At 40.1% G+C, this 139,728-nt stretch overlaps 4 protein-coding genes across 6 annotated transcripts; 2 read left to right on the top strand and 2 right to left on the bottom strand.

Moving 5' to 3' along the window:
• Positions 1-12,427: 12,427 nt before the first annotated feature.
• LOC5575423 (nucleolar complex protein 3 homolog) lies at positions 12,428-17,359 on the bottom strand. The gene is made up of 8 exons (XM_001661898.2): positions 17,211-17,359; positions 16,853-17,138; positions 15,332-15,916; positions 14,935-15,269; positions 13,756-14,126; positions 13,487-13,695; positions 12,749-13,160; positions 12,428-12,682 (listed from the first exon to the last, which is right to left on the bottom strand). Exons 1-8 carry the CDS (start codon positions 17,217-17,219, stop codon positions 12,481-12,483), a joined length of 2,409 nt encoding a protein of 802 aa, XP_001661948.1. The 5' UTR covers positions 17,220-17,359; the 3' UTR covers positions 12,428-12,480.
• A 21,063-nt stretch (positions 17,360-38,422) lies between these two features.
• LOC110677764 (60S ribosomal protein L13a-like) lies at positions 38,423-55,257 on the bottom strand. Its single transcript, XM_021849118.1, has 3 exons — positions 55,147-55,257; positions 54,421-54,930; positions 38,423-38,662 (listed from the first exon to the last, which is right to left on the bottom strand). Exons 1-3 carry the CDS (start codon positions 55,165-55,167, stop codon positions 38,483-38,485), a joined length of 711 nt encoding a protein of 236 aa, XP_021704810.1. The 5' UTR covers positions 55,168-55,257; the 3' UTR covers positions 38,423-38,482.
• Positions 55,258-58,787: 3,530 nt separating this feature from the next.
• LOC5572472 lies at positions 58,788-120,367 on the top strand. Of its 3 annotated transcripts, XM_001660366.2 has the most exons (6): positions 94,802-94,947; positions 95,007-95,222; positions 103,732-103,845; positions 104,829-104,945; positions 105,961-106,451; positions 120,000-120,350. In XM_001660366.2, exons 3-6 carry the CDS (start codon positions 103,744-103,746, stop codon positions 120,244-120,246), a joined length of 957 nt encoding a protein of 318 aa, XP_001660416.1. In that variant the 5' UTR covers positions 94,802-94,947; positions 95,007-95,222; positions 103,732-103,743; the 3' UTR covers positions 120,247-120,350. The 3 variants fall into 3 exon arrangements, with proteins under 3 accessions (XP_021706926.1, XP_001660416.1, XP_021706927.1); XM_021851234.1 differs by lacking the exons at positions 94,802-94,947; positions 95,007-95,222 and adding an exon at positions 58,788-58,950 and having other exon boundaries at positions 120,000-120,367; XM_021851235.1 differs by lacking the exons at positions 94,802-94,947; positions 95,007-95,222 and adding an exon at positions 95,718-95,826 and having other exon boundaries at positions 120,000-120,304.
• A 1,050-nt stretch (positions 120,368-121,417) lies between these two features.
• Positions 121,418-133,835, top strand: LOC5572471 (ionotropic receptor 25a). The gene is made up of 10 exons (XM_001660368.2): positions 121,418-121,589; positions 129,120-129,269; positions 129,353-129,558; positions 129,627-129,891; positions 129,954-130,191; positions 130,994-131,351; positions 131,443-132,035; positions 132,103-132,288; positions 132,351-132,680; positions 132,744-133,835. Exons 1-10 carry the CDS (start codon positions 121,457-121,459, stop codon positions 133,147-133,149), a joined length of 2,865 nt encoding a protein of 954 aa, XP_001660418.2. The 5' UTR covers positions 121,418-121,456; the 3' UTR covers positions 133,150-133,835.
• The last annotated feature ends 5,893 nt before the right edge of the window (positions 133,836-139,728 follow it).

Raw genomic sequence — 139,728 nt, 5'->3', positions numbered from 1 at the left:
CGCTGCCTATGAGAAAATCAACTCCGTCTAACAATCCGACGGATTTTTATGGTTCGAAAGATTGCAAACATTGAAAAGGAACAACCTGATCCATACCCCATTAAATTTTCTTCTAGAAAATACTACTAAACGTACCTGCGTTACAAGCCAGATGAATAAGAAATAATGTTTGTATTGTTATCTACCTAAAATGTCCGTTAACGACCTGAGTTACTCAACGATCACCGCGTGAGTGTATAGAAAGATAGGTATTTAACTTATAATTGTCGTTCTACCTATGCATATAACTATTTATGCTTGATGTCAATAAAACTCTTTTCATTTTATCTAAGTCATTTGTGAAAAGAAGTTAAAGATGGATCAACAAGATTTATCGCGCATTAAAATTTCGAGATGTTGCGCCGGTATAAACAATCCTAAGTGTTGACCCATGATACAGTAGCAGTTCAGCTATTTAGGGTGATCAAAGTAATTTGGACAGACCGTTACGCGTATATAATTTGGCCATTTACGGCAAAATCAAATGGAAGTGGCCAAATTATATACGCGTAACGCTCTGTCCAAATTACATAAAACACCCTATTTCAAAATTGATAAATTTTGTTAAACAAAAAATAAATTTCTCAAAAGTTATTTTTATGTCAGATGGAGCTGCAGCTCATTATAAAAATAAAAAAAAATTTGCCAGCTTATGTAATTTCAAGAAAATACCGTAAATTCGGGTGAAATTGATCAGTAGGGTGAAATTGATCACCGTGTCACACAATTTTATTTCCCTCTTATAGAGCACAGAAATTAATGCAACCTATAGTAAATGAACATTGTTTGTCTTAACTATTGTCGAATTGCATGTTGTGAAGTTTTTTGTGTTAAGAAATGTTTATTTCTATGAAAATAATAGAAAATTCCATAATCGTGTTCTGTGTAGTATTGGCAGACATCAATAAACTTATAGTTTTAAACAAGGATTTGGACATGGTGTCAACTTGAAAATTTGTAAGGATGCTTGAAATATATCCTCAAAACGAATTTTATCATCAAAATTCGTACCAATTTGTTCATTTTGTTGTAATAATTGATTTTTTCATAGATATCAGAAGATTCCTTCGGAAATTGCCTACATTTAGGCGTTTTCTGCGGTATTGTTGAATATTAATTGTTTATTATTTCCATAAATTTTGCATTGTTAAGAATTTGGCAAGCATATTTGAATTCAGGAGGCCCAAATTAAATAAGTAAAATTCTTTTCAAAACTAACAATAATTGTTTTGACAGGTGATCAATTTCACCCCGAAATGGAATTCCTTGATTTTTTATTTTAGAGTCGATATTCAGCACTAAAATAACAACTGTATGAAAATTTCAGTATATAAGCCAATGAGGCTCACCGTCGTACTTGTTTTCCTGCATTAATTTGTTTGGAATTAGCAACATCATAGAAAACAGACATGGAAAACAGTGAAAAGTGATCAATTTCACCCGAAATTACGGTATATGGATTGGAAGCAGAATGGCACTTTTTTGCCACATCCCACGGCAAAGGCCCATGTGACGCTATTGGTGGCACTCTCAAGCGAATAATAAAATAATAAAGCAATAATAAAAATAATGATGCATGATAAAAAACCCACGACTTTATTTTCTATAAGCATAATATTGACCCTTTCCAGACACCTGTTAAGATTGGCTTTGACCAAATAAGAAATAAAATATTATTGTGATATCTTTCCAACCATTAAAAACCCATCGGATTGTTAGACGAAGTTCATTTTCTCATAAGCGGTTTGGTGCGAGATCAATTGTATTTAATTAAAAAAAAAACTCTGTTTAATTCCGTTTTATTTCTTTTAACTACTCCCAATAAAACAAATATAATCTATTTTGTGATTAAAACTCATTTATCACTTCAAAATATGAGCATACAAGACTATTTAAACTTTTTTTCCCTAAAATATGCCCAATTTGCAATGTATGGACGACTTTTAGTAAATTTAATTACGAAACTTTTTGCTTAAGGATGATCAAAATCTGAAATGGCCGTTTTTTTAAATCGACTTTAAAGTTTTGAATATTTTTTTTCAGTGTAGAAAATGTGTGTTTATTTTTTCAATATTTTTCTCTAAACCGTCAGGAAATTTCACGACAGTCCCCCATACAACACTTTTTTGTAGGTCTTACCGTTTTCGAGTTATACAGGTTTATAAAAAAGTAAAAAAAACTTTGACCCTTTCCAAATGTTAGTCTAGATCGATTTTGAAAAAAAAACAAAGTATGTAAAGTATCTTAGTTTCACATAGTCTTCACACCCAGAAAGTTTCATTGAATTCGTGTCGAGTTGGCGTGAAATCCGTCATATATGTTATTGTACGGAAGTGCTGCCTATGTAATTATCCAACTATAAAAGTATATTTACCAAGATGTGGTTCAACACAAACGCCCAAATAACGAAAAATGTTGATGTTTTATACGTCTATGAATGCTGATTGCAACTCCACCACATGCTCCATTCAGTCGATCATTACAGTAAACAAAAAAGTTTGGATCTCTTTTGAGTTTGGATCTCTTTTGAGTTTGAATCCTGGTTTCAAATAAGTTTCAGTAATAAGGCTGATACAAATATCAATTTTCTTTTATGTCACCCCCCCCCCTTCCAAAGTCCGAAAATTTTGAAGGGGAGAAAAAAAAAGATTCATAATATTTTTGACGTCAGTTAGGTTTTTTTTAATTTTTGAAGTAAAAATCAGGTAAAATAATGATCCAGATGACGATTGAGAAAAGTTTAACAAGTATCGTTAAAAATAAAAATTCGAAAAAAACATTTTTTTTTTTCATTTTTATTTTTTTGTTCCTTATTTATTTTTATCATCATTTAAACTACATTATGGAGCGTACAGAGTTGTTCGTTGTCAATATCAACGCCTAAAATTTTCTGAAGAGACGTGCGATAATATCAATCCCGTCTAGCACTGCGAGAGTATGCTCCAGTATATCACCAGTGATGGAAAGTGGCGAACAGTTCTGCTGTACTGAAACAAAACAAAACCAAACGCTCCCGAGCGTCAGAGCGCTGGTTTACTCGCATCTGTCGTACTCCCGAGTAATAGAAGCTTACATGATTCGTGTACGTGTTCGGAGCTGCTCAGAGTCATATTGTGCTTTTGGAAAAAAAAAAGCTGCTTTCCCTTCGAGATTTATGGTTTCCAAGGTTTTTTGACTACAAACTAGTACTTAACTGTCAATTTGATGGTTATACAATTAATTTGTCTGTCAAAACCATAATAAAACATTCTTTGCTCGGTTACTCACGAGTAAACGTTCCCGGCTTTGTTGCTACTTCTTTTGACATGTTCTCCCGAACAAACGAGTGCGGACTTACTCACACAGTTCTCGAGTATGTGATGTTTGTTATGCGTTGGTATACAATCGTGAGCTGCTTCGTGAAGCGATCTTTTCCACTACTGATTATCACCAGCAACAAGAAGTTGTCTTCCTTCTTTTCTACACTGAAAAACACGGGTAGTCACAGAATGACTAAATTTTAGTAATTTGTGACTATTTTCTATCTGCCTCTTTTTCATCCTGCAGGGAATTATATTCCTATTTGTCAATTCACCTGAGTTGAAGCATCGCTAAGCTTCAATCCAGTCGAAATGACAGTTAGTATAAAAAATCACAGTAGAATGAAAGAGAGGCAGATAGAAAATAGTCACTAGCCCCTTTACCGGCAGCTTCATTTTTTACCGCAAGAGAAAAATTCAAATCGCGATAACTCTTTTGTTTCTCGGTATTTTTGCACCATTTTTTCACAAGTTCTCAAAAAACTCTTCTAGTTTTAGAATCTGCGTCAACATTGACCGTTGGTCATCTTGATCCAGAGATATTCCGAAATTCCTTGGGGGACCGACGCATAACCATTAACCCACGTATATATCTTAAGCTACAGATTTTTTTTATCGTATTCGGATATTCACTCTTCGGAACAATACATTAATGAGAGTATGCTGTGAAAAAATGAAGCAATTTGGGGCAGCCGTTTTTGAGTAATGAGCATTTATGTGTCTCGCACCACGCTGGCCAAATAAAGATCTCTAAAACTTCAAAAAACCTCATATCGTATTTTTCAGTTATCTCTAAGAATACTTAACCAATTTGTAAGATTTTTTTCAGAGTAGCTCATTATTACATGGCCTTATATAGCCCACATTTATTTTTTTTTTCAAGAAGTTGACGTAACACAAAATGGTCGCCTAAGAAATTTTATATGGAAAATGTCGGTCCCCCAAGGAACATTGGAATATCTTTAAAGCCAGAGCACCAATCATTAATATCGACACGGATTCGCAAACTAGAAGAGTTTTTTGAGAACTTGTGAAAAAATGGTGTAAAAATACCGAGAAATAAAAAAGTTATCGCGATTTGATTTTTTTCTTGCGTTAAAAAATGAAGCTGCCGGTAGATGGGTTAATGCATAAACTTTAGGAATTATGTGACTATTTTTATTTCTGAGTTAATGCCCTCAATATGTATATGAGTATAAGGTGACGAAATTGTTCTTCTGACTTCTGACTTCTGACTCCAAAATTTGCCTGAGTTGGATGAAGACGAGTCAGAAGCTTACGGCGTATGTCGGATCTCGCATTATGAAGATCAAGGAGAACGGTCACAGTGTTGATTTGTGGCATTGGGTACCATCACAGTTGAACGTTGCCGATCTTGGAACAAAGTCGAGCAAATTTAAGGTGCAAGAAAAAATGGCACAAAAGTCAGAACTGAAAAAGCAGTTTTCTCCTTTTAAAACAACAAATTGATGAAAATAAAAACACACAGACTTTTTATTTGGCAAATAAAAGAGCTGTGTGTTTCTATTTTCTTCGATTTGTTTATTTTAAAAGAGAAAACTGCTTTTTCATTTTTGACTTTTGCACCATTTTTACTTGGGCCTTAAGTGTACATTATGTGAAGTAATGAATACTGTCAACAATAGGCCGTTTACGCACGTTTCGAGTGATTCATTAGACGATGAACCGTTTACTCAAAATATGCTACACTGTAAACTCATCATTACCCTTTAATGTATAAAAAATGCCCATTATTTGCGGATATATGGGGCTGTCAAAATAATGGGTACTTGTCAATTTTCCATAAAGGGTGATTTTTGCCCATTTTCAAATTCAAACTGTTTACCCTTTAATGAGTGAAAAATGTATTAGGAATGTTGACCGCTGTGCGATTAGTACCGGACAAGTCGAGGTCAATTTTATCGTTAAACTTGTGTTTAAATCGATGTTTCAACAATTTTCTGCAGAGGTAGTGAATAAAAATATGTTGTCAAGCATATTTATTTTATTTGATGCTATTTCCAGGTTTCAACATGAGAAGTTCATCAACATTTCATAGAAGTCATCGAAGAGACCATCGCAATCATTTTACATAATCAAACATACATGTTCATTGATTTTTTGAATAATTGATTATACCGATCATTTTAAATGTTGAAATAAATCGTCTTCTATGTGTATACATTTATATTTCTGTAGAAAAGCATATTTTAATTAGTTTATAAACTAATTAAAATATGCTTTTCTACAGAAATTATGTCAAAAAAAAATCAAAATTTGTAAATCAAATAAACATGGTTGATATAGAGTGAATTTTACCCATTTTCGTTAAAATTTTTATTGCAATAATGGGTAAAATTCACTCGTTGATTTGACGTACATGCCGTTTACCCTTTAAAGAGTACTCGTGCTTTACTCTTTTTATGAGTTAAACTAGTTTCTCTCAAAGAGGGTACTTTTTTACCCTTTAAAGGGTACTTTGATCTTACAGTGTACTTTTGGGGAGGAACAATTCAATACAATTTGACTATGTCTTCGACGAAAGGAACCTAGATTGCCGAGCAGCCTACAAAAATGCTCAAATTTACGCTGATCGTTTCTGGCGTAAATGGTTATCGTCTTACCGTCCAGAGCTGATAAGAAGCCGCATGTGGCCTGATAACAGAAACTAACACGAATATCATGTTGGTGATTTTGTAACGATAGTAGATGAGATTTTACAACGAGGATGCTGGCCGAAAGGAGTTGCTGAGAAGATTTACAAAGGTCCAGATGGAAAAGTTAGAACCGTTAGAACGGTGTCAGTGAAGACTTCAAAATCATCGTTTACAAGCAATGTGATGGATTTTACTAAGGTGGCGCAGATCATTGATGCGTGCCACTAGTTCTCTCTTTCATTCTTCCGCTGTTCTTATGCAGCGCAAATAGTGACGTCATTATTTGCGCTGCATAAGAACAGCGGAAGAATGAAAGAGAGAACTAGTGGCACGCATCAATGATCTGCGCCACCTTAGTAAAATCCATCACATTGGTTTACAAGACCTGTTAGCAATATATTACACTGAGGAAAGCAAACGTACACTGATAAAAATCTACACGCTCGATCTGTGTGTTTAAAATTATGGATCGATTCATGAACGTCCATATCAATTTGCTATGATTTTCTTGCAAATTTCGTGTGTGTTACACATTAAATTCCTGTGTTTTGCTTCATGGATTGATTCATCAACCGACAACAGGGATTCCATATTTTTTCCACATAAGTTCCCGAAGCTTTCTCTTCAGATTCGTATGTGTCAACCTATGGACGCATAGATCATCACTCCAACATGGATTCAGTGTGTTTTGCTTATGGTTATCTTGTGTCATAATCATCATGTTCAAGTTGGTCGATTCATTGATTTGCGCAATGAGATTGTTATGATGAAATCCATGAGCTATGGTATCGATTTCCATGTTCAAAGCTTCTAAATTATTTGTGATCAACCCATGGGATGCATAGTGAACTGAATTGCGGTTGGACCTCGTGGCGAACGACAGTCATCATCATGCTTCCAAAGAGAAGAAGCAAATTTTGAAGCTGAAAGTGTTAGATGAAAATTTGTGAATTCGATTTTTCTTTTATAAGTGAAGTTGACCGATATACGAGAATTCTACCTTTCTATAAGAAAACATTGATTATAATCTATAGTTTAGTAGAAAAATCGGATTCCACTAACAAATTTTCCTGGCTTTCAGTTTTGAAAAAAATGGAATATGCTTATCCCTGGCTTCCCAAATTATGGATTTGCGGCGCCCCGCTTGTTGCTGGCTCACGGGTTTGAAAAAAGAATCAAGAGAGCTTGCGACAAGAAGAGGAGCCTCGGTTCCATATTTTGGGGAGCAAAAGCTTTTTCTACCAAATTTCTTCTTTCAGTCCCATGACATTTATGTTCTATCACACATGACTATCTAAAGCTACTACATTTCGAATTCAATAAGCAAATCATTTGGTTTTCATGATTTAATATTTGGAAATTAATGTTTGTTTCACATGAAAACCTAATGTTGATACACATGTTATTATACCGTGAAATCAATGATGAAATCCATATGGCTACCACACTCAAATCATGTGCTTTTCCTCATTGCGCAAATCTATAAGTAAAACACACGACCTTGACGTGTAGATTTTTCTCAGTGTAAGACCGTTAGTCTGTCATAAGATTTGCTTACGGAATTACGACACAAGAAAAATCTTTGAAATTCATAAGACCGTCGTATGGTTTTCAGCAGATGTTGTTTCCATAACACACCTCGAAGGAATTTCGTAAGATGATCTTATGAACCAGCATTGACATGATAACAAAATCCATACACACTCAATCACGATTTGCTTGTTCGGTAATTTTTTATACTGGGTACGAATTGTAAATCATAAAAAATACCGAACTTTCAGCTTTTTGATTGAAAACTTCTGAGGTTCAGTAATATTTTTTACTTTTTACTGAACTACGGTAGCTGTCAGACCCAATTTTGCAACATTACCGAACAGGCCGAAAAGTCAGTAAAAACAATTACCGACTATTCAGTAGTTGATGTTTTTTACTGACTTGTCGTCAACATCAAATCAAAACAAACTGATGCGCATGCGGAAATGTGTCAAATGAGAATCTCCTGCTGTAGAATCATCCGGCGCCAGGAGACACACACTTTTCCTGCTCCTATTTTGCGCATTCTCGTGGTAAGTTGTTGAAATTTAGTGACAAACTCAACTATTTTAAGCAACCAAAAAGGCTCAGCACGAATACAACTGCTTACGTTGGTAAATTCGGTTAGTTTCCATACAAGAGGTAAATTCATCTGGCATCATTGAGTTTGCCTCTTGTGTGCAAACCAACCAAATAATAATGATTTTGTCACACATTTTTCGATAACTTCTACTGAGATATGAGCATACCGTAGCTGTTTATTCTCTCGAAAAATGCTTAATAAGGGACATGTCCATGCCGATTGGGTTTTTATTTGTGTTGATTGCTGAAACAAAAAAACAGAATCCTGAGGAGCAAAGCGTGAAGCATGGGTTACTGAAAACCAGTAAAAACGCTCTACAATTTTACTGGCTAAGTCAGTAATTTCCATCAATCAAAACATATTTTGATTTACTGGGTTTTTTCGGTAATCGTAAAAATTACCGAAAACTCCGTAATTCCAAAACCCAGTAAAATTTTACTGGGGTCGGTAATTTGAATTGGCTGTGTAGATAGTCTTATGAATTACGTTATAATCCATTCTTGGTTCCATAAGACTGTCTTGTGTAAATTGAGCTTTAGATTATAAATTTCAATGAATTAATTATACTAATCCGCGTTGAAAAATAGGTTAAATTTCCATCCATTTTGTCACGTCGCAATTCGATAAAAGTACTTTACTGTAAGCATTAGAATCGAGTTGCGATGCGACAATATGGATGAAAATTCGATTTTCTCGAATTGGCAAACCTATTTTTAACGCGAAGCAGTATATCATCGAAATCAGCGAAACATTATTGAGAAAAGTTGTGAAGAACGCTTAAATTGGTGCAGGTTTACGTTAGGGGCGGATTAATGGATTAGGGGAGTTTATGATATCTTACGCGTCGTTCAAATTGTTTTCAATTTTCATTCAAAAATATTATTGTTCGGATAAAATTCCGCAATCTGATCGAAAAAAAGTGTTATTTACAGCGGAATTGGTGATAAATAGAAAATATTTACCTTTTGATGCATAAGAAACGGAGTCAGCCAGCGACAAATCTGCAAACACGTCAATATCGGAAGCCATACTGGTTTTCTGATAGTGAAATGCCTGTACCGCGAAAATTTGCCTCACGTGTTTTTTTTTTTCAAAATGATGAGCAATGGGGTTCATAAGCGTTCTTATGACATTGAAAATTCGTAGTTATGAATAAATTACACTAGTCGTACACTCAGGCAAAAATACTATGAATATTCATTATTTTCCCTTATGTTTATTTGCCACAAGAAATCGGTAAGCATTTCATTGATTCATTCATTGATTATGAATTGATCTCAATCATGTCAATGCTGTGTTCTGCTCATTTCATAAAACAGCATTATGAACATTGATACAAAAATTTAAGGATTCCTTCTATCAACAGTATAAACTACATTACTTTTAATGAAACAAATCATTATCTCACCAGTCGTTTTTTATAATTAGTTGACTATTGTATACATATGTCAAAGAATGGAAATCTGATTTTTACACGTTGGTTCAGCCATTTTCTAACACAAATCAGATATGGGGTCATGCACACATTACGTCACGCTCCAAGGGGGGGGAGGGGGTCAAGCCAAGCGTGACAAGCCTTACAAAATTTTCGGAGGGCTCATACAAAAAGTGTGACAAAGGGGGGGTCGAAAAAGTTGAAATTTAGCGTGACATAATTTGTGTACCATCCCTATTGAACCAATATGCAATTGGTTTATTCGGATTTTTATACAAACTGCAATATAGTTGACGTAAAATCCACCATTACTCTACGTTTATTATAATCTACATTTGTTTATCTCAACAATCGTTCATTTCCGCAGTTCCTTCCCATGACTGGGCTTCTTGGTTGAGCAGTATGCTGGGTGTCCGCTGTTACCATCTCCAAACTATTTCGAGGAAGCTCGTTCTCGAATCGCCGTCTCTGTGATAGAACTGGCTGTTTACCTTCGTTGGCTAGTCAGACTGAAAGTTTGAAAAAAGTAAAGATTTAAGTATTAAAGTTCACGTGCATTACGGCACACTTTTTCGAAATAAAAATCTAAAATCGATTTCTCATAGCCGTCCATGTGAATGGAGATTTTTTTTAAAGGCTTTTATTCGAACTTACCTCTTAATCGTCAGCTGGAGTACGCCAATTTTGAGTCTGAAGTCACAATTAAATTATCTAAAATGTTATTGAATATAGGCCGGCACTAAGATCTCTATTTCATTAAGTTCTAGCGAGGATTCCGGCAGCGTAATTGCAAATTTTCATAATAACAACCTTATGAGCTGTTCACACTAGTGATAGCTATGTGAATCGTAAGGTAGCTTAATGAAATTGATTACTTAAATTAAGTATAACATGCTTCGCAATTATGGTTTTCATTGAACTAATATGAAATCCATAGAAGCCTTATGAAATTTGGTATCGTTAAGGAAATGACTAATGACGGCAATGAAAATCATAAGGCGCGCTGTGAAATGTGTGAATCTTCATTATGTTCAACTATTTTCTTAATTATGAGTATCATTTCAATGCTATGGAATCCATATTAGCCTTATGAAAGCGATTTTTATAGATTTTTCAATGCTTCATAAGGGAAGATTAATGAAATTCGATAATTAATTTGCCTGAGTGTATGAATATCAATCTCGTCGAATGAAATACACAAGTGTCTTATGAACCAATAAAAAACGCGTTCATTAGTGTGATCTTATGAAAATCATGTGAGATTTTTGCCTCAGTGTATAACTAGAAATCCTTTATAAAGGATATAAAGGATCACTAGTTGGCGCCATAACGAATCGGATAACGGATAACGAATCGAAGTAAACTGCTGCTGAAAAAATTCAAACTCAACGGAGAATAGGCCTTTTCATGTGACAGGTCTGTCTATACATTTGTTTACATCGGTGGAGGACCGGTGCATACACGAGGCTGTCATTTTCATAGAAGAACTGTCAAAGAGCTTCCCGATCAGCTGTTTTGGATTGTCATGTGAATAGACCTATAGGCCTATTCACAAGACGTTTCAAATCAGCTGATCGGGAAGCTCTTTGACAGTTCTTCTATGGAGATGACACCGGTCCTCCAGCGATGTAAACAAATGCATAGACGGACCTGTCACATGAAGAGGCCTATTCAAGCGATCAGAGGGAAAAATTATCAAATTAGATAAAATTATTATCATTAATGTTAAATTAGTTCTAAACCTTAATGTAAAATAAAATTAGTTAAAAGTACTTTGAAGTATTTCGTTTAAGTTTGGCTGGTAAACTCCCACAAATAATACATTTGTAGCAGCTGCACGTGAGTGCTTACGGTGGCCTTTAAGCTGTAGGCCATTCAGTTCCGCCGACTGGATTTGATAATACAGTAATGACCCGATTTTGTCAACCCCCGATTTTAGCATCCTTTTTTTCCCGATTATGTCAGCCTAAAATTTATATTTATTTTAATTTGACTAAACACATCTATACTGGCAGTATTGGGTGCATAAAGTCAATTATGACTTTGGCCACATCTATACAATCATCTAAAGATCGAATTGTTGAAATTTGGAATTCATTCTCAATAATTGTCCAAGAAACTTATCAATGTTACCTTGGTTTACGGTACATAGAAAATGAAAGTAAAAAAATAATGGTTATATAAACAAAATCATAAAACTAAGTCCTTAAGTTAAAATAAAACTAGAAATCAGTCGAAAAATTTTATCCCGATTTAAGCTCTTTTCCGATTTTGTCAACCCTAAATGCAGCATGGGGCTCGAGATATTACTGTATATTACTGTGTGCGTTTGAAATGCAAATCTATATATCAAAAACAATGTATCGTAACAAATTAATACAATTCCAAAACAATTGACTACTTTCAGGCTATTCTACCGTGTGGTAGACCAAGTGATTGATTTCTTTCAGCATTCATTTAAACTTTATGAAAATTCACATATCTTCCTTAAGCCTACAAGTGGTAAAGTTCGCGGCTACAAAGCAAAGCCATGCATGCTGAAAGGGTCTGGGTTCATTTCCTATTCGGCCCACCATCTTTCCGTAATGAAAATTTCTTGATTTCCCTGGGCATAAAGTGTCATAGTGCCATACAAAATGCTAAGAAAAGAATTAAAAAAAATCGCACCAATAATTTGATCATTTAGTCTTTTCATACGTTCAACAGACGTTTATCGTAACAAAAAACGTTTCTTACAGCTATCAATCGTAACTTGAGGAAACCCGTTGAATACCATTGAACATCTGAATAACACGATAATGCTAAATTTCGTTGTTTGGAATAGGAAATCAAACTTTACTTTTTCTTCCACTTCTAGCCAAAAAGACAAAAGAAAAAACGATTTAACTGTATTATAACTTTATTTTCCCTATAGGTCCATCTTGGGTTCAACAATCAGCACAGAAAATCAAACTGCACATCGTTGTTGCTGCTCTGCAAACTTTGTGCTCGATTACACATCTCTTCTAGTTCATAGTCGACGAAAATATGTTTGCCACTCCCATCGGATGCGTTGGCCTTCTGCTTCGGAACAGGAATAGAGGGATTGAATGCCAATTTGGAGCTGTCGTATCGTGTGTACAGTTCGCTAGGTGTCCTAAGATGGATGTCAGAAGATTTATCGTTAACTACATCTTATAATTTGCAGATTTATTATACTTACAGTTTGGCTATATCGGGAGGCAACATCCCTGGTCCAGAACTAGGCACGCCGTTGGCGATGTTATTCGCAAATCTACGCACGGTCGGGTGGTAATGTCTGTGCAATGCAGTCAACTCATAGAGACTCGTGCAGTTTGCATTACTGAATTCCGGTTCCTCAACTTGGGGATCATACACGCCGGAACCAACTACAGATTCGGTGTCCAGCAGAATGTCCAAAGATGTATTGAGCAGCATTCCGGTTCTAACGACTCCGAGACACCCTAACGCTCCATTGTGTAGTAATTGCAGCGCCATCGAGGACAATCGTTTGACAAAAGCCAAATACCGATGGTAAGTAATGTTGTTCCGCCGCTTCAAAAGCACACTGTCCAACGTTGCCAGTATCGATTCCAAATCATCATGATTTTTCCCTGGAGAAGTAGAAAACATTTCTCGCGGAACATTACTAAAGGACCTATCTAACATTGAGAGGCTCTCTTTGTTTACTTTCTTTTTTTAATAACTGTGTCACATTAACCTCTTCTGTTGCGTTTTTTGTATGAAACGCTAGTCAAGGAAATTGACTTTCGATCTATAGTGAAAAATTTCCCAAAATCTTTAGTATTCCACTGTTATAATCGAAAGAGAACGAGAGAGAAGAGAATCTCTCATTTGTACATAGGTCCTTTAGTAATGTTCCGCGAGATTTATTCAAATAAACTCACTAAGAAGAATAGCATCATTTTCGATTACTTACCAGCGTGAACGCTTAACAAATTCTTGTAGAGATGCGTGTAGAACCGCGCAGGATCGATGTTCAGGACCTCTCCCTGACCTTTGAGGATAGTGAAAACTGTTTGAATGCAATGTAACTGCTCACGATGACCCAAATCGGCGTGCACCAACAGATTGTTCAAGACTTCGATCAAATCCGAGAAGAACTCAATGTTGATGGTGTGAGCAAACCTAAAACGAATGATGTCTCATTTAATACGATACAAATAGATGACCAAACCAGAAATTTACTTAGAAAGACCTTCCAATGTACAGCTCAAAAGCCTCGAGTTCGGAGCCGTTTTCAATATCCGGAAGAATATCGTAAACACTAATTTGGTAATGTCCGTTAGTTTCTTCATTTGAACCTGCTTGCTTTCTTCTGCCTTGGTTTCGAACAGTTCCTTCTCCAGTTCGGCCAGTTTCTTTTTCCGTTTTCGCTCTTGGCGCGACATATTGATCACTCGCGACTTGTGTGCTTCGAGTTTCTTCAGCTTCAGTTCTTTCTCCCTTTCGGCGTTGATGTTAACGTCTTTGATCTGCAGGTACTTCAAACAGGACACCATTTCCGGATGCACTCCATGATCCTTCTTCTTGACCAGCTGATTGATGTGCCGCACAATCTGAAAACGAGTAAATGAAGGCAATTAGTACAACATTTAGTTGAGAAAGTACTCGGATAACGTGTCCCACTTGCTAGTATCTTGGATTTGTACTTTGAAAATAACCGAATTAACAATATTCTAGTTCTTGAAGGTTTTCTTATGGACCAATGCATGAGTTCATTCTTTGACGTTTGAGCGGTGCCGTGTTATTTACGTGACCATGGTAACGAGTGAATTCGACACCGCTCAAACGTCAAATTAGTGAACTCGTGCATTGGTCCATACTGCATTGATAATATGTTGAGTAATGCCATCAGATTTTTCTGCGCCCAGCAGCGGTCTTACGAAAACTTTTTGTTTGGATGTGTTTTTCTCGACATGATGATTTTTCTAATGGGACTGTATTACGAGTATGGGCAGTAAAGGTAGATAGACCCATGGGCTATCACCAAATGTGTCAGATTGGTATAAAATAAATCATGGGTCAGTGAACTTTCATCTAGCGCAGTTTCAGGACATGGTTGCTATAGGTACAACCTGCATCTCTGAATTTCCTGCGAGCCCCAATTGAGTTGGTGTGGAGGAACCAGCGGAGCATGTAGTGTCCGACAGCCCGCGTTTCTTTCGCATGCTCGCTACATGCGTCCCAGAACAATATAATCCATAGAATGGTAGCGGATGTCGAGCTGCTAAAGCTGATCCTGTGTGAAGCAAAATATTGAAATGTATAAAAGAGAAGTAGCCTGCTAAGGCTAATGAGATCAATCTCTATAAGACGTGCCGCATATAGCTTGAAATACCTAAGAACTCAATCTTTTGTACTTACATGTTTGCACATATCGAAGCGAGTGTCGGTTTTGAAGGTCGTAACGAAACACGAATGAACCTGCTTCCGGACACTCTCCTGGTCGCTGTTCAGCATCGTCACCAACATTTGCGCAATATTCATGCTGTAGTTGAAGTACGGATGCGCCAGCAAGAGCTCGCACATACATTGCACGGCAATTTCGGCGATCTGCTGCTTCTCGGTAAAGTCCTGCTTGTTGAACTTCTTGCTGCGCTTCACCTGTTGTGTAAACCCTTCGCAATGAACGAGAAACTTTTTGTACTGAAGCAGCAGCTCATTTTCATAGCTGACTCGGGCCAGAGTGGTTTTCTTCACTGAAATTCAAACGATCGAACGTTAGATATTGAAGAATGCGTCATGAGATTGTCATACTTACATTTCTGGGCAGCCGTATCAATTATTCCCAACCTGTACTCGGGCACAATGTCCTTGAAAACTTCTACCAACGAAATCATAGCCAGCTTGCGAATGATGAACATATTCGTTTTACCATTTTGAGCCGTTTCTGGAACAAGATCGACCAGCATGGCTAAGCTTTTTATTTTAGCTTCGGGGTTTTCCAGAATTGAAGCACATGTTACTCCAATCAGAAATTTTTGCCGCTCGATTTCATCCTCCCTTTCGGTCAGCAAATCCGTCGTGGTGATTTCGTTCTTCTGTGGGACCACTGCCTCCGGTTCTGGAGCTTTCGGTTCTGGTTGCTCCTCTTCAGGCGCTTTTTTTGCTGGCACCTGTTGTCCAGGCTTAACTTCGGCGCTTCGACTGACAATACCGCCCTTTTTCGTCTTGATCGGAAGCAGATCCTTGGTTTCCCCTACGTAGTTTACATGGCCACTCATCTGCATCTGGTACTCATCCTCGAGCCTCTCTGTTGCATTCCTCATGTCCACGTCATTATCATCGTTTTGATCCTCTTCCAAAGCGGAATCCTCGGATTGATCCAAAACCGATAAAGTTTTCTCTAAACATAAAATAATGTACAAATAATACAGGGAGTTTTGTTGGGGAAATATTCCATTTTTGCAAGCATTAAGAATAAATATCCAAACTTTTATGCAATCTTCTACAGGTGTCACGCAGGCTTCGTCCTTTGGCGGAGAGGCCTGTGTCATCCGCAAACACCCAAAAGTAACTCAGGTAAGTCAGATGTGAAAATATTGTATAATATTGATTCCAAAATTCTGCCTTGAGGACCACCAGCTTTTGATAATTACTGGATTATTCTTACAATGTATATTGGAAACTTGTTTTTAATTATACTATCATGCCTTCATGCCAAACACTGTCGAAATCCAGAAAAGCAAGACCAGTAGAATAGCCTTCAGATTTGTTGGAGCGAGTCAAATTTGTTACACGTACAAATTAAGGGGTGGTAGAATGTCCATGTCGGAATCTGAACTGTTCATTGGCAAAAAATGAATTTTCATTGATGAGGACCATCATTCTGTTCAAAATGACCTTTTCAAAAAGTTTACTGATGCAGGAAAGCAAGCTGATTGAACTATAGCTTCTGCCGGTTGTTTGTCTGATTTTACAATAGGTACAACCTTGACATTTATCCATTTGTCAGGAAAATATGACAACTGAAAACATTTGTTAAATATATCAACCAAGAATGCTAAGCTACTCTCTAGAAGTTTGAGCCGTATACTCGAAATCAGGAGCAAATTTAGGACAAACCGACCAGAAAGTGGGTACCAAAACGATGTTAGAAAGAGTCTAAATTAATGCAGGATGACAGCCGTGTCAGTTCCCTGCGTAGGGCATGTCCTACCTGTCCTATGCAGTACGCACTTCCTGTGCCACTGCGTGAAATAATGACCAAGTCACTAAGAAGTGACTCGTTACCAGCCCTGATATTAACAATCCTATGGTCAAAATCATTACAAAAACCCACCTTGACCATCATCCGAGCATTCGCTAACGCTGTCCATCATATCGTAAATGTCCTCAACGGATGGTTCCGTGGCTGCCGCCGCCGAATTAACGCTGGTCCCTTGTTGCCGATTTGAGACCGGTTTCTTGGTTGCCACTTTTTCTATCTTCTTGGCCAAATTCTTCGCCCGGAAAATGTTACTGTTCAGCTGCTTTTCCCGGTGCAAGGTCTTTTTCGATTTGGCGAAATTTTTCTTATGTTTTTCATGGTGGCCACGTTTGGCGGAGCTGATTTTGATCTTCTTGCGCTACAAAGGAAATTCAACGAAATTCATGCACTTTATCGCTGCCATCCGAAAATGGCTGTATTTATTACTTACCAGTGGCATAATGACGGATTATTTTAGCTCAGTTAGTTTGGAAAACTACGAGAAAGTAATCGAAACTTAACTACAAAAATTTAATCCTTTCGGCACGTTGTTTTGATTTGAATTGTAAAACTGGACTAAAGCGAATCAACATCAAATTCTAACCTCGCTTTTCTGTTTTGACATTCGCCGCATCGAACGAAGTGGCAAAAACGGCAAAAACAGAAACGAATAACAAGGTAACAAATGAAAAGGTACACTTGCTAGAGTACCTTTTAAGAGAGTCGTAACGTTCCACTATTTATTGAATCAGAAACCGTCAAACCGATTGTTGAAAACAGTACACTGATAAAAAAATAGTAGTATGTTCAACTATATGACCGTTCTTGTTTTTACTACACGGAGAACCGAAACAACACAAATTTAAGATAAATAATACTCAAAATGAAGTACTTCTCCAACACTACTGTTTTGGATATTATTTTATACTGACTTTTAAATACATTTAACTCAAACTGGAGGTATATTCGAAACTACTTATTTTTGAGTTATTTGATAGTTGTTGTCTCTGAAAGCGTTCAATGTTTATTTTATTTTGCTTCGCATTCTGAGAAAGTACCCAAAAGCAAGTATTGATCCAATACATGGTTTTGGATGGAAATTTTTATTTGTGCGTCCTAGTAAGTTTGGTCGTCGGATGAATGCAGGTGCGCTCCGGGTAAGTCATTTTTAACTTTTTCTAATAAAGTTTCTATTATAACCACTTAATCTTCTATATTCAACAGATGCGTGAAAATCTAGCTGCCACCCTTGGACGTAAGGATTATTCAGCGATCAATATGGAGTGATCATTGGTAAGTTTGTTATTTATTTCATTTTATCTACGCCATAAGATATTTAACCTCAATCTTTCCCAACATTACAGCCTCCTAACTATGGTCGTACTGGACGTAGGAATGTCCTGCTGGTAAACCCATAACAACGGGAGCACTGCTCGGAAACGGAAGACCGGGAGCAGATTTGCACAACTGTGCCAGCATTCATCAAATGATGAAAATTGTTCATATTATGTATGTTTTTATTTAAAATCAAATAAAATGTAGTTAATGTAGTTGTATATATGTTTTGGAAATAATTAAAAACAAAGGAATCACCTACTTCATTATTAAAAAATCAGCTTCAACACAACTCTCGGTATTGGGTACTTTTGATCCAAAATACAGTTATTGCAATACAGTTAAAATCACTCAATTCAATGTATTAGTGGAATGACTCAGAATTGAGTACTTTACAAACAACTCAATTTTGAATCATTCCACTTAGCTGTCAAGATGAGTGAAAAAGACTTAATTTTGAGTTGTTTCGGTTCTCCGTGTATGCAATGTAAATTGTTACCAAAACCATAAACACGGTTACGTGTATCATACAATCGTGGAGAAAATCACAAATTGGTAATAATCGATATAGTGATCGTTACCATAAAACATAGTTGGCAAAAATTGTGTTGGCAGACTCCATTTTGTGCTACAGCTTCTGTTTTTGCACGGATTTTTTTGTTTACACGGCCGTGCAAAAAAAGTTTCTATACATTTTTTCTGCCAAAACCTTATTTTTGCATGAAACGTCGAGAAATGGTGTTACTTTTTTTACACGGTTTTTGAAATTTTGAACTGAAAACTTTTTTTGCACGGTATGCATCCCCCGTGCAAAAACAGAATCGGGTGTACTTCAATTGGGTCCTAAAATTTTTAGTGAAATCTTGTTTTTATTTAATAACACGAAAAAGCATGTTACTGTAACTACTTTAGCAATTTTTCCCGCTCAAATAATGGCTGTATCATGTTTAAACTTTAATTTAAAAATTTGGTCCATAAATGAACCTTGACACTTTTGATCATGTTTGACGTTCGCTTAGTCGACAAAAACACCATAGGGGTTTTAGTTCGACCACTGGGGTTGTTCCTATCTGACATTTCGTAAGGGACACGGAAAACAAAATACCGTGCACCCCCGCTATTTTGAACGGTACCTCATGCAAACCATCCGGGTTCATTTTTAATTTGAACATCTAGTCACCCTAGAAACGTGTTTCTGGTTACCTCTTTCACTGTTTTGTTTTGATTCTGCGTTCCGTTGCACGGCGTTCCATTTCACTTTACTCCGTTCCATGAGCTAAATGACGTTTGAACCATTTTTAATCTGAACGATGTGCAAATTAGCGGGGTACAGATTAAAAAGTGTTCAAATTAAACGTGGTCAAACCAACGGGGGTACCCGGTACACCCAAAATTTGAGTTTAAGCCAAAGGATGTGACAAAATCTAAAAAAAATTGTTTTGGGCTTAAACCAACGGAAAACATTAGAAAATTGAGTAAACATGTGTTTTTGGCCGAAACTTAAGCGTTTGGCACTAAAATTGGGACAGGGCTTTAGGACCCTATTCATTCCGCTGTGGAAAAAAAATCGATTTTTAGCGAGTATTAAGTTGCTTACGCTATATTTTTCCTAAGCACAGCGTTGGTAAGTAAATATACATCAAAATTTAGAAACTATGTTAATCAATTTCAGCTTATTTTACAGGTTGCTATTATAATTACATAGAGTTCGCATGGTACTCTGAGCTTAAATAGAATAAAACAACGAAATTGCTATTTCTTTTCATATTGTTGACAATTTGTAAACAAAACATCGAGTTACCATACGAAAACAACCGTAGGCAATTTTACCATATTCCCTTGTTCATGACGACTGAAGACAAGGTAATCGTTACTACGCTGCAATTTGTTGACAAAACATAGTCAAATTTACTGCGTTAGATTTTTTCCAATAATGTTCCATGTTCCGTTGAAATCAAGTTGTAAAATGTTTTTAATTTCACTCTCGATATGGTTGCTGATACAGCGGGGATTCGCTGGTTGGAACACGACTGCCTTCCATCTATCGAATCCGACCCGTTAGTTGGAACGACTGACAGCTGGTGAAAATGCTCCACACCAACGCATCTGTAGAGCAACACGCTAAGAAAATAAAATACTAGATAAATTAAATACCACTCTAAAACCATATTCTGTCTATTCACTCATTGTGATGCATTTTAAAGCATTAAGCATTGGCTAGTATAAACGGGATTTATATCGCCAAATGATTTTTTGGAAATTATACATTCAATGCATAAAGATCTAAAATCCTATACATTGATTAGAATTATCCATTTTATTTGATTTGTGAAAACAAAAACAAAAGAAAAATGAAAGAAAAAAAGTTTTTGGTTTGGGGCGCATTTATTTTATTTGAATAATATTCGGGTCTGTTTAACAGTTCGAAATAAATTGCCGTTGCTGTTCACCGTTGATGTTCATCAAGTTTTGTGCCGCTTCAAACAACATCAATTCTCCTCATGCTTGTATCATTTTGCCACAGTTTTTTCCTAATTTGCTAACGACAAGCGCAATGAAGCCCTCCCATATAATAAACTGGAAAAAGATTGTCATTGAGGTCAAATTTCAAGAGGCGTTGGACAAACGAGCTTACCTTCATATTCATTAGTATCCGTCTCATTTTTTCACCATCAAATGCGTATTTTGTCACTTCCAGATTTCCAGATTGGCGGGAGGTGGCGTTTTCCCACATATCTTGTTTTCTAGGGTTTTTACTCAAGTACGGTATATGATCAGGTTGAAGATGAAACAACTCAAACTCTTTAAAGTTCGTATTGTTTGTGAAAACGTTGAAGACTGTCGAAAGAACGCGTTTTGATTTGATAGCTGAATAAAGAAAAATATATTTTGTACAAGTGCCAAGACTGGCATTATTTCTTTCATATGCACCGCAAAAAATATATCGTGGAAAAGCATAACAAAGTATAAAATATATCAGTTCCGTGATTATTTTTTAAGATTCTCAACGAATAATGAAGGATAATGTTGACAAAATATTAAACCATACACTAACTAGTATAATCGATTTTCTCCGTGAAATCGTCACGAGACGCACATATACATACGCATTTGTTCTATATAGAGCTTAGTGACATTTGAACACACGTAGACTAGCATACGCTCGTCATACACAGTTTGTTTTTGTTTTCCTCAAAGAAACTTGCACACGCTTTCCAGACTCATCAAAATGCATATGGAAATATTACCCAATTTGAAAAATTTACATCCGGTTTCTGGGTGTTTTTCGTGACTGAGTGCATATTGTTTTCCTCTAAGGTTCACAACTACATCTACACTAGGGCACCTATACCATTGGGCGTGATAACCACTATACGGAGACTTCAATGCGACGGTACTCAGACGTCAAAGTCAGTTTGACATTTTCTGTTGACATTTGAGTGCTTTTTAGTTGGAATATTTTCCAACCAGCGAACATCCAACCATTGAGTCATTCCATGTAGCGGACCCCTAACGAGCGAATCCCCACTGTACTATGTTTTTCTTTTCAGTGTACACGCAAAAAAAATTGTGCGGTAAAAACTACAATTTTAGGGGGTTAACTCAAGCGCTCGCACCGGCACCGGCAATTTTCGGCAGACCAGAAATGCGCTTGATTTTACCATGTCTGTAGTCGAAATCAGATTGTTGTAAATTATTTCTGTCAAACGTACCAGTAATGTGGTAGGACGTACCGTAAACATAGTAAATTGGTCTGAAATTCCATGATAGTTTCAAGAATGGGCTTAGTCAGCTAAAACAGTACATAATTTAAACCGCGGAAAAATTTATTTTTCCGTGTAACGTTGGGCACCGTCCTTTTAGTAAGCCTATTAGCCTATGCTAGCTGTAATATATTTATCAATGGATTACCTGCTTTGCTCATGTCCACAGTTGATCAGCAGAAGTTTTCTCGATTCATTTTGTATGGGGAAAGGCATCTAACTTCAATTTTCTCGTAAAAGTATTAATCGAAAAAATAGTGATAGTGATAGTAATTATCATTACGTACAACCGGTACCAAATATTTTTTCGAAAATAGTTCCCAATTTTGAGAAATAATTCGTTAGATGCATTTCGCCATACAAATATTTTTCGCGTTACCTTTTAGCAATTTTTCGTGCATAGACACTAGCGCATGTGCGTTACTATGTGGTGAGTAGCGAATCAGGGCATACATGCATTCGTTATAATATATACAGTAATATTTCGAGCCGTGTAGTTCCGGCGTATAGAATAGAACTACGGACGACCTGTTCCGGTGGTAAGAGTCCACCAAACGGGGTAACCCCAATTCAAGGTGTGATGCGAAAAACCGTGCTGAGGAATGAATGGTCGAAGGGGTGAAAAAGATGTTCGGCCGTTAACGGAGCCTGTGGGGCACCTGGGCACCCCTCACAGTATTTTGTCCCTTACCGCGTTAATGCAGGGCTCTGGCGTGGTGGACCTCTTTTCCCGTGCTACTCGTGGGATCCAATCATGAATACAAACTTAAAACAAAATCAAAATAATAGTAGTAGTGCAGGTAGTAGCAGTAGTAGGGAAGCGAACCCCTTCGCAAGAAGTGGGTTAGCTAGGTCGCCGTTGAGAGGAGAGCGGAAGCAGGAGGAGGCAGCAGTGCACGTAGTGCCAGTGCTGGTAACCATATTTCATCCCCGGCTAACGCATCGGGTGAGGTTATGGATGGAGCGTGGTTGATGAGGGCCATCAATAAAAGTAGAGATGGGCTCTCTGCGATGGAAGTGGCTGCACAGCAGCTCGACTCCATAATTGACTTTGCGTCCTCGAAGTCTAACATCAGCAAGGACCTCAAGCAGGCCCTGTTCAGACTTCGTAAGTCGATGTTCGCGGCCAAGCAGAACCATGCTGAACCCATGGCGACTGTGGCTGCGGCAGGACCCGTGGAATTGAAGGTGCCGAAGTCTACCCAGACGGAGCCCTTCGTCTTCGCGGGCAGCCCCAAAAGTGCGGAAGCGAATGCTTACAACAAGCAATCGCAGAAGCGCGCGAGGCAGCCGTCAGGGGAGGAGCTACCCGGCGGCGCTCGCAAGGCCAGGCGGATATTAACCCCGAAAACCGGCAGAAGTGCCGGAAAATCGGACCCCAGCCAGGCGTCCCGGAAAGCCGAGAAGGGTGGGCCCGAAAAGGCTGGCCCCTCACGGAGTGATGGGAACAGGGGGTTGCGACCTTTGAGAGGTCCTCAATCACCACAGGTTAGGGCGGATCAGGGGGGGGACGCCCCACACTGTAGCCGTCGCTGAAAAAACGTGATCGAAATTGTTTTGACCTTGAAAACATGATTTTAGTACTATAGTGTCTTCGGGAAAGTTTTTCCATAAAATAATCACTACAGTGGTTACACTATCATGGGTCACCCACTATTATGGGTCATTTCCATTTGAATTGCGTGTGGAACAGAGTGACTTATAATCGTGACAAGGTGACCCATAATAGTGTGAGCAGTGTATTTTATGAAAGTGTCAGTTTGGTGATTAATCCACCTATAAGTGAGAACGAAATTTTATTTTTCGTATTTATGAATTTAAAAATAAACTTTATTCGGGAAAGTTGTAGGTAATCTTAGAAGAAACAACTTTGCTGAAGACACCGTATGCATATTTTTTGATTTTCATGTACATTTGTGGAGTTTTTTGTGGAACACCCCTAAAAATCACTTTTTTCATCATAACTTGGTTGGATGATTTTTTACAATTTTCAATTATTCTAGTGTTATTTGTTACTTGCAAAAACGCATAACTTTCTCCAAAAGAGCATATTTTTATCTCTCATACTTTTCGAGTTATTGAAGGTTTCATATAAAATTTTGCACCTTTTGACACTAAAAATCATTTGGACGCGCACATTTCCGCAGTCTGAAACATGTTCATCCAATGGTTTGAAACTAATACTATGAAATGCAGAGAAAGCCGCTTTTAGCCTGCTTTAGCCTGACGGTCAAAAGAAAGTCTGAAAAAATGTTTACTTACATGCAGATATAATTTACACTTATTCACTACACCCTATATTGGCATAACTTGAATATATGGCATCACTGTATCGAATTTTATGCAATAAAGTCAACAATATAATCAATCAACAAAAGGTCGGAATAATCTATTCAGACAAGTTTATCACAGACAAACAGGCTACATATCCAACACAGTTTTCGTCGTTCACCTTTCCAACGTTAGCTGTTTATTTTGTGCAGAAAAACACTTATTGCTATTTTTTTCTGCAGGAAGTCTCAGTCCTTTCTTGAGAATTTTTCGGAGCTCGCAGCAAAAACTAAAATGTTTAATATGACTAAAAAACATTTATTTTTTCCTTTAAAATTCATATGCAATCCATAAATCAGTAAATATTAATGTTTAAGATTATCATCATTATTTTTAGCTCCGCTATCACTGGTTTGTTCGTTATGTTTTTTAACCAAAAGATTTTCCCATCCTGAAAAGGAAACACTTTTTTCTCGGGAATGCTCTAATAGATGTAATCACAGGATTTGATGTCGCCAACAAACAGTCTAATAATTCTTAGTCAGTATCAATTCTGCAGATGCTCCCTGCAATTCTTAGTATCCTTGTTACATCCTCTTGAGCCTCTTTGGTCAACTGTCCAATAGAGACCAAGAAAGAAATTACCTCACTAGTATTAAACGGACGAATGACCTTCGGGTTGAAGTCCCTCTCAAACAACAACAACAATTACCTCACATCCTCGTATAAGGATTCAGTGTACAAAGCGTTGAGCAAATTTCTCCATAGCATCGATGTTACTGAATCGATTCACATTTGAGCTGTCGAATCTATTTATCGATTTAATCGAATCCTTTGCATCTATATATTTGAATTGAAATTTATGAAGTTTGGGATGGGATCAAATGAATTAGCAGTCGACACCAACATCTTTCAATAAGATCAGTTTTCATATTCGATACAACAAATTCACTAAAATTAAAAATTTGGTTTCTCTCCCATCAATTCATTAAGAAACATTTATCGATTTCTACAAAATAAATCAAATAAAAAACTCGAATTAAAAAAATCAATTCATTCGATTCTAGATGCTCCAAACATCGATTCAAAATATCGATTAATCGTAATGTCAACTTAAATATTCGAAATATCAATTTAAACTCAGCCAAAGCTAGTACGGATGCTGATATTGGGTGCCACACATATAAACCAAGAAGCAATTAAACAGTTTGAAATGCATACTTACCGATTTTCTCGCATTAAAACATATTTACACAATTATGAAGAAACAATCCACAATCGCCTTCGTGTACTGCCGTTTGGGATGGGATCAAATGAATTAGCAGTCGACACCAACATCTTTCAATAAGATCAGTTTTCATATTCGATACAACAAATTCACTAAAATTAAAAATTTGGTTTCTCTCCCATCAATTCATTAAGAAACATTTATCGATTTCTACAAAATAAATCAAATAAAAAACTCGAATTAAAAAAATCAATTCATTCGATTCTAGATGCTCCAAACATCGATTCAAAATATCGATTAATCGTAATGTCAACTTAAATATTCGAAATATCAATTTAAACTCAGCCAAAGCTAGTACGGATGCTGATATTGGGTGCCACACATATAAACCAAGAAGCAATTAAACAGTTTGAAATGCATACTTACCGATTTTCTCGCATTAAAACATATTTACACAATTATGAAGAAACAATCCACAATCGCCTTCGTGTACTGCCGTTCTACGCATATTTGGCTCGCAGCTCATAAGGTTTACATAGAAAATGGGACAAGTAGGTGTAGATGAGCAGTGTAAGCAGGTTGTAATTTATTAATGGTCCCTTTTATACATGGGTTCGATCACCACAAATGAACAAATTCAACAAAATGTTATCATAGAAAAATGTATGAACAAATTTTGTTACATGATCTTTAATATGATCATCTTAAGATTTCAGTAATTCCGCTGTTTTATTTTGTATGATGCTGATAAATAACCTTCGCCAATCGTATCATCAATCAAGCGGTTCTGGTGATGGCAAATCACATGACACGATAACTATTACTAATATTCTAAAATATTTCAACAAATGTATATATTTTCATTCTCCACAAACTATCAACTATTTATTAGTAGATGAAAAAAACGAATTTAGTACTATACCATTTAATTCCACTAGAGTTTGTATCCTTTGACAGATACGCGTATTTCGACCTCAACTGTAAGGCCGTCTTCAGTGTCGTGTACTAGACTCGACTTTAACTATTTATTGTAAAATGCATAAATGTTATAATTGTGAATAGAACTAAAATATAGGGATTTCTTATGAATAAACGAAAACTATAACATTTTTTATTGGTTTAGTGGGAAAAAATTTCATTATCGGTATTTTACTAGTACTACCGATGAATCTATGACAAAAGGTCGAAAGACAAAAGGTCGAAAGGACAAAAGGTCGAAAGGACAAAAGGTCGAAGAACAAAAAAGAAGGGACAAAAGGTCGAAAATCTTTTTTCAAAGAAGGAAAAATTTCTCACCATGCAAATCATTTTCGACCTTTTGTCCTTTCGACTTTTTGTCTTTCGACCTTTTATCCTTTCGCCGTTTTGTCTTTCGACCTTTTGTCCATGAACCCTACCGATTCTGATCGATGTAGTACCGTTGAATCGGTATTCAGCAAAAGTAGTCGGAGCCGGAATCCCTAATTGACCACCTACTTCATAAAGAAACTAACGTTAGAAAAGTGAACGATGAAAAGAGTGTATGATATTTAGTCTGTTTGTCTGTGGTAAACCTGTCTGAACAGATTATTCCGATCTGTTGTTGATTGATGTCATTGTTGATTTGATTGCATAAAATTCGATACAGTGATGCCAGATATTCAAGTTAAGCCAATATAGGGTGTAGTGAATAAGTGTAAATTATATCTGCATGTAAGTAAACATTTTTTCAGACTTTCTTTTGACCGTCAGGCTAAAGCAGGCTAAAAACGGCTTTCTCTGCATTTCATAGTATTAGTTTCAAACCATTGGATGAACATGTTTCAGACTGCGGAAATGTGCGCGTCCAAATGATTTTTAGTGTCAAAAAGGTGCAAAATTTTATATAAAACCTTCAATAACTCGAAAAGTATGAGAGATAAAAATATGCTCTTTTGGAGAAAGTTATGCGTTTTTGCAAGTAACAAATAACACTAGAACAATTGAAAATTGTAAAAAATCATCCAACCAAGTTATGATGAAAAAAGTGATTTTTAGGGGTGTTCCACAAAAAACTCCACAAATGTACATGAAAATCAAAAAATATGCATACGGTGTCTTCAGCAAAGTTGTTTCTTCTAATATTACCCACAACTTTCCCGAATAAAGTTTATTTTTAAATTCATAAATACGAAAAATAAAATTTCGTTCTCACTTATAGGTGGATTAATCACCAAACTGACACTTTCATAAAATAGCGATTATTTTATGGAAAAACTTTCCCGAAGACACTATAGTACTAAAATCATGTTTTCAAGGTCAAAACAATTTCGATCACGTTTTTTCAGCGACGGCTACAGTGTGCGCCCCCTGGACAACCGTAGTGAGAAAGAAGAAGAAGGAGAAGCAGGAAGTTCAGGAGCGCAGGGATACCAGGCCTAAGAAAAGTAGGAGGGTAGGTGCCAAGCGCGAAAAGGGTGATGCGATCATCATCAAGACGGAAGAGTCCAAGTACTCGGAAGTCCTGAAGGCGATGCGCAGTGACGCGAAGCTCGCAGATCTTGGAGCCGACGTACGCAGTGTCAGACGCACTCGTACAGGTGAAATGATTCTCGAGCTTAAGCGCGACAAGGAGCGCAAGGGCGCCGCCTACAAAAGTTTGGCGGAAGAGGTCCTTGGCGAGGGTGTCGAAGTGAGGGCTCTGACGCAGTCAGTGACTCTGAAGGTGATGAACCTTGACGAGATCACCAACGCAGAAGAGCTCGTCACAGCACTGCGGCAACAGTGCGAGATTCAGGTGCCCACCGCTGCCGTTCAGCTACGGAAAGGTCCGGCAGGTACTCAGGTGGCCTTAGTACACCTACCTGTGACGGACGCAAATAAGTCCGCTAAGGTAGGCAAGATCAAGGTTGGTTGGTCAGTATGCTCACTGAACATACATGAGCAACCGGTGATCTGCTTTAGGTGTAGGGAACCAGGACACAAGTCCTGGGGCTGTAAAGGCCCTGATAGGACCAAGTTGTGTAGGCGTTGTGGTGAGGAAGGTCATAAGGCACTAGGCTGCAAGAACCCTCCCAAGTGCTTGATTTGTTCCGGCAAGTCCGTGAACAACAATCATCCAACGGGAGGCTCAAGGTGCCCGACCTTCAAACGAGCCATTAACGAAAAGTCACAGTGCAGGTAACGCAGCTGAACCTGAACCACTGTGACGCAGCTCAGCAACTGCTGTACCAGGCAGTTGCTGAGTGGGGGACGGACATCGCCATCATATCGGACCCATACCGAGTACCCGCCGGCAACGGCAACTGGGTCGTGGATGGATCCGGAAAAATGGCGGCGATATGGACGACGGGTAAATACCCCGTCCAGGAGTTGGTGTCTACTACCTACGAGGGCTTCGTGATCGCCAAGGTAAACGGGGTCCTCTTTTGTAGCTGCTATGCGCCTCCGAGTTGGTCGACCGAGCGGTTCACGCAGATGCTGGACTGCATGACGACCGTGTTGACAGGGCGAAGGCCAGTAGTAATAGCGGGTGACTTCAATGCCTGGGCCGTGGAATGGGGAAGCCGCATCACGAACCAGCGAGGTCAAATCCTGCTAGAGGCACTGGCCGTGCTAGATGTCGATCTGGCTAATGTTGGTACCAAAAGTACCTTCAGCCGAAACGGAGCGGAGTCGATTATCGACGTTACTTTTTGTAGTCCTGGCCTAACGAGTAGTTCGAACTGGAGGGTAGACAATGCCTACACTCACAGCGACCACCTGGCGGTTCGCTACAGTATCGACTACAACAATAGCAGGCAGCGCGTAGAGGAAGCGGCTAGGTCACGGCCAAGCCCTCGTAGGTGGAAGACATCGTACTTCAATGACGAAGTACTTAGGGAGGCGCTCCGTCGTGAGCGTAACCTACTCGGCCTAAGCGGGGACGAACTGGTAGCGGTGCTTTCGCGTGCGTGCGATGCGACCATGCCTAGGAAAGTCCACCCTAGAAATGGGAGACCACCGACGTACTGGTGGACTCAAGCAATTGCGAACCTGCGCCGTGCCTGCCTACGGGCCAGGAGGCGGATGCAGCGAGCACGTACCGAGCAGGAGCGTGAAGAACGACGGGCGGTGTTCACCGCTGCCAAAGTCGCGCTGAAGTCCGAGATAAGGGCAAGCAAAAAGGCCTGCTTTGAGAGACTCTGTCAGAGTGCCAACGCGAACCCGTGGGGTGATGCCTACAGGATCGTTATGGCGAAGACACAGATGCTGGAGGGGATCATCGAGGGGCTCTTTCCGCGCCACAACCCTAGCCCATGGCCTCCTTTTGTAGGACAGCCGGGGATTGGGGCTGGCGATGAGGATAGAGTAACCGATGAGGAACTTGTAGGAATTGCAAAATCCCTAAGCATGGGGAAGGCACCAGGTCCGGACGGAGTTCCAAACCTGGCCCTCAAAGTCGCAATCTTGGAGGCTCCCGGTATGTTCAGATCTGCTATGCAGATATGCCTGGACGAGGGAGTATTTCCAGATGCGTGGAAGAGGCAGAGCCTGGTACTATTGCCAAAGGCGGGGAAACCACCTGGTGACCCGTCGGCGTATAGACCAATATGCTTGATTGACACGGCGGGGAAGGTGCTCGAGAAGATCATCCTCAACAGACTGTTGAGGTACACTGAGAGTGTAAATGGTCTCTCAAGCAACCAGTTCGGCTTCCGGAAAGGGAAGTCCACCGTAGACGCTATTCTGACGGTTAAGAAAACCGCTGAGATAGCACTCCAGCGTAAGAGGAGGGGGATTCGCTACTGCGCAGTAGTGACTCTGGATGTAAGGAACGCATTTAATAGTGCCAGTTGGGCGGCTATTGCCGATGCGCTCCTGCGTCTGGGGATACCCGAGTACCTGTACAAGATTCTCGGAAGCTACTTCCAGAATCGGGTATTAGTCTATGACACAGAGGTGGGTCGGAAGTGCTTTCACATAACCTCAGGAGTCCCGCAAGGTTCCATCCTGGGCCCGGTGTTATGGAATGTCATGTACGACGAGGTGTTGAGATTAAAATTCCCGGCGGGTGTGGTCATCGTTGGCTTTGCCGACGATATTACGCTGGAGGTCTACGGTGAATCGATCGAAGAAGTGGAATTGACTGCAGCCCACTCGATCGCAATTGTGGAGGAGTGGATGAGCTCCAGGAAACTGGAATTGGCTCACCACAAAACTGAGGCTGTTGTTGTCAACAACCGAAAGTCGGTGCAGCAAGCGGTGATCAGTGTAGGCGACTGCACGATCACTTCGAAGCGCTCCGTCAAACACTTGGGGGTGATGATCGACGACAAGCTTACCTTCGGTAGCCATGTCGATTATGCCTGCAAGAGAGCCTCCACAGCTATTGTGGCACTGTCCCGGATGATGTCCAATAGCTCTGCGGTGTACGCCAGCAAGCGAAAGCTTCTGGCCAGTGTCGCCTCGTCCATACTGAGGTATGGTGGCCCGGCTTGGGGCACGGCCTTAAGTACCAAGAGCTACCGTAGCAAGCTAGAGAGTACTTATAGGCTAATGTGCCTGAGGGTTGCGAGCGCGTACCGTACCGTGTCACACGATGCACTCTGCGTCATCACCGGTATGGTGCCTATTGGTATCCTTATCATGGAAGACATAGAGTGCTTCGAAATGCGCGGCACAAGAGGCATACGCAGGACTGCCAGACTAGCCTCCATGGTCAAATGGCAGCGTGCGTGGGACAGTTCCACCAAGGGAGTGTGGACTCACAGGTTGATTCCGAGGTTAGATATCTGGGTCAATAGGCGCCATGGGGAACTAACATTCCACCTGACACAGGTCCTTCCGGGCCATGGTTGCTTTAGACAGTATCTACACCGTTTCGGTCATGCGGGTTCTCCCGAATGTCCAGTTTGTGCAGGTTTAGAGGAAACGGCGGAACACGTTTTGTTCGTGTGCCCGCGTTTCCGCACAATGCGTGACCGCATGTTAGCCACATGCGGTCGGGACACGACTCCGGACAATTTGGTCCAGAGGATGTGTGAAGACGAGTTTGGCTGGAATGCCGTTTCATCGGCTATCACCCACATCGTCTCGGAACTGCAAAGGAGGTGGCGAGTGGACTCGAGGAGTGGCTAGTGCAGACGCTAAACAACAGGTGGTCCGAGGGTTCGCAGTCGGCTACGTAGGTCATACCGGTGCCCTACGGTCGAAATCGACCCTTACAGCGATTAAGTGGCCGCGGGGAGAACATCCTGGTAGCGCTGCTGTCGTAGCGCCGGCCTACTGGGTTGGTACGAGCCTCTGGTTGTTCGGGGCAGGTGGAGGCCCCTTCGTCAGCAATCCCAGCTGGTGCTAGCTGATAGGGCCTGAGCCTTCAGTAGGTCAAATTGCGAAGCCCGCAGTATCAGTTCTTGATACCTGCGGTGCAGCTGGGCGCGGGCGTAGTGGTCGACCCTGCCCGCTTTCAGCGGACAACGGGAGGTGAGGACCACCTGGGAAGCTGGCAAAGCGCCAGCATGCTACCTTGGTGGACCCCCCTAAGCGTGTCATCGATGTTCGTTGCTGCATGGCTACGCAGCTAACCTGGAGGATGCGATGTGCAATAGCCCCTCTCCGAAGCAATGCCTTCTTGGTGGTCCCGGAGAGACGAAGGGTTTGGCGGCAATGGAAATGGTTTAGTGGGTCGGGGGTGTAGTCCTGTTTACTGCTTGCATGTAGTAAATGGTCCCTAACCCCACACGGCGTCTGTTGAGCAGATTATCCCCCCATTGCTTAGAAGAAAAAAAAAAAAAAAAAAAAAAACAGTAATATTTAATCGGTGCTTACAACTTCGGTGTTTTACACAGAGGAATAGAAAGTGGTTCCCTTGCGCCCGTGCTGCATCTTGTTTCCATGAACTCTACATTGAATAACATATTTTGACAGCACGGGTGCAGACATAAAACTCACGAAGAATGACAGATACACAAACATGACAGTGTACAGGGGTCCACAACACATTTCTCACGTAACACCGATGTTGTCTATTTTGAATCAGATTACCTGATACATATATAGTTTAGAAGAAATGTACTGAAGCTCGCTGTAGACAATTTCTTAAGCAATTGGATTTTACAATTTAAACCCTGATTTGCTGCTGAAAAGGAATCGCTAAAAAATGTCTTTTCGATTCCTTGGGCATTTTTACCTCGTAGAAAAAGTTTTACTCTACATTTTGGCATGTTCTTTGACTTGGTTACGCTGTGCAATTAATGGATTACCTGCTTTGCTCTTGTCCACAGTTGATCAGCAGAAGTTTTCTCGTTTCATTTTGTATGGGGATCTAACTTCAAATTTCTCGTAAATGAAAGCATTAATCGAAAAAAATATTTGGTAGGCGTGATAGTCATTATCATCACGTACAAGCGGAGCCAAATATTTTTTCAAAAATAGTTCCCAATTTTGAGAAATAATTCGTTAGATGCTTTTCGCCATACACTCAAAAAAGCACGGGTAGTCACATAATGACTAAATTTTAGTAATTTATGATTATTTTCTGTCTACCTCTCTTTCATCCTGCAGGGAATTTTATTCCTATTTGTCAATTGGGTTGTTTATGGGTATCCTGTTTTTTACATATTCTGATTCTACGTTACAAACTGAGCCAGAATCCAAAGTTTCATAATTTTCCGTGCTCTGGAACTATTTTAAAAACACGTTTGAATTTAGTATGGAAATCGCGTTTGAATCACCCCTCGGCAAATGTTACTTCGAGACGAGCTGTCATTATGTAAATTGAAATGTCATTGAGTCGACTTAATGAAATCTTTTTTAATAATGTACTATATGAAAATTAAGATATTGAAGCGCAATAAAATCGTGTTACACTTAGAAAAATGTGCTCTTTCGATCAAGCTACAAAGAACTGTGAATTTTTCATCACTAAACAACCCAATTCGCCTGGGTTGAAGCATCGCTAAGCTTTAACCCAGTCGAAATGACAGTTAGTGTGAAAATTTACAGCAGAATAAAAGAGAGGCAGATAGAAAATAGTCATTAATGCATAAACCTTAGTAATTCGGTGTCTATTTTTATTTCTGAGTGTACAAATATTTTTCGCGTTACCTTTTAGCGATTTTTCATGCATATACACTAGCGCAAGTGCGTTACTGTAAACCAGTGTTTCCCAAACTTTTTTGACTTTCGCCCCCTTTAGACCAATATTTTTTGGAATCGCCCCCCTGATACGAAATTTAACCATTTGTTTTAAGTAGTAAATTTACGTTGGAGTATTGATCAAAATCTCATCATAAGTGTACCGAAAACTGGTCAAATTTAAAGGGTGTAGTAGTCAATCATAATACTTCATTTAAAATACAAACAGTTGTGCAATATCTATATTATGCATCAATTGTTTTCGTATCAAGAAATCTATTATTTTGGCTACTGTTCGATCAACAAAACAATTGTAGTTCACTTTGCTTTTTTGTCTTCTTTTAAAAGTTTATTAAGTTGTAGAAATACATTTAAGAATTTTTTTAATACATTTTCGGCAGTTCTGGAAACAGCCCAATCTAAAGTCTGTTTCATAAATTTCGAAAAGATTTGTACAAATTTGCAAAAATTATCGCAGATATAAAAATAATACAATTTACAAAAAATATAAGTAAACTCAGACTATTCTTCAACTTTCCATTTATCGAAATATAACGTTCAGCGCAAATTTTATTTTTCAGGCTTCGATCCATACACTTTTATGACACCAAGGCCTATTTTTAAAAACAAAATATCAAAATGAGTAGTGAAACAAATGCGTGAGAAGCAATAAAAACTTAATCTGCCCTATTCCAATGATCGCTAAAAAGCTACCAAATATTACATTAAACTTGGAAATAAATTTAAAATATCGCTAGAAGTTCTCACATATTTCCTTCTTTCATACATTAAATGTTATATTAGTCAAAAACCATTCAGATCTCAATTAAAATCGTCAAATTTGTCTATCATAATTAAAAATCAAGCGCGTTTAGAGGTACACACAAGAACAGATGAAATAGTTAGGAGTTAAATTTTTTTTTTTCAGATGTAGATACTTTCATTGAAATATGAGTGTCTCTTACAAACTTTGAATTAATTATTGTTTTTCAATTGCTGTCATACCATAATTTTCGCCCCCCAAATTCAGTTTTATAAATTTTCGCCCCCTTGCACTTGAAAATCGCCCCCCGGGTGGCGAATTCGCCCACTTTGGGAATCACTGCTGTAAACGATCCTGATGGCATAGATCGCATTCGCAAAACACACACATACAAAAACTCAAAAAAAAAATTCCAACGACGCACAAATCGAACTCGCCTGTTTGGGCTTTCGATACACATTTTTAATAAAGATAACTTGGCATGTCCCAAAAAATAGCCCTTTTTTACCCGACTTGACCAGTGACCCACCGGAATAACTCCAGCCACATTTCTGTGTTCCTCTGGCCACTTCTAGAAACTAGATATGTGTGCCAGTATACTGACATAAAATCATTTGAATCCATTCAGAATTCGTTGAGCGAAGAGGGTTTTAGTATTGTTTCTTTCACTCAGGCCTATACGGGTTAAGTGTGCTAACAATTTTACCGATTGAACACTTAAAAAGCCTAAGACTATGGTAACAAAACACTGATCTCCCATGACAAATAATTAACTGGTGCCCATCTACAATCCACGAAAAATACGTGCAAAATTAATGGCAACTTTCTGCATCAGCTGCACATGCCCGTCATTAATTTAAACAGATTTCAAATAAACTGCCTACGAAGATTCGAGAAAAAAAAGTTCACAAAACACCGCTCACGCTAAGACAGTTTTTCGGGATTTTTTTCTGGCAAAAAGTCGGAAAGGGGTCGTCCATAAATGACGTAGCTTTTAGGGGGGAGGGGGGGTTTCACAAATTTGTGACGAAGTGTGACGAGGGGGAGGGAGGGGTCCTAACAAGTGGACGTAGCATTTTGAATCAAGTCGGTAAAAAGAGAGGCGCTGAAAAAGATGGCATGCAATTTTTTTTTTAAACTTTAATTTTTTTGACGTGTAAACTTGGGTTATACAATGAGCATTCACTCATATGACAAGAATAAAAAAATATCTATGAAATTTTAGATCTTCTGCAATCAAACAAGATGTTTTGAAGCTTTCAATAATTATGTAAATATTATATTATATTCGTTTCTTAATTAATAAGTTTATAAATAAACAAAATAAAAGTTTGATAAATTAATTAAAAATCAATGCTTTAACTACTTGGAGTACATTGTTTTGCCTTTTGTTAACAAGACATAAAGTCAGCCGTTTTTGTTTTATTCGTTTTTTTTTGTTGGGGCTTTATTTCTTCAAAAGAATAAAATATGCTCTTTTTGGCAAATATTACATTAAAACAAGATATTTATTCCGTGAATTATGCATTCGATGTTGCAGGAGATCTCCTCCCAATCAACTCATCGATTTGATTTGAGTATTGATATCTCTTGATGAAATAGCCTGAATAATAATGAGAACAACAGATTCGAGTGTTATCGAAATTGCCCTATCATTGAATTTTCTTAATAACTCGGTAATTTGAAGAATTTTTATTATTTAACTGTTTCATTATAGGTTGTGTAAAATTATTTCAGTATGAAAACGATAATGAAGTTCAACTGAATTAATAATGGATATGAATAATTTGTATGATAATCGCTAAAATTTCTTAACATTCCAAATACTTCAAGTGTAATCTTTTATATATCTGGCCACTGATTGCCAAATGGGTTTGAATTTGGATAATAATGACGATAATTCATTTCAAATTAATATATTTCGTTGATCATTTTCATTGAAATCTATTTTCTAAAACGAATAATTATAGAAAACAATCCTGTAATAAAACGAAATTTCTGTACAATGTTATAAAATATTAAAATATATTGCACCGACAGTAACTAGTTTGATCAATCTAATCACACATTTTCTATGGAAAAATTGTTTTTCATGGTAACATCAGCAAAATTTAGCTTATATGAAACCGGAAACCAAAATTATGTAACTTAAACAGGAAAATGTTTATTTAAAACTGTTTAAAACGCTTCTGTATATCAAACTGTTAGATTAAATTATCCTTACGTTTCAGTCAGTAATTAATATCAAACTTTGTATTGAACTTCAAAATTCCATTTTATTGTTTCAACTCAGTCACTAAGGAAAACAAATAAAAAAATATATAGAGGGTGGGGGGGGGGGGTGCTTGCTATGCTACGTATTTTCCAAGGGGGAGTACCAGCATTTGTGATGAAATGCTACGAGGGGGGAGGGGGTGTAAAAATCAGTGAAAAAAATGCTACGTCATTTATGGACGGCCCCAAAATGGTCGCAAATGTGAGAGTTGTTTTCCCATTTGCTTCCGCTTCGGCTATTCAAATGAAAAAATCTCCCCCCCCCCCCCCCCCCTTTGCACAGAATCTGTGCAGCATGAAAAGAGGCCGATTTTGTGTACTCGGCACTCATTTTTGAGCGTAGCAAGTTTAGCGTGTGTATCGAGCCATTCGACTGATTTATGTTTTGCATAAAATTGCATTTAACAACCACAGATAAATATAATCTATTGGACCATTGAACAACCCTTTGATTGCTAACATATGGCCGGTACGCTGATCATAAGTACTGTGCAAAAGGATAGGACAAGAAACAGTCAAGGAATGATTCCGCCACCGAAATTACTTGAGCTGTACGCTGCTGAAAAGTAGAGCTGATTTCATAACATAGGTAACGCCTGCTGTACAAATCAAATGGAGCTGTCACTTTTCCGTACGGAAAAATGTGCCGCTCAATTATTCCGCAAGTAAAAATGACATTTCGCTCATATTGGATCGGCTGTCAAAATTACTTTGGTAAAAAGGAGAAATTTTACTTGAGCGCTTTACGTTTCAGGTGCATACTACGCAATAGCACAGAAAAAAAAAAAATTCACCTCTGTTTCTTGATCAGAATGAAAGTGGATCAGTAAATGTTACAAGTGTTGACACACACAGTGATCGGCGGTGGTGTGTGTCTGTCTTGTTTTCGTTCATAGGCCAGGAGAAGTGGATGAACTTGTCATTCATTTTTCTGTCAAATCTCATACAAAATCTACTTTTTCTTTGACAGAAATTCACTCTAGGTGAACCACTTCCCCTGGCCTATGGTTCGTCATCTTCCACGAACGATAAATATCATGTGTGTTGTATGAATGCAGGCGGATGAATGGGATGAAATTATGGCTCGTGTGTCAATGATCGCCTGTCCAACACATAGGCCAGGAGAAGTGGATGAACTTGTCATTCATTTTCTGTCAAATCTCATACAAAATCTACTTTTTCTTTGACAGAAATTCACTCTAGGTGAACCACTTCCCCTGGCCTATTATGGACCAATGCACGAGTTCACTAATTTGACGTTTGAGCGGTGCCGAATTCACTCATAGGCCAGGGGAAGTGGTTCACCTAGAGTGAATTTCTGTCAAAGAAAAAGTAGATTTTGTATGAGATTTGACAGAAAAATGAATGACAAGTTCATCCACTTCTCCTGGCCTATTGCCATGGTCACGTAAATAACACGGCACCGCTAAAACGTCAGATAGTGAACCCGTGCATAGGTCTATTGTTCCGGAAAGCAAATAAAGCACGCAAGTTCGTAGCCGAAATGTAAATTACGCGAAATCGGGCAAACACGTGACAGAAAAACACTTGCGCGGCTTGCTACGATCTCTGTAAGTGTGAAAACAATTGTTACTAAAGACGCTAAAGACCGAATATACTTCAATCCTGGTTGAAACAGGAAGAAGTTTTTGTTAGTGGGAAAGATTCAGAAGGTACAAAATCTGGATTCAAAACTGAAATGTATTCTCTGAAAAACATAGATATTTTTATATAAGAGATTTGCAGCCCGAGCCTGACTTATCTATTCTGCTGAAAACGAATTTAATTTACTGTATTTTGCGTAAAGAATAGTATACAGTAAACACATTTTCATTCAAACTCTGCTTATTTGGAACAAAAAAAAATGCTTTTAGAAATTGATGACGGATCGTCCCCCCATAAATATGTTTTTTTTTTCTCTATCAAATAATGTAAAAAACGACCGCAACGAGTAACTTGTGTTTGAAATTTATTAGATGTTTGCCTTAAATATCGCAGCAAGACTTGATTTTTCAGTTGCTACCAGCAGCGGCCTGACGCTTCTTCTTTCCTGGCTTGGCTGGCTGCGCGTTGAGAACAGGTCGACTCCACTTCTTCTCAAATTCGGAGGTGAGGTATCCGTATTTCCGGAGAACGGCATCCTGGTCCTTGACCTTGTCGGCAACGGCGGTGCGTGCCTTCCATGTCAGTTTCTGTAAAGAGAGAGGAAAAAGAAACATGAATTCCGGAAATTGTTTTCAATGTTTGAACCCAGATAGTAAAAAATAATTCAGTAAAAGTTCAAAACAGAATCCATTTATGTAAGGTACCGCGGGGTAAGTGGGTAAATGGTGTAAGTGAAAACAATTGATATATTTTACAGAATATGTGAATTAACGTTTTAAACTCATGCGTAAACCTTTGAGGTCATTGAGAACATTACAATAGGTAAGAGATTTCTGAGGTTTTTCAGCCATTATTGCATTATAGAGTGAAAAATTGTTAATCTGTCAACTGTTACTCCGTAACAAGTTGGCGGCGTACAATCTTGTTTTAATATTTTCTGTGGAAAAAAGTTGCGTAAAATAATTTCCTGTACCACTTCTTAGTTGTCCTCTGTGACAGTTTCAAACTGCAATAAAAAAAGTTTTAGAATTAATTCGACGTAGACCTAAAAATAACTAAATTTGAACACCGTCAATTTTCTTATCAGGTGGGGCAAGTGAAAAGTTTATCATTAGAGATTGAATTTGTGTTTTCTCTTCAAGTAGCCATAAGTAAACATGGTTCGCAATTATCATAGTAAAACATAACGTGCTGATAATTCTAGAAACACTATACTCAAGCGTTAAAAGCTATTAGAAATCATGGAAATTCTCTAAAAGATGTTGCCAAACATTACAATATCAATATGTCTACTTCGGGCAGCCAATTAAAAGGAAGACGTTGACTGAAAAGTTGCAATATTAGAGAACACACGGAAATCTCATGGAATGTCTATGTAAAGCTAATTCAAAACATAAAAATGGGGTATATGTCTATCCACATAAAAAAGACCCTAAATACGTTATTGAAGGATTTCGTTTGATTTCTCCCGAAGAGTTATCCGACGGCATATCCGACTTTCTTAAAAACAAATAACGAGCAGTGGAAATTCTACAGAGCAGAAATACAATTGCTGTCTTATAATGTAAGAACTAACATTGGAAATGTTGCAGTTATAATGTTGTCGAATCATTTCAAATAACATAACTGAACAGAAGAAAATTGATGTGAAATTTCTTTGTTTACATGTTACTTATGTTATTGTTCATTGGGAAGCCTTAACAAGTGTTGAAGCTAATAGAAATCGTGAATATAACTGTTTGTTTTTGAATTTATTGTTCAAAACGGTAAACTTTTCACTTGCCCCACTTTTGGGGCAAGTGAAAAGTAAGGAGACATTTTTCAAAAACTTTTTCTGTATTTTTTTCTTCAATTTTTCATAAAAATCAATTTCAGCATGCTGCTTATATATGGTGGGAGTCAAGCTAAAAAATATACACAACCTCATTTGTTTCAATTTAAAGTCTCTAGAATTGGAAGAATCTCAACTATGCGAATTCCATTACCCACTTGCCCCACGGTACCTTATGTAGAACAATGCCACCCCACTCCCTACAATTTTTCAGCTGTATCAAATGAATCTAATTTTCTCATACCACTCATATAAACTCTAAGGGCCCATTCACAAATTTCATAAGTTGAAGGGGGTGGGTGAGTGAAAATGTTATAGGTTATACAAAATTAAATAAATATTCTTACAAAATGTGTTACCAGGGAGTGGGTGGGTGTCAGAAATGGTCATATTTGGCGTTATGAAATTTGTGAATAAACCCTAACTGTGGAAGACAATCAAAATCATTAAATTTCCTTAGCCGAGTGGTTAGAGTCCGCGGCTTCAAAGCAAAGCGCCATGCTGAAGCTGCCTGGGTTCGATTCCCGGTCGGTCCAGAATCTTTTCGTAATGGCAATTTCTTAGACTTTCCTGGGCATAGAGTATCATCGTACCTGCCATACGAGATACGAATAGGAAAAATGGAACCTTTGTTAATAACTGAAGCTGAGAAGCAGGCTCTGTCCCAGTGAGGACGTAATGCCAAGAAGAAGAAGAAATACTCCGTGATTGACCGGAATAATCAAAATAGTACAAGGAACCAACAGATGCAGTTTGGGAGTAGCATACTATCTTCAATGTACAATTACGAGAACTTCAAATTTAATAATGTCAATAACGGCGCTGGCCACGTCCTTACGGTCATCGGGGAAGGGATGGAATGTAAGTGGGACGTCCATTGCTACTAGAGACCGTGTATAGCACTGCACTCCATGGTATTCACAGGATGAAGTTGGTAGTGGGATCTGCATGCAATTTAGACAAAGTATCTATCAGTGCGTCGACATTTTTAATGTTGAAATAGGGCAAATGTACCATTAGTGGTGCACCTAAGGGAAAACTGCTAAAACATGGTGATAAAACCATGAAATATATGATTTTAATGTATCATTCGATAGATCTCAAATCACTCAAATGTATAAAAATCACGATTCATTTGAAATTTCCCTGCAAAAAGCCTTGCACCAATAATAGGAACACTGGGGTCTACCCCGTTTGGCATAATGCCGTATGGCATAATGCCGTTTGGCATACAGTCGTTTGGCATAATAGCTGTTTGGCATAATGCCATTTGGCATAACGGTCGTTTGGCATAATCGCCATTTGGCATAATAGCCGTTTGGCATAATTGTGAAAAACATTGAATTTGATCAAATTCACGATCGTACATTCCGTTATCAGTTAGTGATAGGACATACTTCTAATCATCATTTTTCAAGGAAACCAATATCCAATAAAGCTCTTTTGGAATTTCATCATACATGACTTCCGGGGTCATTAAGCCCGGGATATTATGGTGCATTTTTAAGGTGAAGATGAATCGAAGCCAAACCTCAAATTTTCAAGAGCACGGATTTGAAGAACCGAACATCCGTTCAGGCTGAAAACTTAATCGATTGATCACTAGCTGGTGGTGACCAATTCATTAAGTTTTCATATCAAATGGGTGTTCGGTTCTCTAGATCCGTGCTCTTGAAAATTGGAAGTTTGGCTTCGATTCATCTTCACCTTAACAAAAATATATCCAACGCCTAAGTTATTCCATGTCATTTGAAAAAAAAGGAACATGGAATTTGATGACGCATCTTATGTTACGGCATATTACTGTACCACTGCAGTATCTTCCTTTATCAAATTATGCCAAACGACCATTATGCCAAATGACTATTATGCCAAACGACTGTTATGCCAAACGACTATTATGCCAAACGACTTTATGCCAAACGACTGTATGCCAAACGGCATTATGCCAAATGGCATTATGCCAAACGGGGTAGACCCGGAACACTGTTCCTTTAGTGGAGGTATGTTTTAAGAATGGTTCCTTTAGTGGCGCAAACCATTGATTTCTTATGGGACCCTCCACTATGGGTACTGATACACCACTGTAGGTGCAAAGGAGCAAAGAAATTAAGCAAAATAATTGTTTTAAATAGTTTTACCGTTAAAATTCATGTAAGGTACCGCGGGGCAAGTGGGTAAATGGGGTAAGTGAAAACAATTGATATATTTTACTGAATATGTGAATTAACGTTTTAAACTCATGCGTAAACCATTGAGGCCATTGAGAACATTACGATAGGTAAGAGATTTCTGAGATTTTTCAGCCATTATTGCATAATAGAGCGAAAAATTGTTAACCTGTCAACTGTTACTCCGTAACAAGTTGGCGGCGTACAATCTTATTTTAATATTTTCAGTGGAAAAAAGTTGCGGAAAATAATTTCCTGTACCATTTCTTAGTTGTCCTCTGTGACAGTTTCAAACTGCAATAAAAAAAGTTTTAGAATTAATTCAACGTAGACCTAAAAATAACTAAATTTAAACACCGTCAATTTTCTTATCAGGTGGGGCAAGTGAAAAGTTTATCATTAGATATTGAATTTGTGTTTTCTCTTTAAGTAGCCATAAGTAAACATGGTTCGCAATTATCATAGAAAAACATAACGTGCTGATAATTCAAGAAACACTATACTCAAGCGTTAAAAGCTATTAGAAATCATGGAACTTCTCTAAAAAATGTTGCCAAACATTACAATATTAATATGTCTACTTCGGGCAACCAATTAAAAGGAAGACGTTGACTGAAAAGCTACAATATTAGAGAACACACGGAAATCTCGTGGAATGTCTATGTAAAGCTAGTTCAAAACATAAAAATGGGGTATAGGTCTATCCACATAAAAAAGATTCTAAATACGTTATTAACGGATTCTGTTTGATTTCTCCCGAAGAGTTATCCGACGTCATATCCGACATTCTCAAAAACAAATAACGAGCGGTGGAAATTCTACAGAGTAGAAATGCAAATGCTGTCCTATAATGTAAGAACTAACATTGGAAATGTTGCAGTTATAATGTTGTCGAATCATCTCTGAACAGAAGAAAATTCAAGTGAAAAGAATAACATTTTCTTTGTTTACATGTTACTTATGTTATTGTTTTGTTATTGGGAAGCCTTAACAAATGTTAAAGCTAATAGAAATCGTGAATATAACTGTTTGTTTTTGAATTTATTGTTCAAAACGGTAAACTTTTCACTTGCCCCACTTTTGGGGCAAGTGAAAAGTAAGGAGACATTTTTCAAAAACTTTTTCTGTATTTTTTTCTTCAATTTTTCATAAAAATCAATTTTAGCATGCTGCTTATATTTGGTGGGAGTAAAGCTAAAAAATATACACGACCTCATTTGTTTCAATTTTAAGTCTCTAGAATTTGAAGAACCTCAACTATGCGAATTCCATTACCCACTTGCCCCACGGTACCTTATATTATTCGATTACTCGTATCATTTTCGCATCGTGCATCATAAACAAATATCACATAATCATTTATTAGTACGAAACATGCCAAAACACACTACCTCCACTATTGGAGCTACCTCCACTAAGGGAGCGTTTGCCCTACACAAAGGTTCTTTTTAATAACTGCGACAAATAAATGAAATAATATGCACGTGAATCTCATTTTTTATATAAACAGGAATTAGGGGCCGACAGTGATGACCCATCCATAGTTTGTTTAACGGTCAAATATATGGAGAAGTAGTTCTATAGTTAATTATAAAAACGACTTTTTACAGTTTCCCTTCTACTGTCTTACTTATGTTGTCAACCTTTAATCCTTGCCAAAGGATTCTCGTTTACGCTCACGTTTAATGACTAATGTCAAGCCATGACATATAAAGCAACTACATATATGCATGATTAGCATTGCATGTTTTATACTTGCATTGAACTTGCTTGAATGCATTGCCTCAACAGATGCATCATTGCACATACAAATGCAAGCAATTATAGCACTATACAAATAAATTACTGGTAATAATTAAGGCTGAAACTAGGTCTTTAAATTACGAATATTGGTAAACACGTAAAATAGACCCATGATGGATGGTTTGTGTTTAGTTGATTAGTACAAATCAGAATGTGTACGAAAAAATGTCCGTTTAGTTACATGTAAAAACTGGCACTCAAATTATTGCTGAATATTGATTACATTGGAAATAGAATTTCTTTTTCGGAACCCACCAATTCTGATGTATTGCATTTCCTTTCAATCCTACTAAATCGTAAAGATATCATGTTGGTTATCATGATACTCCAAGTTTTATAATGTTGAGGCGATATTAACCCGTAATTTAGCATCTTTCTGGACAAACATTTGAAAAGGGCCCAAGAGGTCTTGAGCCTTTTTTCAGAAACGTTGCTGTTGAGCCCTTTTTAGCCCGCCTACGCAAATTAACCCCACTATCAGAAAGATTGGTGTTAGCTCTTTCTGATAGTGGTATTGGTGAGCGTGATCGAGTTGAATTGGGCTCAACAGCGGCTTGCAAAGCCAATGTTTACCAATGTCGATGTGCCCGTTTGAAATGTTTGTCCAGATTTATTCTTCTTGTTGTAAAATCTTCGGATTGTTCGTAAAACATGAATATAGAATGGTCACCTCAGTCAAAAAAGAAAAAAAAAAACATCTGCACCATCGGTTCTATTTCTTTTTGTAGGTAGTCCCCGCTTCAAATCAAAAAGATATCGCACCAAATAAAGGACACCTCAAAAATAAATGCGTAATAAATGTTTTTTACATGACGTTCTAAATAAACGACCCCAGCAACACACATGTTATAATGGTGTATTATCTATCAGTAGACAAAACTAGTCATATATAAGTTGATAATACACAATTACAACATGTGTGTTACTCGGGGAGGTTCAACCCTTTTTTTTCTACAGCTTTGTTCGATAATTTAACTGTTTAAATGGCGTTTCCTGAAAAAAGTGCCTGAAGAGAAGTTGTTGCAAATGAGCTATATTATTCAAAATCACTATACAAAAATTGTATTGTTTTTTTGACCCTTAGGTTTCGATGTTTGATAATACAAATGAGCATATTTTTTTATCTGTTCGGATGCGCCACTGCGACCAGTATTTAGATCTATTGTGGCATTACCCGTATCCTTAGTGTATAGTGCATGTCGCATAACTCCATTTCCATTGATAGGTAATGAAGCATCGATTTCTGTACAGTGTTCTTGTTTTGATTCCTCAGATGTTGATAAAAATCGACTATGATGAAAAGGACTCGCTTTTTACTCCCTTCATAGTAATTTACATCTCAACAAAAGCGCGCCTCTTAGCAAACATAATTGATTAACACAAGAGCGGTCGCGTTTTCAACCTTTGCCGACACCACCTCGCTCGAGCTGTGTATGAAAAGCGAACTTTTTTCAGGGTGCGTGTACTCAGTACACGCATGCGACCGATCTTAGGAATCAAATCGGTACTACTGATATATGACCATGCAACGGAACTCTAGTCCCATCCTTGTTTTGCTTTCAAATCAGCGGGGCGGCGAAAGTAGTGGTTAGGTTGCGAAAGTTGAAAATCTTACTTTCGTCGTTTTGTAAATTGGAAATTAAACGTTCTAAAAGTGAAAAATCGAGTTGGTTCAGAGCGAAACGTGTAGAATTTTGTCTGCGAAACACGTAGGATCGATAAAGTAAGTTTGTATACTTTTTTGACTTGAGTCTATATGAATAAGTTTTCGAGAATTGGAAATTAAAAGTAGATTCTGAACAGGTCTCTTAGCAGTGTCATGGGGAATTCTGAACCACACCGTGAGCTGAAAATATAGTTGTTTTTGTCATGACTTCAGCTAAAATATTGTGAACTTTGTGAAAATTTTGAATTTAACCCGAATTTTGTAAGGATTCTGATAAAAGGGGAAAATGTGTAGATTCAATAAATTTAGATCAGAAATCAGATATTTTAATTAATTTTAAGTGCGAATAGAATTAGGTTAAGATTCCAATAATATTTTCCGAAGATTCACGCATGAATTTGGTAAAAATAAGAACAAAGTCCTGTTCAGGTTAGTAGTGTTTGATCCTGTGGTCGCGTTGCTTGCTCTTGTGAGGGCGAACGATGAACACTCAACATAATCCGGTCAGGCGTGAATATATCATGGATCGCATCATCAACTAAAGATGACTCCCTTATCCCACTAAACCAATATCCTTTCCATGACAACTATGGAGATGCAGAAGATTCTTAAACCAATGGTTTATTATACATTCCTTCCCTTCCCCGATGACCGTAAGGACGTGGCCGGCGCCGTTATTGACTTTTAAAGTTTGAGTTCTTGATTTGTGCACATTGAGAGTGGTAAGCTAATCCCAAGCCCCATTCACTAAATCCCTGTGCAACTTCGATTGCTCTGGTCAATCATGGAGTAGCAACTACGAATTGTACGGTCATCTATGCTCATGCTCATGCTCAAAATAAGAACAAAGTCTTGTTTAAATATTTATTTTTTAATCCTGTTTAGATCTCGATTAAAATCTTCTTGTTCCATGAAGAAAGCCGACCAGTATGTGAAGGTTAATTTTGAATTTCTATATAATAATTAAGAACTTTTCATTGTTCATGTTTCAAGTACAACGTTTTTTTGGTAATCTCCTCAATCCGGGACGTTTTCCGGGACGCTTGGTGATGCGGGACAGGTTGCTCAAATCCGGGACTGTCCCGCACAATCCGGGACGTCTGGTCACTTTACCATACGGTCATGTAGGATCCAAAAAACGTCGAAAATAATTGAATTGTGATGCACTGTTTTTCATTATTTTGAACACACCAATACATTTTGGATCCTCAAAGTATATATTTTGGTCACCTGGCATTTTTTTATTGTTTGGCGATAAAGTCCACGACACTGGTTGTATAATATGCTTGCCTATTAGAGTGATGCAAATTTTGAAATGTTGGCTTCCCTATGCTTAAACGATTTATATTATGGTAAATAGCATCCTCTTAAAGTTTGAAATGATTCGGAAGAAATTTGACTGTGCACAAGCCATTTGAAGTTAATATGGAAAACGCCAACTTTTTGTGTTCACGCCTCTATCTCTTCGACATAATATTTTATGAAAAAGTGAACAACCTCTGCTCATGTGAAATCCTTTCAGCTACAACTTTTCTGAAGACCACATTTTGATAGAACTTAAGAATAAATTGCTATTCCTAATCATAAACTAGGTTTGCATTTTGCACTGCTCGGAAGGCAACAGTAGTGCTCCTGGCGGGTAGAATAGATCAAAGTAATCCAGGCTACTTGTTCTACAGCAAAACAGCAGTGTTGCTCTGAAAGTATTGCTGTTTGCGTTTGAGCTGCAAATCTTGACAAAACGTCCTCCAAATGCGGTAACACAAAACAATCAAAGGACACCTAGCAACGATTACAGAAATCACCGCCGCCCTAGCAAGAAAAATCTATCTTTGACATCGCATTTCTTGTGAAATATCTTACCGCATTTGGTGTGCCCGCATTTGTTTTTTGCATTTCAAACGCACACAGCAATAATTGAATGATCATCTCAGCATGGTTTAGACCTGAGAGAGACTCGCGAAGAGGAAAATTATCAACGTCATATGCAGCCCAGATTCCCCTCTCACGAAACGTCAAATGCAGCCCACCGTTTTTATGGCTGAAAAAGTGAAAAGTATTGTGTTCAAAGTAAACTATTATTAAAAACTTCAGTAGGTGGAGCAGTTTTTTCTAAAGTTGCTGATAAATCTAAGCAGAAGATTAATTATTTCTAATGTCTGCTACGTTTCCTGGCATGAAATTTCACTCAAACGGCTATTTATGATTCGATGTGATGCAAACTCAATCATTTTTTGCTGAGAGGTTCATGTGAGAGTTTGAACAGCATGCGCATAATTGGTATAAACACAAAGTGGAATAAGAAAAAACTCAGCAATCACAGAAAAAGAAGACCGTCTTCGCGAGTCTCGTCTCAGGTTTAGACCAGTGTTTCCCAAACTTTTTTGGCCTTCGCCCCCCTGGTATGAAATTTAAACAATTCAGCATTGTTTTTTCAGAAGGGCTTATCTGCAATCGTCAATTTCTCTTCATCGTTGCACTCTTTGCGTTATTGCAGAAAGCAGATTCTCTATCCGTAACATATTTTTGTGCTGAAGAATGAAGAATCACTATATTTTGTTTCATTAACAAGAAATATTGCTGATTTATCCAGTTTTGCGAAGCTATTGATGAAAAAAGGATCGATGAAAAGAAATCGCTCATTTTGGTTAGGCCCTATTGAAGTAACAGTGTAATTTTGTATTACGCGTCAATGAAGTATGTAGTTGAAGTATGGCTCAATATCAGAAGAACACCGAAAATTGGTCAAATTGAAACGGTGTAGCAATCAATCATAATGCTTCAATAAAAATACCCCGAAAAGCGTGTATTCTACTTGTATATATCCATAAAAGAGTCATACAATATCTATCATATGCATCAATTTTGTTTGTATCAACAAATCTATTATCCTGGCTAATCTGCTATTACTGAAAAAGTTTTGGCTCACATTCTGCTTTTTTATCTTCTTTTTAAATGTTTTTTAAGTTGTTGAAATAAAATTTACGAATTGTTTGTAATACATTTCGACTGCCCCAGGGGGGCGAATTTGCCCACTTTGGGAATCACTGCTTTAGACTAATCAGAGTGTCAACTCAATTTCGAACATAAACTATTATCACATCCATTTTTGGTCATTCATACATGAGACTGGCTGCTCGAAAACAAAAGTATAATCTTGATCAAATCGGTTTGTAGATTATTCCAGTACTAACCTAGACAGATGGCAGAGTAATTAACGCAATCAATTCAAAAATATCTTGTCCAAAACAATCTAGAAATGGCTCGATTTCTGTAAATGTATACATGATCGAATATTTTTACCCCAGGAATAGTATTTCATAATCAATTTAATACAGTTGCAGGACTGTTACAAGAATCTTAAAATCGTATCCGCGAAAATCGCGACTTCAGGAATTTGATCCGCGCCTAAGAAAATCTGTTTCATTTGCATATTTAGAACTCATTATTAAAAATGCGTAAACGTGCTTGATCAAAAACTAGTTTTAAATGGTACTAAGTGATTATTTTCGCCTTATCTTAAAGTATCTACAATTGAGCAACACAAAAATACGGTAGGTATTCGGATTTCTGTCAACACTAAGGGTGGAGTTAACTTATGAAATATATTTAATTTACTCCAGTTGCGCCACTAGGTAGAAAAAAAGGCAACAGCGGAAAAATCCAATAATTCGAGTTTTTCTTGGAGAAAATCGTATTCAACAATATCACTCGAAGTTTATTTGTCATCAATACTTCAATATATTTTTTATAAAAAATCGTGCAATTCAATAAATGGTAGTGCCTAGTTTGCAACTATACTTACATGGATAGGCGAACACCATTATATCGTTTTAAAAAATAATGTTGCTAAAATATTGTTTTTTTTTTTTATAAGATGAGGATAGTTAAACAATAAGTTTTAAATACATGCCAGTCATTGTATGAAAACTGTTTTTATTTTTATAAAACTTCAAGTCTTAATACTCAATTAATTTGAAGGAAAAATACAAGATTGTTGTGATAATTTAATATTTTTAACAAATTTCTGTGTTTACGAAAATTGTTACATTTTTTCAGTAATATTCATTAGTTATTGGCAGTACATTGGACTATACATTTAAAACAACTCTCTCGACAATTGACACAAAATGCCCAACTCTACAGGGCAGATCTGAGTCACCTATAAAACAATTTCGATGAAATTTTACAAAGACCTTATAAATATTAAAACAAATGAAATTCCAAATTTTAACAAAAAAAATATAAAAACTGGTTTGTAAACTACTCAGTTTAATTACGCGGACCTTACAATTTTACACAAAAGTATCGAAAATGTAATGTAGATACAGTTGTGTTCAGAATAATAGTAGTGAAAGCCGATTTTCATACAAAATTCTCAACTTTGGCATGCTGTAACTTTGTTTTGCTATAAGCAAAACGCATGAAATTTTGACAGACAACTCTAAATATCTCTTCAAATTCATTATCACAAAATTCGTCATAGTACTGCACACTTATAAAAACTAATATTACGTACGTTGATAAATTTGATGGCAATAAAACTTAAATATACGTCATTCTTGTAAAAATACGTCCAATGTGATTGAAAATGTTTGTGATTCGAATTATATTCAGTCCATTGTGACGGAAAATTACGTAATTTGTGACTTGGATTCACGTCATTTTACTTGCTTCAATATGTCGGGAACATATGACGTAAATTTCAAAGATTTTTGAAGTGTTTGATTGAACAGTTAGGCACCAGGTGAAATCGCTCAAAATAATAGTAGTTTTGATATCAGCTGCATTATGCTTTTTTAAATTTTTCTTCATTCATCGGTGTGCAAAAGTTTTCTTCAATATTACAAATTTATAAATGATTCATTTTTATTACAACATTGTTGCTGAAAAAAAATTTACCAGGCAAGACTACTTTTATTTTGAGCGATTTCACCAGGTGCTAACTTTTTAACCGGTGTGTTGTGGTGGTGATTCAACCGTTGCACTGAATTTCAAAGCAGATCGTGAAATGGTTTTATGGTGATCAGCTTACACTGCAAGAGGTTTTATTTAGTTAAATTTACGTCAAATATGGCATTAATTAAACATACAATTTTTAGTGCTGCTTTCCATTAACTTCAAGTAATTTGTATCTTCTAGATTTACAATACTTATTCTTCACTGACCAAACTCCTAATTTGACTGCGGAGCTATCTATTATTTTAAACTTTTCTATCGATCCTAAGATTTCATAGGGTAACCAACTATGACTGCAGCACCAACACTCAGCCAAAGTGTCTGCATATTATCCGTACAAATTTTTACACGGTTCAATATTTTGACACATTATATTCATGTTCAGCAAATTTGTCACATTTCTGATTTCAAATATTTTAAAGCCAAACCAAATGTGCTGAGTGGTCTGACTGAGCGTCATTTTCTATGATTTTTAACGGAAGAGAAATGTCCTTCAAACACACAGGATTTGAACGGTATATTTTTTTTATTTCCAGTTTATCTTAACCCTCTAATACCCAATTTTTTTTTTCGATTTAAGTATTATTTTTCGTTATCTAAAATCGTTCTAAACACGTTTTGGGCATTTATTTATTTTTATTTGCAAATTTTGAAATTTTGGTTTTTGATTTTTATAATTTTTATTTTTGAACATCCCTAGCTTTTTTCATTTTTTCTTGAAGCCTTTTCTAGTTGTGGATTTTTGGCAATAATAAAAATTTAAATTGTTACGGTATTTTTAAAAATATTAAATGTTTAATTTTTTTTCGGAGCGTATTTTGTTTTCCGTGTAACCAACGGAAAAACAGGTTTGAAATGATTTTAATACCACCAGGCTCTTCTTTTGTGATAGGTTAATCGTAGAAAAATATAAAAGGTACGATTTTTTATATTACACGTTAAATGAAGCCCAGGCATTTGTAGGTTATATAAGAATGCAATTTTTCAAACAATTTCTAAAAATACAAAAAAGTTTCAAAAGTCATAAAAAACTTTTCTTATATGCTTGTTATGAGTTAAGGTATAAGCCGAAAATAAAATCATTTTGATTTCCGAGCTACGAAAAAATACACAAAATTCCAAAGTGTACCCCGTCTAAAGGCGGGGTTGGGTATTAGAGGGTTAAAGTCATGAACCCATAGATCGCCATCAATAGAATAGAATTTTAGATTAGTGTCATTGGGAATTGAGGGAGGAACTATCTCTTGATTGATTAGCGACCCTCGAGAGAAATGACTCCAAATAAAATGAAAATGATTTACAAATAAAATGTTACTGCTTTTAATATTTCCTTAAACAGTATTTTTGATATCAGTGACTATATTAACTGAACTTTACTGTTCTTGACGACTTGAAATTTCCGTTTTAAATAGAAATTTCCTAATTATGAAATCACGACTGTATGTATATATTGCAATTTCAGAGATAACTTTCCGTTCTACGGTTGAGCAGAAAGCTACCGCAGCAGTCACATTACTGACTTTCACAAAGCATCATCGATCGGCTGCGATGATACCTTGGAAACCACGCTGATGACTGTTGTTTTCGGCTGTTTTTCGAAACTTTGAACTCTACTAGCATACTTTGATTACATGGTTTCGTTCAATGATATAATGATTCTCAAACCTGCGGTAGAACTTTGACAGCTGCGGTAGAACTTGGCGGCTATCGCAGAATGGAAAAATTTCAAAAGATTCGCAATAACTGCAATTTTTGCCGCATTATTTGGGAAATTCGCTATTTTCGCGACAGAATTTTATTCACCCGCGATTTTCGCGCTTGGCTGGCCAAATCCGCTACAAATCCGCGAAAATCGCGGAATTCGCGCCTGTTGTAACAGCCCTGCAGTTGTAACATTAACAAGATCGATTTAAGTTTTATTTAATTTGCAAGATGTTAATCAAAAATCAGTTTCATATATCAATCGTGTGCTAGAACAAGGGCGTAAGTCGCAGGATCGATTCTCTTCATCGATGCTCTCTTTTGTGAATAAAAGAGACAAGAATTGTGCACAGGATTTTTTCAGAATTTCGCCTAAAATTCGTTTCGAAATCCTACTTTGAAATCTTTATGAATGCTGTCCAGGATTTCATTCTAATTATTGTCAAGATTTTTGAAAATTGTGTATTGAATTTGATGAAAATCCTACCAAGAATTCTATGGAATCCTGTTGAAGATTATGAAAGATTCATGCCCATGTTATCCGTGAAAATCGTGTCCAGAATTCATAGCCAATCCCGTCCAAGGCGAAAAGCCTGTCTGTTTCCGTTTATAATCCTGCTATGTGATCACTCCTAATTCTCTGTACAGTACTGTCCCGATTTTGTCAGCCCCATGCTGCATTTAGGGTTGACAAAATCGGAAGAGCTAAATCGGGAAAAATTTTTCGACTGGTTTCAAGGACTCAAGGACTTAGTTTTATGATTTTGTGAATACAAACATTATATTTAACTTCCATTTTCTATGTACCGTAATCATTGATAAGTTTCTTGGATAATTATTAAGAATTTCAAATTTCAAAATTTCGGTCTTTAGATGATTGAATAGTCGTGGCAAAGGTTATAATTGACTTTATGCACCCAATATTACCAGTATAGACGTGTTTAGACTAATTAAAATGAATATAAATTCTGGGCTGACAAAATCGGGCAAAAAGGGATGCTAAAATCAGGGGTAGACAAAATCGGGTCATTACTGTATATCACTCCCATAAGTTGGTAAATTTTTTTCCAGGGTCCTGGGAAAACATTACATTACTGATATAGTAAAAATTATAGATGAAAATTTAGCATTTTGTTTAAGCTTCATTAATTCAATATTAAAAAAAGTCAGAATTAAACAATGTTGTAACACTGACAAGATTATTCTTATAAACTTGATTTTTTCTCATAATGTTGAGGTTTATGTTAGATTGATTTGCAGAACAAATTTAACCGTTATTAAAACCCAATCGACAATACCTGAAAATCAGCTACAAAATATTAGAGACAAAGATTTTGAATGACGCAGAAAATCATGTTCCCAAAAAAAAAAATAATTTAAATAATTACCGATTGGTAAGTACAAACTTCAAGTTGGTTGAAAAGTGGACGGACCAAATATTAGAAGAATCGTCAAACCTTCCGATGGCCGCACGTTGGGCAGGCCTGATCTAAAGGTATGTTGAGATGGTTAGCTAGACATTTTAGGAGAAAGATCACATTCCATTGAATAGCTGAATTGGATTTATGGACTTGTAGTTACCAATACTACTCATAGTACGGTTAACTTTTTTCCTTGACCTCAAGAAAAATTCCCAGACTTTCCGGGTAAACGACACTAAGCATCCCTTGAAACACCGCTTGACGAATTTCTGGAGGAAGTCTTGAAAGTATGCAAGAAGAAATATCTAAACACATTAGCAAAATTCCGGAAGTTTTTCCTCAAGAAATCTGAGCAGAAACTTCTTGCAAACCAGTGAAAAAGTCTCTGAAGGTTTCTCTGGAACCTGTTTTGTGCCTCTTTGAGAAAGATTTCCAAAAAGAAATCACTCAAAGGGGTTTTCCCTCTTTCAAAATTTTTGATTAAAAAAATAATAATAATAATTCTCTGGAACCTCTTAAATTGGCACCAGGACTCATTGCAAGCAGATTAAGGAAAAAAATGGATTTCAAGGATCATTTTTGGTGTAATACTCTTTACTTAACCTTCCGTTAAAAATGATAACTTTTTAGAGACATGCAATATAACAAAGACCAAGTCTCTTATGAGATACCTGCTTCTAGCCCTGCTTAAACTGTTTAGCACACTCCCAAAGGCGGGTACCGTTTCTGGAGGCCTATCGAAATCTCACTTATCTGCGAATACCTTCATCCCACTGTTACAACTGGCACTTACCTTCAGCTTCTTCGAGTGCAAGTACGACAACCGGGACTTGATCTTCCTCTTGGCTTCCAGGTTGTTGACAACGTCTCGGTACTTCCAGCCAACTTCATGGGCAACTCGTCCGACATCGCAGAACTTCCTGTCGGGACGCAGGCAGAGCTGTCTCATGGCCGTTGGGACACACAGACGCTTCTGGCGATCAAACGGCGATGGGATGCCCTCGTAAACCTTCAGGCGCTTCAAGGCGTTGTGTCCTCGCTTGGTCTTGTGTGGGACCATTCCTCGGACGGCCTTCCACAGCATCCGGCTGGGGGCACGGAAATGGAATGGGCCACGGGCCGGATTGACATTGCACCGTTTGCGCAGATAGGCCAAGAACTTTATCTTGTTCCGGAAGAAGTGTCCTGACAGCTGCAAATCCTCGCAGCGCACGACCACTACCTTGCGGCCATTCAGGATCTGCTTGGCAATGACCGAGGCCAAACGGCCCAACAGATGGCCGCGACCGTCGATTAGGATTGGCTAAAAATAAAGAGACCACAATCTGTCAACATCCGTCATCCGCTTCCACATGTGTAAATATAGGTGAACCGCTAGTTTTGCAAACACGAATTTCACACTGCACAATTCCTCGCATCCATTCAATTTCTTCACCCAACCAATATCTCAGCACAAAACTACCGGTTCACGCGCGATTTCAACGAAAAACTTGGGTATTTCTTAAGCAAAAATAGGAACCTTTTCCGACAAGCCTGGCATCTTTCACAGTCACAAATAAAAAGAGACATCAAAGTCGAAATCACTTTCACACTTCCGTTTCGCGGCGGCAAGAAAACGCGCACCGGTTTCAAGATAGCGCGATCAATTTGACAGAACGGGGGGCTCAGCAAAATGGGTAGTTTGAATTTTGGCAACAGATGGCGCCAGAAGTAGGCACAGAGAAAATGGAAATAAGCACGAAGAGTACACAGAATAGAAATATTAGTAGGAGGGGTTCATTCAAATATTACGTAACGCAAAATTTGCCAATTTTGGACCCCCTCTCTCCCCCACGTAACAGCTTTTGTATGGAAATTTTTAAATTTTTGTATGAACCGTAACACTATGTCAGACCCCCTCCCTCCCCCTGTTGCGTTACGTAATATTTGAACAATCCCTAGAACGCTAGTGCCGTTGTTAACACAAAACCGATTTTAACTGTTTAACAATTGACTGATTGAAAGCTTCTATATGTTGTAGCCATCATTTTAGTCAAATATTGAACATTTGATTAACAACAAATCGTACGTAAGTTTCAGTGTCTTATACTTAAAATGTTGACCAACATGATTAGTAAAACTTAAAAACAATGCGAATAACAGTATATGAGCACAGAGAACAGATATTGAGGCTCGAACAAAATTCCATCAAAATCATGTGTAACGATTAGAGTCAACCATCAGCGCCGCCAACGCAGACAGCCCGACATACAAACTCGTTTCGACAACACGATGTCACTAGTGAACGTCAAAATGCATAAGCACACAAAGCAACGCTAGTGAGAAGTGGCAATTTTTGATATCGACACTAGCGCCATAGTGTAAAAAGCGGCAAATTTGTAGCGTTCTCAATCGACGATAGCGCCGTGTAACAGGAGCATAACGACATACTTTGAAATGACCAGTATTGCGGCGCTCATTTTAAATCCACATCCAACGGCGGCGGTAACGCGCAGAAGATATGCGCGCAATTCAAACGCAACGTCAAAACTCAAGTAGGCTTAGATTTTTTCATTCTTCAAGGACGCAAATGTTTCAAATTTGCTAAATCTAAACCATTTGGTGAATTTTATTATCACTGCGACGGTATATCGACATTTTCAGATAAACGCATTACGTGGATTTATCTTGCAGAGCACAATACAATGCTTTACACACGCTGACAAGAAAAGATGAACGTCTGTTCTCTGTGGTAGAATAGGCAAATTTAATGCGCCACCAGCATAGAGGTCGCTAGGTAAGAAGGAGAGAAATGTCATTGAAAATGTTTGTTTACGTCCAAAATTCAATTTTTCGACCCAAAAATTAGCTCATAATCAATTAATTATTAAATTATTTTCCATTGGCATAATCATTTTGACCCTCTATTCCTGCGATACTCATGATTTCACAACAAATTTATTCACAAACAAAGAATCCGGAAGTTTATAACCTGTGTAGCCAAACACCAATTTTCCAATTTTTTCCCACAAATCGTACATGAGCACTGACCGGATCTGTACATTTTGGAAGGAAAAAAAGTTTATCATGTTTTTCAATGATCTCTGATCGTCTACAACATAACTATTTCGCGAAAAAGTTTAATATGTGTGCTCCTTCCTATGCTGCACACGATGCGTTCTCAACCCAACCTCTTTTATTGTTAGTGCAGGCAAAACCTAGAACGAATACAAACTTCGCTCAACTATTTCACGCGACCAAAACGTCGCTGGACTCTGGCGACATTTTCATGTTAGTGCTTGAGCGACACAGGCTATTTCAATGCGTCGCTGGAGCACTAAACTTCAAAGCGCTCGCCAGTCCAGCGACGCGAAAGTTGAGCGACATTGTAGCGATTACTCGGATGCACAATATGACGGTTCTTTTACTAGCCACCAGATGTCGAAGTGATCGTTCAGCTTTGAAAATATTAGCCTATTGAACAATCAGTAATGGTATGGATCTGAGAGAGACTCGCGAAGAGGAAAAATATCAACGTCATATGCAGCCCAGCTTCCCCTCTCACGAAACGTCAAATGCAGCCAACCGTTTTTATGGCTGAAAAAGTGAAAAGTATTGTGTTCAAAGTAAACTGTTATTAAAAACCTCAGTCGGCGGAGCAGTTTTTTCCAAAGTTGCTGATAAATCTAAGCAGAAGATTAATTATTTCTAATGTCTGCTACGTTTGCTGGCATGAAATTTCACTCAAATGGCTATTTATGATTCGATGTGATGCAAACTTAATCATTTTTTGCTGAGAGGTTCATGTGAGGATTTGAACAGCATGCGCATAATTGGTATGCGCATGCGCATAATTGGTATGCACAAAGTGGAATAAGAAAAAAACTCAGCAATCACAGAAAAAGAAGACCGTCTTCGCGAGTCTCGTCTCAGGTATGGATTACCATATATTTTTTATCAGTGTAGAGAAGTTCAAAGAGGGTCGGTCTGTTTCGTTTTTACCAACAGATGGCGCCGATGTCTGCACGGAGAAAATGCAAATCTGTGGCCAGATTCAAAAAAAAAACTGGACCACTGTGCGGCGGCTGAATTTTGTTTGTTTTCCATCGCGAGTTTTTAGGAAAGTACCCCATTAAACATTTTGACAGTTAACAGCCGACTAAATTGGTTGAAAAATCGGTCGATTGTTGCACCGACGCTTATGGAAGTTTAACACAGCGATCAACTGACTAATCACCAGATTAAATCGGGTGGCCGACGAAATCTGGTGTTTAGTAGGTCAACTTGCTTGGATTTTGGCCAGATTCAAAAAAAAAACTGGACCACTGTGCGGCGGCTGAATTTTGTTTGTTTTCCATCGCGAGTTTTTAGGAAAGTACCCCATTAAACATTTTGACAGTTAAGGTGAAGATGAATCGAAGCCAAACCTCAAATTTTCAAGAGCACGGATATGGAGAACCGAACACCCGTTTGAGCTGAAAACTTAATCGATTGGTCACCACCAGCGAGTGACCAATCGATTAAGTTTTCAGCTTAAACAGATGTTTGGTTCTCCAGATCCGTGCTTTTGAAAATTTGAGATTTGGCTTCGATTTATCTTCACCTTAACAGCCGACTAAATTGGTTGAAAAATCGGTCGATTGTTGCACCGACGCTTATGGAAGTTTAACACAGCGATCAACTGACTAATCACCAGATTAAATCGGGTGGCCGACGAAATCTGGTGTTTAGTAGGTCAACTTGCTTGGATTTTACTTAAAATACCGATTTATCCACCTATTTAGTAGGATTACGTCGGCCATCGGGTGATATTCGGTTGATCCCTGTGTTAATCTTCCATAAGCGTCGGTGCAACAATCGACCGATTTTTCAACAAATTTAGTCGGCTGTTGAACTGTCAAATGTTTAATGGGGTACGTTAATTTTGCTGAACATTTTCAGTTTTCGGGAGTGTTTTATGAAAAATAAACATTCGAATCGCTTAAAAAGTGCTAGTGGTTTTGTATTAAAGTTTTGAACGCAAAAGCATTGTGCTCTCAATGTTAAAACATCATAATATAGTGGATTTAACCGGGGATTTTTGTATAATAGAGTAGTCTACCGCTAAAGTTTATGTGTTAATTAAAAATTTACCTAGAGTATCATTAAATATAAATTATAATCAGTGTAATATTATGAGGTTTAGGTATCTTTGATTCTTTGAGTGCGAATGCGAATATAAAAAAAATGTGAGAAAGTGTGGTGAATATCGTCAAGGTGGATGTACCTATAGTACAACGCATTTTATGTGTTCAGCCATAACAAAATAGTTTTTGTTATGCCGGGGTCTATCCTACTGCTACTTGTAAGTACAACTTTAGGTCAATCATGTTAAAAATCTAATTATTATTATTGGAATTTGTACTAATTCCCTTTTAAATTCCCTAGAAAATATTAAATTTTCCTGTATACTTTTTCTTTGACCTGATCAAAGGTTTTTTAACTAACAAGCTTACGTTTAATGAATGCATAATTTACCTACAAATCATTGAAATTTATGTTTCCTTGTACCTTGATACTGGTTGCAGCTGTAGACTAGGGTGGGCAGAACAAAGTCGATGTTCGGAAAGGCATGATGCTAAGCATGGAAAATGTGTTGACTAAATCGATTCTTCTCTGAAGGTCATCTATCTCTCGCAAATCAAAATGTAACGCAACCCTTGAACGGCGTCAGAAACCATTCTCTCCCAAATGAATCAGTTGAGAATCCTAGACCAAATGCTTTCGCTTTTCGACCCACGAAAATGCGCGAGGTCGCTAACACCATACCGTTTTGATTCATATTAAGGACACTTAAGGTCTCAGTGAAGTGTTACTCATCAAAAAACATATACAATAAATCAGTTTGTATGATTTCTTTGCGTTATCGAGCCTTGAAAACCCTTAGCTTTTGAATGGTGGGTGAAGATTTTGATTCCGCAACATGAATAAATGGAAATGTGTGGACTTCCCATGATTCTTATTCCGGACACTGACTTCCGGACACTTTGATTCGAATTCCGGACAGCTCATGAAAATCATAAATAGAAAAGTCAAATAATTGATTGAAATCGACAAACTACTTAACAGACGTCTAAGGCAGTTGGGCATTGAAAATTTGCATCGATATTTATGAACTAGCTTCGAAAGTGTGCACTTTTGAACGGCAAAAATTGAAACATTTCGTGTGAAATGTTTCCCATACAAAGAAGAGTGTCCGAAATAGAAAGCTGTCCGTAATATGAATCAAAACGGTATTTGAAATTCAGACGAGTGCAGTTGGCAGCGATGGTGTACCAGTGACGTTTATTAAGCTGTTTGTGGGATACACCCTAAGTATATTGACAGCTATAGAAGGTATGCTATTCACGACTGTGCATTAGTATTAGTAGATAGTTATGCACTTTTTCCGGATTTATATAGCATTTGTTATATTTTAATGCAAATTAGGTAAATTTATCGATAGCTTAGCAGAATAATTTGTTACGTATCCGATTGGGAGGTCATTTAATGCATTTGTTAGATTTATATGGAGTATTTTTCATGTTTCTCATCACAACCCATTACCTCCCTCAGAAATAAGTAGCCCTGCAAGTTGTTTTTTTTTATGTACAAGAATATCTTTACTATATGTACGGAAAGCCGAAATTGAATCTGATATAATTTGGAAAATTTGACCGAATGCCTAGGTCACATGAGGGGCCCAAATACAAAGGAATGAGAGTGACATTTAGGTCGGTTTTGAGTTAAGTATACTGAAAAGTTTCAAGCTTTACATCAGTGTTTTTGGAAGACTTTCGATCGACCCTTTCGATATTTTAGATAGGTATAATAAAATAAAGAACACAAGGCGCATTTGCTTGCTGTTCATTGTTCGGTATAATTTAACTTTCGATAGTTGTTCAAAACATACATCAGGATTTTATTTATTTTTTCCGCTAAGGTACTGCTATCTGATTCTCGGAAATGCTTAGAACAGACGAAAAATTCATGGTATTTATTTTCAAGTTTTAGCCTAAAAATGTTAGCCATCGGTAAATTTGTAGACTCAATGACATTTCAATTTACATAATGACAGCTCGTCCCGTAGTAACATTTGACGAGCAATGTTTCAAAAGCGCTTACCATACTGACTTCAAGTGTGTATTGCAAATAGTTCCAGGGCACGGAAAATTATGAAACTTTGGATTCTGGCTCAATGTTCAACGTAGAAACATGATATGTAAAAAACTGGATACGCGTAAACAAGCCAATTGAGTAAACTGAATTTATATTCCGAATTCAGTACAAATCTGACTGATTTTCATAACTATTTTATCTGTGTGAGTATTTTCGTGTAAGATACGAAAAAATGCAGCGTACCTTTAGTAGCTGTCAAAATACGTTGGGATACACCCTAATATATTGTAGAATCCATCTACAACTGCGTGTCGATTGAACGCATACATACACCCCACCCGAATACACTCGATCGACTTGACGATCCCAGACTACTGCTTCACTCTTCCTCTTTCTCAACTCGACCGTCGGCGTGGTAGGCAGTGCACACCGTAGCCCCTGCGTTGGGCGATTCCCGCGAGGTGAAATTCCGAACTCCACAATTGGCGAATCCTGCCAGCTTATTTTTGCTCTTTTCTCGAAAGGCAAAATAAATGGCTTCACGTGGGAATCGCCTACCGTAGGGAAAGAAAAAGTAGTGATTCGTGCAAAAATTACGCCTAAGTGAATAGTGCTGATAATATTACTGAGAGAATCCGGTAAAAAAAGTTTGAACTTGGTTATGTCATTATTAAAGTGGAAAAAGATGTGAAAAAGCTGGCGGAAAGGTGACAAGAATCAAGCACGGGAAAGAAATATGTGACCGGGACGGTTCCGAAAACTTGAGTCAACATCCAACGATACACTTCCCCCCCACAACGTTCAGGGCGTTGCGAGACGAACGCTAGATAGGAAAAAAGACTGCTCGATCGACGGGACGTTCGAAGTAAAAAAAAAAAAAGGTTTTTAGTAAAATGAGCAACAAGATCGTGCCGGGACGGCCATCATGCATTCTAGGACAATATATCAATTATACCAAAACATTTAGGGACGAAATGAAATGGACCACTGACCGTAAATAGCTCACGAAGGGGAAAATGTAAAATTAAGCAGACTGTACGAGCATCACTTACATACAAATCAGGAAGATTCTTCTTGTTGATGTTGGGACGTACATAAGATTTTTACCAACACGAGCAGGACGCTTCGTGCAGGTATATAAAGCATCGGGACGTTTGCTAACCTCACATTTTGTGTTAGTACCACAGTAGCTTTTTACTAATACAAGCGGGACGCTTTTGCTTACGGAAGAATGGTAGCCCGGAAAGGTACCAAGAAATGCGAAACCATTTTCGGAAAAGACTGAGTCCCGAAAGAGATGACCCGAGATGGAAAAGTACTGTAACAAACATATATCTCCTCTACATCCACATGCTCTACACGATCGTCAAAATCCAACGCAAACCGTAATAATTCAAAACAAAACATGTTCTTCCTCCAAAGGATTATTCAAACCCGAATGAGGAAAGACTCGTGGTGTTACGAATTTCAGGGTTTTTTTTTCAACTTGTCCATATGTTTCGCGACGGAATGAGTGTGATTTCGATGAATTAGAAACACTAGCGAAAAAGAATCCAGTGATATAATTATTAACCATTTCATTCAATCATTCACTTCGGGATGGCTGCCTGAATACGAAACATTCAAGAAGTGCGTGAACAGTTGTTAACGTTGCCGCCGATGGTATTTGTGATGCCGATGCTTTGTGGTTTGGTTGAGTGTCAGAACCGATGAACGGTGGTAGAATTTGTTAACAATTTCCATTTTTGGAGATGATACATTCCGTTACAGAGTCTGGAAACGAATTATAACATATTTCAGAAGCGCCACACGCATCCAATAGGAACAGACGTTCAATTTAACTCAAGTAATCCTAGTAAAAATGTCGATTGGTTTACATCAAACTCGCAGCTGGAAGTTGTAAGGCACAAATTGGTGGCTAATCTACGCAACCTCTCGGATGTAAACAATACGTTCAACGTTTTGTACACTTCTACACCTCAATAAAGTGTTTTAAGCAGTATGGCTCAGTTATACCAAAAGAATTGTTTTTGAAAAAAAGGGAGATCATCAATAAAAGTGTTAGTGCTGGGAATTATAGTTAACTAGGCAATTTTCCGACACGGGCGAGACTCGAACCGATAGCCTCAGCTATACAATAACGTCCGTTTTTTGTGTGTCTAAAACACATTAGGCGCAGCTATGTATTTGGATAGTATTGTATTGAGATTGTAATTGCCTTAGTAAACACAGCTGATTGTGTAGGAGCAGCCAAGAAATTGATGAGGACTCTTTAGAGGCGTATCGTGAGACATTTTACTACCTGTGCGCTGTTCTCTGGAGGTCTCCCAGTAAAGTGCATCTGAGTCGTCAATTCCAAAACTCTTTCTAAAGTGTTGTTCAAAATACAAAAGCGTGACTACTGAACCAAAATAAATAGATATCCTGCTTCTAGGCTGTAGCGCTTGCGCCAGGATGGAAACCAGATTATATTTTCGATTGTCGAGCTTAAAAAAAATATTGCAAACTTGTTTAAAACGATAAAAAATACGTTCATATAATGAAACAATACAAAATTAATTTTGATAAAAAGTTAGTTACTACGAAGTCTTCACGTCACGCTCTGCAAGAAAAATCCACGGAAGGCGATTATCTGAAAAGGTCGATATACCGTCGAAGGAATAACAATAAACACCAAATGCTGCAGATTAAGCAAACTTGAAACTTCGCGTTCTTGAAGAACGAAGAACGAATATTTTCTGCGTGTTATTGCCGCCGCTGGATGAGGATTCAAAATGAGTGTCGCAATATCGCGTAACACCTGAAAGCGCTCTGCAACATAAATGCATGTATGGCATTGTCACTTTCTCATGCAACAGTATAGGTCGTGACGCCAGTTGCGTGCGCTTTTTCGACTCTCGTATACCGCGCCATTCGGAGCCGTTGTGAGGTATTTAGAGGTGCGTCCGAGACATCAAATAAGTATTTGTGATAACTTCAGTTTTGAAGTGGTAGTTGTGCAATGCTAACTTCGGCAAGCCGAAAGTTCACAAAGTTGCCGCAGATGATGTTATGTTTGGCAAGCTGCGAATAAAAATTTTATCAGGCTTGTCGTCACCATCAGCTGATCGTTTTTTTTGTATCTCGTGACTAATACAAGCAAACACATACTATGGATCGGACCTGTTTTATACGACATTGATTAGGAGCAATTTCCCGGATTGATACCTATGCAACGCCAATGTTGGTCTTGAAACTCCAATGCTACATTGCTGTACATTGCTGTACATTGCTGCTGTGTTTATACACGCTGTGCTGAAGCGTGAATTATTTGCAATACGATGGAGACGCATGACCTTGTCTCTCCTTTGCTTTGCCGTCTTCGCTTGCTGATGATGATATGTTGCGCGACCCTCGGAAATGATAATTGTTTAGGCAAAACCTGGGTTTGCTCACTGGGTGCGATGCACCCAATAGTTGTAATGTTGTTGTTTGAGAGGGACTTTAACCCGAAGGTCAATCTCCATTCCAAATAGGTAGACAAATAACATCAATTGCACAGATAAATGTTGCGCATATTGAACACAATAATATTTATACCTCGAATTCATTAGTTGAAAATGTTGTATTGTATAGTGCGCTAAGTTCAACTGAGGACGAGACGCCACTGAGACTTTTGTTCTACAATTTCAGGTTTACGTTGTTGAGTTACAGATTATTGGAAGCAGCAAAAGCGATAACTGATTAAACACAGTCACCTATGATTTGTACCTGAACGACGTTTGCGTTACAACGCTTATCCTTTTATTTAAGAAAGTAATTTTTTATACTACGTTCGAATTGAGAACCAAAAAGAAACAAACAAACTATTTTAATATGATCGGAAGTCGAAATTGGAATCAATTACTAGTGTTAGGAACGAATTAATAACTATTACCAAATAAACAAATGTTTCTTTCAATATGATATACCCTAAGGATTCATCTTTTTTTTAGAGAAGAAGTGGGATGTGGGATACACCCTAATATATTGTAGAATCCATCTACAACTGCGTGTCGATTGAACGCATACATACACCCCACCCGAATACACTCGATCGACTTGACGATCCCAGACTACTGCTTCACTCTTCCTCTTTCTCAACTCGACCGTCGGCGTGGTAGGCAGTGCACACCGTAGCCCCTGCGTTGGGCGATTCCCGCGAGGTGAAATTCCGAACTCCACACTGTTGAGCCCCACTATACTCCCTGTATTAGTCAACATCTTCAACGCTATCATCGAAACCAAATGTTTTCCCTCCATCTCTCCATTACTCCTATTCCCAAGAAGACATGCCCCGCTACTCCACAAGACTTTCGTCCAATTAGCGTGTTACCGTCAATTTCAAAGATGCTGGAAAAAATCCTGCTTCTGCAAATTTCTGAATACCTGAAGGAAGCAGAACCTCCACTTGTCGCTGCCAACCAATCTGGATACAGAAGAGGTTACAGTACCAGTACAGCGCTGTCTAATGTCGAATTCGTTTTTGAACCCAGGTTGGAACTGGCGCAACCCGTTCTGAATCACAGTTTCAACCCCAACCCGATTCAGGTTCGACCGGACTACAATTTGTTTGACGTTTGTTTGTTTATGTGTTGATCACCGACCCAGTTCCTAAAAACGAAAACGACATAAGGTAACACATGATATTTATGCGAACCTAGATAACGGGCGATGTACCCTGATGGTGCTAGTAGATTTTTCTCTAGCATTTAACTGTGTTAAGCTAAGTATGCTGTTTCGCTCAAGAAAAGTAAAACAATTTCTTGATTGAATGGGTCAAGAAATTTCCTACAGAGAGCCCCATTTGAAATGACATTTCTTCTCAACTGCATACTACGGTCAGAAAAATGTGATTTTCTGGACCATTTCTTGGAAGAAATTTCCCACGCATCGAGATAGGCGATTCCTTTTCTTGTCAGTAGCAAACCAACCTTAAAACACAAGAAGCTTGAAGACAAACTACGACGCGAATTCAATTTTTCGCTTTCTGCGATCAATTTAATATCGTCCTATCTCAGTGAAAGAAGCCAGGTTGTCCGTGTAGGAGACGACTATTCAACAGAGCTACCAGTGGTAGACGGAACGCCTCAAGGTTCGTGCCTAAGTGCGATGCTGTTCAGTCTATAGCTAAGTATGCTCAAGAAAAGTAAAGAAATTCCTTGACTGAAAGGGTCAAGAAATTTCCTACAGAGAGCCCCCTTTGAAGTGACATTTCTTCTCAACTGCGTAAAAAGTGATTTTCTTGACCATTTCAGAAAAAAGTGATTTTCTTGACCATTTCTTGGGAGAAATTTTCCACGCATCGAGATAGGCGATTCCTTTTCTTGTCAGTATCAAACCGGCCTTATATATCAATAGCATAGCCGACGTAATTGAATGTGAATATCACCTATACCGTTTTGATTCATATTACGGACACTTAAGGTCTCAGTGAAGTGTTACTCATCAAAAAACATATACAATAAATCAGTTTGTATGATTCCTTTGCGTTATCGAGCCTTGAAAACCCTTAGCTTTCGAATGGTGGGTGAAGATTTTGATTCCGCAACATGAATAATTTTAAATAAATGGAAATGTGTGGACTTCCCATGATTCTTATTCCGGACGCTGATTTCCGGACACTTTGATTCGAATTCCGGAAAAATCATAAATAGAAAAGTCAAATAATTGATTGAAATCGACAAACTACTTAACAGACGTCTAAGGTAGTTGGGCATTGAAAATTTGCATCGATATTTATGAAAAATGCTTATTAAAACTAGCTTCGAAAGTGTGCACTTTTGAACGGCAAAAATTGAAACATTTCGTGTGAAATGTTTCCCATACAAAGAAGAGTGTCCGGAATAAAAAGCTGTCCGTAATATGAATCAAAACGGTACGCCGACGACCTGCAGCTGTATGCCTCTGGACGGATTGAGGAAGTAGACGTACTAGTGGACAAAATTAACAGGGATCTTGCATCAATCGAACGCTGGTCGATTTCCAATGGACTGTTTCCCAATCCGAGAAAAACGCAGGCCATCATCTTTTCACGCAACGCCACCATCGCCCCGAACAACAGCATCTCCTTCTGTTCGCAACCCATCCAGCTTTCCAGTAGCGTGAAAAATCTCGGCCTGAAATTGGACAGCAACCTCTGTTGGACTGAACAAGTCAACGATGTTACTAGGAACGTCTATTATACACTTCGCACGTTTAGACGTTTTTCGAGCATTTTGCCTACCGAATCCCGCAGAAAGCTGGTTGTAGCAGTAATTGGACCTTTCTTCATGTACTGCGATACGGTATACTACCCTGGCCTCTCTGTTGGTCAAAAGCAACAATTAAACCGAGCGTTTAAATCAGCAGTCAGATTTGTGTTCAATCTGAAAAGACGCGACACGACTGCTACTTTCCGGAATTCCGTATTTGGACGAGACCTCGAAGCGAACTATTACCACCGGACCTGTTGTCTCTTGAGAAAAGGGTACCATAGTGAACTACCCAGTTACCTCCTACAACATCTGCGAAGAGGACGAATGGACAGGACACTTTCCTTCGTTGTGCCAGCCCATACAACAGCTTCCGGGAAAAGTATACTGATATACGGGGCACAATGCTGGAATCAATTGGCAGTAGCAACCAGAAGATCCCCTACGATGACATCCTTTAAAGCTGCTCTGGACGCTGAGCATACTCGACAGTGACCAAGTTACTTGTTAGAAATTAAGATGTGATTCTTTGATTAGCTGTGATCTTTGCTATAATCCTAACGGGAACCGAACCAATAATTGGCCTTTTTCTTAAAAGTACTTTCTGGACAATCACTGAAATGATTGCAAATAAGGTTTTTACTGGTAAAGATCTTGGCTGCTTTGCTTGAAATTCTTAGTATATTCATAGAGCTTGGCGAAAATCTAAGCCAATAAAATGTTTTGTATATTTCTTCTGAGATCTATTAATTAAAAGTTCCGTCCGGCGTGTTTTTGAGGTTGTTGATGATACTGGTTCTTGATGAAGCTTTGTCTGGATTACTATAGTTTGACTATAGACTATAGTCCTTGATCTTTGACAAAATTCTTATGAAGGCCCTGGGTTTTGTATGGATTTCTGCAGATTCACAGGGAATTCTTTCAAACATCCCCAACAAATTCCATTTTAAGATCTTTCATGAAAAATTAAAATTGGTCACATTTTTGTTGTTTCCGTCGAGATTCTTGATCGAATCTTTTAAATATTGCTTGGAAGATGCAATCATGGAGATATCGTTTCTGTTAAAAACATCTTTCCTTGAATCCAACATAAGGTTCGCCAGATCAAGAATTTCTCCAGGAACCACCCATGGGCCATGGCTAACGTATTATTCCGTAGGCATCCTTAGGAAGTAATGTGTTGGATATTGGATTTTGCCCTTTTCTGGAAGTTTGGATACACAGAGCAGTAATTTATTTATATACAGTTAACTCTCCCTTACTCGATATTCCGTATCTCGATATCGAGTTAGAGAACCATACTGCCCATAACTGCAAAACAGTCACATTCGACATTTTTGACAAAATGGAGTTTTAATACCATGGAGAGTCATCAAATGATAAATACTTTCGATCAACTTACTGAAAGCTATGAGATTGTTCTAGAAAATTCGAAAAAAATACCAAGTTGTTTTGTCACATTGGTAATTATAACCGCATAACAGTCACATTGAGATTATGAATGGGCCTCGTAATGTGATAGCAATCAAATTTCTATCAGAATTATTTTCTGACAATTCACCCAGTATGCGATATGAGCTGTACAAAATATTAGCCTCAAATAAGCTCTTTTGAGTTCCTGGTAATTTTTAGAAATTTTAGTTTTCTCCCATACTGCCATTAAATGCTCACTTGGTGTTCCATTTACTCAATGCCTACTTTTGTCGAATGTTACAAATATGCAGTTACGGGCAGCATAGTAAAAGTTGGTTTTCATGGCTAACTCGATGGTCCCTTGGATCGCAGTTGCACTGGATTTGTGTTCTGTAACTCGATACCTCCCTAACTCGATGGTCCCTTCAATATCGAGTAAGGGAGAGATGACTGTAATTGCAAAATCTCTCTGGACTTCCTATGAATTCTAGGGGGTGGACGATCTTTTAGATATTTCAACAACAATTATATATCTTTTTGGCCAAAACTCTCTTTAAATCCAAATCGTTTTGAGCTCAAAGTATTTAATAAATTTAGAGGGATTAGGGACATAATGGACACATTTAGCAAATGCTTATTTTAAGACCATGAAATGACAATATTTTTCAGTTACCCTTAGCTGGTTACCAAGTTCGTAGATAGTACGATGTATGGACCAATGCATGAGTTCACTAATTTGACGTTTGAGCGGTGCCAAATTCACTGGTTGCCATGGTCCCATAAATAACACGGTACTGCTAAAACGTCAAATAGTGAACCCGTGCATATGTCCATTGCATTCATTCATGGTATAAAAACATTTCAAATGTCAGAAACGGGATTGAAAATTTGGTAAAAAGCAAGGCTTGTAAAAAGGTATCGGAGCAAAATGAACACTTTCGTGGAATTTAAAAAAAATTACAGTCGACTCTCCACATCTCGATGTTCTACATCTCGATATCTCTCCTTATGTCGATGCTTTGTTCGGTCCCTTCATTCTGCATAGGTACATTTGCATTCTCCATATCTCGATATCCTCCTTATCTCGATATCTCCGTATCTCGATGTGTTTCTGTTGATTTTTCGTTCTCAATTTTCTCTCCGTATGTCGATAAGACCAATATTGAAGGTTACTAGACCAAAGTTTTGGGATTCAAAACAAATTGGGAGAGCAAAATGACGTCTGTTTGTGTATTACTTTCCTAGCAACGGAGTGTTTTTCAATCTAGTATTCATCCAAAATTTGTTCTTTGTCTCGATCTCTCCCTATCTCGATGATCCCTTAGATATCGAGATGTGGAGAGGCGACTGTATATTACTAATGGGTGTCAAACATTATGGTATGCAGAAACATACACTTTTACCGTTAAACAGTTCAAATACAATACAGGTTTCACACAGTGCATGGAAATTTGATGAAATATGCATATGCTCAGAGAATAAGGGGGTCTCTATTCCGCCCCGTGTGTTCATTATGCCCATAATCTCCCTTATTAAATGTAATTCATAAATAAGTTGGATCAAGTCCTTCAAATTTGTTCATATTGCATGAAAAAAAAAAACAACAAAATATCAACTCGCAAGACCATTTTTTCATCTGTTTTTTTATTCCTTGGCCATCCGGGAAAAATTCGGGAATTGGAAAACTGATTTTGAATGGACACCCTGAATCTCTCATTTGTTTCGTATTTGGGAAAAAAAATCTGAAATTCACTCTACAGTAGTCAAACAAAGCCAATCACAGTCAGTGAAGCCAGTGAAACTCACGCCCATCGCTGCTGTAGGCAAAAAGCCTTGAAAATTGCAAAACACCCGTTGCTAAGGGCAACCCAAAATTACTGTAGAAAAATGTTCTATTTCCCGCTGCATTTCCCGCATTCAGAGCCTTCAATGACACTACTGATTTAGAGAAAATCATGTACTCAATATTGGGCTCTGCACAAAAATCATTCTCTCGCTTTCACTCCGCCATGAGATTAGTAAACAACAAGGCCAGTAAACGTCAAAATCCCATACAAAATCAAAACAGTGCAGAGGCCTATAGGCTACTTCTCGCATAACTTCTGATCTCGCCCTAAAAGCCATTGGTAACCATGTGTGTAGCTCGTTGTTTCTGAGCATTTGAATGGATTTTCATGTTATTTAACAACACTATGTGGAAGAAACGATCATTATCTACCTGTCCGTGATGTTGGTTTGGATGCTTATTCTTTCATTTGCTCAGAAACAACGAGCTACACAAGTGGCTACCAATGGCTTTAAGGGCTTTATCTCAGAGTATGCGAGACTTGATGAGATTCACGATTTTAAACTACTGTAGTGAGAGAGCCACGTGATTTTCGCAAAATTCAAGCCTACTACATTCCCAGCACTATTTGCTTTTATAGCTATGGTTTCTGGTACCCTCAAAATTGCAAAAAAGTCGAGCACTCGACACTGAAGAAGTCTGTAAGTCGCAGACGAAATAGGCCTATCTGTTAAGATAAGCAACACATATTAGAGTTTAAAGGTATTTGCTCACCTTAGTGATTTTAGTATTTTTTTTTTTTTGCAAAAAGTGAAGTGTTAAAGTTCATTTGTACTTTTGATATGGTTCAATACGGACCTCTTGGTTTTTTATCGAACAGTCAGTCCATTTCATAAGGTCCACTTCGTGAAAGTCTTCTCGAATTGCCAGAAAATCACAGAAGTTGTAATATTGATGTATGATGCCTTTGTTTTTGTTGCGGTCAAGTGAAAGTCTTCGAAAAAATCTAAGCAATACGGTAAACCACAAAAAAGCAATCAATAAACCAGCTACTTGAAAAGCATCTCCATTAATACCACAGCCTATTTTTAATACAGTTTTCCAAATTATAAAACAAAAGTTACGAGTGTTGAGAACAATACAATCAACTTTCCTGTTGGAGAAACTGATCACCCGGCAACACTGACATCAGTTGACAGTCCGAATTCGACCTGATTTTGAAACGTCACAATGACAGACAACGACACACATAACGAATACTTAGACACACGTGTAATCTACACTCAAGACAATTTTTAAACACGATAAACATTGAATTTGTACCCCGTTAGTTAACAATAAATCTAAAACTGAAATAAGCTGAATTTAAACAATTAGATGAAGTTAGAGTTGTAAGTACACGACAATGAACTACATGCAAACAAAATAAATAATAGACATATAACGTTCATACAGGACAGACAGGACAGTTGCAAGACCAGTTAGACACGGACAATTAAATAACAAAAAGGACTTAAAATTGTAAGTAAACATTGACTAACTAAGGCTGTTAATGACATTTATTAAAACTAATTACAGCTCAAAGCAATACTCCACCACATCCGAGTTTGCTAAATAGAGCGTCCGAAATTCCGTGCCTAAGGCTGGCCGCAACAAACTTTAAGAATTTTAACCTCAATTCGGTGGATATTTCCCCCCACAAACGGAGGTTATAAATTGCACGGTCACGGTGAAATTAATTTCATCCCGACATGGCTACTTCCATCCGTCGGCAAAGCGTAGTGCGGCAGTTAACGGATGATGAAAACAGCTTCGATTGCCCACTTTGCACACAACCGAACATTGCCGATAAGTGGATGGTCAAGTGCGATGTTTGCCAATGCTGGATCAACTTTTCTTGTGCCGGCGTCGACGAGACCATTCGGAACAGCGCCTTTACTTGTGCGAAATGTGCCCCACCCCTCCCAGATGGTTCACGATCGGGAAGATCGACGTCGTCAAGCGTTCGTGCTGCCAGGCGACAGCTAGAGCTGCAGCGTTTATCCGAGGAGAAGGCACTACAGGAAAGGTTGCTGAAGGAACGGCAAGAAGAGGAAGAAGCAATGCAGAAGAGGGCAATGGAGCAGGAGCAGGAGCGGAAGAAAAGGGCTATGCAGGAGAAGCTTGAGCTGGAAAGGCAGTACATCGAGAAGAAATTCGAGTTGTTGCATGCTGAGTTGGACGAGGATGATGACGATCGGAGTGTACGAAGCCACCGAAGCAACCGAAGCATTCGCCGCACAGTCCAAGAGTGGGTGAAGGACCAAGAAGAAATGACCCTAGCCACCGGTACCGGAATTGAGCGTATTCCCACTGGTCCCACGTCAAATACCGGAACTTTGCCCAAAAGGACGTCTGCTGCGAATAACGATGTCGGTCGAATCGTGAACACGTCCCAAGTCGATGACCAAACCAACCTTCCAGCTACAGGAGTACCTTCCAGTGGACATGACCCACGCAGAAGCATTAATTTTGCGGCGCTGAATATTTCTCCTCCTTCAGCCCGACAGAAGGATATGATGTCATCCACGAACATGGTTATTTCTCCTCCTGTAGAATCTACCATTCTGGGGAATAGTTCTTCTTCGCAGCTGATTGTAGGAGAGCACCAACCACTGAGAAATGCCGATCAGCACCAACAACAGGGGAATGCCGGTCAGCACCAACCAGCTCTGCAAAACGTTTCGAGCGCTACAATCGATGGTGCTCCCAATCGTATGGTAACGTTAGCTAGTAGTCAAATGCTACATCAAGGTAGGTTTGAAACTGCTCCATTAGATTGTAATCGATCCCAGGCAAATTTCCTCGCTCCTCCGCGAACAACTTGTGGTGATTTCTATGGTAGAATATCTCGCCCCCCACAATTAGGCACTATTCCCAAAAACCCAGCTCAGAAGCAATTCTCGTCTCAGCCCTTAGTAGAGAATAATGCATTAGGCACACTCTCTACAACAATGGTCCCTGTATTGCCCCCAACACACCAACGCGTTACTAGTGTTTCTAGCTACTCATATCCAATCACTACGCCGATGGTTTTCGACGGAGTAGTGCATGGTCAAAATGTGACAAGTGTTTCGCAAACTGTCAGCGCTCCAAGTGCTCCACGTGCTAGGGAAACGGGTATCCATTCGAACATGGTGGCACCAGCAGCTTCGGGTCGAGCATCGTTCGTTCCACCAGGCTTCTCCGGTATGCAGCAGTTCGAGGTACCATCAACAAGCATTCAACCACTAGCTCCCCTAAATGGACCGACACCCCAGCAGATTGCAGCTCGGCACGTTGTGCCAAAGGATTTGCCAGTATTCTCCGGCGATCCTACGGAGAGGCCACTCTTCGCCAGCAGTTACTACAATTCCACAGCCATGTGTGGCTACTCGGACGGCGAAAATCTGATGAGACTGCAGCGCAGTCTAAAAGGGAATGCAAGGGAAGCGGTTCATTGTCATCTCCTGCACCCTTCGTCAGTTCCGTCAAACTCGCTTCGGTCGTCCGGAGCTCATCGTTCGCTGCTTGTTGAATAAGGTTCAATCAACCCCAGCACCGAAGGCCGACAAGCTGGAAACCCTCATCAGCTTTGGTCTTGCTGTCCAAAATCTCTGCAGTCATCTGCAATCAATGGGAATGGAGGCTCATATGGCCAATCCTACTCTTCTGCAAGAGCTGATAGAAAAGTTGCCCACCAACTTAAAATTGGATTGGGCATTGCATCAGCGTCAACTGGCAAACGTAGACCTGAGATCCTTTGGTGATTACATGTCAACGATCGTTTTCGCCGCTTCTAAGATTTCGGTTGGATCAGAACCTGTACGACGACCCGAGAAGCCAAAAGGGAAGGAGAAAGGCTTTCTGAGCGCCCATTCTAAGGATGACGCAGACAGAAGCATTCGAGAAGTTCGAAGGATTAGCAACGCAGGTGAGACCAAGGCTCCATACACCCCCAAGCCGTGTCCGATATGCAAAAGGGAATCCCATAAGGTAAAAGATTGCAGTAGTTTTCTGAAGGCGTCGATAGACGATCGCTGGAAGTTAGCTCATCAGGCAAACCTGTGCAGGCGCTGCTTAATCGGCCATGGTAAATGGCCGTGTAAAGCGACAATATGTGGATTTAACGGCTGTGAACTACGTCATCATAAACTGTTGCATCCCGGGAAACCGGAATCATCGGTCATCGCTAAGGATCAACCGAAGGTCACCGGAACAGTAGGCGTACACCGTCATAAGTCACGTCCCACCCTTTTCCGAATCATTCCGGTCACCATTCATGCAAACGGGACATCCATTCGTACACTAGCGTTTCTCGACGACGGCTCCTCCTACACGTTGATAGAACAGGATCTCGCGGAAGAACTCGGCGTTACTGGTGAACTGGAACCACTGTGCCTTCAATGGACAAGTGGAATAACACGAACGGAAGTGAATTCTCGATTGCTGTGGATGGAAATATCAGGCGTAAACGCTGCCAGGAAGCATATCTTAGAGGATGTGCGTACAGTGGAGAAACTGGATCTCCCACCTCAATCGCTGCGGTTTCAGGAGCTTGCCGATAAGTATCAATACCTGAGAGGTTTACCAGTAGCTAGCTACGATAGCGCAGTACCTCGCATTCTGATAGGTGTGGATAACGCCAACTTATTGGTAACGCTCAAGAAAAGAGAAGGGAAGAAGTTCGAGCCAGTGGCCACCAAAACTAGGCTTGGCTGGACAATCTACGGAATCGTGGAAGGCTTTTGCGGATCGTCGCAGAGGCTCCTTCACATTTGCGCCCGATCATCAGGCGATGAACTTCACGAGAAAGTCAACGAGTTCTTCTCAGTAGAGAGCGTTGGTGTTGCCGTCATATCGGAAATCGAAGCAGAAGACGATCGCCGAGCTCGATCAATTATGAAAGAAACCACTATCCGAACTCCATATGGAAGGTATCAAACCGGCCTTCTATGGAGATACGACTACGTCGAGTTCCCGGAAAGTTGGGCCATGGCAGAACAACGCCTGAAATGTTTGGAGCGGAAACTTAGCAGAAACCCTGAGCTGTACAACAACGTGAAACAGCAAATCGTTGATTACCAAATTAAAGGCTATGCGCACGAATTAACCGAAGAGGAAAGGAGCAGCAGTGACCCACGAAGGGTTTGGTATTTGCCACTAGGGGTTGTGACAAACCCTAACAAACCAGGCAAGGTACGGGTCGTCTGGGACGCCGCGGCCAAAGTGGACGGTATTTCATTCAACTCTATGTTGATGAAGGGCCCGGATCTAACGACTTCCCTCACTACGGTGCTGTATCGCTTCCGGCAACGGCAGATTGCAATAGCAGGTGACATCAAGGAGATGTTTCACCAGATCCAAATCTGTCCGCAAGATCGTCAAGCCCAGAGATTTCTGTGGCGAGATGGAACTGGTGAACCGCTTAAGGAATACGTCATGGACGTGGCAACCTTTGGGTCGACCTGTTCACCGTCATCGGCCCAATTCGTTAAGAACAGGAACGCTGAGGAGTGGAGTTGCCAATATCCGGAGGCAGCGATAGCCATCACGGAGAGTCATTATGTTGATGACTATTTAGACAGTCTAGACTCCGAGGAGGAAGCGGTGAAGCTGGCGCTCGACGTGGGTTGCAAAATGGTGAGTCGACAACCAGGAAGGAGCGTCCAACATAGCTCTGGTCCTCACAAGCCCCTACCTCACGCTTCCACGGGTCTAACGATGACAAAGACCGCCAGCAAAGGGTTGCGTACTTTGCTGGTAGTGCAACCTGGGCACTGTTGTCCTTCTGACATCAGCTAGAGTGAGGAGGTGCCAGGTGGGAGCTTGGGATTTTTACCCTTGCCAAGCGAAACTCGTACATACAGCCGTATGGAATACCACCTTTAGTACTTCCTTCGGGAGGTGACCGAGCGTCTGGTCCATCTGACCAGGGGCTCAAGCATGGTCTACCTAGGATGTGGCGGGGTTTCATCAGTGGGCTCTGGTGAATCTCTACAAAAAACCACATATCTGCAAGTAACCCTGAACAAGCGACCTGGTACCGCTTTCAAAGTACCTTAGCCCTTCGGAGTGCCAACCGGCACATCAGGATGGATGCCAGTAAAATCCTGATTATGGTATACTGGTCACAACGCAGAACAACGGACAGGACACGGATTACGGATTGGATACGTCGACTAACAGTCGTGGGCTGGCAGCGTACTCTACTGTTCCCTGAGTAAGGAAGGGTGACACCAACTTGAAACGGCGAATAGGACTATGAGGAAACTGCCTCCGTCCTGATAAAACCTTGGCAGGCCTTCGTGTACGTTCGAAACTCGTCACCAACCTCGGTGAGTAGTAGGCTCAGATGTAACATTCCTGACTTACGCCGATCCGGCTCTGAACACAACCCCCATGAAGGATTGTGTCAACCCTAGCATGGCCTCCCTGCTTGCATAGACAACCATGGGATCACGAGAGGCGACTATTTACAACGAGTAGAGATAGCGGCTCGAAGGGGGGACCCAATCGAATGGAGCAAATAATCGATTTGGATGGAGAATCTAGTGGAGGGAACGAAGACGCGATAGTATTCGCAAGGAGCGGAAAGATGCAGAGATCGCCAGTGATACCACAGACGGTAGCAGCCAGCACTAGCAGATGCAGCACACCGAGTGAGCTACCGGGAAACCAGCGGGATGCAGGCTTCCTGAGTCAAGTGCTCACACCAAAGTCGGGGAGTAGCACCGCTCAAGACGACCGGCAGCATGATAAGTCGGAGCTGTCGGAATTAAAGAGGAAGGTTAATGAACTCTATGAGTTCGTCAAGACGAAAAACAACGTCCACCTCAGAATCAAGCAGCTGGTCACGAGCATCAAGTCTGCCGTTACAGCCGCAGAACGCGGGCAGAAGGAATTGCGGAGTAGAGCGGAAAAAGCCGAAAAAGCATTAACTTCGGTGAATGCAACAGCCGTTGAACAGGAGACGCCTAGGAGCAATCCGACCACCCGCACGGAAAAAAGAACGAGGGATACACCAGGAGAGGAGGAAGATCCCAAAAAGCAGAGAAGCGGCAATGAGTGCGTCAGTGAGCAGAACGGCAGTGGATGGCGCACCGTGAAAGGTCAAAAGGAGAAGAATACAGCTCGTAAGGAGAGGAAGCGGCAAAAAAAGGAACCGAAGAAGAAAGAAAAGCAACGGTCACCTCGCGAGAGGTTCAGGGGCGATGCTCTTGTCATTGAGGCAAGCGATAAGACAAGCTACGCGGCGATTCTCAGGAGAGTGAGGGAGGACCCAGAGCTTAAGGAGCTGGGTGAAAACGTGGTGAGAACCAGGCGCACCCAGAAAGGTGACATGCTCTTTGAGCTTAAAAAAGATCCGTCGATCAAGAGTTCGGCCTGCCGAGAGCTCATCGCGAAGTCGCTGGGCAACGAGGCAAGCGTGAGAGCCTTATCCCAGGAGGCAGTGATCGAATGTAGAGAACTGGACGAGATCACAACAGAAGACGACGTGAGGGGTGCACTGCTATCTCAATGCAACCTGGAAGAAGCACCACAGTCCATCCGGCTGAGGAGAGCTTACGGAGGTATGCAAATAGCGACGATCCGATTACCAGTCGCAGCAGCCAAAAAACTCGTCGAGGCTGGTAAGATCAAGGTGGGATGGTCGGTTTGCCCGCTGAAACTGATCCCTCGGGAGACAAATCCGGTGGAGAGATGCTTCAAATGCATGGATTTCGGCCACCGGGCAATAAACTGCAAAGGCCCGGACAGGTCCGAACACTGCAGGAAATGTGGTGAAAAAGGTCACGTTGGCAGGGACTGCCTGAAGTCACCTAGGTGCATGCTGTGTAAGGTGGAGGAAGGTAACGCCCATACGACGGGTGGCTTCAAGTGCCCCAAATATCAGAAGGCGAAGGCAGGGCAGTAATGATGATGGAGATAACGCAGGTGAACCTCAATCATTGCGACGCCGCACAACAACTGTTGTGGCAGTCGACAACAGAAACAAAGTGCGACATTGCGATCATTGCAGAACCGTATCGGGTTCCTCCCGATAACGGCAATTGGGTAGCAGACAGAGCAGAGACGACGGCGATTCAAGTAATGGGCCGATTCCCTATCCAAGAAGTTGTCGAACGCTCATACGAGGGCTTCGTGATCGTTAAAATTAACGGAATCTTCGTGTGTAGCTGTTACGCCCCCCCGAGATGGACACTGGAGCAGTACACCCAGATGTTGGATGTGCTAACCGACAAGCTGATCGGTCGAACGCCGGTAATAATAGCAGGAGACTTCAATGCTTGGGCCGTGGAGTGGGGTAGCAGACTGACCAACGCGAGAGGATACAGTTTGCTGGAAGCTCTAGCGAAGCTCGACGTAAGGCTGTGCAACGACGGTCTCGCTAGCACATTTCGCAAAGACGGTAGGGAGTCCATCATCGACGTGACCTTCTGCAGCCCGTCACTGGTCACCAATATGAACTGGAGAGTTAGCGAAGAATACACCCACAGTGACCATCAAGCGATCCACTACTGCGTTGGCCAGAGAAGTTGTGCAGTATGGCAGAGGAGGAATGGAGAACGAAGGTGGAAGACGAAGCATTTCGATAAGGATCTTTTCGTCGAAGCACTCCGAGCAGTAAGCGACGCTCCAAACATGGATGCAGGAGAGCTGACAGAAGCGTTGACGAGAGCGTGTGACGCGACTATGCCGAGAAAACTGGAGCCAAGGAATCAACGGCGTCCTGCATACTGGTGGAACGACAGACTCAGCACCCTTCGCGCAGCCTGCTTAAGAGCCAGAAGACGCGTGCAGAGAGCTAGATCCGAAGCCAGCATGGAAGAGCGTAAAGTGACCTACCGACTGGCCAGAGCCGCGTTCAAACGGGAAATATCGACGAGTAAAACGAACTGCTACAAGGAGTTGTGCCGGGAAGCTGACGCAAATCCCTGGGGCAACGCCTATCGAGTAGTGATGGCGAAGATCAAGGGCCCAGTTACCCCAGCTGAAATGTGTCCCGACAAACTGAAGGCGATAGTGAACGGTCTCTTTCCTACGCATGCTCCAACAGCGTGGCCGCCCACACCGTACGCTGACGTAGATGAGGAAAATGCCGGTATACAAGTGTCTAACGCCGAGCTGATAACGGTTGCGAAAGGATTGAAGCTGAACAAAGCTCCCGGACCAGATGGTATCCCTAATGTTGCGCTAAGGGCAGCAATCTTGGCGTTCCCAGACATATTCAGGACAGCGTTGCAGAAGTGTCTAGCGGAAGGCTGCTTCCCAGACAGATGGAAGGTGCAGAAGCTGGTGTTACTGCCAAAACCGGGAAAACCGCCAGGAGATCCTGCTTCATATAGACCAATTTGCTTGCTGGATACTCTTGGCAAACTTTTGGAGAAGGTCATCCTCGGCAGGCTGACGATCTACACGGAAGGCGAGAACGGATTGTCGAAAAGGCAGTTCGGATTCCGTAAAAAGACTTCGACGGTGGATGCTGTTCGGGCAGTCATCGCGTGCGCGGAGAAAGCGGCCAAGCAGAAGAGGAGAGGCAATCGATACTGCGCAGTGGTAACAATAGACGTCAAGAACGCGTTCAACAGTGCCAGTTGGGAGGCTATTGCCGCAGCCCTACACAGAATGCGGGTTCCCGGATATCTGTGTAAAGTTCTGCAAAGTTACTTCCAGAACCGGGTACTGGTCTACGACACGAACCAGGGACGGATGTCAATTGAAGTCACGGCGGGAGTTCCACAAGGATCCATACTTGGTCCAACATTGTGGAACATGATGTACGATGGAGTGCTAACCTTGTCACTGCCGAATGGAGTCGAGATCGTCGGGTTCGCAGACGACGTCGTTCTTGCGATAACTGGTGAGACTGCGGAGGAGGTGGAGATGCTGACGGCGGAATCGCTAGACACCATCGAATCGTGGATGACTGGAGTCAAGCTGCAGTTGGCTCATCATAAAACGGAGGTGGTGCTGGTCAGCAACTGCAAGGCGGTACAGCAGTTGGAAATCAACGTCGGAGGGCACGCAATCCCATCGAAGCGCTCTCTAAAGCATCTCGGAGTAATGGTCGACGACAGGCTAAACTTCAACAGCCACGTAGACTATGCCTGCGAAAAGGCAGCAAAAGCTGCTAACACCGTAGCCAGGATCATGCCCAACATTGGAGGACCAAGAAGCAGCACGAGGCGTCTTCTAGCGACCGTATCATCGTCTATACTGAGGTATGGAGCCCCGGCTTGGGCTGCAGCGTTGGGAACCAAACGTAATCGAGATAAGCTGGCAGGTACGTTCCGGCTCATGGCTATACGGGTTGCGAGTGCCTACCGCACTATATCATCGGAGGCAGTGTGCGTTATCGCCGGAATGATCCCCATCTGCATCACTCTGGCTGAAGACATCGCATGTTACCAGCAAAGGGACACACGGAATGTGAGGAATACCATTAGGTTGGACACAATGGCCAGGTGGCAGCAGGAGTGGGATAACTCGGAGAAAGGAAGGTGGACCCACAGGCTCATTCCTAACGTGTCGGTGTGGACGACCAGAAAACATGGAGAAGTTAACTTCTTCCTGACCCAGTTTCTGTCAGGCCATGGATGCTTCCGGAAATATCTGCACAGATTCGGACACGCAGAATCTCCACATTGTCCGGCCTGTCCAAATATCGAGGAGACACCGGAGCACGTTATATTCGACTGCCCTCGATTCAGGGATATACGAAGCGAGATGATGCCAGAAACCGCAAGCGTTCTAAATCCGGACAACATCGTGCAGAACATGTGCCAGCATGAAAGCACCTGGAATGCGGTGAACAGGGGAATAACGGCGATTATGTCGTTGCTGCAAAGGAGATGGCGTGAAGACCAGAGAGCTCCGGGTCGCGATCGGAGTAGGCTAGATCCTCCGTCGGGGACTAGACCGAGTAGAGCGGGCGTAGCGTAGTATCGGTTAATAGTCGTCGGGGCGCCTGCAAACCGGAAGCCATCCTCCAACCGGAATTGCAGAACCGACCCTGGCACTTGGCCGACCAACGTCGAGTCGGAGTAGGCTGAGTCCACCGCCGGGGTCCAGCTGAGTAATTCGCGAAATAGCACCGGCAAATGGTCGTCGGGGCGCCTGTGAACCGGAAGTTTCCCTCCACCGGAATCGCAGGGCCGACCTCGGCATCTGCCCGGCCAGCTTCGGAGTAGGCTAAGTCCACCGCCGGGGACTAGTTGAGTAGATCGCGTTGTTGCACCGGCAAATGATCGTCGGGGCGCCTGTGAACCGGAAGCTTCCCTCCACCGGAATCGCAGGACCGACCTCGGCATCTGCCCGGATAGCATCGGTTCGGGAGATCTTCCGCCGCCGGGGAAATCTTCGTCGGAGTAGGATAGATCCACCGCCGGGGACTACTCTGAGTAGTACGTAGCGTATCACCGGCTTGAGTCGTCGGAGCGCCAGCGAACCGGAAGCCATCCTCCAACCGGAATCGCTGGACCGACTTCGGCACTCCACCGGCCTGTATCGAATCATGAAGAAGCGCGTAGCCGGAGTAGGCTAGCTCCACCGTCGGGGACTAAGCCGAGTAGCATCGATCGTCACAAACCAGTTTTGGGTCGTCTGGGCGCCAGTGAACCGGAAGTCATCCTCCAACCGGAATCGCTGGACCGACCTCGGCATCCAACTGGTCAACAAGGAGAGCTCGAACAGCAGCAGCGGAGAACAAGTCGTCGTAGAGCAACGAAGTGCACATGAGCGTCCAGTAGAAGATCAACAGAGCTCTGACGCGAGGCCAGCCCAAGGGAAGTATGCGTCGTCGCACAGAAAGCTGTCCAAAGTCCTGGCGAGATGTTCAACCGCCAATTGGGCAAAACGCTCCAACAGCGAACTAGCAGAACAGTTAGAGGCTGAGATTGAAGAAGTGCATGAGCACAGAAGTGCATGAGCACAGCCCTCCCCCGATGAAGTTGCCTGATGTAGTTCCGGGGGAGATCGAGGCACAGGAGCAGTAGGGAAAGTTTTTTAGTGGTTAAGCACGCCTAACGTGAGTCCCACACCGTGCCAACACACAACAGGCCAGGCTTTTGAAGCTTTTTTGAACCCTACTATAAAAAAAAAAAAAAAAAAAAAAAAAAAAAAACAGTCGATGGTTTTGCGGACCGGGGTTTCTGTACAACGAAGAATCGGAGTGGCCGACACAGGAACTACCAAAAGCAGATACAGCGGAAGAACAACGCCCGGTGCATGCACATCATCGAGCAACAAGGGAACCTCTCGTTGATTTCCAGAGGTTCTCAAATCTTCAGCGACTTATTAGAACCGTCGCTTTTGTACGTCGTTTCATCGCCGTTACAAGAAAGACGTTTGCACCTGAAGTTCCAGCGTCTGCGATACTGTCTCGCCTAGAAATTCAGGAAGCGGAATTCACTTTGTGGCGTTGGGTTCAAGCGGAAACTTTTCCTGGCGAACTACGGACACGTCGTGACAACCAGCAACTTCAAGCCCATCAACGTAAAAAGTTTGGGAAAAACAGTCCATTGCGGAAACTCTCATGCTTCCTCGACGATGCCGGTGTAATAAGACTGGATGGACGACTGCAAAACGCTCCACATGCTTCGTACTCGGCCAAATTTCCAGTCGTTTTACCAAAGGACCACTACTTCACGGGGTTGCTCGTCTCTTCGTATCATCGACGGTTCGCACATGGAAATGGCCAGACCGTGGTGAATGAAATACGCCAGAAATTTCACATCTCCAGTCTTCGAATCATTGTTCGACAGATTGCTAAGCAGTGTTCTTGGTGCACTGTCTATAAGGCAGGCCCACGATTTCCCAAGATGGCACCACTTCCAGAAGCTCGAGTGACACCCTATGTCCGTGCATTTACGCATATGGGCATAGATTATTGCTGGCCATTTTCGATACGTGTACGGCGGTACGAAGTGAAGAAATGGGTGATGCTCGTGACATGCCTAACGGTAAGAGCAGTGCACCTCGAAGTAGTCGGAAGCCTATCGACGGAGGCGTGCAAGATGGCCATCCGACGATTCATCGTGCGACGAGGGTCACCGCTAGAGATATATAGCGACCAGGGAACAAACTTTGTTGGTGCAAGCAGGGAGCTCAAAGAGGAGATAACAAGCATCAATAGGGATATGGCTGGAACGTTCACTAACGGCGACACACAATGGCGCTTCAACCCTCCTGCTACCCCACATATGGGTGGCGTATGGGAGCGTCTTGTGAGGTCGGTGAAAACAGCGCTAAGGACTATATCATCAGGGAGGAAACCGGACGAAGAAACGTTCTACACCTACCTAACCGAAGTGGAGTCCATCGTTAACTCCCGCCCTTTAACCCATGTGCCACTGGAACACGAGGATGGGGAAGCACTTACGCCCAACCATTTTTTGTTGCTAAGCTCCAGTGGCGTGGTGCAGCCAACTCAACCTCCGGTAGTCAGCGGATCAGCACTGCGGGCTAATTGGAGCCAAATCCAACACCTTTTGGATCTATTTTGGAGTAAGTGGACAAATGAGTATCTGCCTACAATAAACTGCCGGTCCAAGTGGTTGACGGATACGAAACCTCTGCAGCCTGGAGATCTGGTGATGGTGGTAGATTCAGGGTTACGGAACAGCTGGAAACGGGGCAAAATAGTAAGGATTTACTACGGAGCAGATGGCATTGTACGCCGGGCCGATGTTCAGACTGCCAATGGATTGCTGCAGAGGTCAGTTACTGGATTAGTCGTGCTGGAGGTGATGAAGAGCGGTACAGCTGCAGAAGGCTGCCAGCAATACGGGTCGGGGAATGTTGGAGAAACTGATCACCCGGCAACACTGACATCAGTTGACAGTCCGAATTCGACCTGATTTTGAAACGTCACAATGACAGACAACGACACACATAACGAATACTTAGACACACGTGTAATCTACACTCAAGACAATTGTTAAACACGATAAACATTGAATTTGTACCCCGTTAGTTAACAATAAATCTAAAACTGAAATAAGCTGAATTTAAACAATTAGATGAAGTTAGAGTTGTAAGTACACGACAATGAACTACATGCAAACAAAATAAATAATAGACATATAACGTTCATACAGGACAGACAGGACAGTTGCAAGACCAGTTAGACACGGACAATTAAATAACAAAAAGGACTTAAAATTGTAAGTAAACATTGACTAACTAAGACTGTTAATGACATTTATTAAAACTAATTACAGCTCAAAGCAATACTCCACCACATCCGAGTTTGCTAAATAGAGCGTCCGAAATTCCGTGCCTAAGGCTGGCCGCAACAAACCCGATATAATGTTTATTAACCATGAAAATTTTAAGATTGGCTTTATTTTATAATCATTTTAATATAGCGTACTTTGACCCTAAGATGTATGTCGATACTTCTCCAACTCCATGTCCCGAGACTCAATGCTGCCTTTTTCAGTTAACTGTACAAGTTCACCTTTTTTAACCCGATATTTTCATGCCATGATTCAATATGTTAAAATTTTACTATATTCTATGCAAAAATGGCTTTTTCCAATGTCTTTTGTCAAAATAAAAAGAGCTCCAATATTGAAAAATATATTTTCGTTATCTCAATATCTCCCATACACGATGATCAGTTTAAAATCGTGTTAGAGAAAGTTCGCTGTACCACAGATAACAGATGTTTATGCTAGAACAAAAATTTTCTGAAAACCTGTGTAAATATTCAAATTGAAACTCCTTGCAATCACTAGCGCCGCCACACAGCGAATTGCGTCAATCAGTGGTGAATATCAGTATCTTGAAATATTTCATATTCACCACTGACATCGTCTATCAACTTAGCGATGATAGCTCCACCACGATGTTGCTATTTGTGTTGCCATTCAAAATGACCATTAATTGTCTTACACAGTTTTGCAACCGGACGGAGTATCTGTGGCTGTATTCAATTTTGAACCAGTTTCGGATTTCACCCATTTTTTTAAAATGAAATTCACATTCTACTGGAGCTAGTTCTAACTCAAACTAAATTTGAATTTTTCACGAATTGGGTTTATTTTTTATGCTTGCGCTCATAGAAGAAGTTCAACAAGCTTCGATACCAAACAAATCGGAGTCATATTTTATAACTACCATAGCAAAAAACGATAAAATAAGGGTGGTCCGAATTTTCACCACAATCAAATAAATAAAATTGGCAAACTCGCCACCTTAAAGAAAAACGATAATCGCCAACACACGTTTCCATGATCCTCGTCGCCACTTTTATATCCTGCAAATAAAGAATAAAATAATATGTTAATCAGTCCACGGTAAGGGAAGTCTCTCTTCTGTGCCTACGGTAGCCAGTATTTATAGCTCAGAAATTCCGTAGGTACGAACAAGTAAAAGGTACCAGAGTCATAAGGCATCACTTGAGATAGGTAGACATGACAAGAATAAGAGGGTTCTGAATTGTAACAGGGTTGGTCCAATTCGGACCTTTTGAAGAATTTTGTTCAAACATGTCTAGTCATGTCCTGCTATGAGATATCACAAAAATCTCTGAGAGAAAAGTGCGCGCGCTAAATCAGGCTTTCAAGAAAACATAAAACTCTTCATGCCGTCCATAGTGCTGAAAAGATATAACCCAAAATACTGTTACTAGGTCCGAATTGGACCATGTTCCCCTATAATATTTGGAAATTTACTTTTTTTAGACTTACGATTGTTTGGTTTAAAGTCTTTTCATCCATTTAATTTCAATCCTATTCTTTATTGTGTCAACATTAACACCAAACGTATATCTATATTGTTGTTGTTTTTTGTAAATATTATTTTTTAGTATTTTTTATAAGAAAATTCTAATAAGACATGATATGAAAAACAAGCGATTTAATATTGGAATTGAGTAGCAACAAGTCAATTTTTATGTCAATGTAGAGTTGCGCAAACTCGTGGTTAATTCTTTCCTCTCTCTCTCTCTCTCTCTCTCTCTCTCTCTCTCTCTCTCTCTCTCTCTCTCTCTCTCTCTCTCTCTCTCTCTCTCTCTCTCTCTCTCTCTCTCTCTCTCTCTCTCTCTCTCTCTCTCTCTCTCTCTCTCTCTCTCTCTCTCTCTCTCTCTCTCTCTCTCTCTCTCGCTCTCGCGCTCTCTCTCTCTCTCTCTCTCTCTCTCTCTCTCTCTCTCTCTCTCTCTCTCTCTCTCTCTCTCTCTCTCTCTCTCTCTCTCTCTCTCTCTCTCTCTCTCTCTCTCTCTCTCTCTCTCTCTCTCTCTCTCTTCTCTCTCTCTCTCTCTCTCTCTCTCTCTCTCTCTCTCTCTCTCTCTCTCTCTCTCTCTCTCTCTCTCTCTCTCTCTCTCTCTCTCTCTCTCTCTCTCTCTCTCTCTCTCTCTCTCTCTCTCTCTCTCTCTCTCTCTCTCTCTCTCTCTCTCTCTCTCTCTCTCTCTCTCTCTCTCTCTCTCTCTCTCTCTCTCTCTCTCTCTCTCTCTCTCTCTCTCTCTCTCTCTCTCTCTCTCTCTCTCTCTCTCTCTCTCTCTCTCTCTCTCTCTCTCTTCTCTATCGCTAAAAATACCTTGATCAGTCTAGTCAGTTTCCCGGGAAAACCATTCTCGTTCACAATCTTCCTTAGCTCTGCGCGGTCGATGGTATCATAAGCCGCTTTCAAATCGATGAATAGGTGGTGCGTATGGACTTCATATTCGCGACACTTTTGGAGGATCTGCCGTAACATAAAGATTTGGTCTGTTGTCGATCGCCCGTCCACAAACCGGCTTGATAACTTCTCAAATCTGCTTGCCAGTGGCGATAGACGGCGGAATATTATCTGGGAAAGCAATTAATAGGCTGCGTTAAGAATGGTGATCGTTCGATGGTTTTCACATTCTAACTTGTCCTGACCCTTTCTAAACTGATATTGGGTATATTACTCCCTCATTCCACTCCTCCGGTAGCTGTTCTGTATCTCAGATCCTGGCTATCAATCGGTGCAGACAAGTAGCCAACCTGTCCGGGCCCATTTTAATAAGTTCCGCTCCAATAATATCCTTCCATCTGCTTTGTTGTTCTTGAGCTGTTTGATAGCATCCTTAACTTCACCTATTCCCGAGGAGGAAAAAATAACTCGCAATAACTTATGAATACCATATTTTGGTATCATACAATAATTAGGTATTGTTCAGTTGTCAATACCTTATTTTGGTATTATAATGATATTGGAAAAAAATGTTTGAAACAATTCAAAATACTTCATTTTGGTATTCGATAGCTATTGAGGACTGCTGTAGGTATTGAACTACTATTGAAAAATTTCACTTTTATATGAAAATTCAAAATTATCTGGTATGGAATACCTTAGTTTGGTATTCAGTAGTTATTTTTTTAATCTGCTCGGGTAAGAATGGAGAATTCTCTGCAGAATTCTCTGGTATTACAACAGCTAGTCCATATTGGTACAGCATACAACATGGCATATTTTACATATTTATTACATTTGGCTTGAATGCCCTCAATGTGTTTTTTAAAGTTAAATTCTTATCTAGCATGAGCCCTAGATACTTAACTCCATCTGACCAATTTATTGGAACCCCTCTCATCGTGACAACATGTCTACTTGAAGGTTTCAAATAAAGAGCTTTTGGTTTATGTGGGAATATTATTAGTTATGTTTTGGAAGCATAAGGAGAAATCTTCCATTTCAACAAGTATGAAGAAAAAATATCCAAACTTTTTTTGCAATCGACTACAGATGACACGCAAGCTTCGTCCTTTGGCGGAGAGGCCTGTGTCATCCGCAAACAAAGATTTTTGACATCCCTGAGGTAACTCAGGTAAGTCAGAAGTGAAAATATTGTATAATATTGATCCCAAAATGCTGCCTTGGGGAACACCAGCTCTTATAGGAAGTCTTTCAGACCTAGAGTTCTGATAATTAACCTGAAGTGTACGATTTGACAGATAACTTTGAATTATTCTAACAATTATTGGAAATTAAAGTTTTTTAACAATGTCTAGAAGAGCAAGACCAGTAGAATAGCCTTCATATTTGTTGGAATGGATCAAATTTGTTACACGTAAAAGTTGATGAGTAGATGAATGTCCATGGCGGAATCCGAACTGTTCATTGGCAAAAATTGAATTTTCGTTGATGTGGACCATCATTCTGATCAATATGACCTTTTCAAAAAGTTTAATGATGGAGGAAAGCAAACTGATTGGACGATAGCTAGAAGCTTCTGCAGGATTTTTGTCTGGTTTTAAAATTGGAACAACCTTAGCATTTTTCCATTTGTCAGGAAAATATGCTAATTGAAAACATTTTTAAATATATCAACAAAAAATGATAAGCTACTTTCTGTAAATTTCTTGATGAGGATGTAGAAAATTCCATCATCGCCAGGGGCTTTCATATTTTTGATTTTTTTAAAAATAGTTCTCACTTCTTCCAAATCAGTCTCCCAGGCATTTTCGAAAACGTTTTCTTGATTGAGAATTGTTCGGACATACGCTCTCTAACCACCGGTTCAGAGCTCTAACTATTCCTTCGCTACTTCAACCAATACATCAGCATGTACCACGATTGCTCATCATTCAGAGTCACAACGTAGGATAAGTACATTGTGTTATGTTTAGTGTTGTAATAAATATGTAAAAAGTGAATCTCTCTAATCTCTCGTTCCGGGAAAGAAGTGTCACCTATCGAGCCTATCCTCCTACCCTTTTTGAAGTCCTGAGTAACTTGATTTTCATTGGACTCGTAAGTCCTAAATTAAAATTGTGCGCACTTTCAAACTGCATAGCAAGTTTTTGAGCCTTTTCGCAATTAGTTAGTAATCTAGTACACGACACTGAAGACGGCCTTACAGTTGAGGTCGAAATACGCGTATCTGTCAAAGGATACAAACTCTAGTGGAATTAAATGGTATAGTACTAAATTCGTTTTTTTTTCATCTACTTAGTAATAATTTGTTTTCCTCTTTCAATGCCGGTATTGGCTTCTAAGGTTTTTTCAAGATTTTAAATAATTTCAAAAAGGGCTTAGAGCCAGGGTCCAATCAAGAAATCTTTTTTTCAAAATGTTTGTTTCTTAATTGTGAAAAACGTTTCTTGATTTCTTTCTTCAAATCTTGCCATATAATTTTCATAGCAGGATCGCGAGTGCGTTGGAATTGCCTTCTCCTCACGTTTTTAAGACGGATCAAAAGTTAAAGATCATCGTCTATAATCACGGTTTCAAATTTTACTTCACATTTCGGAATTGCAATGCTCCTGGCTTCAAAAATGGAATTTGTTAAAGTTTCAAGAGCATTGTCAATATCAAGTTTTGTTTGTAAGGGAATATTAACATCAAGATTAGAGTCAATAAATGTTTCATATATATTCCAGTCGGCTCGTAAATAATTGAAAGTGGAGCTGATAGGATTGAGAATCGCTTCATGGGATATTTGAAATGTAACAGGGACATGATCAGAATCAAAATCAGCATGAGTAATCAGTTGGCTACAAAGATGACTAGAGTCGGTTAAGACCAAATCAATTGTAGATGGATTTCTAGAAGAGGAAAAACATGTGGGGCTATCAGGGTATTGAATTGAGAAATATCCTGAAGAGCACTCATCAAATAAAATTCTGCCGTTGGAATTACTTTGAGAATTATTCCATGACCGATGTTTGGCATTAAAGTCACCAATGACAAAAAATTTTGACTTATTGCGAGTCAATTTTCGCAAGTCAGTTTGGAGCAAATTAACTTGCTGTCCAGAGCATTGAAAGGCAAATAGGCAGCTATGAAAGTATATTTACCAAACTGTGTTTCAACGGCTTTCATCCCATGCAAGAAAATAAACCAAATAGTGTATTCTTGCCTTGGTCCGTTACATAATGTCTAAAAATAGCAAAAACTTATCGTGTGACATTGGTTCCGTTGTTAAAGTTATAAAATATGTGACTAGGGAACACTTATTTCCGGTTGAAAAACATGTCCAGACCTGAACTTCCGGTTTGAAAACCTCACTCGCAGAAAGTCTAACTCTTTCCATCGATCATAGTGAAAACCGCATTTCGTTAAACTTATTTGTTTCTGAGCACCAGTCGATTGAAAATAAAAGGTCTGTCCCAGGGCTTTGAGGGTTAATGATGATTGCAACTCCCAACACCTCACATGCCCCATCAAGTCGATCATTACAATAAACAAAAAAGTTAGGATCTCTTTTGAGTTTAGATCCAGGTTTTAAATACGTTTCGGTAATAACTGCTATATGCACGTTATTAACTGTAAGAAAATTAAACAGCTCGTCCTCTTTACCATTCAGAGAAGGAGCATTCCAATTTAAAATATTTAAATTATTATTTGGATCCATTAGAAAAACGTAATCCAACAATAATTTGATTTGTAAATTTTACACCTACTTGGACTGCTTCAGTCATAGTGGTGGCTTTGAAGATTGCGTCAATCATTAGATTCTATTGTTCAGTTAGAAAATTAAAATCAGAGGCAGACATTTCACTTGAAGTGGGTACATTATCTGATGATTTCCCATTATAATTTTCGGTAGACGAAGAAGCGGAGTAGGAGTTACCTGTGGTGGTAGGGTTTTTTTTCATTTGATTTGAAACAAATAGAATTGGTACTCATAGTACGAACAGGCGAGGAGTTCAAATTTCCTGCTAAAATATCGGCAAAGGATTTTCCGTGGGTAGATACATTCGAAATTGAAAGATTCGAACGGCTACCCGACGGATTAAAGTTTGTTTGTGAATGAGCATGATTATGATCTTCCTGATGGGTATGATTCATGATCAAGCGATCGTTAACTGAAAAATGAGTATTGTTCGATATTCTACCAGGGAAATTCCGGAAACGACCGTTATCGTAACGGATATTATCTTTCATCTGCCTGGCACGAGCCTCAATGACTCTTTTGCGTGAAGGGCAATTCCAAAAATTTGACTTATGATTAGCCCCGCAATTAGAGCATATGAACTTGGTGGTATCTTCCTTCACTGGACAGACGTCCTTGGCGTGAGAAGAACCTCCGCAAATCATGCATTTAGCATCCATGCGACAATTCTTTGTACCATGACCCCACTTTTGGCACCGACGGCACTGAGTGGGGTTCTGGTAATTTCCTCCAGGTTTCTGGAAATGTTCCCATGTCACGACATCAAACAAATGTTTTGCTTTTTCTAAAGCTTTAATATTATTTAGTTCTTTTTTTGTTAAAGTGAAACTAAACCGAACAATGCCAGATTGGGTTCTCTTTTTCATAATGATTACTTGGACTGGGGAAAATCCAAGTAAATCATTTATTCCGTTTTTGATCTCTTCAGGTGATTTATAGTCACTTGAGAGACCTTTCAAGACAACTTTGAACAAACGTTCAGTTTTGTCGTCATAAGTAAAAAAAATGTGCTTCTTCTCTTCAAGATGTTTGAGAAGAAGTTCGCGATCTTTAAGAGTTTCCGGCAAAACGCGACAGTCGCCTTTCTTTGCGATTTGGAAGGAAACCTTGATTCCCCTAATGGAGTTCAAGATCTCCTGCCTAAATTCCCTAATTCGGAACAACTGACCACGATAGGCGGCACTCTTTGCTTCCTCACTTGAATCAAAGAGCCTGGGCTAAAGGCTGCTTCGATTTGGTGTTCGGAAAATTTGTCTAGAGCATCGAACTGATTGCTCATTTCGATACAATTATTCTTTTCACCCTTGGAAGAAAGTTCGCATTCCGGGGAAACGTCCTTTCTTTTATTCTTGTCACGTGTAGTGACAGTTTTAAAACCCACTTTTTTGGAAGGAAGTAGTGAATTCAAAGATTCACCCTTCCTTTTGTTTGTGGTTGATACCATGTTTAATTAATAAACGAAAGAAGACGTGACCTTCGAGAGGTTTTTTCCCAATACGGTGTCCAAGAAGGATTACCACCGCTAGCTTTCGCCATCGGGTCCAACGAAAAATCGAAGGCACGGGTCCAAACAAGGATCGTAAAAGGATCAATAGTAGAAATAGTACTGAAAGTACTGTTCAGTAGCACTGAAAAGTACCGTTTTTAATTTTAGCACTGAAAAGTACTGTTTATGTAGCACTGAAAAGTACCGTTTTTAATTTTAGCACTGAAAAGTACTGTTTATGTAGCACTGAAAAGTACTGTTTTATTGCTTTATGTAGTTTTTAAGAAACTTCGTGTACGCACAGCACGAAGGTACGATGCGCACTGAAAAAAAAACGACCAATGTTTACTTTATTTTGTCTAGTATTGTATGCATTAGGGTGGTTCAAAATTTCGTTTTTGCTCCACATCGCTTATTCGATTCTACACTGGTAAAAATCCTCATATCGTTGATATGTGTGTCACACATAGCTTTTTGCAATTTGTGTTGGAACATGATACATATGTGTGGTCATGTCATATCAGGGTGTCATAATCAGGGTCAATTTCATTACATATTAAAATAATGTGTATGCGTCCATTAATACCATCATTTGTAGCCATGAAGCTTATGAAGTCTAGAAATAAATAAAATGATCGCCTATTTTCAAAATTTAGGCTCACCCAAAGCGTAAATTGAGATAAATAAAAACAAAAACATATAAATACCATTTTATTGCACCATTAATTATTATCAAATTAACATACGTAGTTCGGAGATTGTTTATCGTGTCAGTAAAGTAAACACCTCCCCACCTATCATCGCTCTCTCTTTCGCTGCTCCTATTTATCAGATTTGTTACACCTAGCGATACATTGCCGATCACGGACCGCAAGAGATTAGATGTTTTTCTTCGCTTCAAAATCAAATGAGAGCGGATTCTGCAATGCCTGCGCTCCGCGAATAATGCATCGATCTGCATGTGTGCTACGATCAAATTTTCGCAAGTCGAAGTCATAAATTTAGGAGGATTTTTAGGCTTTTACTCCGAGATTCGAATCCTGGTATGCAATTCTCGATCCGGAAGTTTATCTGGCTTGGTTTGGGCGAAAACTAATGCCGTTAATGTGTTCTGATTTAGGCTAATCGCAACATGTTACAACATCTGACAAACAGTGCATTAGATGTTCCATATACCTGTACAAAGCGCCCGTACTTCCTCGTACTTTGTAGTTGTATATCTCTCACTTGCTTCTATCTTCCATTCTTAATCTATTACACTCAAAACTATTCGTTCATAACAAACGCTAGAACCAGAGACGGACGAGAAACCGTTTCCCTAACGCTTCCATTCTTCCACGCGCATGCCTTTTCTTACGCCTGATACATAGGCAGTCTGCTAACCACAAAAGCAAACCTCTATGCCATGCCTTTCCCATACACTTCCGTATGAACTGGCGTAGATGCAGTCGGACTCCACGGTCTACAGTAGGCCAGTATGACGTGGCAGGCGCCATTGTTGCCTAAAAATAGAAGATCACCATGACTTATACACTGAGGGTGTCTGTTAGTCCCAAGCAGTCATTCGGCTGATTCCTTGTGTAAGTGCAGCTGATCTGGCGATATTGGAGTAGCATCAAGCTCAAGCTCAAATGACCTAAAATTTTGAGAGGACACTCAGAATTTGATCTTAAATAGGGTCCTAAAGCCCTGTCCCAATTTTAGTGCCAAACGCTTAAGTTTAGGCCAAAAACACATGTTTACTCAATTTTCTAATTTTTTCCCACGTTTTCCGTTGGTTTAAGCCCAAAAAACATTTGTTTAGATTTTGTCAAATCCTTTGGCTTAAACTCAAATTTTGGGTGTATTTTGTTTTCCGTGTCCCTTACGAAATGTCAGGAACAACCCCAGTGGTCAAACTAAAACCCCTATGGTGTTTTTGTCGACTAAGCGAACGTCAAACATGATCGAAAGTGTCAAGGTTCATTTATAGACCAAATTTTTAAATTAAAGTTTAAACATGATATTGCCATTATTTGAGCGGGAAAAATTGCTAAAGTAGTTACAGTAACATGCTTTTTCGTGTTATTAAATAAAAACAAGATTTCATCAAAAAATTTAGGACCCAATAGAAGCAAAAACATATTTTTGAACAACCCTAGTAAGTATCTTCTAAAAATCAATATTACTACGGTTTCCGATCCAATGGTTTGGAATTTTTCTGAAAATCGGTCTGGGGAAGTGAGAAAATTTTTATTTCAAAATTGAGACGATTTTACGTAGTTGTTTGGGGCTCTAGGGATAAAAAAAAAAATTGGTCTGATGCGATTCATTCAAATTTTCGCTTTTGCCGTATAACGGATTACACGCCCTAATATTCATATTGCAAAAACATTTATCATTTTGTATACCTACACTTTTGCAATATTTCACTTAACTTGCGATTACGCAAAGCAATGTCATCCTTACGATTCAACTACTTTGTTTTATATTGTGCTTGCAAGATAAATCCACGTAATGCGTTACTGAAATGTTTCTGCAGTGTAATGAAATTCACCATATGTTTATTTACAAATTAAAATTTAGGCTTGAGACGAAAAATCACCTTAATTTCGTTGCTTTATTGCGCGCTATCTTCCCTGGAGTGCCAGCCGCCGCTGTTTGGTTATATAAGCGCCGCAATATAAATAAGAATCTATTCGTAGCTTTACCGCTGGAGTGCGTTGTTCATTCTGAGGCCATATGTGGCCATATGCGCAAAGCTTTTCCACCCTATTTTTGAAAGCTTCCCATATTAAAACATAGCATTTGCGCGGTACAACCCCTAAACTTCACATCAGTTCTTCAGGCGGAGGAAGTCACACTTTCAATACATATAGTGTGTAGTTTGATTTAGGGTTGATTTTTCCTCCGGCCCGGTGGTGTTTGAATCATTATTCCCAGTAAGGCATTGCAAATTTTCAGTTTTTAAACACTTCCAACTAAACGCAATGTTTTACAGAAGGTAATTTTGGTGAAAATGTTGCACAAATGAACGGATCTATCCAACGAATCCTTGGTGATGCAATGTGTGAAAATTTCAGTCCCGATATTTTTTCCTTGCGACACACCATTAGTGTGTACATTTAAACAGTGTTGTTAAGTGAAAATCAGGCATTAATTATCTAAATATTTGAAGTTGATCAAATATTAAGTGGAAATACCGGTCGAATAAAATGTAAGTACATTTTTTCCGTGATTGAATAAAATATTCCGAAAAGAATGATATCGGGCTTTTTGTATGTATAAATGAACACAGATGCCAGGGCTACTGGACTGTACCCAGTATTTTTTCCATGGGAAAATCGTGTGAAAAGCGAAAATTATCGCGTGATGAGTGAAAAGTGAGCGGAAAATAATTATCCAAGTAACCGCTGACCGTCATCATGACTAAGAATGCAGATGTCGTATTGTTGCATTCTGCAGACCACATATCTGCAGTCTGTGATTCATATTCATGCGTATAAAAGGATGTTGTCATTGCATGTTAGCTGCGGCCTACTGAGTAGGGTTTGCCTTGCCGTATTAGAGCTTTAAATATAATTCTGCCAGCTTGCCATTGGCACTAGAAGAATAAGAAGTTTTTTTTTCGACCACTGTCCGCAGTGCCGCTCGTTTTAGTTTGTTCTTCGGTAAGCAAAGGTGATTCAATCAGTGTGTTCTTGTTTTCTGCACAGGATGTCAGTCCCCATTTTCCATTACTTACGGTTGGATTATCGCGCTCCGGTTCGCTAGCGGCAACGTGACAAGTTTTACACTCATTGAAAGCTTAACTTAAAAATGTATGTTTGAGCCGTTGGTAGTGTTCCAGGAACTATTATTCCTGATTAATTTTAACTGTATAGTGTAAAAGTGCATTAATGAATAACATTTTGGAGCTGAATAAAATATATGATTGATAAAAAAAAAACATATTTAAAGATATTCAAAAAATATATATATATATATATATTTTTTTTTTTGATTAGGCAAATTTTTTTATAAGCTAAGATTTGTACAATGTTAATTGAATTTGTTAAAACTCTAGTCAAAACTCGTAGCTTAGCCGTATATTTTAGATATCTAGGTGGATTAATCCAGGTTTTGTTTACCATGCCGATTTTATTTGCCATGCGCATATTCCAATTGGAAGCTATAGTAAAGGAAACAGATTTTTTATTTGGTGCTTTTCTCAAAGAGCAACATAAATTTGTGTATGTAGAGCTTTTTCCCATTATTGCTAGGCAAACTCGAGACTTTGAGGTAAAACATTCGTTACTCACACCAGCTTGCTCTCATTGCGAATGTGAAGTAGGCAAAATTATATCCCCAACACGTTTTCCATTTTCGTTGTCAACTGCCGATTACTGTTAGGATCAAGTATTGAAGTTGTGATGAAATGTTTGCCGGATGCATAAAAAATAATTGATAAAAGTAGTCTACAGTGTTAGGTGAATTGTCTATATCGATAATTTTGAAAGATCTTGATTTTTCTGACTACTACGACCAATTTTTTCTAAGAATTATATATCCAGAACAGATCGTCCGATATCGCTGAATGTTTTCCATGTAAAATTAAATTATATGACATAGTTATGGGGGCTTCGTAATGGAAATTTCCTTGGCTTCCCTGGGCATAGAGTATAATCGTACTTGCAATACAATATACGAATGCAAAAATGGCAAAGAAAGCTCTCAGTTAATAACTGTGGAAGTGCTCATAAAAACACTAAGTTGAGAAGCAGGCTCTGTCCCAGTGAGGACGTTAATGCCAAGTAGAAGAAGAAGAGATAGAGTTATTTATTGAACCGTTCTCGAATTGTTAGAATCCCACAAATTGCTGCTTATGCTGAAACCTTCATACAGAAATATGGTTTCAAAATTTAGGGAGATCGACACTCTTTGTGAAATGATGATGATGAACAAATCTTTTTATTTTCAATAGTGTCTATCACCGTCATCAGCAAAAAATGTACAAATTTAACTATTACTAACAATAGGCAATAGACGGTTCGAGTAGATAGCAAAAACAAGATTACAACAAAATGTGGTTTTCTTATATGTTTTCCATATCACCAGTTATGATAAAACATATACGCTTTATAGCTTTATAGTTATAATAACACAAACACTAACGAAATTTCTACTAAATTAAATAAGAATACAACAATTCCTATTATTACTACAAATCTAGCCAAAAATATGTTTAAAGGATTAAAAAGCCATCTTGGTTACAACATTATATTAAGGTGAAGCAGTTTGGAATAAACTTATAAGATTGCACTACAACTTTAAAAGCACAAATCTCGCGAAGAAAGCATCCCACAACAGTGCACTTTATATTTTGCCTTTGTGCACTAGCAGAAAGCTTAAAATAAGAAGATCAGGAACGTTTGCCAACTATTTCTCCAGTTTTGTGCCTTTGAAAACGTGAGTAGGGTCGGCCATTGTGCCGGCCATCTTTGGATTCCGAGATGTTTCACCTTAATTTTTGCTATTTTTATTAACTGCTGTTGATAGAAATATATTACAGTTTTGATATGAAATTTTGGTCGGGGAAAAGAAAAAGAAGAAAAAATCGACCCTTACACTCAACCTAATTCCGTTTTCTCCGAAAATGCCTTCAGTGATTGTGCCAGAATTGCTCCAGGAATTTCGCCAGAAAATCCTTGAAAATACTTGAAGTACTTCTTGAAATCTTCAGTAATTAAACCACATTGCATTTCCAAATTCTCTATTGTACCATAAATTTAAACCAGATCTTCGCTTCTATCTAAATTTTCTAAATGATTGAGCTTGGAATTCTCCTTGTTGGTTTGGAAATCTTCAGGAACCCATTTTTTTTATTTAGTTGACATCTAAACAGATAACACTGAATCAACCATTTCACGCCACAATACTCGGTTCGTGGCCGTATCTCTCCAACCCCGGTTTTGCCCCACGTTCGCCAAATCGCTGTGCACTTGATCCGCCCACCTAGTCCGCTGCGCTCCAAGCCTTGTTTTACTAACCGAATTCAAAGCAAACACCATCTTTGCAGGGTTGCTGCCCTGCATTCTTGCAACATGCCCTGCCCATCGTATCCTGCCAGATTTAGCCACCTTGTGAATACTGGGTTCGCGTAGAGTTGGGCGAGCTCGTGGTTCATCCTCCGCCACCACACACCGTTTTCGTTCACATTATGCTAGAATTGCAGCGCCTGCGGCGCGCCGACCAAGAGTCGGCTGCAGAGGATTAGCCCTGTCTAGGCTGGCCACGTTGTTAAAGTCGGCTAGGAGAAGCAGTTTGTCTAAGCTACTTCTGGTACCTTTTTTTAGATGCTATATGCACCGGCCCCTCCCCGAAGAGATACCGTAAGGTGGTTCCGGGGAGAAAAGGGTCTAATGCCAAAGGTTGTGCATTTTGTACACCACTTAAGCAATTCAGCGAGAACTACTCACCTACAGTTTTGATGGGTCGTCGGTGATATGGTATCCCCACACATCCTGAGTTATCTTCTAAGGGGGTCTAATTGAAAATGTCCCCCTTGTAAATAAAACACCGTTTCCATGCACACCGCCAAAGATCGTCTAAGCATCCGACGTTCGAAGACTCCAAGTCCATGCAGGTCCTCCTCGAGCATCGTCCACGTGTCATGCCTGTAGAGGACTACCGGTCTTATTAGCGTCTTGTACATTTGGTGCGGAGTGAATCTTTTTTGACCTCAGCTTCTTGCGGAGGCCATAGTAGGCCCGATTTCCGCTGATGACGGCTAAGGTTATTATCAGCCGTCAGCAAGCATCCAAGGTAGACGAGCTAGCCGGCCACCTCGAACGTATCCCCATCTATCGTAAGCAACACTGCTACTTAGGCGAGCCCTGTCGCGATCGGCTCTACCTACTAACATTTCGTACATACTTACTTTGTCTTGGCGTCATTCATCACCAGTCCAACTTTTGTTACCTCGCTTTTCAGGAGGGTGTACATGTCTGCCACCTTTTCATATGTTCGGCCGACAACGTCCATATCATCTACGAATCAAACAAATTGATTGCACACTTACCATCGTTGCTCTAATTAGTTTTGTGAGCTTCCCGTGAAAGCTGTTTTCGTCCATATTTTTCCATAGCTCTACGCGGTCGATACTATCCTTGAAAACGATGAAAAGGTGATGCGTTGGGACCTTGTATTCACGATATTTTTGGAGGATTTGCCAAAAATGTGAAAATATTGTCCGTTGTCGATCGGCCGTTAAGATGAAGATGAATCGAAGCTAAACTTCAAATTTTCAAGAGCACGGATCTGGAGAACCAAACATCCGTTTTAGCTGAAAACCTATTCGATTGATCACCACCAGCTACTGACCAATCGATTAAGTTTTCAGCTTAAACGGATGTTTGGTTCTCCAGATCCGTGCTCTTGAAAATTTGAAGTTTAGCTTCGATTCATCTTCACCTTAACGAAGCCGGCTTGATAACTTCCAAAGATCTAGTTAACTACAGGTGACAGACGACAAAAGATGATCTGGAATAACACATTGTAGGCCGCATTTAGGATGGTGATCGCTCGGAAGTTCTTACAATCTAAATTGTCCCCTTTCTTGTAGATGTGGCTTATTATCCCTTGCTTCCACTGCTCCGGTAGCTGTTCTGTTTCCCAGGTTGTGCCTATCATCCGGTGCAGATAAATGATCAGCCTCTCCGGGTTCATCTTTATGAGTTCAGCTTCGATACCATGCTTACCAGCATCTTTATTGTTCTTGAGCTGGTGAATAGCATTCTTAGCCTCCCTCAAAGTGGGGGCTGGTTAGTTCCATCGTTCGCAGTATTGACGAAGGTGTTTCCTCCGTTGTCTTGACCTTCATTCCCTGTGCTCTCAGTGCCAATCAGGTGTTCGCCGAAGTGCTGCTTCCACCTTTCGATCACCTCACATTCGTCCGCCAAGATGCTCCCATCATTATACCTGCACATCTCGGTTCGCGGCACGAAGCCATTGCGGGATGCGTTGAGCCTCTGATAAAACTTCCATGTTTCTTGAGCCTGGCACAGCTGTTGCATCTCCTTCCATTTCGTTTCCACTATGCGGCGTTTTTTCTCCCGAAAGAGGCGGTTCTGCTGTTGCCGTTTTCGTCTACAACGATCCACGTTCTGCTGGGTCTCTTGCTGCAGCATGACGCCCTCGCTGCAATCTTCTCCTCCAGAATCTGCCTTCATTCCTTGTCGAACCAATCGTTCCGTCGACTCCGTCAAACTTTCCAGACGTTGCTCTCAGCTGCATTGTTGATGGCTGCTTTCTATGTCCTTCAGTAGTCCTCAAGAGGGAGCTGGATGAAGCACCCTCTTCCGGTAATGCAGCCTCGAGGTGCTTCGCTTACGCAGTTGCGACAACAAGTTGCATAAGCCGTTCTAGGTCATACCGGAGCGGCCGTCGGTTCCGTACGTTGTTAACGACGGAGAGTTTTGGGCGCAGTTTAACCATCACTAGATAGTGGTCAGAGTCGATGTTAGCGCCACGATAGGTCCTGACGTCGATAATGTCGAAGAAGTGCCGTCCATCAATCCTAATGCGTTGAAATTTATGTTAGTGAAGTTATAACAAAAAATAAAAGAAATGATCCGTTAAAAATTCCCAGAATCCCATTTGAAATCCTTGAGACCTTTTTATGCATTGAAAAGATCCCTATGAAAAACGGCAGATTCTATGTACTTGGAGTCTTTCTGTAAATCTTGCTAGGAATAAACAAGAATTTATAAAAGTATCTCGCTAAGAATCTCAGTAACTGTCCAGCTAAGATTTTCAAGATTTCTTATAAGTTAGAGGCCCAAAGAACTTTAATTGACATTTTGGTTGAATTTTCCATTATAAAATAATTGTATATTCACTAGAACAGTTCAAAGTTTAAAAAAGTTTGGAAATTCAATCCCTTACCTTACCTTCTGCGACATTTTCAGCTTTCTCGGTGGTGATTTGAAGGTGGTCCAAAGACGATGTAGGTTTATATTGAAATTACTATGGAGAAATTTTGAAAAAAATGTTCCAAACACGTTAGTACTGTAATGTAAGTGCAAACTTATCATCCCATAATTGAAACTCATTCCGGTATAACCTTGAATGGTCGTTGAACTTTTTAATGACCATTTCCACTCATTAGTTCACAAACATAATGGTTGATATGTCGCATGAACGGTTTATACAGCACCGTGGAATTGTTCCACCTTCCGCCATTCCATATCCGCCAGGATATCCGGAACATGTCCGGTGTGACCAGGTCAATTCTGAATGGTCTTTAAACTTTCCAATGTCCATTTCCACTTATTATTTGACAAATCATGAAGATTGAGGTGTGGCATGGATGGTTCTGGATAACATTGTGGGAATGACCACCCCTCTCGGGGCTTCCGGAATATATCTGGCACAAGTAAATGGATTTTAGTATGCACAGAGGTCAAGAACACTTTTTTGTATATGTTTATATATATCGATAGTGTTTCCTGTGTAAACATATCGAAAGCATCAGCCAAAAAGGGAAATTATTTAAACAATCGTATTTCTGGATATTCTGACCCCAACGGAATCCGGAATAACTCCGGAAGGATATTTGCACTGAAAACTAGCTTTTTTAGGTAATGTAATAAGCGGCTAGCTCAGAGCTTAATCCCAAGGTTGGCAGTCACTTACTGAGAGAAGACCCACATCATTTCCAAAGAAACCACCAACGACGTCACAGGAAAATCAAGTCCTCCTTCCTTGAAATGAATTAACGCAACACAATGAAAGCTACGCTTAAACATATTTATTCAGTGAGAGATACATTGAAAGGGGGGGGGGGTATCGTTGCGGCCGTTCTGTGGTGAGGTGAGATGGGGCCCATGGACATGCATGAGAGAGAGAGAACATATATTCTTGAGGTACTTGCCACTCGATGAGTCTAGGAGCGTGGACACAGAATCCAGGCACGTAGTCCCACTGGCTCACGTCTATTGGCTGACGGACGGCCGGGGAAGTGCAGCTAAGATTCCTGGGTGGCCAACCATCGTAAAGATCCTTGGTTGTTGGCTGGTGAATAGAATACCGGCTGTATGGGTTGATGAGAAACGGATGTCTTGGAAGTTGACCACGATGGATTGCCTTTTAGGGTCGGCTTATAGCTGGTGGGTTCTTCAAGCAGGCTGCCGGTGATAAAGTACCCTCTTCCTGGGTGATCCAACGGACCATTCGGGATGTCAAGAGACTCGTGTGTGGGGTAGCAACTCATCGGATGTTGGGCTGCCTATGAGCGGGGGTAATCCCACCGGGCCTCACAGTAGTCCTCACCTCCACAACTACGGTTGCCACTTCTCCGCCACGTGTGACACGACAATAACTAGGGGCTTGTCGGCCACCAGCCTCGAGCTCGCCACCAAAGTTCCCTACTCCTTTTTCCGGTACGGAAGGCTCGTCCTGCCTTCTCCTTCTTATGAGTAACTCGGCCTCGTTGAGGAACTTCGTCGACTATACTAGTCTACTACTAGTAGATAACTTTCCGGGAACGGCGGGAGATACTTAAGATGAATCCTCTCTCGGCGTTCACACTGGATTCCGGACACTCCCTAAATCACTCCGGTTGTCGCGGATCAATCACTTCCTGAACTCCTCGTCGAGATAATTTTCCGTTGCGTTTTTCAACTTTTCGGTTCGGCGTTTGGCAATCAACTCTCCGTTCTCATCCAATTCTATTCCCATTGAACGTTCTCTCTCATTTTGACCCTCTCATTCCCTCCTCTCTCTCAGTGTCCGGACCTAGGGGTGGCAACATTGGTAGTTTAAGTGGAGACTATAGGGTGACATTTTTCAACGAGGGGTATTTATACTGTAACCTATCTGCTGTTAAATATAATTCGAATTCTACTTAACCTTTGAGTTAGGGCTGTCGCGCTGTTGTACTTTGATCAATAGTTGTTATTTATATGCTGTCATTTTGCAGCAAAGATATCTATCGACACCAAACAAAAATGTATTCCTCAAGAATCTTCTTATGAACAATACTAGACAGTTTTTGTTTACAGTATGGCCCTTTATAATGCGGCAAAATCAACAAATGCACTAGAAGTCGCATAATAATGAACGCACTACATGCGGTTCGAGAAGACACAGTTTGAAATCGGTATATCTCAAAATTCAGATGATACCGAGACTTGGGGTCTTAAGTAAAGTTGTTCTGGAGGTGGAGCGCTCTCTGATGGTACCACATATAACTCGAAATCTGACCGGTAGGTGGCACTAGTGGGCATGGAACTTTTACTTTTGGTTCGCAGATATTTCAGGATCCTGACCATTTAGAAGGATGGCGTCTTCGGCAAAGTGGTTCAGTAAGTTATGGACTATCATTGTTCGAGCTAGTTGATTGAAAATTTTACCATTGGGCAGCGCCTCCTGCCCCAAATCGTTAGATTGTTGCTTTTGGAAACAGTAACAGTAAATATGGCCAAAATAGTGAAACTGCAAATTTCCATTGTCCCTACTGATGAGTAATTTTAACAAATCCTAAATATATATTAAGAGGAAAATAATCAGCATTTTACAAATTTTTAAAATCAGATATCTGATTAAAATCAAAGCAATGTTCATGAAAATCTATCATTGCATTGCACATACTATCTGTAATGCAGTGATAGATTTCCAGGAATATCTCGTAAATTTGAAATTATATATTTCTAATAATTTGGTATCTATTTCTCTCTTTTTTCCAGAACGCTGACAAGATGGATATAATTTCTGAAGGTAAAAATTTCGTTCTGGTCAAAGAAGAAGACCTACATGAAGTACTTAAAGTACTAGAAAAATACTTTCCGTATGCTATCAAGGTATGTTTCCATAAATATTAGCGTTAGGCTCACATCTTATTTTTGTTTATGATGTTTACTATTTTTTGAAGAATACGTAAATAAGTGAGCACAAATTCGCAGCAATCCTAAATTGGCTACCCGAAATTGGCTAAAATTTTGAGTTATTACTCTACATTAATTTCTTGTTCATATGAACTGCGAGGTGACAATTATTGGTTCTACATAATACGTTGTATATATTTGTTTCAAATGAGTTCTGAAAATCATTATCTTTATCTTCATTTTTTGTACCATTTAATAACATTTCTTTATATTTCCAATCTCAAAAAAGTGATTTTACGTCCTTTGGATGCACAAATAAGCGATCGAAATTATGTAAATCTGTGTCACATTTATAATTCGACAACGCATGATTCGGGAAATTTCAATACTGGTGGCTCGGTATCCGTGTTATCATACATGTCAGACATTTTTAATCAATACATCTTGAAGGGCACATTTTCGTGTCGTTTTATCACTTACATCTTATGTCATTCAGTCATATTGTGAATCATGTCCACAGTAACTTTCATTATTTTCAAGAGTGTCGACAAATGGATAATTTCACGCTGATGAAGTAAAGAAGATTGTGGTCAGAATCGTGATGACTCAAGCAAGTGCGCGATTTTTTTTCTGGTTTCCGTGTTAACGAAATTGGTTGCTCTAATTAAAGCTGATTTGTCAATTGGTGAGCTCGTTCAATTTTATTGTTTGTAATGGGTAAAATGTGAAACACGTCAATGTTTCCTTCCCATTCCTAGATAACCTGCTTTCTGACATGCTGGCTGCCGTTTAAAGTCGTTTGTTGTCACTGGCATGAATCATTTTTCAAATCTGTCTGGTTCAAAATGTTTGTCAAATTTGTGTTATGCGTAATTTCCTCTTTATCATTTCGTTTGTTCGGTTGAAAAGCTATGGCGTATAATTTTAGGTTGTCCTAACCGATCGCTGCTTGCTTTCAGTTCCATCAAACTATAAGGACGTACCTGAAAGATAAGATTTGGCAGTTTCACTTCTACATCTCTAAAACATGGCCTGAAGATCCAATTTGTTTGCATTTTCCAGGATGCACCTATACCGTAAGTACCATAGCTTAGAAAGAGTTCATAGTGTTCAAAACCATGGGAGTATTCAGCGTTATGGGTTCTATGATTCTGAACGCTATAACTGTGTATTGTTATCGCATAAAGTTTAATCTGTTCAAATGTTCCTTGTTTTTTGTTGTCTAATTACGTCCATAGACGATCAGAATGCTATATTGGAATTAAACATTCAAATCTAAAACTTATAATCGGCTCTCAGTTCAATCAGACGATTCATGTGTAGTGTAAAAAGAGCTCGTAAATTTCTTCACAATTTGATTCCTCCAAAATGATGTTCAAGTATTCCGCCAAAGATTGCTCCTCGACATCCATCACTTGTTCATTTTCATTTTTTTAAGGGAAATTGAAGGTTTTTTTGTTCCAGGATCTTCAAATAGATTTCTCTGGTAACCTCCCGTGAATTGTTTAACAGATACTTCTTAGAATTCCTCTGTCATTAGTTTCGAAAACTTCTCAAGAAATTTTTCAAGGATTATTTGGAGAATTTGGCTATGAACTATTATAGGACTTCCTTTTATAGCTTCTTAAGAGTTGTTTTTCCAGAATTCATGCAGCAATGTGCAGGGTTGTTACAACTGTCACGAATTTCACGATTTTCGTGGATTAACCAAGTCTCACTGCACTGCAATCCGCAGAATTACCTTCAATGTTATAGTTTAAAATTATGAAAATTCTTGTTTACAAAAGAACGCCACTCATCTCATTATGTGTACTAACAAGATTTTGAAAGTTTTTTTTTTTAATAAAAAATAAATTAGTTTGGGCCTACGATTGCTACGTGGTCTCTTTTGAAAAAGAAGGAGATTGTGGATTTTATTCATAAACGACGAAAAAGTGAATCGATTTTCTAATAGGGCTTTCAAAAGCTACAACTGAAAGTCATTCAAATTTAGGAATTCTGGTGGTCCTCTATGTGATAACAATATAACAATATACAGATTCCTTCCACTAACGTAGAGTTTCGAATGCTAACACTATCGTTTCTCCGTAGCCATATAATAAAATCTATGAAAGTGTTGGTATATTTTGTCCGCCAGATCAACTTGACAAAATGTCAATGATAGAACGGGAGGACATTCTTTTCAACTGGACTGAACCGATCTATATGAACTTCACACATGTCGGCATAATGAACAAAATGGATAACATCTTCCGCACAAAAGTCAATGGACAACTGGTTGGCCGCATCTACGGGGACATTTACGTTCATGAGTGCCCATCGGAGCTGGAGCTCGAGTTGGAACCGTTGCCGATGAATGAAGCCACCATACAGCACCTGAAACTGGCAAACGTCAAGGACATCCACGATTTGTACCCGGCTAGGGATATCGAAAGCGCGGAGCTGTTCGAGAAGCTGATGAACCAGCTGCCTGGCTTTGGAGTTTTCAGTAAATCCAACGACGAACTAGCCGCGTGGAGCTTGCAGTCGTACTACGGGGGGATGTTTTCGATGCAAACCAAGCCGGAGTTCAGGCGAAAAGGGTAAGTTTCATACTTCATTATTTCATTCATCGATTCTACGAGGTGTTTTCAATAAATACATTCGAGAATACATGGATATAATTGATTCTTCTAAGAATTTCTCCAGTGTTTCCTACTAGGTGTCCATTTTTTGTCAATCTCTATTCTTCAGCTATCAATCCAGAAATTCCTTCAAGTATTTATTCCGTCTATTGCTACGTCTCTTTCAGGGATTTCTCTATGAATTCCTTCAGGGAATCTTTCAAGAATATCCCTATGGTTTCTTCCTACAATTGATTCCTAGATTCGTCCTTTATTTCTTTTCCTCCATGAATTTCCTCAAGAATTGCTGTATGTGCTTCTTCAGAATTATGTATGTGCTTCTCAAGAATTATGCCTGGGATTCTTTCAGCAAATCCTGCAAAAAATCATAAATTATAACCATGTTTCCTATAGGAACTCTACTTGTGTTTTTCACACACAGTCTATGTGCGTATGTCGAGTCCTCGAATTCTAGAGAATCCGTCGAGATGTTCATGAATCCCTTCATATATTCCTGCGAGATTATCTCCAGTTTCTTCCTAGATTTTTTCCTCAATCGATTACCTTGGAGGCGCGTAACAACTGCAATAGAACACGCCGTTGATTTTTTGCTATCGCAAAACCGTCATTTGAGATATAGACTATCGTTCTGTCGTCTCTATAGCTGCTAGTTGTTGAGACCTATCCGCCACCCAGTTCCCTTTGTTGACTGGTATATATAGGTTCAATAGTAACACCACTTCGGTCTTCGTTTCCTAGACTGACTGCCAAAACAACTGCTCTTGCCGCATCACAGTGGTTTAAATTTAACTGTGTTACTTCCTTTTTGACTGGATACTCCACTTGTGGACATTCGGGTCCACCCGTTAAATGTCCGCTGTCTGCTGCTCTATCGACACATATTAGGCACTTAGCGATTTGCTTACAATCACTTGCCCTATGGCCTTCGGTGCCGCATTTTCTGCACATCTTACTTCTGTCGGGACCATTGCAATTCCACGACTTATGGCCCTTTCCGAAACACTTGAAGCAAACTTCAGGAGGCTGTTGTATGCTCAGCCGGCAAACCGACCAGCCTACCTTGAGTATGCCCAAGTTCTTCGCTTTGTTGGCCTCTGCGACCGGCAGCCTGATCGCCGCCACCTGGGTGCCCTGCGAACCCTTTCTAAGGTGGATGGCCTCACTGGCTACGTCGATGTCACACTGCTCTTTGAGGCAGCCGAGTATCGGTGACTTCATCCAGATTTTACACTAGAGAGTCGCTTCTGCAGTCAGGGATCTGACATCAACCTCGTCGCCAAGTACTTCTTGTGCCAGTTGCTTATAGACTGCACCCTTTTTCTTGGCGTCCTTCTTTAAGACTAGGATTATTTTACCAATCCTAGTTCGCCTTATGCTCCCACGCCTCCACACATCTGCGCCCAATGGCGATAACTGCTCCGTGCTTCGCATCGCCTTCAGAACCTCGGCGTATTTCGCTTGCTCCGTTTTGATAACGAGGGCCTCGCCTAAGGCTTGGTGTTGGCCTCTCCACTGTTACCATGTCCTCTTGGCTCGTGCCAGCTTTTTCGCTCTGGAGGACGGCCACCCATGTCACTTTTTCCTTAGCAACCTCGAGATTTTCTTGGTGTAGCGCCCAGCCGAATTTGATGTTAGCTGGTAGCTTATCTACAAGCTTCTGTAGCAGAATGGGGTTGGAAAGATGGTTCTCCATTCCTACTGCCTTCAGATGCCCACACAAATTTTGTACTGCCAAACCAAACTGAATTAGCGTCTCCAGTTTTTCTGCCTTGGGCGCCGATGTGCTACGCACTTTGGCGATCACATTATGAACGATTTGCTCTGGTCTACCATACAATGTCTAAAGTGTAGACAGGACGTTCGGTACGGTGGATGGATGCAGGAGAAAACTGCTAACGGCTTCCTTGGTGGCACCTTTCAAAGACCGTTGAAGACGTAGCAGATTTTCCGAATTAGAGTAGCCACATGCCTCAGTAGAGTGATTATAGCTACTGATGAAAAGCGGCCATTCTATGGGATCTCCAGCAAACACTGGAAGCTCCCTTGAAATAACTTGTCTTGCCGCTAACTGATGAGGTGTAGGACCCTGGGCCAACGGTAGGGGGTGGATAGGCTCAAAGAGATTCATATTCGCCGGAGCATTATTTACGAAATGTGATTGCTCTAAGGAATCAAAGGGAGGCCCTATCTTTGGAGTTACAATAGGTGTAGTGGGTGTCCCTACTCTCTTATAATGGCTATCGATACCTGATCTAGATGTTGCTCTGTTCGGATTTTCTTGGTACATCTGATTTGGTTTCATTCGATCGAATTGTAAATCACTTACCGTCGCCGTCAAAGGGTTGTTACTCACGGCCAAGTCTTGGTGTTCGCTCACTGGAGAATTCGTATGCTGTCCCGACGTTGATATCTGCCCATAATCGAGTCGCATGAACTCCAACTGCTCAGTTAGCTGCTGTTCCGTTGCAAGATATTTTTGCTTCTCCTCGTCACGCATCGCTTTTTCCTGGGCATACTGCTGCTCGAAAAGCTTCAGTCGGTTGATCAGGTCCAATTCGCGTTTCCTCCGTATATCGTTTTCTTTCTGATGCTGCAAATCGATATCATGCTGCCGCTTCAGAATGGCTTCAATTTCCTGGAGCCGCTGTCTGTCCTGCTCACGTTGTTCCTCTGATTGTCTCAGAAGCTGAAACATTTCTCTCTCACGTTGCTCCCTTTGCTGCGAGTCTTCACGCTTATCCGAATATTGCTGTTCACGGACATGCTGCTCCCGTATCTCTTTTGTTTCACGCTGCCAAATTGTGTACGGTAGAGGATTCCTTATCAGCTTAGGAACTATCCTCGGTAACATGCCTGCGTCCGATAGCTTCGAAATCTGGGCGATATCAGGATTCGTAGGATTGGCCTCTTCTAAAATTCTGTCGTAACGTCGTATATCTACCAGCGCTAGATTCGATACATCGGAATGCTTCCCAGCGTTCAACTGCTGTTGCACATTTCGCTGATTACCGTCATCATCGATTTTCGAACTATCCCCGATAGAAATACTATCAGCAGTTCTAGGGATTGAATCAACATTTTCCTTAGCGCAACGCGGGGCTCGCGAGAGATCCACATCGACGGTTTTACTGATTTCCACAGGAGTGGACGATCCGACAGGTCCTGTAGTTTGGTCCGGAAATTTGCTCCGTTTATTCGGTCCATCCGATGGTGAGTCTTCCGACATTAGTTGTTGCATGAACCACGCTTCCACCTTTTGCCGACTGCTTGCCTGACTTCGACCGCTTCTTACGCTCGCCGCATCTTCATCCTGCTGGCGAAGCAATTCATGTTTCCGGGCCAAGTATTCCTTCTCACGTTCAAGTTTCTCATTCATCGCCTTCTCCACTAGCAACTTTTCCTTCAGCAGCCTTTCTTCCTCCACTTTTTCTCGCAAGCACCGTTCGTCCTCGAGTTGTTGGAGTTCTCGGGCGATCTGGGCTCTCCGCGAACTCGAAATGCTGGATCGTCCAGCCGTAGATGGAGCAGGAGGTGCAGGCACTTTCGGCAAACATCTTGCACAAACGAATTCTCTCGATTGCACTGTAGCTACGTCCATATTCGCGCACGATAAATGGTACCAACATTTGCAGTTTCCACATTGGACCATATAAGGCTCGGCGTTGTTTGGTCGCCTACATTCCGCGCAATCCGTGTCAATCCCGTGCTCGAGGTCAATTACCGAAGGCTCGAAGCTGACTCGTTCTACTCTATCTGGAACAGCACTATCCGCATGACTGCAGGACGGGGAGTTGGCTCTAGCTGCATCTTGAGTTGCTCGGGTTTTGGACCGAGTCTGTCAAACGAATGATCGCTGCATCTTGGTAACGATTCTTTGAGAATGTTATGGGGTGAAACTTTTCGGAGTTCCTTGAAGCAAATCCACCTTTGTTCCCGATGTGATAAGCTCAAAGCTGTTGATAGTTTATTGGTTAGGCTTCAATTCAATTATAAGAATATATGTAATACTCACAATCGGTCCCTTACTCAGTTAAGTTAATAATTTTCTTGGGTATACAATAATTATTTAAAGTTGTTTAGTTGCACAATTGCCTGTACTTTAATTCAACAATTAGCTTAAGTACAAATATAATAATATACTGTTAATTCACATGATAAAGTTTGCTCCTTCCAATACAATGATTTGCCAATAATAAGTAGTCGTCCTTATTTGACAGATAGTTCATATGAGTCTTCTTGTCTCACACAATGACCCGTGGAACGTCAACGACGCCGGGGGGTGTATCGATGCACACTTGCGTTGCAACAATACGTCTTTTCGCCACGTATTCATCCTCAGAAGGTCCCCTCTTTTGCATCGCGTATCGAATAATATCATCAAATATATTCGCGTTGCCTGTGAAGGAAAACACTTCGGTCTGACACGACTTAGTGTCTTTTTTGCCTTCTACCTTGCCAAGTTGTTCCTTGGAAGACGCTTCGTTTTCGGGACGCCGGTAGTTTGGTTTTTTTTTTTTACATAAAATATAGTGTATTTCGGTTGATCTTGTTTAAAACTAATTACAGTGCAATTTGTTCACAATTCAACTTGTAAATAAAATTCTAATTCGCTTACGTCCACGAAATTATCACACTTGTTGATAAATGTGACGTAATTGATGAAATATTTCATTATTAGTGTCTTCTGTCGTTTATTCATATTGTTTAGTTCAGGATGTAACAGCTCCTCAAAGGAAAACCTCCTTCGATTGTTCGAAAGGTTCTGAAACGTCCTATTCAAAACCTCCCACGCGGCTGCCACGCGTCGGCATTCGCTGAATTTGTGCTTGAGTGTCTCTGACGCTGCGTTGCAGTGGATACAGCGTTCGGTGTCGACTCGGCGAATGGTGTGCCACAGCTGCCGGTGCTCGATTTTTTCGTTGACCAAGAGGTAATACGCACTACGTTGGGTTGAGTTCAAATCCTTGCTTGCGATGTTCAGCCATACACGCTTCCAGTTTACTGTTGGATATCTCTGTTCCACTCTCGGAAGGTCGGTTTGATCAATATAAAAACGGTGGATTTGATCGGAGGAGGGATTTTGTTGGACATGGGGAGGCAAACTATGACGCGTTTGCAGGATTGCTTTCAGGCAAAGGAGATCTTTAGGTGGATTTGGGGGATTAGCTTGTGCAAGAAAGGAATTATAAAAGGGAGTGGAGCCGATCTCTTGCAGATGTCGGTTGATCAAAAGAGATTTCGATTTGAAAACCGGTAATTGAAGTTTCATCCCGCCTTTGTCTTTTGGTCGCGCAAGCTGCGTCATTGGTACACGAGCTGGGTGTCCTTTCCACAAAAAGGTTCCGATGGTAGCTGTAATTTTGGCTGTGTGTAGGCTGTATAGCGGCAACACAGACGCCATGTACCAAACTTTTGCAGTAATGAACGTGTTGATGAGTATTACCTTCTGCTGTATAGTAAGTGTGCGCATCGAATGAAGATAAACTTGCTGCGCAACTTTTCCGACCAACAAGTCCCAGTTCAGGCTTACCATTCGCTTTATTGAGTTGGCAAATAGATCTCCCAGTATCTTGATGCTGGTTTCAGTTCGTAACCAATCCACTTGCAATGGGTGGTCATTGATGAAACCCACATCTATGGATGTGGTTTTTTGCAGATTCAAAATTGCACCAGAAACATGCCCAAAACGAAGAAAAATATCTCGCATCAGTTCGATCTTGCGTGTCGAAGTGGCAATAACACTAATATCATTAGCGTATGCCACAATCAGGTCCGTTCCGCATACTCGCTCTAGTGAGGCCATCAAGGGGTGAAGGTATAATACAAACAAATGCATGGAGATTGGGTCCCCTTGCCTAACCGAGCGCTCGATGGGAAACGCCGCCGTCAAATGTCCGTTTATCAGTAAGCGGGAAGAGGAGAGAGATGAGATCCTCGAGAGCAAAGCAATAGGCCAGGGGAAGTGGTTCACCTAGAGTGAATTTCTGTCAAAGAAAAAGTAGATTTTGTATGAGATTTGACAGAAAAATGAATGACAAGTTCATCCACTTCTCCTGGCCTATTAATTCTGGATTGATACCAAGAGAGCGCATATTCTCGTACAGGAAAGTGTGTCGCACTCGGTCAAAAGCGTGATCGAGATCGTAACTCACGAGCTTCCCTGCTTGTTTGCGCGCCGCCAGCTGTGCGATCCTGTCCTTTAGTGATAGTATGGCTTGGAAAATGTTGTTGTCTGCATTCGAACACTTCTGTGCGTCGCTGAGTATGTGGTGAGTTTTCATTACATTCTCAAGGCGTGTTTTCAATATTCGCGAGAGAAGTTTGTAATCAAAATTTAAAAGGGAAATCGGCCTGTATGCGGTGACAGTGTCGCCAGTACCCCTCTTTTTAACAAGTACGATCACCCCGTCGACAAACTTAGATGGAAAGTTCGATGCCAGTGCCTCGTTCAACACAAGATTCAGCTCGCGGTGGATGATATCGAAAGCTCGGTGATAGAATTCCTTGGGCAAACCATCCGGCCCGGGAGATTTTTTTGATGCACTTGATTTTATCGCGAGCCATATGTCCGCTGTAGTAATTTCGTCCATACATGAAACGTTTGTTGGATCATTTTGTGGTACGACCTGGTCACACTGAAATTCTTCGATTGGTTCAATTTCTCTATCTGGCTCGGAATACAACTCAGAGAAATAATGAAACATGTTGTGTTGTATAGCTTGCGAGTCATCAATGATTCCTCCTTGCTCGTCGAAGATACGTGTTATCGTTGTTCGCTTTCGCCGTCTGTCGCCGAGTTGGAAAACCGAGAGAGGTTCTCCCGCCACCATCGGCTCGTTTATACGTACGAAGGCGTGGGTAAAGCGTCGCTGCAGCAGAAGTAACTCACTTTTCAGACGGTTGATGGTGGTCAGCATTGTTGGATTTCGGTAGTATCCCTCGTATGCGCGTCGCAGTTGATTGTAAAGACGTTGGTGTGCGTGATTAAATTCGTCATACGCTTGTTTGAATTTCCAACGGAAGAAGCTGACAATTTTCGCCTTACAGTGTTCCAACCACCAATCCATCCAGGACCGGTAGTTCCGTCTTTCGCGAGTCCAAAATTGCCACCGATTTTGTAGCTCGGCTAGGTTTTCTTCGTTGAGGAGGTGGGGACGAAGGGACCAAAAACCTCGCCCTTGAGGTAGACCAAGATGTGGCAAACATAAACGCAGTGTCACTGCCATATGGTCGCTAAATGAACAAACGTGGGTTTCCACCCTTCGTAGATGTTCACATAAACTGGTGCTGACGTACATGCGATCCAGACGAGAGGAAGAGTTTGATGTGATGTACGTATGCCCAGCGTCCCAGGAGCGCAGTTTAAGCCATACATCATGCAGTTTAAGCTGTCGCACGGTGGCCTGGAGAGAAGGGCTCATGTTGTATCCTGTGGCATCACACTGTCGTAGCACGCAGTTGAAATCGCCTGCTAGCAATACATGCTCAGTACGGTGGCGTAGGTAGTACGCTATGGTATCATTGAAAAAACGCTCTCTCTGTGCTCTGTAAACAGTGCCGGACGGAGCGTAAATACAGCAAAGTGTTGTGTCGTGGACGCGCAGAGCAACAAGTCGGCCATCCAAACTTCGCTCCACATGCGAGTAGCGAATATGATCTCTCAGTGCGATTGCGGTACCTCTTCTAGAGTGGTCCACATTTGCGATTATATTGAAGCCGGGAATTGTTAGATGCTCATTTTCTATCTCTTGGATGAAAACTATATCCAGCTGCATAGTTTGGATAAACATTCGAAGCGCGTTGATCTTGTTTTCGTTCGTGATAGTGTTTATGTTTATAGTTGCAGTATTGTAGCTGGTGAAGATGACTGATTAAAGCTGCATGTCAGTGTTGCGAGAGTCGTTGTCTTCGTCGCAGCGCATCTTTTTACCTAGCGGGCGCTTTTGAGAGGACCTACTGGAGGTTGAAGAATCGGTTTCGTTGCCATCGGTTTTCTTCCCCGATCTGCGTGTTAATCTGACCCACATATCTTTCTCGCTTTCTCGCATTTGGGTTGTTGTTGCTGGATTATTCTCCGCTCCGGTGTCGTGTTGTGTTGGAACAGCCGGCGGAGGCATTATGCCACTAGTGGATGGTGCCGGGCTCGACGAGATCGGCTGGGCTTGGACTGCACTCGGAGTTGCTGGCTTCGGTGCGCTGACCTTCGTTCGTGAAGGTTTCGGATTTTTGGCGACGTCCGCATACGAAGTGCTGCGTGTTACTAGCTTCTGCAATAGCAAATTTTTATTCTGTACACATGAAACGCCATTGTGTACAGATTCACTACAATGGCGTCAGCTCTGTTGCTGGCCGTAGTAGGCCACTAGGGTGGTTTCGCAGTCGATAGTGACGTAGGAAGGAATATTTTTCCTAACGATCATTCGAACGACTCGGACGCCGGTTGGCAATCCAGCAAAGAGATGTTTCTCGTCCCACACCTCTTCTCGTATCGAAAACAGCTCTCCGTACCCCATTAGAAATCTAGCGATTTTTTCGTTGGTGACATCTTCGGAGAGGTTGAAGAGCTTCACCTCTACCGCCCCGTCCTCCATCACCAGCCGTACCTTGTACGATTTTCCGTCAACCGTGAGCTCGTGTTTGTTGTCGTGTTCGTCGACAACATTTTGTGCCACTTCGAGACAAGCAGCTTTGATGAATGCGACACCCAGGTTGCGGCTGTATTGAATCCGAACAATATCTTCTCGCTTCAGGCCGAGCGTCGCATCAACAAATTGGTGCACCTCTTCGGACAAAGGCTTCTTTGGCACGTTCGCATAATCGATGCGAAACGTGTTTTCGCGACGTTTTTTCGCGGACATCGATTACGATGATCTCACAAAAGCGTAGCGAAACTAGCGGCGATGTATCACTACTTAACCGAAAAATGAAGAAATCTATGCGAAGTCGGCGATTGACTTCCACAGACGATACGGAGGCAAAAGTGCGTCTGATCGGCTCGGAAGTTGAGCGCTTACTGGCGTATCGAATAATATCATCAAATATATTCGCGTTGCCTGTGAAGGAAAACACTTCGGTCTGACACGACTTAGTGTCTTTTTTGCCTTCTACCTTGCCAAGTTGTTCCTTGGAAGACGCTTCGTTTTCGGGACGCCGGTAGTTTGGTTTTCGGTTCGTGGGTTTTGCTGGGCAGTGTTTTGGAAAGCCCAAGCGAGACGCTTCGTTTTCGGGACGCCGGGAGTTTGGTTTTCGGTTCGCGTGTTGTGCTGGACAGTGTTTTGGAAAGCCCAAGCAAGACGCTTCGTTTTCGGGACGCCGGGAGTTTGGATTTCGGTTCGTGGGTTTTGCTGGGCAGTGTTTTGGAAAGCCCAAGCAAGACGCTTCGTTTTCGGGACGCCGGGAGTTTGGATTTCAGTTCCCGGTTTTGCTGGGCAGTGTTTTGGAAAGCCCAAACAAGACGCTTTGTTTTCGGGACGCCGGGAGTTCGGTTTTCGGTTCGCGGGTTTTGCTGGGCAGTGTTTTGGAAAGCCCAAGCAAGACGCTTCGTTTTCGGGACGCCGGGAGTTTGGTTTTCGGTTCGCGGGTTTTGCTGGGCAGTGTTTTGGAAAGCCCAAGCAAGACGCTTCGTTTTCGGGACGCCGGGAATTTGGTTTTCGGTTCGCGTGTTGTGCTGGGCAGTGTTTTGGAAAGCCCAAGCGAGACGCTTCGTTTTCGGGACGCCGGGAGTTCGATTTTCGGTTCGTGGGTTTGGCTGGGCAGTGTTTTGGAAAGCCCAAACAAGACGCTTCGTTTTCGGGACGCCGGGAGTTTGGATTTCAGTTCTCAGTTTTGCTGGGCAGTGTTTTGGAAAGCCCAAGCAAGACGCTCCGTTTTCGGGACGCCGGAAGTTTGGTTTTCGGTTCGCGTGATTTGGAAAGCCCAAGCAAGACGGTTCGTTTCCGAGGCGCCGAGAAGTTTTGCTGTTCGCGCTGTGTGAGTGCGAAAAGATATTCGTGTTCAGTCGAGGATGGATTACGAACTGGTGAGCTCGTTTCATGCTTATGATAACACATTTTTTTTTAATGTAAACGTTACTTTTTTGTAATATTCAATCAAACTTTGTATGGTTCGTCATTACAAGTGTCGGCATTATGCCTGTTTTATACAATTCTAATAAACATAGAAACTTAATGTCAAAAAGAAATATTAAAATATTTTTTGAATTGTGCGACATTATGAATGTCGACGTTTATTCTGAAACTTTTAACAAAGACTTTTCTTCTTGAGGCATAAATGTTCAGTAATACTTTTATGTAATTTTCAAACAAACTATGTATTCTTCACTACAAGTGTCGGCATTATTCCTGTTTCATATAATTTAAAATATACGCATTTATTTTTCTCTTTTCGCCATTAATAAAAACTTCTTTTGAATGGTTCGACATTACAGATGTTGACGTTTATTTCAAATCTTCTACCAAAAACTTTTTGAGACAAAACTAAAAACTAGCTTTAAGTATAAACCGTATTTTTCCTCCTTATCCATGGATCGCATCACCGACCAAAGGTGACTCCCAGATCTTTTCCTTCTCCACTAATAAACACCCTTCCCGTGGTGATTGTGGAGATGCAGAGGTATTCTCGGTCTCTAGAAGCAACAATCATTACACCCTAACATTCCTTCCCTATCCCAACTGACTGTAAGGACTTGGCCGGCGCCGTTATTGATCAATAATATTAGATCTGCTAAAATTGCACTCCGAGAGTAAGCGGAAACTCCCATCCTTTATTCATTTGGATCGCAGTGCAATTATTACCAGTTCCGATCAATCACGGAGTAGCAACCATTGACATGTACAGTCAGTCTATGCTATGCTATGCTATGCTTCTACCTTGCCAAGTTGTTCCTTGGCTTTCTCGTAGTCCTGCCTTGCAGCTAGGACTGATTGTCGCAATTTCAGTAGACTTACTCTTAACAAACTCGATGATGACATCGAGTTGTTCAGCAGCTATCTGCATTTTCGGAAGGTACTCCCTATTCCGATCCATGACCTCGATTAGTCCCGGGCCATCAGTCACCTCACATGTTGCACTGGAGCAGCCAGTGCCCGTAGTCGTCACAGTGTCTAGGCTTTTACCCACACTGTTACCACTCAAGTTGAAGTTGGTCGCCTCCTTTCTTGGCGGGAACCTTAGCCGGTTACTGATGGGTCCAGAAGCCTCTTCTTCACATTCCGTTAGTTGTTTGTTTTGATGGATCATCTCTAACGATCCCTAATAGCCATCCATCTCCGCTGGAATAGTCGCCTTTGTGATCCCATGGTTAACTGTGCAAGCAGGGTGGACATAGTCCTTTATGGGGTACTGTGTTCAGAGCCGGATCGGCGCAAGTCAGGTAATGGCATCTGGGCCTACTCCCTCCCAGTTTTCGTCCCTGCTGCCCCGGTAGATCTTACCTCGTAACGCATCACGTAAAGAAGATCTACGTGCTTTACGGCTTTCCCTCTGGTCTTGTGCTTCTGCGTATTCGAATGATTCAGGCACAGAAACTCTTGCAGTTGTGCAACCGGCTCCTGACCCGCGTTTGTCGCAAAGTCTCTTCATGACATTGACACCTTTTTCATCATCGCCGATTTTTGATGGTGAATCTAGATCGCATCCCACGTAGTTCTGGTCCAGGTGTTGAACAGTGGATTGGAGGCAACTCATGATACGAACCTTCGTTTTCTGGACTAACAGTATGCCAACTTCCGGGGCATTTCTTAGCCGAGTAGTTAAAGTCCGCGGCTATAAAGCAAAGCCATGCTGAAGGTGTCTGGTTTCGATTCCCGGTCGGTCCAGGATCTTTTCGTAATGAAAATTCCCTTGGCTTCCCTGGATATAGAGTATCATCGTACCACACGATATACGAATGCGAAAATTGCAACTAACTCATAAGAACACTACGCTTAGTAGCCGGCGCTGTCCCAGTAGGGACGTTAATTCGAAGAAGAAGTATGTCGACTTTGAACCGTCAAGTCTTGTATTTACCGCTCTAAAGCTTCTCGATATAAATTTTCCGCCGCAAATTTCAATTTTGATTTTTTGATAGCTACAGTCATCTCTCCCTTACTCGATATTCTGTATCTCGATATTTCCCCTAACTCGATGGAATGCGCGGTCCCTTCAATCTAGCATGCTTTGATACCTCTGTAAGTCGATACCTCTCTAACTCGATGTTCCCTAACTCGATGCTATCTGTTTCAGTTTCCCAAGTAAGTTTACCTCTCTAACTCGATATTTTCATGAAAAGTTCCAAATGTCCTCGAAACGTTAATAAAATTCACGAATTTGATGCTTATGATTAAATTTATAGTAAAATTGAAGTTTACTGCCAATTTCTGGGTGTTGAAATTTTTAATTTTTGCTGATCTGTAAAAAAGTGTCACAAAGATAAATGTGGTAAAATTGTATTGTTTTTCACGTGAAAATAACTATTTTGAATGTATCTTGTCAAAATAATAAAAAGTTTAAAATTTGAAAAATATGGTTTCTGTATCTCGATACCTCCCTAACTCGATGTTCCCTTCAATATCGAGTAAGGGAGGGTTAACTGTAGTAGAAAACATTACTTTTAGTTATATTACTTGAGCTTAACCCACCATTATTTTACAAGTTCTCAAAAAACTCTTCTTGTTTAAGAATCCATATCGATATTGATCATTGATCAACTAGATCCTGAGATATTCCGAAATTCCTTTGGGGATCAACGCGTAGCTATAACCCACGTAAATATCTCAGCCTACAGAATTTTTAACGTATTCGGATATTCACTCTTCGAAACAATACATTAATGAGAGTATGTTGTGAAAAAAATGAAGCAATTTGGTGCAGCCGTCTTTAAGTAATGAGTATTTATGTGTCTGGTACCACGCTGGCAAAATAAAGATCCTAAAAACTTCAAAAAACATCATATTGTTATTTTCAAATATCTCCTAGAATACTTAACCGATTTGTATGATTTTTTCAGGGTAGCTCTTCATTACCTAGGTTTGTATAGGCCACATTTTATTTTTTTGATAAATTGACGCAAAACAAAATGGCTGCCAATGACATTTAATACGGAGAATGTCGGTCCCCCAAGGAAAATCGGAATATCTTTAAAACCAGATCACCAATGACAGATATCGACATCGATACTCAAACTAGAAGAGTAGTTGTTTGACAACTTGTGAAAAAATGGTGCAAAAATATCGAGCAACAAAAAAGTTATCAAGGATTGAATATTTTTATTGCGGTAAAAAATGAAGCTGCCGGTAGGGGGGTTAATAATAAAACTACCTTCTTGTATGGTGGTCGAAACCAGCATTGCTGTTGGGCTGATAGTATCGTCCTTGAATCTTCCTTCTGCACATGAGGTCGCTGTTTCCGTTGTTCTCTGGTAGCACAAGGCCGTCTGTTCTCGATTTGAAGAACCAATCAAAGTTGTGAAACAGTTTTCTTTATTTCAAATCAAAATTAACTAAGCTAACGTCTATTGCTTCATTTTAGGTATGGCATTCAGCTGGCACAGGCGCTCACCAAACTTGTAATACAACGAGGGTACGTGCCGTTTGTTGTGATAAGACCGGAAAACGAAGCTTCTCGTGGTCTTTATACTAAGCTAGGATTCAGAAAAGCATTTGAAAGCGTTAGAGGAACTTTCAAACCGTACATTTACAACGTGGAAGACGACAAGGAAAACGAAGAGAATCAAAACCAAGACTCCAACTGTGACAGGGAGAAAAAGAACTGTTGAGCAAAGCAAGGAAATCCAATATCTATCTATCTTCTGCGCACGTATTTTTATAGCTAGCGTATTTCAAATGCAATCAATAAACAATTTGCTTGATTGAATCAGAACGATTTACCCTTCTTAACACGTGGAGCGGTAAATGCTTTTTTACACGTGAATTTGAAAGAACCCCTGTGCGGACTGTAGTGGTGGAAGGCTACGAACAGAATGATGCTACTATACATTTGAAGTAATAAAGTCAAAGTACCTATGCTATTTATCAGTGAGACAAGTCTGATAATTGCAACTCACTAATTAACAATTTTATCTCAGAACTAACAACTACTTCCAACTTCGTCACTATAACCTTCGATTTGATGCCAGCTACTATACCAAGACCTTCTCGATCTTTGGCTAGAAAACCATGCTTCGATAGAATTATCAAAGTCTGAAACACGACTCTTCATGTGAATCACGAAATGTGGACATTGGAAATCTAAACATAGTGCAGAGTGGCGACTCGCCAAGGGGAAAAGTTAATATAATAAAGCAAATAATCATAAAAATCTAGATTCGATGCAAAATTTGAATGAAGATGTGCTGAAATGTGAATGGTCTCTGAATTTAAATTCATTGTTAGAATAAAAATGATTCGTCTAAGAGCAATGAGCGCTCTTATTATAGTAGATATCAATTTATAACCCATATCATTTTACGAAGGGATCATAAAAAAAGTCTGATGTTATTTTTATTTCGTTCCATGGGTTAAGCGCAAAATCAACTTCATTGCTTTTTGGAAAACGTTGAGAGATATTGTATAATATGCGCCCCGAAGCAAAACTCACGTTTTAAGACTTTATATGTGCCTTTTTTGTAAAAACATGAAGCAGCATTTACATTCATAACTAATCTTTCATAAACAGTGCTATTTCATGCACATTTAATTTATCATTCAATTTTAAGTTACTGTTATTTCAGGTTCACTGACGCTGAATCCTGTGAAAATCATTTATGAAACAGAAAATGGTACGGAAAGTAGTTCTGTCTTCCAAAGTATTCAATCTACCCCATGCACCCCAACCAGTTGATGCATATCTACTGCACACGTGGCCCACGGTTCCGTTGCTAGGATTTATTTGTTTTGATAATTCACTAACATGCCCGGCCATGCCTAATCGTGTGCAAGCACAGAATTTTCATTTCTTTCAGAGCCATTCAGTGAACCAGACGCATAATGTTCAGATTGCCAAAATTTATTTGTTTTTCATTTTGTGGTATACATTGGCATACTTTTTCTGTGATATTATTTTATCTAACTTCTCTGAACAGTCCTATTAGAGGCCAGACAACACAAAACATCAATGTTCGTAAGTAAAATATGTCTATGTTTACATTATTTAAATTACAGAAAAACAAATGCTAATTGGTATACGGTATGCACATAATTATCGTATATTTTTGTGATGGAAATTTTCATTTTTTCTTAAATAATTTTCTTCCAATATTGAACAATTTGTCATAATTGATTAGAAAAAGAATTTCAAATTTAAATATGGCGCCATTTGTCATTGGCGCAACCTTCGCTGTTATACAGTACATATTGGACAATACAATTGCAACTTTTTTGATTTCTCATACAAAATGGTAGTCTAGATCTCAGTTGTTTATGGATCGATTTGAATGAATATTTTACAGACATCAGACTAAAGCTCGAAAGTTATAACTATTTATTTAAAGTAAAATTTCGACAAAAATCATAAACGATTTATCTAGAAATATAGAAGCCCTACACAAAAAATGTCTTCAGCAAACTTGTTCATCTCGTCTAAAGCTACAACTTTGCTTAAGACACTATTCCTTAATTTTTTTAATTCTTTAGTTAATGAAATGGAAATTCAGGTAAATTTATCATTTTTTATTCTCATATGCTGCATAACCAGGTTTTGCCACATATACCCGTCAAATCAAAATGCTTTGAACAATAATAACGCCAATTTTATATTGTTCATAACATTAATCATATAATGTTTTTCATAATCCGATTTTAATAATTTCAAACTTTTCCCGGCCCTGGCTTGGCTTAAAAATCATTGAAAATATGCCTTAAAAACACCAGGTCATTCACCGCTCATTTTACTGCTTTTTTTAAATAACTATTATATTTACATAACTTATTGCGATAGGCGTTATACAGAATAAAGGAGAAATATAGAAATGTGAAAAAGGTTTATTGTTACCGAATGATTAAAGATACAGGTTCAGAGCGAAGTCCTATATATTGTCTCGCAGGAGTTGATTTGCTATCATCTGCTGGTTGTTATATCGGTACCCATAGCGGCCAAGAGGAGTTTTCCGATCCATCATAATAAAACCTTTGATAAACTTATAAATAATTATTCTAGAAAATATATAGAACAAAATTATATGAATTCCAATGGGGTCAAAATAGCCGTAGTTGTAAACGCGCAACTATTCAGCAAGATCAAGCTGAAGGTCGTAGGCTCGAATCTCCCCGGTCGAGGATCTTTTCGGTTTATGAATTTCCTCGACTCCCAGAGCATAGAATATCTTCGTACCTGCCGCACGATACACGTATACATGCAAAATGGTCAAGTGGCAAAGAAAGCTCTCAGTTAATAATTTTGGAAATACTCATAAGAACAATAAGCTGATAAGCAGGATTTGTCCCAGTTAAAACATAATGCCAAGAAAAAGATAGGAGAGTAATATAATGTAATTTTATACTCGATTTTTCGCATACCTGCTCCAATCAATATTATGAGCTTTTCGTCCATGATATGGAAGATCCATAGCGCTATACGGTCAATACTGTCGTATGCCAGCTTGAAATCAATGAACAGGTGGTGCATTGAGATCTTGTACTCACGGCATATCTAGAGGATTTACCGATATCTGGTCCGTTGTCGAGCAGCCATCGATAAAACCCGATAACTTCGAATTCGCTATAAGGTACCGTGGGGCAAGTGGGTAATGGAATTCGCATAGTTGAGATTCTTCAAATTCTAGAGACTTTAAATTGAAACAAATGAGGTCGTGTATATTTTTCAGCTTGACTCCCACCAAATAAAAGCAGCATGCTGAAATTGATTTTTATGAAAAATTGAAGAAAAAAATACAGAAAAAGTTTTTGAAAAATGTCTCCTTACTTTTCACTTGCCTCAAAAGTGGGGCAAGTGAAAAGTTTACTGTTTTGAACAATAAATTCAAAAACAAACAGTTTTATTCACGATTTCTATTAGCTTTAACATTTGTTAAGGCTTCCCAATGAACAATAACATAAGTAACATGTAAACAAAGAAAATGTTATTCTATTCACTTGAATTTTCTTCTGTTCAGTTATGTTAGTTAAAATGATTCGACATCATTATAACTGCAACATTTCCAATGCTAGTTCTTACATTATAGGTCAGCAATTGCATTTCTGCTCTGTAGAATTTCCACCGCTCGTTATTTGTTTTTGAGAAAGTCGGATATGACGTCGGATAACTCTTCGGGAGAAATCAAACGGAATCCTTCAATAACGTATTTAGAATCTTCTTTATGTGGATAGACCTATACCCCATTTTTATGTTTTGAACTAGCTTTACATAGACATTCCACGAGATTTCCGTGTTTTCTCTAATATTGCAACTTTTCAGTCAACGTCTTCCTTTTAATTGGCTGCCCGAAGTAGACATATTAATATTGTAATGTTTGGCAACATCTTTTAGAGAAGTTCCATGATTTCTAATAGCTTTTAACGCTTGAGTATAGAGTTTCTTGAATTATCAGCACGTTATGTTTTTCTATGATAATTGCGAACCATGCTTACTTATGGCTACATAAAGAGAAAACACAAATTCAATCTCTAATGATAAACTTTTCACTTGCCCCACCTGATAAGAAAATTGACGGTGTTTAAATTTAGTTATCTTTAGGTCTACGTCGAATTAATTCTAAAACTTTTTTTATTGCGGTTTGAAACTGTCACAGAGGACAACTAAGAAAGGGTACAGGAAATTATTTTTCGCATCTTTCCCTTATTTTTCGAAAATGTGAATTGTTATAAGTTCGTCATTCTAAAGTGCTCGTTTTGGTAAGAAAAAAATCGGGTAAAATTTTGAAGTCCCTACGTGAACGCTAAGTGGTCCCCCAAAGGCCTTAAAGGTATCAGGTGTACATGACCCCGTGCGCAAATTCAGCTCGCTGCTTCAGTGCACGCTTCGTGAGTACGAAAAGCCACTAGTATCAAGTTACCTTGCGCGCGTTTTTTTTTTTTTTTTTTTTTTTTTTTTTTTTTTTTTTTTTTTTTTTTTTTTAAATCTTTATTTGAGTGTATTTTAACACACGAGGGCTAGTTCTACACTCTTGCGCGCGTTGATAGTAAGCATAGAAGTTTGTTTTCTTTGTAGTTGTTAGTTTTATGTCAGCGTGCACTGTTACAAAGATGTGCATAGTATAAAATACGATTTTAGTTAATTAGTTCCGGTCAATTTGTCAAATCGGGTAGTAATAAACTTGTTTTTACTTTATTGTCAACATTTACCCAACTACGTGGTACTGGCCAAACTAATAATTTGTTTTAAACAATGAAAAACTATTGAACAAAGCTATTTGATATAACATTCATAATTAAAAAGGAAATAAATTTTAATGATGACTATCGACGCGCACCGGAGAATGTGTAGCTAGTGGCTTTTTATACCCATGTAGCGTGCACTAGAGCAGCGAGCTCGATTTGCGCACGGGGGTCATTTACACCTGATACCTTCAAGGCCGTTGGGGGACCACTTAGCGTCCACGTAGGGACTTCAAATTTTTACATGATTTTTTTCTTCCCTAAGCGAGCACTTTACAATGACGAACTTATAACATTTCACATTTTCGAAAAATAAGGGACGGCCTAATGTACAGGTTTCATCGCTGATTTACCGTCGCAATCGTTTCGATTTTTGAGGATAGTCAAGCACCCGGACCTAAATTGGTGGACTGTGGAATCAAAACGACTTGCCGTTGCTGTCTAGAGGGGAAAATGGCACGAACCTCTTTCCCGAAAGCAGTGGATCGTGGTTCGAAGGACGTACTGGACGTGGTACACACTGACATCAGTGGTCCGATGGTCAGTACTCCAAGTGGAAATAAATATTTCCTTACACTTATCGATGATTTCACTCGAATGGCGTTTGTGTTTCTTATCCGGCAGAAATATGATGCAGCCGGCAAGATACAAGAGTTCGTGGCGTTTTGTAAGACTCAATTCGGCAAGACGCCTCGCATTTTGCAATCCGATGGCGGAGGCGAATATATACACTCAGGCAAATGAACTATCGATAAACATAGGAACCCCTTATGAAAATTCGCCACAAGAAATCGGGTTGAAATTCATAAATTTGCCTTATGAAACCAGAATTTGAAAACAAAAATCGTTTACGCGGCAACCTGGAATCGAACCAAGAACCTTGCGATCGATAGGCCCGAGTGTACACCACGCGCCTATCGACGCCTTGATGAGGAGTGATGCTAAAACGATACATAAAGCATTCGTATTGCAATAATCGTTCCACCTTTCATAAGGCAAAAAGTATGTAATTCGATAGTTCAGTTCGCTGCGTGTAGGCCACGATCTACAGAGCTTCCTGCGAAAGGAAGGGATTGTAAGCCAGTTAACAACACCTTACTCTCCGCAACAGAATGGCGTGGCGGAGAGAAGGAATCGATATTTGAAGGAAATGGCTTTATGTATGTTGCGAGATGCTGGCCTAAATGAGAGGTTCTGGGGCGAAGCTGTACTCACGGCAGCATACATCCAAAACCGTGTACCAACGCGAACATTAGGAATGTCTCCATTTGAGAAGCGTATCAGAAGCCATCCTACGATCGCTTTCGAATCTTTGGATGTGAAACTTGGGTTCAAATTCCCGCCGAGCGACGGAAGAAAATGGAGATCAAGGCTCGGAAGCTTGTTTTTGTCGGGTATTCAAACCAGCATAAAGCTTACCGTTTTCTAGACAGGTCCAATGACCGTATTATTATCATCCGGGACGTCAAATTTATGGAAGACGTAACATGGGATAAGGAACCATCGACGAAAGCTACTGAGCCGATTAAGGAGCAAGAGGAGTTTGTTGTGGAACTGGATCCGTTGCAGCCAACTGTAGCTGAAGACGCCGAAAATGTTTCGAACTACGAGAGTGCCGAAGACGAAGCGGATCAAGAACCAGATAGATCAACTACCGGACCCAGTGGAGTGCCTCGTCGGTCAACTAGGGCAGTAATACCTGCGAGATTCAACGATTATGTTAGGATTGGCAACTGCTGACTGCGGCGGAGAACCCTCAACATTCGTAGAAGCTACGACATGCGCAGAGAAGGACAAATGGCTAGAGGCGATCAACGAAAAGCACAAGTCTCTCATTACGAATGGAACATGGGAGCTTGTAGATCCCCCAGATGACTGCAACGTAATCGGTTGTAGGTGGATTTTTAAAAAGAAGTTAGACGCCGCTGGTAACATCGACCGGTTTAAAGCAAGACTAGTTGCTCAGGGGTTCGGACAACGCTATGAATGGGATTACGATGATGTTTCGGCCCCTGTTGCGATGCAATTCACTCTTCGGGTATTGCTGATTATAGCTGAACATCAAAAGTTGCAGGTTGAACACTTAGATATAAAAACCGCATATTTGTATGGAACGCTGGAGGAAGTGATTCACATGCGACAGCCACAAGGTTTTGTGGTTCCGAGCAAGGAACATCAATTCTGCCGACTGCGCAAGAGTATGTACGGCTTAAAGCAAGCTGCTCGAGTATGGTACAATGCAATGACTGCGATTTTAAAGGATTTGGGATTTGAGCCATGCCAAGGTGATACCTGCTTGTTCCGGAAACGTCTCGAGAACGGCATATTGATGTTTCTACTATTGTATGTGGACGACATATTGATTGCGTGCAAGTATGGTGAGAGGATTAAAGAAGTGGAAGAAGCTCTTCGACGTAGACTAACAGTATCGACACTTGGCGACATTAGCTGGTTCCTAGGAATACAAATCATGAAGGATAGTGATGGATTCTACACTTTGTCGCAGGAGCACTTTATTAAAAAGATCGTAACACGCTTCGGGCTGGATGGAGCAAAGGGCTCTAAATATCCTATGGACACCAACTATTTCAAGCTGAGGCTTGACAGTCAAAAGCTGAATGAAAACCCTAACTATCAGAAGCTTATTGGTTCACAGCATGCGTAGGCATACTTAGCCGATGTGTAAGTTGTCCTACCATCATCGATTGGACGGAAGCGAAAAGAGTTGTTCGTTACCTGTAGGCGAATTCCGGCGCACATTTTCTTCGAAGAGAAGAAATTTTCTTCCATAACTCACCAGCAAGAAAATTTTCTTTTCTTCAAAGAAAATACGCGCCGGAATTCGCCCACTGATCTACTCAATTGACTATGGGCTGAGGTTGGGTACGAACAACGAACGAGAACTGTTGTTAACGGGATTCTGCGATGCCGACTGGGCAGGCGATACGGGAGACAGAAAATAGTGTAGTGGATTCCTGTACACTTTAGGAGGGGCGACTGTTTCATGGACGAGCCGTAAGCAGGGATGTGTTGCAATGTCGACGATGGAAGCAGAATATATAGCTCTTTCGGAGGATGTGCAACGAGCGATGTGGTTGCGATCCCTATTGGAGGAAATGGATCAGAAACAAGTCAGAGCAACAGTTATTTTTGAGGACAACCGAAGCTGTCTGGACTTCGTCGCTCTAGACCATCAGAAACAGAGGTCTAAGCACATCGATACTCGACTGCACTATACGAAGGATCTGTGTGCATCTGGAAAAATCAAATTGAAATACTGTTCTTCAGAAAATATGACCGCTGATATACTCACCAAACCCTTGGGATCGCTGAAAATGAAGAAGTTCGCATTGGAGTTAGGATTAGTATCAATTTCACGTTAAGAAGGAGTGCGTCAGGGATGAATACACGAGGAGTGTTGGGCAAGCCCCTGCAATGCGTGAATGCGCCCCTGCACGACGAACAACGAGTGGGAGCTTTGTAGAGAAAAGGATATTTTCAGTACTTTTGTATCCGTCTGTAAATAAACAAGTGAAAGAGTAGTCTCCGCGTTTATTTTCCTTTTTACTACGGAATTCCCGTTTCCACTGCGTGTTTGGTCTTAGTATGTCCTTGGTCGGCCAACAGGCCGTATTGCGACGTTCAGTCGTGTCAACCGCGCTACTTTATTCTGTCGCGGGTTATATCAAGGAAATGCCATCCATCCATCGAAGCGTGCGATTTCGTCTGCTGTGGTGTATCCAGGTGTACCGATGTGGGAGGCTGCGCTAAAAATATTTGCTACGAAAGGTCATATTCTGGAAAACGGCGACATCTATCAGTAGTTCGTTACCCTGTTGCAACTAAACCCTCCAGTCGTTCAACTGGTACATTCTCTTCTTGATCACGCACCTATGCATATCGCCCATGATCTGTACCCATTGTGTTTTACTGCAGATCTGGTAGATGCTGTTATTTCATAGAAACGTCCGTTCAACTGATCCTGTCCAATACACATCTTGCGCCGTTTTCTCTTATTGACGTTTCTGTGCTGATTGGCTTGTTAAGCCTGACACTAATCTCCTTGATATAGTGCACAGCTTAGCTTTTAGTCTTTTCCTGACACTTAAATTATAATGACTGACATTGGGACGGATTCTAAATATCACTACATCTTGAGATTTAGTGTCAACATAAAATTCCATTTAAAATACTTGAGGAGTCGTTGAATCGGAAGAAGTCGTTGATCGGAACTCAATGATATTGTGGCAGACCTAAGATTTTGTTGTTATTTTTAAAGTGTATTAAATTAAACAATCTCTCGAAATGCAAATTTCAGTGTTTGTGAACGAAGTGGGTAATGATTTGGCGCAAGTTGCTGTAGATGTTGCGCTGAACTATATAAGAAAGAACCCAAGCCTCGGACTTTCAGTTGAGCTACTAACCGTCGAAGGAAACCGTACTGACAGCAAAGGGCTGTTGGAGTCGTGTAAGTATGAAAACAACACATATCTTCTGTATTGCGAGCTTCGAAATTTATCATATTTTTCTCCCTTACGTCGCTTAATTAAGTGTGCTCAAAGTACACTGAAGCGATCAACACCAATCGGCCACCCCACGTAATATTTGACACTACTCTTACGGGCGTTTCTTCGGAAACGGTGAAATCCATTAGTGCTGCGCTAGGAATTCCTACGGTTTCCGCATCAACCGGCCAAGAAGGCGACTTGAGGCAATGGCGATCTCTATCAAACGTAAAAAGCAACTATCTGTTGCAGGTTTGCTACAAAACTTTATAAATGTTGAAAATGGTCGAACGTATACAATGTTAATTTTCACATTACAGGTTATGCCTCCAACGGATATCATTCCAGAGGTCATACGAGCCATCGTTACTTACATGAATATCACAAACGCCGCAATACTTTACGACGAATCGTTTGTCATGGATCATAAGTACAAGGCATTGCTTCAGAATTTCCCAACTCGACATGTGATAACGGCGATCGGAAATGATCGCGACAGAGCCGAGCAAATTGAAAAGCTTCGAAATCTAGACATTAACAACTTTTTCATATTGGGATCGTTCGCTTCGATAAAGAAAGTTCTGGGTAAGATCATGCATCTACAATTTGAGAAAAATAATAATAATGCTCAAATATTTGACTTTCAGAATCTGCCAAGAGAGAATTTTTCGAAAGAAACTTTGCGTGGCATGCCATAACCCAATACCAAGGGGAGTTGTCCAGTAATATTGAGAATGCAACTATAATGTTGCTGCGGCCCGTATCGGACAGTAAAAGCAAAGATCGCTTAGGAGTTATTAGAACAACTTACAACATGAAACAGGAACCGCAAATAACAACGGTGTTTTATTTTGATTTGGCGCTTCGTACTTTTCTTGCCATCAAGTAAGTTTTGTCGTTAACAATATTTTTGAGTTTATTATTAGACACATTCTAGTCTCACATTGTATGTAATATATGTTTTTGGAAAAGTTTGGTAACACTTTCTAATAATTTGAATACATATTTGGAAAGGATGTAATCTAGAAGCCTCGCAGATACTAAATAATAGTTATAAACAAAGTTCATATGAGTGCTTTGTGAAGCCCAAGCAGGACGGTTCGTTTTTGCGTCGCCGGAGAAGTTTTGTTTTCACGCGTTTTTGTGTCGCAGAAGTCTGTTTTTCTTACGCGTCTTGCTGGACAGTGCTTCGCGAAGCCCAAGCAAGCTGGCTCGTTATTGATTTTAGTTAGTATAAAACAATTGAATTGACAAAATTGTAATGATTTGGAGCTCTACTGTCGACCATGGGTTGAATTGGCGAGCTCGTTCCATGTTTCTATGTCCAATGAGCGAAACATTTTTACACACATTTCTATCGTGAAAATAGTGTGAATGTTGTATTTTTGTATTTATTCAAAAACAATTATTGATGTGACATTCCAAGTACTATAATTCATATTTCACATAATACACATTAAAGGACACATACCTTTACTTCTTAGTCAACCCCGTGATTATACAACTTTGGCGACCTGTAGCTAAAAATGTGACTTACTGGTACATTTCTGAAAATGGCATCGGATTCAGCAATCCAAAACTAACTTGAGACACATAATTTGATCCTTGACTCGCAATATTTTTATTTGTGTTACGCTGCATTATTTACATGCAGGTATTCAGAAATTTGAGATTATTTGTTTCGTAGGAACATTCTACAAGTTGGTGCCTGGCCTCCAAACATGAAATATCTGACTTGCGACGAGTACGACGGTACCAATTCGCCAAATCACACCATCGATTTGAAGTCCGCTTTCATAGAGGTCACCGAACCCACAACGTATGGGCCGTTTGAATTTCCGAAAGGTAAAACCCCCTTTAACGGGCACAGTTTCATGAAGTTCGATATGGATATTAGCGCTGTCACGATAAGAGGCGGAGCTTCCGTCAGCACTAAGAATCTGGGCAAATGGGAAGCCAGTTTGGACAATGCTCTATACGTGACAAGTGAGGATGATATGAAAAATTTGACGGCCGACATTGTGTATCGAGTTTATACTGTGGTGGTAAGTTATTAATATTCTTAAGGATATTCCAGGCCTTTCAAAAAAACATTGATTGATTACCTTTACCTACAATCTTTACATTGTTTCGTAGCAAGAACCATTCATTATACGAGATCCAACTGCTCCCAAAGGTTTCAAAGGTTATTGTATCGACTTGTTGGATGAAATTGCAAAAATTGTTAAGTTCGATTATGAAATCAAGGAAGTTGAAGATGGCAAGTTTGGAAACATGAACGAAAAAGGTGAATGGAACGGTATCGTACGCAAATTGATCGACAAGCAAGCCGATATCGGTTTAGGATCGATGTCCGTGATGGCCGAGCGGGAAACTGTAATTGATTTCACGGTGCCATATTACGATTTGGTTGGAATATCAATCATGATGCTGCTGCCCAGTACACCGAGTTCGCTGTTCAAATTTTTGACCGTGTTGGAGACGAATGTGTGGCTTTGTATTCTCGCAGCGTATTTCTTCACTAGTTTTCTCATGTGGATTTTTGATCGGTACAGTCCTTACAGTTACCAGAACAATCGTGAAAAGTACAAGAATGATGATGAAAAACGAGAGTTCAACATTAAGGAATGCCTATGGTTTTGTATGACTTCGTTAACGCCGCAAGGAGGTGGTGAAGCTCCGAAAAATTTATCCGGACGGCTGGTGGCGGCAACGTGGTGGTTGTTTGGGTAAGTATTCTACTGAATTTTGTTTAGATAATAAATATTTAATGGATGATTTATGTAAAACATAAAGATTCATCATCATTGCATCGTACACTGCTAACTTGGCTGCTTTCCTGACCGTATCGCGATTGGACACTCCCGTGGAATCGTTGGACGATCTTTCGAAGCAGTATAAAATTTTGTACGCCCCTTTGAACGGATCTTCGGCTATGACTTATTTCCAGCGAATGGCGGATATCGAAGCCCGTTTCTATGAGTAAGTTTGTTCTCATTCATGCTTACTAGGGGTAATTTTCTAAGCAAAATCACTCTCCACAGAATTTGGAAAGAGATGTCGCTGAATGATTCTCTCACACCCGTGGAGCGCTCGAAGCTGGCGGTTTGGGACTATCCCGTCAGTGATAAGTATACGAAAATGTGGCAAGCAATGCAGGAAGCTGGACTCCCAAATAGTTTGGATGAAGCGGTCGAGCGTATTAGGAACTCCACATCGGCCACTGGTTTCGCTTTTCTGGGCGATGCTACTGATATACGATACAAAGTACTTACAAACTGTGATCTACAGATGGTCGGCGAAGAATTTTCTCGCAAACCGTATGCCATTGCAGTACAGCAAGGATCGCCGTTGAAAGATCAATTCAACAATGCGTAAGCTTAGCTGACGGATGTCCTATTCAAAATAACAACTTAATATACCATTATACCTTCTAGCATCTTGATGCTTCTCAACAAACGACAACTTGAAAAACTCAAGGAACAATGGTGGAAAAATGATGACATTCAAAGCAAATGTGAAAAACCGGACGACCAATCCGATGGTATTTCGATTCAGAACATTGGAGGTGTCTTCATAGTGATCTTCGTCGGCATTGGAATGGCGTGCATTACGCTGGTCTTTGAATTCTGGTACTACAAATACCGCAAAAACGTAAAGATCATTGATGTCGCCGAGGCTACGGAAGATAAACTGGCTCAGAAGACGTCCAATTTGAGGTTGCCAAATTTGAAGAACGAATTTGGCGCTATGGGCCAAATAAAGGATGACAGTCAGAAAACGCAATCCATACGGACACGCACACAAACGATAGACGCCAACAACTTTAAATCTCGTTTTTAAGATACTGAAGTTCATTTTTTGAGTAGTAACGTGTTGTTTGAAATTACCCAATAGAGAAGAAACATATTTTTGTCTATCGCATATTAACAGGTTCCACTTGAATTTTTAGATTTCTTCAATTATTTTTTTTGTTTCAAAATCAGAAGAAATATGAAAATTGGACTGGATCAGTTCTTCTTTCTCGACTCGTATTTTTTTCTTCTCGAGAAAATTGGAACACTATGGAAAAACGCTTAAGATCTCTATTCTACCCTATTTTAACTAGTACAATAAACATCTTGGCTACATTAAATTTATTCTGTGGATAAATCTGAACACACATTTTCTACATCGATTTATACTAGGATTCAGACCCACAGAGTAATAGAAATACAACCCTGTGGAATTCGCATTGTAACGTAAAGCTAGTGGGCTACAATCAAAGTGTAGTCGTAAAAGGCCTTTTTCGAAAATTTTTGAATTGTATAAAAGTTCTCGCAAAAGATCTAATATCTAGTATCCCACACAGGATGCGATGCATGGAATTCCAACAACAGCAAAACAAAAACGCGTATCGAATTTAAGATACGAGGGGTAGTAACGTGTTGTTATATCATTCTTGATATAATCGTTATTTTGAGAGTAGTAACGTGTTAGTAGGATTGGTTATGTAATTTTAATACAGTAGCTAGTAAGATCATCCCAAATCATTTAAGGGTGTATTATGGAAATTGAGTCGACCTCATGAGAAAAAAGTCATCTCAATTTACATGATTGTTTCCTTACAATGTTTGCATCCAATCCGAAATTCCTTAACAACTTTTCATACATTCTCGAGCACTTTATGCTTAAAAGCCCCGAAGGCTTTCCGGTCTGTCTCGTTCAACGTCCACGTTTCATGTCGGTAAGAAGCCACCAGATGTATCCGCTTTTCACGCATTTTGTTTTTATTTTGGGGTTGTGAATTTTAAGCTGGTTACAAAGTTCTCCCACCACTACCAAGCGGTTGCCTGGTTCTCTAGATTTGTGCTCTTGAAAATTCGAGGTTTGGCTTCGATGCATCATCACCTTAATCTTCATATGCGAGATAAACTGGTTGAACGATCCCCCAAAATCGTAGAGATCCTAGACTATAGAGAACAATCCAATAATCTATGTTAAAGCCGACGTCGGATAGCGCTTCCAAAAGAACCACGAGTGGGAAAAAAGAAAGTGAGGAAAATTTGAAACTGGCGGTCAAGAAATATCCGAAACCGAAGACAGTGTAACAAAAGAACTTAGGCCGTCGTTATTAATTGGAGGAAGCGGAATACGCCAAAACCCTGAAGTCGATGCGAAGCACTGAGAAGCTATCCGCCTAATGACGACATCGTGCAAACTAGCATCGATGAAATGAAGTTAAAAAAACAAACAAACTAGTGTAGTCTGTTGTGTGGAAGAGCCGGAAGGTGGCTTGGACGAGGTGCTCAAGAATTGGAGGCCAAGATGCTGAGAACGGGGCTGAAGGTGCGGATGTCGGTTGATCGGACGACGAGCTCGGAAGTGCTGGAGGAACTCGGAAGTCAAGAGGGGCTTTTCTATAGTAGGGTACAAAAAAGCTTCAAAAGCCTGGCCTGTTGTGTGTTGGCACGGTGTGAGACTCACGTTAGGCGTGTTTAACCACTAAAAAACTTTCCCTACTGCCCCTGTGCCTTAATCCCCACGGAACTACATCAGGCAACTTCATCGAAGGAGAGCTATGCTCATGCACTTCGTCAATCTCAGCCTCCAGCTGTTCCGCTGCTGCTGTTCTAGCTCTCCTGGTTGACCAGTTAGATGCCGAGGTCGGTACAGCGATTCCGGTTGGAGGATGGCGCTCCGACGACTCAAGTCGATGATACTCAGAGTAGTCCCCGGCGGCGGATCTATCCTACTCCGACGAAGATTTCCCCGGCGGTGGAAGATCTCCCGAACCGATGCTATCCGGGCAGATGCCGAGGTCGGTCCTGCGACTCCGATGGTGGGAAGCTTCCGGTTCACAGGCGTCCCGACGATCATTTTCCGGTGCAACAACGCGATCTACTCAACTAGTCTCCGGCGGTGGACTTAGCCTACTCCGAAGCTGGCCGGGCAGATGCCGAGGTCGGTCCTGCGATTCCGGTGGAGGGAAACTTCCGGTTCACAGGCGCCCCGACGACCATTTGCCGGTGCTATTTTGCGAATTACTTAGCTATACCCCGGCGGTGGACTGAGCCTACTACGACTCGACGTTGACTTAGATGATGGTGTGGTTGACCAAGAGGATGATGGTGCAGCTGACCAGGAGGAGTTCACGGCTAGGAGAGGTTCGGTAGCTAGGAGGAACTCGGTGCCAGAAGGAGCTTAGAGGACAGATAGGGTTCGGTAGCAGATGTGCGGTTCGGAGGTTGTGTGATGAGGAGGAGTGTTGGAGAACAGGTACATCACACACCCTGCAGTAGAGATGTCTATGGGTAAGAGTTGTAGAGGTAGCGTTTTGTAGATATGTTGATACCCAGACATGAAATAAAAGAGAGGAGCTGGCTAGTAGCGATATCAGTCAGTAGCATGCGGTTGGACGGAAACGTGGTTGTTTTGTGTACCGTAAAGTACCGTAATTCCGCGCAGTTATGGAATAAAACGATTAAAAATAAGTATTGCATCAACAAACACATTTGTTATAGTCTTTTCAATATTGGTACGTGTGAATGTCGTATAAGGGAAAGTGGGACAGCTTGTCCATCGTAAGAAAAAGACGATAGAAGCGCAGAAAATAAATTGGATCTTTATACAACAACTTTTAGATCAATACGATATATCCGCACGATTTCCAACGTAAACTTAACGGATGAATAATTTTTCAAAATTAGTCATTTTTCGTGTCGATTTTCTATCGATGGGATGATATGAACGCCCTATTTTAGGTTGTGAAATTATCTCATAGAACCTAACCAGTGTCGCGGGAAGGGGGTAGGACATGTACTACGCACAAAAAAAACCTGGATAGGAAGCAAGGATTCCCCCAAAAAAAGAATGCTTGGAAAATAAATTAAATCATTTATCATCTGTACAATATTATACATACAAAGTCGATCAACATCGTACTTATTCTTATGGAGAATGGAAGACACGATAAGGGTTTTAATGGTTCCTCATGCCTAGTGAAGCGAGACACGGTTTGTGCATGACCCGCAAAAAATTCTGGCTCGTGTGAAGAACGGTTGGGAATACTTATAGTGAAAACCTTAGTGAATAAACTGTGTGGATTGTTACAAGAATCTTCTTTCATCATTAGAAAAACTAATGGAGAAATCCTCTATAATATTTCTGAATGAATGAATGGCTGTTTTCTTAAAAATATCACCGACCAACCCTTCCATGAGCATTCCTCGAAGTAATTTATGAGAAGTTTCCTGGAACATCCATAGAGAATTATCAGAAGATTTTCGAAAAATCTTTGGAAGAAGCTATGGACTAATCTCACACCAGTCGCATCGTGTTATACAAAGCACGAGTGTGGTGGTACTAACGATTTATGAACGTGCGATCACTTTTAATATAATCTTTCAAACATGTGCTGAACCTCTTGACGATTTTCAGAACAATTCCTATAGAACTCTCAGATTGTCAAGAAGTTCTTCTTCTGATTCAGAATTAACATAGAAATTTCGGTAAGCATTTCTTAGTTAATTCTTGAAAAATGATCTCGTCAAATTCCCACCTAGGGATGGTACACAAATTATGTCACGCTAAATTTCGACTTTGTTGACCACGAGAACCAAAGCTACTGCCCAGTAACTTCCTCAGGGAATATTTTATTTTTTTAACTATCCTAACCAGATACTTTTTCACTAATCTTTCAACCAAATTCTCCAGTTGTTACTGTAGGAGATCTACCAAAGATTTCCTCAGAATTTCTCCCAAGGAATTCCACAAAGGTTTATATAGGAGTTTTTGAAATAATAGCTTAAGGGGTTGTTCAAGAAACCCTGCAAGAGTTCTTCCACCTGTTCATGTAGATTCCTTCAAGACTTCATCCACGTTTCCCCCAGGAACCTCGGAATTCCTTAAGGGGTGCTTAGCACAATTTTTTTTTCTAGAAATTTCTCCAGCATTCAATCCAAATATTACCGCAGCCGATTTTCCAAATATTTCTTAAAATGTTTTTCAAAATATTCCCATACAATCTTCAAAAGTCTATTTAAGTTTTTACCAATAATTCCTCCAATCGTTCCTGAACAAAATTCTTTCGAGATTCTGTCCAATGTTCTCCAAAATCCTACGAAATATTATTCAGAGAAATGATTGATTTTTATTTTCGATTATCTCAGCAAATTATCTATTAAATCTTCTTAAACTTCCTCGAAAGTCCAGGAGTTCTTTCAGTTGTCCTTGTTCGTTAAGGATGATTTTAAAACATACATAGATCTTATCAGAAGTTACTTCAGGATTTATTTTTTTCAATACCTCAGGGATTTATTTTTAAGAAAACAATTCTTGGCATTTCCTTTGAGACATTCCTGGAAGAATTTGCAAAAAAAAAAACTTTCAAGACTTACTTAAGAAAATCTTATAGATTTAGTGCAGGAATTTCTGTAGAAATCTTAGAAGGAATCTCTGGAGCAATTGCTGAAGTTATTTTCAGGTAAATTTTTAGTTGAAATCTTATATAAATCCTGAAAGACAATTTTAAAGGAAATTCCTAGAAATTCCTGGAGGCACTTCAGGAGAAGTTATTCATTTAATTTTAGAAGATGTTCCAACCAGGAAGCTTGGAGAATGTCCCAGGGAGGTCTATTGATGAATAGCTGGATAAAATATTAAAGGAATAAGAGTTGAAAAATTCCTCACAAAATTTTTGGAAGAATTTTTATGATTTCTGAAATAATCTTTGAAAAAATTCCATCTCTGTGGTACTCAGTGGGAAAATCCAGATTGAATTCTTTAGATACCCTCAACAAAATACTTGAACAAATTCCCTAAGAATATTCGTGGAGAAATTCCTTGGGAAATAATAGCTAAAAGTACACCTTTAGAAATTTCCGAAGTAATATCTGAACGTACCTAAAATATTTTCTGATGAAATTCTTATCATGGAAAAACACATAAGACCAGTAATACTTGTCGTATTGTAACGAGAAGTTCTCAAAATAAGCTTAGATCTTAGAGAAATATCTGCTCTGATAGCATAGAGAATTAAAGTCTTATTTCTTGGCTCCTATTAGGTTTTGTTTTCTTACTTCCTGTTTGTTCTCTATTCGGCCTCTTTTTGATTCCTTTTAGGTCTCTTTTTTTCAGACAACAGGTCTTTAATATCCTATTTCTAAGGTACTCAGTTACTATCAGCATTGTTAAGACGGAAAACTATATTAGTCTTGTGGTATCCTTTGCGTTTGAGGCCCTTAAATATGAAATCTTTCAATTTTAAGTTCAGGAATCCATAGGGTTAATTTTTTTATTAACTTCACTGTGCACAAAATATTTTCCAACGTTTGTCCTACCCATGGTTTCGAACGTGGACGCGCTGAATCTAACCATTTAATTAATTTGTTCACTAAACAGGAAAGTTATTAGTATTTAGAGAGTTGTGTTTGATCCTTCGACCTTGACGCTTGCTCCTGCGGGGGCCGGCGATGAGGGCAGGAGTAACATGTCGCGCATCGGTCGAGTAAAGTGAAAAAGTGCCGCGTTCGATTAGTTCTTTTTGATCTTTCGACGTTGACGCTTGCTCCTGGGCAGTGCGTCAAGAAAGCCCGAGCAGTCGTCAGTTGTTTTTCCTCTCGTGTAGCGCGCCTGTTTTCTCTGAGTGCTTTTATATAGCCGAGCAAACGAGTAAAGCTGAAAGTGGATTGTTGCTGCTCAAGGATTACGGATCAATTGGTGAGCTCGTTTCATGCTACTATTACTAATCTATAAAATATGTATGACTGCACCTTTAATCGTTACAACGGTGAGACGTAAATATGATTTTTCAACAAACTATGAAAGGTTCGTCACTGTGAGTGTCGACATAAACTCTGATTCATAAATTATTTGTCTTATTTTTTTTTCAAAACACATTTTTTCTTTTACCTTTATTTTTGTAATTAAAAAAAATTTTGAATGGTTCGACACTACGAGTGTAGACTTGCGAAAGGTTCACTTTATTCAACAAACATTGAAAGGTTCGTCACGTCAAGTGTCGGCATAATTTTTCTTTTCATAGATATTGTTCACATCAAATGAAAATATTATATTCACATATAAGCATGTTTATATCTCACCAATAATTATTTATCATGGTCTAATCGCTTATCGAAGTGAATCCTGTGACCCAACGATCCTCCCCATTAACAAAAATCCCTCCCAGTAACCTTTGTGGAGATGCAGAGGCAAACACGGTCTCCAAATAGCAAAGGATACACACTAACATTCCTTACCCAATCCCACCTGACTGCAAGGACGTGGCCGGCGCCGTTATTGACCATGTATAAATAGAGGCACTGAATTATGTACACTGAAGAAGATTATGGCCAATCCCAGCCGATCTTCTAGTTGATTCTTTGTGCATTTTCACTGACTTCGGTCAATCACGGAATAGCAACCATTGATATGTGTAGTCAG

This window comes from Aedes aegypti, chromosome 3 (assembly GCF_002204515.2).
Source record: "Aedes aegypti strain LVP_AGWG chromosome 3, AaegL5.0 Primary Assembly, whole genome shotgun sequence".
Taxonomy (NCBI): Eukaryota; Metazoa; Arthropoda; class Insecta; order Diptera; family Culicidae; genus Aedes; species Aedes aegypti.
The sequence above is the reverse complement of the archived record's forward strand: the minus strand, read 5'-3'. Positions and strand labels throughout refer to the sequence as shown.

Bases quoted from the DNA above. Each gene is read 5' to 3' on its own strand.
- LOC5575423 (XM_001661898.2), bottom strand. The intron at 14,127-14,934 runs GTAAGTACAAAA...ACTCGTTTTCAG, and splicing joins GCTTCGATATGTGCAAACAT to ATTGTGCGGCACATCAATCA. The intron at 13,161-13,486 runs GTAAGTAATCGA...CTACTTCTCCAG, and splicing joins TTTGTTAAGCGTTCACGCTG to GGAAAAATCATGATGATTTG.
- LOC110677764 (XM_021849118.1), bottom strand. From the start codon at position 55,167: ATGCCAGGCTTGTCGGAAAAG. The intron at 54,931-55,146 runs GTTCCTATTTTT...CTTTATTTTTAG, and splicing joins TGCCAGGCTTGTCGGAAAAG to CCAATCCTAATCGACGGTCG. The intron at 38,663-54,420 runs GTAAGTGCCAGT...CTCTCTTTACAG, and splicing joins TGCACTCGAAGAAGCTGAAG to AAACTGACATGGAAGGCACG.
- LOC5572472 (XM_021851234.1), top strand. From the start codon at position 58,924: ATGCCGGGGTCTATCCTACTGCTACTT. The intron at 104,946-105,960 runs GTAAGTACCATA...GTTTCTCCGTAG, and splicing joins TTCCAGGATGCACCTATACC to CCATATAATAAAATCTATGA. The intron at 106,452-119,999 runs GTAAGTTTCATA...GCTTCATTTTAG, and splicing joins CCGGAGTTCAGGCGAAAAGG to GTATGGCATTCAGCTGGCAC.
- LOC5572471 (XM_001660368.2), top strand. From the start codon at position 121,457: ATGTTCAGATTGCCAAAATTTATTTGTTTTTCATTTTGTGGTATACAT. The intron at 130,192-130,993 runs GTAAGTTTTGTC...TTTGTTTCGTAG, and splicing joins CGTACTTTTCTTGCCATCAA to GAACATTCTACAAGTTGGTG. The intron at 131,352-131,442 runs GTAAGTTATTAA...ATTGTTTCGTAG, and splicing joins ATCGAGTTTATACTGTGGTG to CAAGAACCATTCATTATACG.